The sequence below is a fragment of the Balaenoptera musculus genome, chromosome 15, assembly GCF_009873245.2.
Source record: "Balaenoptera musculus isolate JJ_BM4_2016_0621 chromosome 15, mBalMus1.pri.v3, whole genome shotgun sequence".
NCBI classification, from domain to species: Eukaryota; Metazoa; Chordata; class Mammalia; order Artiodactyla; family Balaenopteridae; genus Balaenoptera; species Balaenoptera musculus.
In genome coordinates this window covers 20,798,993-20,941,746 of record NC_045799.1, presented here as the reverse complement: position 1 = coordinate 20,941,746, position 142,754 = coordinate 20,798,993, and the positions used below count along the sequence as shown (strand labels likewise).

Below are 142,754 nucleotides of genomic sequence, written 5' to 3'. Positions count from 1 at the left end.
CTTTAGATATATACCCAGCAGTGGAATTGCTGTATCATATGGTAGTTCTATCTTTAGGTTTATGTACCTCATGCCCTTTTCTATGAACAAGGTCCCTGCTCAGATCACCTGCTCAGCCCAGAACTCAAGGATAGAGTCAGGTAGTTGGATTGAACACTGCTGCATGAACGCTGTATGAAATCATGGCCAGGCTGTATCAGGGAGTTGCCCACCATAGCTGGAGCTCCTCTGGGTCTGTGGCTCAGCCCTCTAGATACAGGGGTCTGCTCCGCTTGGGCTAGCCTCATAGTGGCTCACCCACATGGGCCGGGCACATACTAGGTCTCAGGTCTTCCCAGTAGAGTGGGGAGATGAATAGTACCTTCCTTAAGCATTGTTGGGAGGACTAAATGAGATTCTGCATGTAGGCGCTCAGCACAGAGTCTGTAAACTCTCAATAGATGCTAATGATTAACGCATTATTATTATTAACATTATCACTCTACTGTATATAAAATAGATAAACAACAAGGATCTACTGTATAGCACAGGGAACTATATTCAATATCTTGTAATAACCTATAATGGAGAAGAATCTGAAAAAGAATATATATATATATATATATATATATATATATGTATGTATAATTGAATGACTTTGCTGTACACCTGAAGCATTGTAAATCAACTGTACTTTAATAAAACAAAAAACCACCAATATTGCTCTCCCAGTCATACCTTTTTATTCCTAGCCATGTATGTGACCCCACAGCTTGTAATGTCTGGCTGGCCAGCTGTGTGTCATTCTCAACCACTGGCAAGCAGCAGATATTTATAAATCAGATAATGATACCAACTTTCACGTGTGCCTCTACCAGATCACACCCTGAGTTTTTTCTACAAATTAAAAAATAAAGGAAAACCTCCATTTGCCAGAACCTTGCAGCACCCTGACCCCAGGATGATGCAGCATCTGGCCATCAGGGCTCTGTTCTGAAGGCCATGCTTTCCCCATCCCACTGGCTGGGGCTCTGTTGCCCCAGACCTTGGCCCCCCTGGAGAGCACTCTGATTTCCTCCCAGCCTGGCTTCTGCTGGCCTCCTTGGGCTCTCACCTGTCTCCCACCTTGGCTGGGCATTTGGTTTCTCTTTGCCTCGTCTCCTTCTCGCTCCTCCATCCATTCCCACAGTGCATCTTGTCATCACTTATGGCTCTCTAAGGATGTTCATCACTTACTGAGGGTTTGTTACGTGCTAAGTACTTTATGTGTTTTCTGGGAGATTGGGCAAGAGGACAACTGAGGTCTGCAAGGTGGTATCTATCACCAGAGACCTTAAATGGTGCCAGGTAGGAGAGATGGGGCCTCAACATGAGCTTTCCCTTATTGGATGTATTGGGTATCTATTGCTGCATAACATACTAACACAACATGTAGCATCTCAAAACAACAATAAATATTTATTATCTCACATCGTTTCTGTAGGTCAGGGAACTGGGAGCAGCTTAGTTGGGTGGCCCTGGCATGGAGTCTCTCATGAGGTTACAGTCAAGATGTCAACCAGGGCTGCAGTCATCTGAAGGCTTGACCGGGGCTGGAGGACTCACTTCCAAAATGGTGCACTCACATGGCTGCAAGTTAGCATTGGCTGTCGTCAGAAGGCCTCAGTTTCTCATCTCTTAGGCTCTCTCCTTAGGGCTGCTTAAGGGTCCTCACAACATGATGGCTGCCTCCCTCTAGAGTGACTGATGCAAGAGAGCCTAAGGTGGAAGCAGCAATGACTTTTATAACCTCAGAAATCACACACCACCACTTCACCACATCCTATTTGTTAGAAGTGAGTCACTTGTTCTGGCCCACATTCAAGAAGGGAGGCATTAAGCTTCATCTTTTTTTTTTTTTTTAATTTTTAAAATTTTATTTTTGGCTGCACTGCATGGCTTGCGGGATCTTAGTTCCCCGACCAGGGATTGAACCCAGGCCCTTGGCAGTGAAAGCGCAGAGTCCTAACCACTGGACCACAGGGAATTCCCTAAGCTTCATCTTTTAAAGAGAGATGTGTCAAAGAATTTGTAGACATACTTTAAAACCACCCTATTGGACCTCTGAGTCCCCTTCTACAGAGCTCAATGCAGAGTAGGGACTCAGTAAATTCTGTTGCCTTAACTATAGGGCTTGAAGACAGGGGAGAAAGGCTTGCCTGTCTGCCTTACCTTCTAGTTCCATGTTGCAGACTTACTAATGCTCTGTGGCTGGTATTTCCACCTCATTCTATTCCATTCTGCTGGCCCCAAGTATGATCTGGGACTTGGGTCAGGGAACGGGCTCTCCTGCCTCCAAATGAGGGACCAGCCCCATGGGGAATGCTCACGTCTTTCCTCTCCTTCAGCTGCACATAGCTGGAGCCAATGGATACCTGCGGGCAGCCGAGCTCCTCCTGGACCACGGGGTGCGCGTGGATGTGAAGGACTGGGATGGCTGGGAACCCCTGCACGCGGCCGCCTTCTGGGGACAGGTAGTTGTCACCCACAGGGCTGTGAAGGAGGCCAGCACAGGGTCAACCTGCTGTCCTTTGGGCTGGAAGTTGGTTCAAAACAACACAAGACCCACTTAGGGTGTTGGCTACGGCTAGTATGTGGGATATAAAAAGACCTAGGGAGTTTGCAAAAATGATTGACGAGTTGTTTCCTAACAAGACGACAATCCAATTTGCTAGAAAATTCCCCACATTTCTGCCTTGAATAGTTTCTCCATTTGTTTCCCAGATAGAAATCTGTGTGACTTTCACCATTCCTCTTTAAACACCTGACAGCTCTGGAGTTATAGCTGACTCCTTCTTCTGTCCCTTTGTATGGCCCAGACATGCTGGAGGAGGTGTCAAGCCAATTGCATTTGCCGGGATTCCTGGCTTTAGGGGGCAGAGCCTTCCCTGGGAGTCAACTTTGCCCCGCCATTCTTTGGATCACATCCTAAGAAGCTTTGAACACTCTTTCCACCTCCTAGGCTTTCTGAGCCCTGGGCAGGGGGCAACCTGGGCTTCTTCCTGTGTTTCAGATGCAGATGGCAGAGCTATTGGTGTCCCATGGGGCCAGTCTCAGTGCTAGGACGTCCATGGATGAGATGCCAATAGGTAAGTTCAGGGCAACACTTGGTGCATACATAAGCATTCATCGATTTTTTGATGAATAGAGGATAAATGGTTAAATATATGGTTGGATAGATGGTGGGTTGGTGTGTGGATGGATAGTTGGATGAATGAATGAATTAATGGGTGGTAGATTGAGGGATGGATGGATGGATGGATGGATAAGTGGATGAATGTATGTATGAATGAATAAGAGGGTGGGTGGTTAGAGGATGAGTCTATGGATGGATGACTGCTTCAGCGAATAGGTAGATGGCTGAATTAAAGGATGAAGTGGATTGAGTGGGTAGGGATGTATGATTTCAGTATCTTTTCATAAGTTCTTGCTTGGGCTACATGGGGTACCTGCTTGTTTCTCTTGATACTTTTTGTGGAGAATTAATGACTCCTCTTGGAAGCTATCAGAGGTGTCTGAATCCTTCAGTCATAACTGGGAATTGGGACTGTACATGGGACGTGAGTTTCCTCTTCTTACACTCCTCTAAGGATTGAGTCGTAGCCCAGGAAATAAGGCTGGCACTGTTTTCTCCCCTCCTCCCATGTCCCAAAAGATGCTGGGAGTTTTCAGTGGGTTGGCGTGGCAGCTCCTCTGGTCTGGAGGGCCCTCAGGGGCCACAGCCCCCTGCACTATCCCCCACCATGGGCTCCTTTGCCCCTTCAGACCTGTGTGAAGAGGAAGAGTTCAAGGTACTGCTGTTGGAGCTGAAACACAAGCACGACGTGATCATGAAGTCGCAGCTGAGGCACAAGTCATCCTTGAGCAGGAGGACATCCAGTGCGGGCAGCCGCGGGTGAGTCAGGGGCAGGGCAGCTGGGGCGCCCGAGGATGCTCCCACCCATGGCGCCTGGATGCAACCTCTCAGCATCCCCCCCCCCCAACTCCCCTTAGGAAGGTGGTGCGTCGAGCCAGCCTGTCGGACAGAACCAACCTGTACAGGAAGGAGTATGAGGGAGAGGCCATACTATGGCAGCAGAGGAGCGCAGCCGAGGATCAGCGGACCTCCACCTACAATGGGGACATCAGGGAGACCAGGACAGACCAAGAGAATAAGGACCCGGTGAGTGCCTGCCTCCTGCCCGGCCCCCGTCTTGGTCGCTGCCATGGGAGGGGGACAGGGCCCCAGCCTGGTGTTGCTTCTTCATCTCAGAGCCTTCAGAGGGAGGTCAGCTGGCCAGTGCCCTTAAACCAGCTGGATCCTGTCTGATGTGGGCAGCTACCGTGGTTAATGGTGCAAGCGTAGGGTGTGTTCGTGTCAGAGCTGGGAGACTTGCACACAGTAGGGACTCATAATTGCCAGGGAGTGAGGGATCACCATGTGCCTGCTTGGGCTCCAGCAGAAGAGAGCTTTAGTTCTGGGCTTCCCAGAAGAGAGCTTTGGTAAGGCAGCCACCCTGGGAGAGAGGGCACTACAACTTCTTCGGGGGAAACATAACAAGATGTTGAGAATTGTGTTGAGACATCAGGTTGGAAGAAAATTTTTGAAAAATAGTAAGGGGCTGGCAGGACGTCTAGGAAGCCGGCTCCAGGAGGAGCCAATGGTCTGGGCATTAAACCACTTTCCTAAGAGGATGCTGTATTAGTTTCTGAGAGCTGCTGTAACGAACTACTGCAAACTTGGTGGCTTGAAGCAACAGAAATGTATTCTCTCCCAGTTCTGGAGGCCAGAAGTCTAAAAATAAAGGTGTCAACAGGGTTGGCTCCTTCTGGGGTCTCAGAAGGGAAATCTGTTCCACGCCTCTCTCCTAGCTTTTGACGGCTCAGGCATTCCTTGGCTTTTTGCTAGCAGGCCTCCAGTCACTGCCTCTGTCTTCACATGGCCTTCCTTGTATATGTGTGTGTATCTCTGTTTTCTCTTAGAAAGATACCAGTCATTGGATTAGGGCCCACCCTCATCCAGTATGACCTCATCTTTTTTTTTTTTTTCCCTAACATCTTTATTGGAGTATAATTGCTTTACAATGTTGTGTTAGTTTCTGCTGTATAACAAAGTGAATCAGCTATACATATACATATATCCCCATATCTCCTCCCTCTTGCGTCTCCCTCCCACCCTCCCTATCCCACCCCTCTAGGTCTCATCCAATGTGACCTCATCTTAATTTAACTGATTACACCTGCAAAGACCCTACTTCCAAATAAGGTTACACTCAGAGATGTGGGGTGGGTATGAGTTTTGAGGGGACACTGTTCGACTCAGTACCGATACACTCAGGTCCATGCATGGCTGCAGCCTTGCTGCGAGGAGTGAGCAGGTTTGGGACCAGAGCAGAATTGCTGGGGACAAGAAGGAAGAGGCTGACCATACCAGTAGGGGTCTGCCTTTGTGGTTCTTCCATTACACGATGAGCGGCTGAAAACATTTCTAGCAAGTGTTGCTTTGGAGGGATGCAAAACGTCTCAGTGGGACGCTGCTTCCCTGCGTGAACAGGGAGGTCACATGAGGGCTTGTCTTGCCAGCTGGAGAGAAGGCACCTACTCAAGAGAATCCCCATCAAAGCACTGGCTGGGATGGAGCCGGCACACGTGGAGCTTTTGTCTTCCCTCTTCCCTAAGCTTGGGGGTTGGGAGAGAAAAGAGTTGTAGATCAAAATCGAATCACATTTCAAATGCCTCCCAGCTATGCTTTAATTATTTTTTCTTTGTGATTGATGTGTAACTTGTGTAAAGTACACAACTCTTAAATGAATTTTTCAATAAACTTACAAACGCATACCTTCCGATGAAAGTATAGAGCATTTTTGTCGTCCCAGAAGGCTCCCATGTTCCCTTTTCCAAGGACTTCTCCCGCCCCAAAGGTAGCCACTATTTAACTTGGAGCACTAAAGATTAGTTTTGCAGCTGCATCTGCATATGAATGGACCCAGGCAGTCTATGGTCCTTTGTGTTTGGTTTTTTTGTGTCTCCGAGATTCCACCGCGTGGTGGCATTCAGCAGCAGTTCATTCTTTTTCATTGCTCCGTAAATTCTGTTATTTACATATTCTACAATTTATGTGCCCATTCGTCCGTTGGTGGACATTTGGGTTGTTTCCAGCTAGGGCTATTTTGAATAAAGCTGCTCCAAACATCCTTGTATGTGTCTTTTGGTGGACACAAGCACTGTTTTCTGTAGGGTATTTACCCAGGAATGCGGTATGAGTCACGGAGTAGGCTATATGTACCTTTCATAGATCCTGCCAAGCAGTTTTCCAAAGCAGTTGTACCTGTCTGCTCTCCCTTCAGCAGTGAATGCGCCTTTCTTGCCTACTGTTGGTATAGTGAGTTCTTTTCGTGTGAGCCATCCTGGTGGGGTTGCTGTGTAGCTCAAATTTTTAATTTGTTTTTCCCTGATGGTGGATGATGTTGAATCTTTTCTTGTGCTTATTGGCCAACTGGTTATCACTTTGTGCTTCATCTGTTCTTTAGCCCTTTTTTGATGGGTTGTTTATCTTTTCCTTATTGATTCCTAGGAGAGACTGAGATTCTTAAAGAAACCCTCAGGGAAGCAACCGCCCCTCCTTCTCCACACCTGCTTCTTTCCTTGTGTTTATTTAGATCTCACAGGCCCCAGGATTCTCTCAGAAGTGCTCATTGATGTAGAGTTTCATTAACCATTAGCCCTGTAGGGAATAAGGTGGGGGGATATGGATGCTGGAGACCAGCCTGAGTTAAGCCTGAGTTTGTTGTTGTTGTTGTTAATTTCTGGGGATTCCTCATCAAGGCTCCGGTTTGTTTGGGGTTGAGTGAAGGCAATTAGATGGGCCACTTGGCCTCAGGGGCTGGGGTTTCAGACCGGGGAGGAGAAGAGAGGGTACAGAGATGGCATAGCCAGAAGCAGGCAGTCCTCTCCCAGGTGCTCAGAAGTCCTGTCCCAGGGAAACTGTCAGGGTCCAGGGTCCCTGTCCCAGCCCCAGAGGGAACAAGGAGATCACAGGATACAGCTACAAAGCTCAAAGCTCCTTCCTTTTTTGTTCCTACTACCTTTCAAGGTCTTAGGTGCTGTCAAGGACGTGATAGTCTATAAGGTAGGGATTCTCAAAGTGTGGTCCCTGGACCAGCAGTGTCAGTGTCACCTGGGAACTTGTTAGAAATGCACATTCTCAGGCCCCACCCCAGATGTACGAAATCATAATCCCTGGGGCTGGGGCCCAGCACTCTGTGTTTTAACCAGCCCTCCAGAGGATTATGATGCATGCACGAATTTGAGAACCACTGATCTAAGGGTGTATTTTCTCAGCCTGACTCCCAAGTCAGGTTGCTGCCAAGGCTCTGTGCTGTTAACCCCCAGGGCTGGCTTGGGTACATAGTTTTGGCAGAGCTGATTCACTGATAGCAGGCACAGCAGTGATAAGACAACCCCGTCTCTTCAACCAGTGGTTCACAATCTTAACTGTACAAGAAAATCACCTTGGGGTGGTGTTTTGTATTTGTTTTTAAAAAACCTGATGTCCAGGCTGCAGTCCCAACTGATTAAATCAGAATCTCCAGGCTTGGGACTCAGGCATTGTATTAATTAATTAATTAATTAATTAATCTATTTATCTTTGGTTGCATTGGGTCTTCATTGTTGCGCGCAGGCTTTCTCTAGTGGCGGCAAGCGGGGGCTACTCTTGGCTGCGGTGCGTGGGCTTCTCATTGCGGTGGCTTCTCTTGTTGTGGAGCATGAGTGCACGGGCTTCAGTAGTTGTGGCACGCGGGCTCAGTAGTTGTGGCTCGCGGGCTCTAGAGCGCAGGCTCAGTAGCTGTGGCGCACGGGCTTAGTTGCTCCCTGGCACGTGGGATCTTCCTGAACCAGAGATTGAACGCTTGTCCCCTGCATTGGCAGGCGGATTCTTAACCACTGCGCCACCAGGGAAGTCCCTATTTATCCATTTAATGAATGGACTTTATGTATTTATTTATTTTTTGAGTAGTTTTAGATTTACAGAAAAATAAGTGGGGGGGACTTCCTTGGTGGTCCAATGGTTAAGACTCCACGCTTCCACTGCAGGGGTATGGGTTTGATTCCTGGTCGGGTAACTAAGATCCCACACGCTGCGATGCAGCCAAAAAAAGAATAAGAAAAATAAGTGGGAAGTACAGACAGTTCCAATATACCCTCGTTATCATGCCCCCCTGTTTCCACTATTATTAACCTCTTGCTTTAGTGTAGTATACACGTTATCATTGATGAGCCAGTATTGATACATTATATTAACTAAAGTCCATAGTTTCCATTAGGGTTCACTTTTCTGGTTGTACGTTCTATGGATTTTAACAAATATATAATGTCATGTGTCCATTATTAAAGTGTCATACAGAATATTTTCATTGCCCTAAAAATCCCTGATGGTCCCTATTCATCCCTTCCCAACCCCAGGCAATCACTGATCTTTTTACCGTCTCCAAAGTTTTGCCTTTTCCAAAATCATACAGTATGTTGATTGAATCACACAGTATGTTGCTTTTCAGATCGGCATTGTATAAGTGTTTAAAATCTCCGAGATGATTCCAATATGCACTCAAGGCTGAGAACGAGTGTCTTCCATCCCTGCTACTCAAATTATTTGCAGGAACTTGTTAGAAATGCGGAAATTTGGGTCCCAACCCAGACCTAGTGAATCAGAATATACATTTTAACAAAAGCCCCAGGTGACTCATATGCACATGAAAGTATGAGAAGCACTGATTTAGACCATCAAGAATCTGCATCCCCCCATCCCGCGTATGTCATCAGTTTGCCTGCATAGTTCAGAAGAAGCCACTGAATAAACAGAAGAAACACACACATAAATGGAAACTTTCTATGGGAAGCGTCCCTCTCCTTACCATATTTTAATCTAATTATATATTTCTTGGAGATCTTTCCAAGAAATCAGATTCTTGGAATCACAAGTCAGCACATAGAGACTTCCTTCATTTTTTCCTACCAGCTCCAGAACAGTCTAATACAAGTACTTGCCATAATTTCCCACCTGCCTAATGATGGTTTCCATGCTCCCCTGAGGGAATCTATCTGTGAAGCAAAGTCCTAGAAATGGGCTTGCTTGTGCAAAGTATATATTTTTCTTAAAACAAAAAAAAATTTTTTTTTGGTGGATGGTGTGACATTGTCCTCCAAAGAAGTTGTGGCAGTTGACACTCCTGTGTACTTTGCACACCCTTGCAAGCACTGAATAATAACAAACTTTAAAAATATTTGTCGGGAATTCTCTGGCAGTCCAGTGGTTAGGACTCTGCGCTTTCACTGCCGAAGGCCCGGGTTTGATCCCTGGTCAGGGAACTGAGATTCCACAAGCCACTCAGTGCACTTCCCCGCCAACCAAAAAAAAAAAATTTGTTGGGACTTCCATGATGGTCCAGTGGTTAAGAATCCACCTTCCAATGCAGGGGACAGAGGTTCGATCCCTGGTCAGGATCCGGGCAACTAAGCCCGCACGCCACAACTACTGAGCCCGCATACTGCAACTAAGACCCAACGCAGCCAAAAATAAATAATAAATAAATATATTTTTTAAATTTGTCAATGTGCTGGGTAAAAATGATATTTTGTTGTTTAAATTTTTATGTCATTAACTATTTGTGAGATTGAATATTTTTCCTATATTTATATGCTATATAGATCTACATTTTGCTGTGATCTGCATATTAATGTCCTTTGCCTGTGTTTTCTGTTGGGTAGTTGGGCTTTTTCAAATGGACTTTTAAGAGCTCTTTATACATTTGGAAATTAGTCCCTTTTCTCTCTTATAGGTTGTAAATATATTTCTAGTTTTTCATGTGTCTTTTGACTTTGTGATTTTTGCTATGCTTTATATTTTTGTCACTGTCAGATGAATCTACCTTTTAGTCATAGTTTCTAGGCTGCAGCTACTTTTAAAGCCCTTATTACCCAGGGATTTCTGGGTATAAAAGATCTCTGGGTAAGAGCCTCTTCCATTTGTAGTGGAGATCTACCAGGGGATAAGAGGAAGGATTACAAGTGACCAAAAACCCAACTAAAATCGACTTATACAAAAAAGAGATGCATTGGCTTATGTAACTGGGAACCCACCTCTGAACCAATTCCTGTAGTGAGTTTATTGATTGGCCAGGCCTGGGGTCATGGTCTTTCGCCGGGAGCAAAGATGGGAGTTGGTCAACTCTATCAAAACCCATAGATTGGTGAGTTCCCCAAAGGAAAATAGAGGTCTTATTACCCAGGTAGGGAAAACGGATGAGGACAGGCCCAAACAATCATGCTTTCAGCAGAGGCGCAAGTGGGGTATGGGTTCAGATCTTCCAGCCAGCTGGTAACGTTGTCCTTCTCACCCTCAAGAACCCCAGGCTGGAGAAGCCCGTGCTGCTCTCCGAGTTTCCTACCAAGATCCCACGAAGTGAAATGGACGTGCCTGTTGAGAACGGTCTCCGGGCTCCGGTCAGCACCTACCAGTATGCGCTGTCCAACGGGGACGTCTGGAAAGTGCATGAGGTGCCGGACTACAACATGGCCTATGGCAACCCTGGCATGGCCGATGCCACCCCGCCCTGGAGTGGCTACAAGGAACAGAGCCCCCAGACGCTTCTGGAGCTGAAGCGGCAACGGGCCGCAGCCAAGCTGCTCAGCCACCCCTTCCTGAGCACCCATCTGGGTAGCGGCATGGCCAGGACGGGTGAGGGCAGCAGTGAAGGCAAGGCCCCCTTGATCGGAGGCAGAACTTCCCCGTACAGCAGCAATGGGACCTCGGTGTATTACACAGTCACCAGTGGAGACCCCCCACTCTTGAAGTTCAAGGCCCCCATGGAGGAGATGGAGGAGAAGGTCCACGGCTGCTGCCGCATCTCCTAGACCCTGAGGGATGGAGGAGAGGGATGCTTTGGGGAGAGGGTCCCTGGAATCCAGGCCAGCCCAGCAGCCCTGGCTGGGGAGGCTTCCGAGGGCAGCTGGGGGGAGGTGGGCTCTGCTTTCCAGAGGAAGGCTAACCTCACCTCTCAGCCAGCTGCCCATAGCACCACCACTTCCCACCGTTCTGCTTCTTGCCGCATTGTCTGCCATCAAAAAACAAGGCCCATAGTGGCTTCCTGACTCATCCTGCTGTCAGATTTCGGGAGGGCGGGCTGGGATTCCAGTTCTGTTGTTGGTAAAGGCTTCTCTGGACCAGTACTCACATGTGACATATCAATACACACACACACACGCACACACAATCAACATGTGTAGGGATGACACAGCTGGGCTCATGGGAAGCAGGTGGGACTGAGAATTTGTGGGCTCTTCCCAAGAGGATTAAAGTTAAGACTCAGAGTTTTGTCGCCACTGCCAACATGGCTTTAGCAGGGGAGGAGGCCTGCTAAGCTGATACCTGTCATCCTGCCCAGAGCCCTACCAGGGTTTGGTATCGTCATCCACATCCGGCAGGAGCAGGAGGTCCTCTCTGCGTCCAGAGGGAGCTATGCACCCACATGGCGTGGATGAGATGGGCGTAGGCCTGCTCCCCACAGCCTTGCTTGTGCCAAATGCCAGCTGTGTGAGTGCCCAGGGGCCGAGATGGAAAACCTGGCTATTCCAATCCTGGAATAATCCAAATCATATTTTGCTCTTGGATGGAAGCATCAAAAAAATGGAGGGGAGAGAGAACAAAGGTAGCGTTTCCAAAAGTGCATTTGATAAAAGAATTCTTTTAGGCTACAAAGCTCCAGGTTGGGAAGGGGGTCCACTGAATTAGCTTTCTTTCCTGAACAGTATCAAGATCACTAGGTTTTACTGACTGGTGTTGGACAAATGAAGCTAAGCGAGAAACTTCAGTTGGAAGGGCTTTTCCAGGGAGAGAGGCGAGTTCATGTTGTTAATTTCTGCAGACGTCTCTGGTAACCATGACAGAGCCCAGCGCCCTGGCCAACCTTTGTGAATATTAGGCTGATTTCAGTCCACCCTGTCTCAGCCGGCCCTCCTCAGACTAAGCCATCAGAGTGAGCAGTGGGGGTGCTGCTGGGGCCCCTGCCTCTCCCAGAGTGAATGCTCAGCACTCCCAGCCCAGCTTTGCTTTTTCTGGAATGCTTGGTGAGACGGGTTTGCCAGTTGGCCCTTGTGAGTTCCTGTCTGGCTCGGGGGCTCCCATCCTGCTCCTGCCAGAGTGGTGACAGCCCAAGGCTGAAAATCCAAGGTGCACATGGTCCAACACCCTGCACTGCATTCAGGAGAGCGGTGGTGGGGCTGGAGTTGGGTCTTGCCCCAGCTCTACTATTTCATAGCCCCAATCTTTCTGATGCTGGGGAGGGACAGGCTGCCTGCCATCTCTCCACTGCATTCTCTCATGAGCCCCTTTGAAACTGTTGCCCATGAGTTGGGCGCTGTCCACGGGCTCAGCCAAAACCTTCTGGTATAACTAACTAACTGCAGGTTGGTTTCCTGCTCTGTGCACCCTTTACTTGTCTCAAACTACCTCTTTAGAGCTCTGAAGGGGCCCCTGAGGTCCAGATTCTGGAATTTGGGGGACAAATCTGGGTTTCCTTTAACCCTTTTCTTTCTGAGCTTATGAGAAATTCTCACCGAGAGACTCTGGGCCAGAGGCTGGAGCTGGAGGAGCCCCCTTGTGCTACAGTCCTAGTAATGAGGTCGCCTGTCTGTCCCAGTCCTCCACTGTGGCCGCCACGGCTCCCATAGCCCAGAGGCAGAGCTGGATCCCAAGGGCCTTGCTGATGCTTTACCAGGAGCAGGGCAGCTGGGTCAGAGAACAGTGCTCCTGGATGCAGGGAGAGTCACAGCACCAGGCCACTCCCACCCCAGCTCCAGGACAGATCCAGGCCAGGGTGGAAAGGCAGGTCGTGTGCGTGACGCCTGCCACATCCCTGGGGTCTGGGGCTGACTCTCCATCATCTCATCCTATGGCTGGAGCAGGGCAGGGATGATGCAAAACACACATACCTTTTAGGCTTTAAAATAGTGTTCAGATCAGACTGACACTGAAATTCCTCTTGAGCCGACTTGAGCTGCGAGCTGGGAGGTGCTGAGGGAAGACACACGCTCCTAGGAGAGAGCTGTGTTAAGTTTTCAGATCTGTTTGCTCGGGGGCCAGAGACTGAAGGTATTTATTGCCCGCTCTGAGCCCTTCTGGCTATTCCCTCCTTCCTCCTTTGCTTCCTGCCTCCTGGGCCATTCCTCTCCCACCCAGAAGGCTGGGGATCCCAGCTGGTCCCCTAACAGGAGCCAACTGCAGACTCTTGGGCTTTAGCTCATGTTTTCAGTCAGGGATTAAACCATTCCCTTCAAGTACCCGGGGGAACTTTCCCTGTGGGTCTCCTCGGTGTCGAGGGACAAGCTGGGGCCAAGGTCGTTCATTTATTCACTCATGTAGTGTATTGAGTAGCTGTGACTCACCAGGCACTATATTAGGTTCCGGGGATGAAGGAGGAATGAGGGAGTGAGGAGATCGCTCTTTGCATTTCCATCCTTTGAGGACCATGAGCACCAGCAGCCCCATTCAATTCACCTGAGACAGAAAGGCTGCGTCCTAGTCCAGCAACCCTTTGCTTTTCCGCTCCTAGAATCCCTAGAGTATGAATTCCTTTAGCTGGGAAGCTGCTGACATCGCCACCCCGGGATGCCCCTAAATGGAGATGCTGGATCTTGGGTTCCAGGCAGATACCATCCCAAGTCCACCTGGGACTTTCAAGGATAACTGCCTTTAGGCCAGCATCTTTCAGCCACTGTATAATACCAGTTTGAAGTCAGTGTCTAGAAGAACAAGGAGTCTGGAATTTGTTGCCAAACGCATCTCAGGTTCTTAAGCTCATCGTCTCTTCCTCATTTTTGCTCATTTATTACCTAGTCCTCCTGCCCCACCAACGGATATTGGGAGGAAAAGGAGCTTCTCCTTTAATATCGAAAACTTTCCTCAGGAGTCTGCCTCTATTCCTGGCAGGTGTGGATCAAGGAGCAGGGAGAAAGCTGGCAAGGTCGACCAGATGCCCAGCTCCCACTTAGACCCAGGTCTGGTGGCAGTTCCTGGCAGATTAAAGGAGGCTACTTCTAAAGCATGTGCCACATGGCTCCCTGTGAGCTCTCGCCCTTGCTCCCACCTTATGCCCCAAACAACTGAAAATTGGTGGCTATCACCAGAGAGTGAGTTTCTGGCCTGAGAGTAGCTCCAGGAAGTTGAGTGCACCCTAAGCCCAGGTCTTCTGAAGACTTCAGGATGTAATTCTCCATCAAATATGCAGCATTGGTGAAACTGCTCTGTACTGTTTGATCAATTTCAATAGGCTTAGAAAAGTTAACAAAGCTGTGTCCCCTGTCCTACCCACCAGTTTGCTGGCCTTGTAATAACATGAGACCATTTTGGTTGTTGGTGTCAGATATCTTTTGATCTTGAGTTCTCCCTCCCACTTGCTTTCCCAGAGCAGAATACTGGGACACTTTCCAGAAGGGCGCTCCTTACAGGATGCCCAGAAGGACTGTATTTAACTCTTGCTATTGTGGCCTGGGGACAGCCTCCCCTCCCCCAGGGCACATAAGAGCAAAGAGTCATGTGGTCAGTGGGTGACTCCGCAGAAGTGACCGCCTCTGCTAGAAGCTTTCCTTGACAGTCTCTTGTTAGCCAGTTGGCCGGAGGGCCTGCTTCCCATGGGCATTGCAAGTGCCACAGTGCGGGGCCTGGCTCTGTGCAACCAGGAAAAGTCTGCAGACCCACAGCCCTCCGCAATAATTCACCAGACCAGAAGCCACTGATGTACAGAGAACATTTAAGAAAAATGTATTTTATGTGAAAAAAAAAAGTTAAAACTCTGTATACTGTATCAGCAGCTTTGTGTAAAAATGGCAATCAAGAGAGTCTAATATATTTAAAACTTTTTTTAAAAAAAATCCTTGTGGATCTTTGATATTGTATTGAAGTAACTTCCAGGTAGCACCACGCCATGCGGCAGTGGTGAGCCCCGTGTTCGAGACTGTGACTCGACCACATCCCGGAGGGGCGCACCCCTGGAGTTGCTTCCAGCTGCCAAGGCCTGTGACAGAATTCGCTGTTAAGAGTTTTTAATTAAGATTATTAAATTCCTTTTAATAACACCTGTTTAGTGTGGCTGTGGTCATTGCTAGGAGCTTGCTTGAACCCTAATGATTTGAATTCATAAAACGGTAGTGCCCGGGATAAAGGGCAGGGGAGGGTTCCAGGTCCCTGATCCCACCACAGAGGGCTCTCCCAGTTGGCCCCTGAATCAGAGGGAGCTCTGAGGGCTCAGATACAGAGAGGTATCTTTCTAGACTGCAAGAAGGTGAAAGCTGATGAAGTCAAGAAAAGAAGGGTGGTTGAAAATGAGCTTCACTCTGTCAAATGCTTCTTTTGAAATTAACATGGAGCCCTATAATAGCTCATATAACATTTTCCCCCACACTTTCAAATGGTTGTCTGATGACACATTTATATGTAACAGGGCTGCCCTTCTCTTCTGTTCTCTTCTTGGAGTGCACTGACCTGTCCTATCCTCTTCTCCCCACTCCACCCCAGTCCTTCTCCTCATACAGTTTATAGTGGGGAAGCAAAATACTACATACTACTTCACATTATTACAACAATTCAGCAGGTGAGACCGTGGTTATTCTCACTTCTGACCTTAGGCAATAGGGAGATTGACAAACTCTATGGTTGCACAGCCCCAGACAGTGGTCATTGTTTTCATCACATACAGAAGTTTGTTGGTGTCTTGGAAGAGGATGAAAAAGGATGCTGTCTCGGACCCTTCTGGATGCTGGCTGCCAGAGCAGGGACACACAGAAATCTCCACACTTGGGCTTGAAAAATTTCATAAACAGGCTGGGTATGGGGAGAGAGGGGAAGAACAGAAGTATCTTTGTAGCAGCGGACATTCATCCACTTAAAAAAGTATATTGAGGACTTCCCTGGTGGCGCAGTGCTTAAGAATCCGCCTGCCAATGCAGGGGACACAGGTTCGAGCCCTGGTCCGGGAAGATCCCACACGCCACGGAGCAGCTAAGCCCGTGCGCCACAACTACTGAGCCTGTGCTCTAGAGCCCGCGAGCCACAACTACGGAGCCCACATGCCACAGTTACTGAAGCCCGTGTGCCTACAGCCCGTGCTCTGCAACAAGAGAAGCCACTGCAATGACAAGCCCGCGCACCGCAACAAAGAGTAGCCCCTACTCACCGCAACTAGAGAAAGCCCACGCGCAGCAACGAAGACCCAACGCAGCCAAAAATAAAATAAATAAAATAAATAAATTTACTTTAAAAAAGTATATTGATACATGATAATGGTAACGTCCCACATTTACGAAGCACTTTACAGTTGTATATATGTCTTCTCATTTACACAAAGAAAATGAGGCCTGAAAATTGGCTATTAGATTTAACACCGTGGAGCTCATGACAATATTTTTATTTTTTTAAGATTTTTTTTTTGATGTGGACCATTTTTAAAGTCTTTATTGAACTTGTTATAATACTGCTTCTGTTTTTTATGTTTTGGCTTTTTGGCCACGAGGCATGTGGGTTCCTAGCTCCCCGACCAGGGGTCAAACCTGCAACCCCTGCATTGGAAGGCAAAGTCTTAACCACTGGACTGCTAGGGAGGTCCCTCACGATGATCTTGACAAGAGGTTTTGGTTGGCCAGTGTAGGAATCAGCCTGATTGATTGGACAGGATTCAAGACAGAATGGGAGGAAGGCTGGAGATGGCAAGTATAGACAACTTGTTTGAGGCTTTATGCTATAAAAGTGACAGAAATGGGGAGGAAGCTCTAGAGGGATGTAGGGTCATGAGAGTGTTGTTTGCAGGATGAAAAATATTACAGCATGTTTGTATGCTGATAGGAATGAACCAGTAAAGCAGGGAAATTGATGATCCAGGAAAGAGGAGGGAATTGCTGGAGAGACATAGGTTAGTAGTAGGGGGATTGGCAACTACTGCCCAAATGGAAGGACTGGCGTTAGATAGGCTCACACACAGTTCATCCATAGCAACGGAAGGCCCAGTATGTGGGCAGAGATGCAGACAGGTAGGAAGATGTGGTGGGAGCATGTGGAACTATCTTCTCTGACTGCTATTATTTTCTCAGTGAAATAGAAAGCAAACTCTAAGAGTAAGAATGAGAGAGGAAAAGGTAGAGAGAAGTAGGGAAATAGAGTCTAGCAGGCAACCTTAAGGGCCCACTTGAGACCATGAATTTCAGGCACAACTGGTGGGCGTGATTGTGTCTTTCTTTTCCCCTGCACTGTATGACGGCCTGGGTGCAGGAGGAAAGTAGGTGGAGAGTGGGGTTTAACCAGGTTTGGGGTTTTGCCAGGCAAAAAACGAGGAGGCAGGCTTCCCTGGTGGCACAGTGGTTGAGCATCTGCCTGCCAATGCAGGGGACATGGGTTTGAGCCCTGGTCTGGGAAGATCCCACATGCCGCGGAGCAACTAGGCCCGTGAGCCACAACTACTGAGCCTGCGCGTCTGGAGCCTGTGCTCCGCAACAAAGAGAGGCCGCGACAGTGAGAGGCCCGCGCACCGCGATGAAGAGTAGCCCCCGCTCACCGCAACTAGAGACAGCCCTCGCACAGAAACGAAGACCCAACACAGCCAAAAATAAATAATAAATAAATAATAAATAAATTTTTTTAAAAAGTTTAAAAAAACATCTACCGCATCTGGTTCTTTGGGTCATTTAAAAAAACAAAAAACAAAAATAAACGAGGAGGCGAGGGACTTCCCTGGCAGTCCTGTGGTTAAGACTTCGCCTTCCAATGCAGGGGGTGCGGGTTTGATCCCTGGTTGGGGAGCTAATATCCCACATGCCTGGCGGCCAAAAAGCCAAAACATAAAACAGAAGCAATATTGTAACAAATTCAATAAAGACTTTAAAAATGGTCCACATCAAAAAAAAAAAAATCTTAAAAGAAAACGATCAGGGGAGAGAAGAGAAAGCTACCTGAAAGTGTAATCAAAGGAGTGGCTATTATGACGGACCGGTATTTTTGAACGAATGAATGAATGATTTCAATGCTGGGGAGTGGCTGGCCTCACCCAAGCTCTGAGAGACCCGGAGAAGCACGGTCAGTGGGTCAGTGTGCCTCGAGCAGGTCCCAGCCTCTCCTCCCAGTTCACATTCCTGACCTCCCTGGGCCTTGTAGGGCCGCGCTGTGGGGCGGCCGGCGGGGGGAGCGCGAGGATGGCTGTGGTCGGGCTCTCCGGCTTCAGTTCGGGCTCCCTGCCTGCCCCACCGCCCCGGGTACCACGGCCACTCAGGCCTGACATCCGCTCTCTAGTTGATCTTGATGAGCTCGGCTCCCCGCAGGACCAGAGCAGGAACGCTACCTCGGTACAGGAACTTAGTCGCCAAGATAAAGTTCCGCTGAGCAACCATGGAGCAAGAACGTGGTCTCGGCCGCAGTCTGCTTCTCTGCGGAGGCGCTGCGTGGGGCAGGGCTGCGGGGCGGGGCCGGGCCGGGCCGCGGGGCAGCCAATAGCACGTCAGGGGGCGGAGTCACAGAGGCGTGCACTGCGTCCGGACACTGCCGTTACAACAAGGCAGCCAATGGGAGAGCCGGGGCGGGGCGGCGCGGCCAATGGCGCGGGCCGGTTAGATTCAAAGGTGCCTATAAAGTGTCCTGTACGCCCATATCGGCCCGAGTCGGCTTGTGTCCGAGCGCCGCCATGGCTCTGCGGTCCGATGGCCTGGACGAGCTGCCCGCAGCCTGCCTGTCGCCGTGCGGGCCGCCCAACCCGGCCGAGCTGTACAGCGAGGAGCGGCGCTTGGCGCTCGAGGAGCTGGTGGCGGGCGGCCCCGACGCTTTTGCGGCCTTCCTGCGACGCGAGCGCCTCGGCCGCTTCCTAAACCCCGACGAGGTGCGCGCCATCCTAAGCGCGGCCGAGCGGCCCGGCGAAGAGGGCGCGGCAGCGGGGGCCGAGGACTCCTTCGGCTCGTCGCACGACTGCTCCTCCGGCACCTACTTCCCCGAGCAGTCGGACCTGGAGCCGCCGCTGCTGGAGCTCGGCTGGCCCTCCTTCTATCAGGGCGCCTACCGCGGGGCCACGCGCGTCGAGGCGCACTTCCAGCCCCGCGGCACGGGCGCCCGCGGCCCCTATGGCTGCAAGGACGCGCTGCGCCAGCAGCTCCGCTCGGCGCGAGAGGTGAGCGCCGCGGCCCGGCTCCTCGGGTCACCTCGGTCCCCGGTCGGACGGGACACTCCCTTCAAAAATGGGAAACTGAGGTCTGCTAGGAGCGCGAGCCGGGTGGTCCCGGGGTCCCCGACTCGCCCCACTCTGCGTGTATCCCCTCGGATCCCCGATCTCCTCCCTGGCCGCTCCTCGTGGCAGGGGAGAGTGGGAGGAGTCTCGGTCCCCAAGAATGCGGATTGTGCCCAAGTTCCAACTCCTAACATTCACATTCCCTGGGAGGGTGATCAGAAATCCTGCTAGTTCCAGCTTTCAGTTAAAACCAGTTGTCAGACTGGCTGTCAGCCAACTCTAGATCCCACTTTCAGGAGCTTCTTAGGAGATGCAATACCTAAGAAGCGCATAACCTAGCGGAAAATTCCTGAAAGCTGTCCCCAGAGACAACTGCGGGGCATTAGGAATCTATCATTGCTAGTCACCTGCACGTGTCTTTTGTTGTAGAAAGCAGATACATACCAGAGTGGCAAAGTGAGCCCCGACCCTTTTCTCTCCTGCCGGCCTGGAGGGGAAGTTGCTTCTTCAGTGAATGGGTGGGGAAGGGAGTTTGCATTTCCATAGGCTGGAAAAAAGAAAATGCAGATACCCCTGCGTTAAGTCATCTCTCTCTTCACAGTGGGTTTTGGTGCAGTTGTCTGACTCTTAGTGTGACAAGGTATTGGGGTGCAGTGGGAGGTTTTGTCTCCCTGCCAGCCAGGATGAGACTGCAGCAGGGTGCTGGGTACTAGGGGTCTGGGAGGAAGAATGCGGCCCAGAAGGTGGGAGGGGCGGGTAGGGTGTGGCAGCAGACACCTTTTTCCAGAGCCATGATCAACTGCCACCTCGCTTGCTGACTGGCAGTGCCCAGCTTCCTGACTGTCTGCCTGTGCCAGAGACATGGCAGGTAAAGCCCCAGGCCACGGTAAGACTTGGTAGGGCTCGTACCTGAGTGTGGTTATGATATCTGTGCATCAAGGCAGTTGAAGTAGCCAAGAAGGGACAAGCCCTGACTTACCAGTGTTCCTGCGCCGGGTGCTCTTTGCCTGATGGTGGGGTTGCAGTGGGTAGGGGGTACAGTAGGCTAGTGCCTTGCCTTTGTGGGAGTAGGTGTGGGCCCCAGCTAGGCTGTTAACAGTCCTGCGGTGCTTTGGGTGTGCTGAGGCTCCTTTTGATGCAGCAGACACTTGTGGGTTCAGAGGGAAGATTGAAAAGATGGAAAAAGACACCATTTTAGGATAGGTGTGCATTCCCAACAATCACGTCTGGGGGAGAACTTGGGCACTTTGAACTTGAGAAAAGTAATGAATGGGTCTCCATGAAAGAGAGAGGAATTGCCCTAGCCTCTTGCTTACATCCAATTTTTAGTGGTAGTGGAGGGGCACTGGAGCTAAGACCAGAGGGAAGACTGTCCATCAACTCACGCCGGCCTTAGAAGGGGCTCAAGGCTGATGCTCAGACACCTTTGTCTTGTAGGCGTTCTGTAATGCATTCCTGGGTAGACCCTCCTGCCTTGCTCTGTGCCCTAGTCCAGCTACACACTTATATGTTCAAGATTCTGTATTTGGAACCTGGGCAGTTTTAACTGAGAAAGGTGGTATGTTACCTTTAAATCTGATGAGTATTTTCAATGTCTCTGCCATATGCCAGATTGCTTGCTTATTCAGAGCCTACTGTGTATTGGACAATGTGCCCCAGGGGCTGGGGCCACAGGTGAAGGACATGATCCTTGCTTGCACTTGAGAGTTGACAGTCTGCTGGTGGGAAGCAGTGAGGAAGTTGCTGCAGGCTGAAGAAAGAAAGCTTTAGGAGTGATGGTGACCTTGGAGCTGGGTCCAAGAGGATGGGTGGGGCTTGCCAGACCAGAGGACAGGGACCGGCCCAGAAGTGTGAAAACACCTGGCATTTTTGGAGGCAGCCAAGTTCCTCACAGCTGGAGCAGAGAGTATGTGGGGCTTTAATGGTAGGAGAGGAGGCTGAAGGGAAAGACTGACGCCAGACCGTCGAGGGCTTCGCACGCTACTGGAAGGAGCAGTGGGGAGCCATTGAAGGTTTAGAGGGAGGAGAGGAGCTGATCAGATTGGTGTTCCTGAGCAGTAAATCCTGGCGAGAGCAGGAAGGAGGATGGGTTAGAGAGCGGTGAGACTGGTGTTGAGGTGGTTGTAAGGAGGGGCATAGGGATCTACATATGAGAGGAGGCTCTGTGCTAAGGCAGTGCTGGGGCTTAGGCAGGGGAAGAATTTTAGGTAGAATCGACAGGACTTGGTCATTCGATGGACCGGAAGGGTAGTGAGTGAAGGGGCAGGAGAGTAGGCAAGGCCAAGGAGAAGGTATAGGAAGAATTGAGTTTTTTTAGCTTGGGTGAGTGGTGATGCTACGAAATTAGAATACAGGAGAAGAATGAGGCTGAGGGTAGGGATGGGGAGATGAGTGGGATTTGAGACATGCTAAACTCGAGGTCTCAGACACCATCTATCTCTTTTATGTAAAAAAAAAAAAAAAAAAACCAAAAACCCAAAACATAATGCTTTCTCTGCCAGGCACTGTTCCAAGTAACCCTAAGGCAGGTGCGATTATTAGCTCCATTTTGCGGCTGATGAAATTGAGGCATAGAGAAGTTAAGTTGCCCCGAGGTCACACAGCCAGGGAATGACAGAGCCGGGACTCAAACCGAGGCACAGCATCTCTTAACCGCTGTCGGCCACCACGCTCTGCCTTGTGCCATGTGGAGATAAGGAGGTGTCACTGTCCCCAGGTGGACGGAGATCAATGGAGGAGACAGGTGTTAGAGAGCTAATCTGGTGGCTGGTCCAGCGCTGCTGCGCCAGGTAGAGGTGTGGGTTGTGTACACAGGAGTGGCTGTGTCACTCCGAATACATCCTTTGAAGTCCAGTACCTATGACAGAGAGGACTGTGGAGATGTAGGTCTCAGGCTGTTTCCGGACGAGATGAGAAGCCATTCTGCGTCTGTGTTCAGATGGCGAAAGCGCTTGACGGTGTGATTGAGCACTTTTAAAGGATCAGTTTCTGTGCTAAGCCCTTTACCTGGACTCTCTCAGTTAACCCTCCCCAACCTAAGAGGAGGCCACAATTAAGAGACCAGGCACAGAGACGATAAGTAGCTTCCCCAAGATACGGTTAGTGTGGGACAGAGCTGGGCGTGAGCCCGTCTGCCTGGCCCCTGAGCCCGGGCTCTCGACCACTCACCACTCCGCAGGGTCCCCTGCCATGAGGGAGGGTTGGTGCTTTGGTAGTTTTCAATAAGCTGGGGGGTTTTTAAGGGTTTCTTAAGATCTGAACTTTTAATTTCCATGTTGCATATTGAAGAAAAAGGAAAATGACGATGACAGGACTAGATCTCCCCTTGGCAGGAAGGAGACTGGAGTGGGCAGGGTACAGGCACAAGAAGCCAGGCTCACTTGGTAAATGGTGGTGTCTCATCCTGGCTCTGCAGCCTCAACGGATGGTTCTGGGATGGGTCCTCATCCAGGACTCATGTTGCTGTTGGAGCCGTTTAGGCTTGTAGGGCCTCTGGCACTGAAGAGTGCTCAGTAGGTACAACGGAGACCTCTCACGTGCACCTTTGATCATTCAGCAAGTGAGTTTGCCTGCCTGTCTGCTCAGCAAGGACTTGTCCCAGGGCGGGTGGGACCAGGGCTGTGAACATGCCAGTTCTGCCGTTGGCTCAGTTCCTGCGCACCTTTCAAAGCGTGGGTCTGCTGCGCTGAGGGAGGTACAGCACCTGGAAACACACGGTTTATGTACAGCGTGGCTTCTGAGTACAAGCTGACTTGGTGCTCAGTTGAGCTTCACCAAAGCTGGAGGAAGTACTGTTTTGGACTTTTTTTTTTTTTTTTCCCCCCTCTGGACTTCTTGAGAGCTGAGATGTTTGCTCTTAGGAGAATTTTGAACTACACAGGATTTCTCCCTCACACACGTACTCTAGAATCTATCCCTGTGCTACTGTATTTGTTGATGAGTCATTCATTTCTTTGTCTCTGTTGCCATGTGAATCAGCGTTGGGCTGGGCTCTGGCCCCCACAAATCGGGTGGGAGTGGAGACCTTGCCTGGAAGTGCTGTGTGCCCTCCCTTGGTGATGTGCCGTTGCCGAGGCTCTTGGGATATTCCTCGTGTCCGGATGGGAGCTCACAGACAAAGCTCACCCTGTTAGGAGGTCCTGCACTCTCCAGAGCCATCACTCTTAGCAGCTGCCCATTCCCTACGAGCTTTTGTTCCAAAGGGGCATTTTTGCTATGACCTCACCCTTGGGCATCCTTTTGATAACCTGAGCATTTGTAAAAAGCTGTCATCGTGTTGACAAAGAGTCCTGCCTCCTAGGAGGAGTAACAGCTGAGGATTCTGTTGGAGGCCCCCCGGTGTGCACATGGATGTATCCAAATTAAGGCCCTCCTGATCTTGCACAATCCTCCTCTGAGTTGCAATTGAACCTGTGCAGTGTGATCAGTTCCTATTCGCAACCCAGGGCAGGCTTTCTCAACCTCATCACTCTTGACGTTTCCGACAGGATAACGCTCTTTGTTCTGAGGGGTTGTCCTGTGCATTGTAGGATGCTGAGTAGTATCCCTGGCCTCCATCCAGTGGATGCCAGAAGCACTGGCCCCTGCCAAAAAATAGTCATCACGTTCAAAAATGTCTCCCCTGGGGAGGGGGTCAGGGGAAGAAGGAGTTACTGCTTTAACGGTTAGAGTTTCAGTTGGGGATGATAAAAAAGTTTTGGAAACAGATAGTGGTGAGGGCTGACGACATTGCAAATGTAATTAAGGCCACTGAATTGTATGCTTAGGAATTGTTAAGATGGCAATATTATATATGTTATATATTTTACAATTTTAAAAAGTGTCCCCAGACATTGCCAAATGTCCTCTGAGGGGCAAAATTGCCCTTGGTTCAGAACCACTGTCCTAGGAAATCTCACCGATGCGTGAGATGCTGCCCGCCAGACTAAGTGTGGCTGCTTTTTATCCCTTCCTTTTGGTTCTGTGTGTCAGGTTAAGGATTTCGGAGTCTTTCGCCATTTCAGTTCTTTCTTCTTTTTAATTGTGGCAAAATATATGTAACAAAATTTAGCACTTTTTTAGAGTGTACAGATCAGTGGATTAAGGACATTCACCATCACCACATGCAACCATCACCACCATCCAGGTCCAGAACTTGTTCATCTTCCCAAGAGGAACCTCTGTTCCCACTGAACAATAACTCCCCATTCCCTCCTCCTCTCAGCCCCCAGCAACCACTGTTCTGTTTTCTGTCTGCCATTTCATTTCTTTATTCTTTTCACCTGGCATCCATTGGGCAGTAGAGAAGCTGCAGAATTATTCTCTGGTTCCTTTATGGATAAAGGATAAGTTCTCTCAGGAAGAAAAGTAGTAGGCCGACTGGCTTTTTTAAAGTCTGGATGCAAATGATAGAACCTCTGGAGGGGAATCTGGCAATACTCAGCACAATTTCAGTTGTATTTACCCACTGACCTAGCAATTCCATGTCTGTGTATCTGTCCCAAAGATACACTGGCGAAAAATATGAATAGGCAGGGTCGGTGGCGGAATTAGGACTAAGACTAAGACAGCTGCCGTATAAGGGCTTTCTGTGTGCCAGGAACTGTCAAGTGTTCTCTCTTGACCAAACCCACTGCAAACACTACAAGGTGGGTAGCATTATTTGCATGTTGTAGAAGCCAACAGAACGGAAGTAACTTGCTAGAGGGTACACGGTGATCAGAAGTGGAGAAGCCTGCATCCACGTCCAGGTCTAACTCTGTAGCCTGTTCATGTAGCATCTCTGCCTCCCAAGGTTTCCCGATTTAGTCAATTCAGAGTTAGTCAGCAAAACCGCCCGCAGAAAGAAGTGCCTGCTGTCCTAGGGCACTTCAAGTTGCCTGACGTTTGCTCTGCAAGTTATTTTGTGTTCTTAGTGATCATCCTTTGTGATGGGCTCAATCTCATATACTTTATGGAATACTCTACTGATCCTTCCAGGATTTAGTCTAAGCTTTCAATCATTTGAAGACTGAACGTTAGATTTGTTTGCGATAATGTTTAATCTAATACTTTTTTTTTCTTTTTTGGCCGCACCGTGCAGCATGTGGGATCTTAGTTCCCTGACCAGGGATCGCACCTGTGCCCCCTGCATTGGAAGCACGGAGTCTTAGCCACCGGACTGCCAGGGAAGTCCCAATCTAACACTTTTTAATAGGTAGCTCTGGGGTCAGCTGGGCTGAAATTCCAGCTCCTGCGTTTGCCTAAGTGTGTCACCTTGAACAAGTCACCAAACCTCTGCATGCTTTATTTTTCTTATCAGTAAATTGGAGATAACAATTAATGGGGTTTTCAAATCTCAAGATACCTCTTTAGAGCTTCTGGCAAACAGAAAAGATTCCAGTTCTACGTGAAAAGTAACATAAACAGGGTCTGTGCAGAATACCCCAGGGACTGCTACCCGTAACCACATGGATCACCGGGTCCCATGGTATAAATCATCGAGGGATGGTTGGGAGTGACTGAGGGAGGTAAGCCCTGAGGTTTTGTCACCTGCAATGATGACATGGGACTTGACGCAGGAGTGGCTGCTGTAGATGTGGCTGGAGAAGAGCAGGAACAGCGTGGGGACTGGCGGCAGACCAGCCATCCAGCCTCCGACCGCTGGGTGTTTCCTCTTTAGGAGTCATGTTAGGACCGACGTGCACTGAGTTGCAGATGGGCTTTTGACCCTGGATCGGACACTCACAAGCCACCACTTGCAGAGCTTTCCAGCTCTAGGAGAGCGCGTAGGCTCTTTGTAGCATAGGCTGGGACAGGGCAATACCCACTGTGACCATGTGGGCACTTGATGGGCATGGCATGCCCGCCTGCCCACATGTCTCTCCTTTGTCCATCCCGCAGTATGACTCAGGGAGTGGGAGTGATGACCACTTTCAAGTCCAGGTGCACTTCTAGGGCCCAGCAGCCTGCAGCATGGACGCCAACACCTAGGAGATGTGGCCAGCCCTGCAAAGCAGACACTCAGCTGGCTAGCGAATGAGCCCAGGTCATTGCTCAGTTCAGAGAAGAGTCTGTCCCTTCACAGACTTGAGAAGCCCCAGGTCTAGTTCAGCTGCGCCAGACTTGGTTGCATGGGGGCGGGGGTGGGGCGGGGCTGAGGGCAGAGAGTAAGGGGGAGCGGGGATGGGGTCTGGAAGGAAGGAGGGCCTTCCTGCTGACTGCTTCCACCCATAGGGCTGTTCTTCCTCCAGAAGTCTTTTAAGGGTCCTGCTCTAGAAAGAGGAGGGGATGTTGGGTGCAGGGGGAGTCAGAGGAGAAGCATCTCCGTCTACCCTCTAAGTACCCTGTGGGCGTTCAAACCCAATTATTTTCAACACACAGGAAAGGTTGAAGCTTCAAAACCAAACAATGAAACTAACAGCAAATTAGATACTGACTCACTACCTAACAAAAGTGGTGTTCACCCAATTGTTTTGTTAAATGATAAATCAAAATTCAGTTTGGCAGGCGCCTTATGCTGTGGGCCCCGCTCCTGGGGCCCTGCTTCCAGCGACCCTCCAGCCCTCTCTAGCCCGGCCAGCTGGGCCCGCTTCCTCGGCTCTGTCCCAGTGGCACCTGGGTGCACATCCATCGGCCCCGTCGCGCTCACCTCCTGTCTCTCCTGAGGACGGGGACTGACCCCGGATTGATTTTCTCTCACTTTCTCTTATGGCCTCGACTCTCATTCTCACATGTGTGTATTCAGAACCCCTTTGTGAGGTTTTACTGCCACCTCCAAATCAGTTTCAAAACCTCTCTCTCTCTCAAGATTGTTTCTGTTTCTGTTTCCTGTTTGTGTGGACCTGAATCAGCCTCCCTCCACCCCCATCTCTCCTCCCTCAGCCCAGGGAGAACATTGCTTACCTCTCCCACGGGCCCCTTTCCCTTCTCTGTGACCCTCACGGCTTCCCGCCTGGCCCACCGTCGAAACCTCTATCGCTGATTTTTATTCTTTCAGTCTTTAGTCCTCCTAAACATTTGCTGAACCTAAAAAGCTACCTAAGTGCCTGCTGTGTTTCAGGTACTTAGGTATGTGGCCCTGTGTTGCAGGAGGGGGGCCACATCTCCAACCAACACTTCCAGCATCAGCTTCTTCTGTCCTGTTGGGTTCATCACTGAACTCATCACTCATCCTAAACCTCCTCCCCTCCGTGGCCTGTATGATCCTGACACCTTGGTTGGCGTCCTGCACACTCACCTGTCTCTCAGTCACGTCCTGTCGCTCCCTCTCTTGCATACTCTGCGTTCCAGCCAGACTGGGACGTACCCCATCATTTCCTACATCTTCCTCTGCCATCATGTGGCTTCCTGCCGGATGCCCTCCCCTTTGCTTCTCCCCTGTCCAAATCGTCCTGATTTGTGATTCAACTCAAAGGCCATCTCCTCCAGGAATCCTCCTTTTCTCTCCTTTGGTAAACATTTGAGGGCCTGTGTTGGGTCTACGCCTGCAAGAGAGATGCTTTACTGTCTCTCCCTACCCCAAAGTGTTCCCCTGATTTCCTTGCCTGTTACAGTACGTATCATTTTCCTTCCCTGCAGCCCGTGTCCTCTCTTTGTGGGTAAGTCAGGTGCATGTCAAATCCTTTATAGCCATCTTTCTACCTAGCACAGGGTTCAGTCCACAGTAGACTCTGAGGTGCTGGCTGCATTTGAACACCTATTTCATGCCTGAGCCAAGCCCTTTCCATGCTTTGTCTCATTTAATCCTCACAACAGCCCTCTGATGTAGATGCTAAATGATATTATCCGTATCTTCCAGAGGAGGAAACTGAGACTCAGAGAGATTAAGCAACTTGCCCAGAGTCACACAGCAGTAAGCCACAGAGCTGGGATCTGTGCCCACGCCTTTCTGCCTTTTAGCCAGTAAGTTGTTTGGCCTGAATTAGTGGGATAGATACATCTCCAAGTAGGATGTATAAAAATGCATTGGAGGATATAAACTTCTGAAGATGCCACCAATTTAGAAGGAACACTTTTTATTTTCTAAATCACTGTCTCCAGTGGGGTTTAGCTGTACCCTTTGCCAAGAATAGCTCACAGCTGGGGCTTTGGCAACATTGGAGAAAGGGAACCAGAGAGATAAATTGTCTTTCCCAGACTCCCTCACAGCAATGACTTCCTGGGAGCTGGCATTTCTGTGTCCCTCCTCCTGGTGGACAAGACTCTGAGGTGTTAGAGATGGACAGTAAAATCGTCTCTTTGTCTCTGCACTTCTTTTTTTAAAATAAATTTAAAATAAATTTATTTATTGATTTATTTTGGGGGGCTGCGTTGGGTCTTTGTTGCTGCACACAGGCTTTCTCTAGTTGTGGCGAGCAGGGGCTACTCTTCGTTGCAGTGCGCGGGCTTCTCATTGCAGTGGCTTCTCTTGTGGAGCACGGGCTCTAGGTGCGCGGACCTCAGTAGCTGTGGCATGCGGGTTCGGTAGTTGTGGCTCGCGGTCTCTAGAGCACAGCCTCAGTAGTTGTGGCGCACGGGCCCAGGTGCTCCGCGGCATGTGGGATCTTCCCGGCCCAGGGCTCGAAGCCGTGTCCCCTGCACTGGCAGGCGGATTCTTAACCACTGCGCCACCAGGGAAGCCCCTCTGCACTTCTTTGATACCCAAATACTTAAGGGGTAGTGACTCTCGGGTACTGGCCTGAGTCCTCTGGGCCCACAGAGATGAATCAGTCCCGTTGAGGGGCCTCTGCTCTCACAGACCTGTAAGTCAGTCACCTTAACGTTCAGGAAAGGAGTTAATGTGATTGGAAGAGACTCATATTTTTACTGATGAGGTTCCGAGGAGGGCAGTACATTGCAGCTCCAGCCTGCAGAAGAGCTCCAAACCTTGGCTTTGGGGAGCCGTTTCCTAAGGTGACAGCCCTGGCTCTGACCCGATGCAGGGGCTTGTACGAGACCTGCATGTTTTGGTTCCCCCGCAGACCTGCCAGGAATTAGCTGATGGCCATGCTTTCAAACCTGCAGAGGGTGTGATTAGAGGCTTTGCTGCTGGAGCGGCCTTTCTTTAAGCAGGAAAGCCAGGAGCTGGGAGATGTTTCCCTGCGCTGAACTGTCTGGACGGCTTAAGCTCTGGACTGGTCAAGTGAATCAATGAACAGATACCAGAGGGATCTCTTGTACTGGGCACTTGATGTAGCATAGTCATTTAATGCTCACGACACATCTGTTTTGCAGCGAAGGAAACAGACTTTCGAAGCAGCTGTAATCTGCCCAAGGCCACGTGGCTGAGGTGGCCCTTAACTGTAGTGTGTGCTGAGCGGGGAAAATTGATTAGGAGGCACAAATGGAGCCGGGTCGTTGGGGAGCAGAAAGGACTGGTCCAAGGTGCAGGGCAGCATCCTTAGGACATACTTCTGTGCTCTTGTTGCGGGCTTGCGCCGCGGACAGACACCAGAGAACTTCAGAGACCACCTTTTACAGAGGAGGGGCTGGCGCTCTGGAAGCCATTTGGTTCGATTCTGACAGGTGGAGGGAGCAGACGTCATGAAGAGGTGATGTGCAGCGACAGAGGCAGGAGGTGGGAGAATCGACTCGCCTGGTTCAATCAGTTTCAAGCCATGAGTTGGTGGTGGATGAGGTGGCCCTTTCTAGATTATAATAGAAAATCATATTATGATCCAAAATCAGACAATAAAATCAGACTTGGAGACTGGTCTACCCAGAAGGTGGGCCTCAGAGAGACTCTAAGTTTTTACATACCTGTTTTACAGACATAGACAACAAGTCACGTGTCTAAAATGATGGTGGGTTAGCCGCAGAACCTAGATATCTTGCTGGTCTGAGCTGAGCTTGTGAGACGGGGGTTTTAGTAAAGGAAGAGAGTTGAATGGAACAAGTTCATAGGAGGTCAAAGTAGTGGATGAATCTATAGTTTTGAGAAATTTGCAGTGTGGAGGCGAGTGGCTGGGTCAAGTCCAGATTTGTAGCATACAGTGGCCTGAGCGTCTTTGGAGACGGATGAGAGTCCACGGTGAGAGGAAAACTGATACCGCAGAAGGAGAAGGAAGGAAGGGTATTGTAGGACAGGGGTCCTTTCCCAGCTCTGAGACGGGGTCCAGAGTCCAGACAACGAGCTGTAAGGTGGTGTCCTTGTGGGTTGACCACTGGCTCTTCTCTCTGCCCCACGCCCTAGGTGATTGCAGTGGTTATGGATGTTTTCACGGACATCGACATCTTCCGAGACCTGCAGGAAATCTGTCGGAAACAGGGAGTTGCTGTCTACATTCTTCTGGACCAGGCTCTGCTCTCTCAGTTTTTGGATATGTGCATGGATATGAAAGTTCATCCTGAAGAGGAAAAGGTTTGTGTTACACTGTTTCTAGTTTCACCACAGTCAGCAAATAATGACTGAGCATCCGTGATCTCCCCATTGGTGGTGGTCTCCCCGTTGTAAGGGAGGGACCTGAGGCCGTGAGAAAAGTTGTTCGCCTGAAGCCTCACAGGAAAGAAAGACAGAGTCAGGTTCAAACCTTGGCCTCTCCCTCACGTCACGATGCCTCTTAATGGGGAGCTTGTCTGTTGATGGCAAGAGGCTGCCTTGGAAGCTGCTGCTTTTTTTTTTTTTTTTTTTATCAGTCATCAATTTTATACACATCACTTTATACATGTGAAGCTGCTGCTTTTGACTGCAGCACTCGTTGGCTCCAATTTTAACCGTAAGGACCACTGTTTACTGAGTCCTGCTGGGTCCTTGGCGCCGTCCTAGGCTCTTGACAGTGTTACGCAACTTAAATCCTCACAGCAGCCCCATCAGGTGAGCGGCGTTAAGCCTGTGTTTCATATTGGGAAGTGGTGACACCAAGAGCCCAGTGTCTACACCTCGAAAGTAGTGGGATGGAGTTTCCCCATCTGTCGGCCTGCCTGCAGCCCCAGTGTTCTTAAATCACTGTCACATGCTGCCTCTCGTTTCTCATTATTATAAAATTAGACTTATGTCCTTTGCTCTGAGCATGAAAGTAATTTGAGCTTAAGTATTTAAATGTAAGGTTATGTAACTTAGCAAGCTTGTTCTCTTCAGTAGAAAGAGGCAAGAAAAATAGTCATTTATTACCGCATTCACTTTTTCAAAATTAAGCAACTTAAGAGCTTCGGAACAATTCATCAACTTGGTTCATCACCTTAATTCATCAACTTAGTTTCTCACCTATGTGAGTACCTACTCTGAGCTACTCATTGTTCCAGGTACTGGAAACAAAGCAGTGAGCAAAGTGAATGAAGAGGTTGGACTTTGGTTCTATAGGCTACCGCGTAGGGGACGTGAACTTTTACCACCTTGTTATTATCAAGCCATTTGGTTTACACAATTTTGACTGTTTAACTTCTCTTGAGAGCTCTTGTTGGTTGTTCTCCCTCAAGAGGAAACAGGATTGGGTTTAATTAGGTAGCTACTAACTTGTCACGAGTGCTTCAAAGCAAATCCATGATGGAGGTAAGGCTTGGAGCTTGGAGACGGAATGAAACAGTCAGCCCTGTGACCTGACAGTCAATTTAAAAATGTGTCAGGTGGACCCAAGGGAAATGCAAGTCAGGCTTGGAAAGCGCATGGTCATCTAACCAGATGTTCAGTCCATGCCTGCTCTGCCGCAGAGCCTGGTGAAGAAATTGAAGGTGTCGATGTTTAATTTCAAGGTGCTCTTGCTGTAATTGAGGCTGTGTGTAAGCAGCAGGAACATCACGGAATCGCCTGGCCACGGCTTTGATCGAGTGACTGGCTCTCATTCATCCACTCGGCAGAAATCTAGGAGTATTTGCTGACTCAGTTGCCTGCTGACTTGGTTGCTGCCTTCGTGGGTGTCTGGATCCTCTAGGAAGGGTCAAAAGGAGATCTGTCTTTTTGGCCTCACCCATGTTTATCACGTCTTAACTTCTTCCTCGGGAAGCACCTCTTTGCCATGGTGGCTTCTCTCACCAGGGCCTGTGTGTGCTGGTGAATCTGCCCCTCACCAGAAGAAGTGGGGGTGACTTCTTCTGCCCTGGTGCTGCGGCTGGTCCAGAATGTTGGGTGTCCTGCCTGCAGGAGCTTGGTCACACGTTTGTGTGCAGGCACTCAAAAGCACTTTGATTGTAAATCAACTATACTCCAATGTAAAATAAAAATTTTTTAAAATTAAAAAAAAAAAAGCGCTTTGACCACAATCACAGAGGCCTACGTAGCATTCAGATAAGTTCCAAAGGAAAAGATGCACAAAACCACACTGAAATCTGCCCACAGTGATATTCTTTATGCTTGTTATTGTATGTTGACCCTTTGCCCTTTGAAGCTCTGCTCAGGGATCGTCCGGGAAGCCCTCCCCTGCCAGCTCCATGTGCACCTCTATGGAAGTTTCTAGGTTTTGTTGTCTGTTTTAATTTTCATTTTGAAATAATTTGATTTACAAAGGAGATAGAAAAATGATATAAGGCATCCCTGAATACTCTTTGCCCAAATTTTCTAAATGTTTACATCTTACAAACCTCAGTATAAATTTCAAAATCAGGAAATAAACTTGATATAGTACTATCCTCTACTCTGTAGACATGATAAATTTCACTCATCATTCCATGAATGCTGGTTTTCTTATCTAGGATCCAATCTGGGACCATATCTTGCATTTAGTTGTCATTTCTCCTTAGCTTCCTCTCATTTGGAGCTGTTCCTCTCTTTCTTTGTCTTTTAGAGTCTTGACGCTTTTGAAGAATACTAGCCAGTTTTCTGTAGAATTTGGGTTTATCTGATGTTTCCCCATGGTTAAATTCATATTATGCATTTTGGTAAGAATATCGCAGAAACAATGTTATACTATGCCCTAATTTTTTTGTTTTGTCTTTTGTTTTTATTTAGAAGTAATGATAGATTCACAGAAGTTGCAAAGATAGTACATAGAGGTTTCCATGTATCCTTCACCCAGTTTCCCCCAATAGTTACACCTTATGTAACTTACAGCATAATATCAGAACCTGGAAATTGACATGGGTACCATGTGTGTCTATTGTTTTGTGCCATTTTATCACATGTATACATATGTGTACCCACCACTGCCAGCAGAATACAGAGCTGTTCAATCACCACAAAGATCTCCCTCATGCTGCATCTTTATAGTCACATTCACTCCCCTCTCCGTGCCCTCCCCTGCATCTTTCACCCCTGGCAACCACTAATTTGTTCCCCATCTCTGTAATTTTGTCATTTAGAGAATGTTATATAAATGGAATTATACAGTGTGTGACCTTTTGAGCCTGGCTTTTTTTCATGCCCTTGAGATCTGTCCAAATTGTTGTGTGTATCAATAGATTGTTCCTTTTTATTGCTGAACTGTATCATATGGTATGGTTGAACCATAGTTTGTTTAACCATTCACCCATTGAAGGACATTAGGGTAGTTTCCAGTTTTTTACTGTTGTGAATAAAGTTGCTATGAATATTTGTGTACAGGTTTTTGTGTAGATGTAGGTTTTCACTTCTTTGGATGTTGTTATGTCTTGCTATAGTGTTTAATCATTACTTTTTAAAAAAATTAATTAATTAATTTATTTATGGCTGTGTTGGGTCTTCGTTGCTGCACGCAGGCTTCCTCTAGTTGTGTCGAGCAGGGGCTACTCTTCGTTGTGGTGCACGGGCTTCTCGCTGCGGTGGCTTCTCTTGTTGCAGAGCTCTGGCTCTAGGTGTGCGGGCTTCAGTAGTTGTGGCACGGGGGCTCAGTAGTTGTGGTGCATGGGCTTAGTTGCTCCGCAGCATGTGGGATCTTCCCGGACCAGGGCTCGAACCCGTGTCCCCTGCATTGACAGGCGGATTCTTAACCACTGCGCCACAGGGGAGTCCTGGGCTATTATTTATTAGCAATGCTATTAAACTAAAGAGGAGGAGAAACATCAGCTTAGCTTCTTTAAACCCTTGTTAAAATGTTATCTATCACTGGCATGTTTTCTTTGATGATTTTATCCCCCCACATTTTGTTTCAAAGTCATTTCTTGGATTCTATTGTTCAGTGTCTCCAAAAAGTGAATCTTCTAGAGCATGTGTCCACATGAACCGAAGGTCTCAAAAATAAGTATGCATGCATAAAAAAGCATGCAAGAAGATGAACTAAATGTGAAGTAGCATTACTTGAGTCCTGAGAATCATCTGGCTTGTGTGCTGTGGGTGTTGTTACCGAATGGTAACCGTGAACCGCTGATCTGCTAGTAAGCTTGTCTGTTTGGAAATTGTAAACTAAGGCTTCTTTTATCATGTGCTCACTGGATCATTCATTTCTCCTTCTCCCACTTCCCCCACCAATAGCTGATGACAGTTCGGACGATTACAGGAAATATTTACTATGCGAGGTCAGGAACTAAAATTGTTGGGAAGGTTCATGAAAAGTTCACACTGATTGATGGCATTCGTGTGGCTACAGGCTCCTACAGGTGAGTTTCTGACTCGTCCATGCTTATTAATCTGAACTTTTTAGAGGAAGTGTGCTATATAAAGGTAAAAGCTGCTTTTTCCTCTCAGTATGAGCCTCTATGGGCAAGCCTTTTGCTATGTGTGCATCTGTGTGTGTGAGCCTATTAATCAAAGCCTCCTCCTCTGGAAGGTGGTCGGGCTGGGATCCCCTCCCCTGCCTCGTGGTCCACAAACCTAAAGTACAGAGGTTGAAACTTGCCTGGAGACCCAACAGTGAGGGAGTCCTAGATTCAAGGCTCAGCCAGGGCTTCAGTGGATGAATTGGGGCTTAAGAGAGACAGGAACAGTCTCAACTCCTGTTCCTTGGGGCCTTTGACCCCCCTCGTCCCTGCCCACTTGAAGGGAAGGGCAGTTGCAGGCATCAATCAGCCTCAGTGCGGAGGGCACAGCTGAAGCTGCCCCCTTACTTTAATCCTTCACCTTCCTTCAAACCTTGTGATTTGGTGCTTTAGTCTAGAAAGTACCGATCCATGCTTCTGGCTCCACCTTTGAAGTCTCACGTTGGCACGGCATCTGAGGGTAGAGAGCAGGGAAGTTGAATGGAGGGTGGAGATAAAGGGTGGTAAACACCGATCTCCAGAGGTTAAGATACACCATTTTTACTTAGGTCTCTCTGATGGTGGTGTGTTTTGCCACCTCTGTGTTAGACTCTGATGTTATACGTGAAGTGTGTCTCTACAGTTTAAAAAAGAAAAACGGGGACTTCCCTGGCGGTCCAGTGGTTAAGACTCCGCACTTCCCCTGCAGGGATCATGGGTTTGATCCCTGGTTGGGGAGCTAAGATCCTGCATGCTGCACGGCCCCCCCGCCCCCCAAAAAAAGAAGGATAGAAAAACGTATTTTTGAAGAAGCATGCATCCCTGAGTGATAACTATGTGTCAGCCCTGCGTAAAGGTGGGTGTGCAAAGGCTTGTGCAAGGTAAGGCCAGCAGATCAAGGAACTCTTGGTGTCTTTCTTTTCAAACAGTACTGTCATTGCTTGGAACAAAATTTGAACTCTTCTTGGAGACTTTCTTTCATAAGGTGTTTGGAAATAACAGGAGGAAACTAGATTTTCACCCAAAGTAAGATTTATCTGTATTACCCAAACTTAGCTCCAAATGGTTTTTTGGCTGTTCTAAAATATAAAATATAAAAATTACCCCCTACAAATGAAATATGCTACCATTGAGGATGAGGATGAGGATGGCTTCTATTTGTTGAGGACATTTTAAAATCCTGGTGTTAGGTGTCCTGTTTACATGATTTCACTGAGGGTTTCTTTCTTCTCAGGCTCTGAAGGCAGCTGTCAAGGTGAATTTGCATTAGCCTAGGTTCTCGGTTGCAAGAGACAGAGTTGCTACTATGTTTTATGATTTCTTACGTAAAACACCCTACTCCTGATACGAATTTCTGTATCAGTGCGGTGACTTCAAGTGCAGAAAGCTAACTCAAACTACTGTATGCAAAACGGAATTTACTGGCTCACATAACTTGAAAGTGTAGAAAGGTACCGTTTGTTTTCAGCTCACCTTGACGTAGGGGCCATGCATTCATCAGAACACTGTCTCCTGGTTCTGCTTTTCTCTAGTTGATCTTTTTGCTCTGTCAGGCTCTCCATTTGCAGGCAAAGATCCAGGCTTCCTCACGTGGCCTTTTAGTAGCTGTTTCTCAAAGAGGGAGACTTTTTCTCTCTGCACTGGTATCAGTCCTGGCAAAATTCCCTGGCTCTCGCTAGCTCACATGCCCACGCTGCATAGGTCCCCGCATCCCAGGGGATAGGATACTCCAGCTGGCCTGGCTCACCTGCCCACCTCTGTTGTGACTGGAGAGGGTGCATACATGAAGCTGTCTGGGCTGGGAGGGGGCAGGGCTCTGTTACCATGGGAAGGAGGAGGTACGCTGGACAGGCAGGGGCGCACGGCCACTTGTCAGCTCTAAATGTGCACTGAGCAACAGTGTCGTTAGAATGACAGTCCTGTCTCCCTTTGTGAAAACGGCAGCGTGGAGGAGGGACCGGGGCCCAGTCTAGGCTCTGCCACTAGCTTCCCCCTGTGACGTCGCTAGGCACCTTCCTCGCTTCTCACAGTAAGGGCGCTGGCCTAAGTGCTTTAGGAACCCTTTCTAGTTTTTAGCAACTCTGAGGCTGAGGAGTGTAAATTTTAGCCTGTTGGTTGAACAGTGGCCTTTTTACTCTTGTGTTAACGCATTCCTAGGTTATGTACTGTGTTAAGGCAACTTGCAGTCACACTACATGGCAGGTGTGCTGTCACCAGAGTTGTGACTTATGTCTCAGGATATCTGGGCTTTATATTCAGGTTGACAATAAGTAAATGAAGATCGCTCATCCTTACCTGCTTCTGTTTGTTTGTTTTTAATCCTCAAGTTTTACGTGGACGGACGGCAAATTAAACAGCAGCAACCTGGTCATTCTGTCCGGCCAAGTGGTTGAACATTTTGACCTGGAGTTCCGAATCCTGTACGCACAGTCAAAGCCCATCAGCTCCAAACTCCTGTCCAGCTTCCGGATCAGCGGTAGGTTTGACCATCTCATCAACCAGAAACCACTGTGCAAGGAGCTCACGTTGGGCAACCTGCTGCGGCTACGGCTGGCCAGGCTCTCGAGCACCCCCAGGAAGGCCGAGCCGGGCTGTGAGGAGGGCCAGGCAGAGGCCGGGCGCGAGGACTCCGAGGCCTCCACCATCAGTGAGGAGGACGGCTTCAGCAGCCGCAGAGACAGGCCGGAGGGCGGGAGGGCGACCGACGCCACCACTCAGACGGAGCCAGGAGAGGAGACGCCCGCCGTGAGCATGAGTGACGTGGGGACACAGGCCAGCATGGCCACGGCGTGCACTGGCACCCAGACTGCAGTTGCTACCAGGGTGGTGAGCTCCCAAACCGCGGTCCAGACCGCGTCAGCCACCACCCAGACTGACATGGACGAGAATGTTCTCTCCTTTCTGGGAACCCAGGCTAAAGAGGGGTCAGCAGTATCAAAGGTGTCTGTGTCGCGATCCTCCAGTTTGAGGTCTTCTGCCTCTCTGTCCTCCCAAGGCTCTGTGGCCAGTTCCACTGGCTCCCAGACTTCCCTCAGAGCCAATGATGTCACACCTGGACACCCCAAGTACTGGAGCACCCCCCACTTGGATCTGTGCTCTGGGGACTCATTCAGAAAGTTGAATAAAGAGCGGCAGTTTCACTTTGCCGGAATCAGGTCCCGGCTCAACCACGTGCTGGCCATGCTTTCCAGGAGAACGTTCCTTACTGAAAACTACCTCAGTTTTAATTCTGGAAGTTTTGCCAGATCATCAGCTAATTTGCTGGCTGTTAGAGAAATCACGCTTTATCCCTCCTATCAGTGACTGCTCCACACGTTCAGGGCGCCTGGCTTCACCCAGGCTTGCAGTAGACATCGTCGGAGCTTCCCGCTTTATAGAATGTCTCCTGTCCTAATTGCCTTTCTTTCACCCTGATTTTCTTTGAATTCTGTAAACCGCACATTATTTTACATGCTTTATTTTTATTTTGTTCTTATCATGTATAAGCCAGGTCTTGGTTTTATGGTTTCAACACTATCGGTACAGTTTCTTTGCACGATTTTAATACTGATCTCTCTTCGAGAGAATGTTTCAGGGTTCTCAGGTAATTCAGATAAGAGATAAAATATGTGTTGCATTTTTCTAGGTTTGTATGCCCTATTGTTTTTCAGGTTTGGAACGCTAGTTTTCATGATCAAAATCCTGTTTAGGAAAAAACTCAAAACTCTGTTTCTTAAGTGTTTATCTCTTCTTTAGGATATCTGTGTTCTTAGCATTAAACAGATGTAAACAACTCTTGTTTGGTGGTTGCTCATGTCCGTTTTTTTGTTTTTTTCTTTTCTCTGGCACTTTTCTGTTTAACTGTAGGAGTGTGTTACAAGTAAATGCACCTAATATCTATTTGTGCAGTTTTTGTTTGTTTTTTTTTAAATAGTCTTGGGGTGTAGAAGTAGACGATCCAAATTATAAAAGAGAAAATATCCATTTAAAAGTTAGATGGGGGCTTCCCTGGCGGTGCAGTGTTTAGGAATCTGCCTGCCAATGCAGGGGACGTGGGTTCGAGCCCTGGTCCGGGAAGATCCCACATGCCGTGGAGCAACTAAGTCCATGTGCCACTACTAGTGAGCCTGTGGTCTAGAGCCCGCAAGCCACAGCTTCTGAGCCCACATGCCGCAACTACTGAAGCCTGTGCGCCTAGAGCCCATGCTCCGCAACAAGAGAAACCACGACAATGAGAAGCCCGCGCACCACAACGAAGAGTAGCCCCCTCTCACTGCAACTAGAGAAAGCCCGCTCACAGCAACGAAGACCCAACACAGCCATAAATTTTAAATAAATAAATAAATAAATAAATAAGAGATAACAGAAAACAAGCGTCAGGGTCATACCTTCCTTAGCGATATGAATATTGATGTCACTAGCTCTATAGTTTGAATGAGGAAACTTGCCAGAAATCGCAGGTTTCTTCACGTGCTCTAGCTTGTCTTTTTCAAAGAAGAAGCTTGAGCTATTTAGACAAGGACCTTAGTTCTGTTCTTCTCTGCCAGAGGAGGCCTCAGTGTTCATTCCTGGATTCACCCTGATATTAACTGTAGTGGCCCCATGAGCCTAATTTCATCAGATGGGTGTATTGACCATGATTTAGCAATCTAATATCCTGGAGTAGGGGCGAAAGAGGGCACTGACAATTATCCCAGATTCCTAGTCCAGTGGCAGGCAATGTGACTGGTTTCTACACCCTGCTAATCAGGATTGGTATGCCTATGGAATCCTGTTTTTGTTTAGTCTCCTTTGTGTGTGCAGATGAAAGGAAGAGAGGTGATGGCTTCCTCCTTCTTCTGATTTGACTGGAGTAGAAGAGATTGTAATAGGGGAGGGTGTTGTCTGCCACATAGACACGTGCTAATGCATCCAGATCCTTAGCCCGCCTGTGGGTTTCCATGTGTGCACCAGGATTCCCTTCCAGTCACCAGGTTATTTGCTGGGTTAGTGCCATAATTTGGACTGGGAGGCAGGCAGGACAACTGGTTCCTGTCTGGTTGTAAACAATTCTGGCCCAAGCCTCAAATAAACATATTGTTATTTGAAACCATTTACAGTTTTAGATAATTTCCTATGTGCTATCTGTGACCCTCTCATCAATGCAGTGATTGGACAGCTGTTATTCTCAGTTTTCAGGTGAAGGAACTGAAGCTCAGATTAAGTTGCATATTCAAGGTCACATGATTGGTAAATGGTGACACAAGCATTTACGCACAGGTTTTCAGATTCTGAGTTCAATGCTCTGTGATGTGACTATTTCTCTACAGGGAGTATGGAGGCATTAGAGGGCGTACCTTTTTTTAAATTAAAAAACTTTTTTTGGCCATGACACGTGGCTTGTAGGATCTTAGTTCCCCGACTAGGGATTGAACCTGCACCCTCGACAGTGAAAGCGTGGAGTTGTAACCACTGGACCGCCAGGAGATTCCTGGGTGTACCTTGAGGGATGGCAGTTAATGCAATGGTGAATTGAAAACATTAAAACTTAAGCTCATTAACAAATATAGGTACGTCTGAAATTTCAACTCAGTGTGCTGTGTGGAGCTTTTTTTTTTTTTTTAATCAGTCATCAGTTTTATACACATCAGTGTATACATGTCAATCCCAATCGCCCAATTCAGCACACCACCATCCCCACCCCACCGCGGTTTTCCCCCCTTGGTGTCCATACGTTTGTTCTCTACATCTGTGTCTCAACTTCTGCCCTGCAAACCGGTTCACCTGTACCATTTTTCTAGGTTCCACATACATGCGTTAATATACGATATTTGTTTTTCTCTTTCTGACTTACTTCACTCTGTATGACAGTCTCTAGATCCATCCACGTCTCAACAAATGACTCAATTTCGTTCCTTTTTTTGGCTTCTGTGGAGCTTTTAATAGGCATTCATGAAAAAGTCTCTGCGTTCAGTTTGGGAAATGGATCAAATAAATTTAAACAGGATTCTTTGTTGCGGGACTACTCAGACTTTGGAATGAGGTAATTATCACGGTGGCTTTCTCAAGAGGACGCCAGGTATATGGCCTATTACAAACTGACTTGACAACAGAGCCCTCTTTTTGTGGAATAGGATGCAAAGCCATTATTTTCTGAAAGTGTTGCCAGCGATTAGAAATAAGAAAAAGAGGTATATGGAATCCTAAGAAAATGGCCTGGTTTCTCAGAGTAAGCAAAGCTTTTCTGGCTCTTGAGTGTGGAAAGAATATCATTATAGGGTGGAATTTCTCAAGGTGAGATCTGAGGACCACCTACATCAGAGTCAGCTGGGGTACTTGTTTAAAATGTTGACTTATTGGCCCTACTTCCAGGGGAGGGGAGGGTGAGTATGGCAGACTGTTTGGTTCAAAAATATGTTACTGTCTTGCATGTGGAAATGTCTGCTCCTCATTCCTTTGGAAGCAGGAATACATCCATAACACGCTACATTAAAAAAGGAGTTCTCAGGGCTCCAGCATAACATGCTACATTAAAAAAGGAGTTCTCAGGGCTGCCAGCCTTACAGTAGAAGTTGAGTAGTAGTGTATTTCTCCTACATTTAAAAAAAAAATGTGTTGCCCCTCCCTGGGAGAGAATTATATGTCCATATCTGTTTAATGTCAGACTTGGCCATTACAGACTTGGCTGTAAAGATTTCAGTATATATGTCTGAAAGATAAAAAAACATAACCACAATACCTCCATCACACCTAAACAACTTTGATAAAAATTTCTCGGTATCATCAAATAGTCAGTGTTCAGACTCTGCTGTCTCATGATTTTCTCCCTGATGAGTTTGAATTAGAGAGCCATACAGTTTGAAGTTCAACCCAATCAGATGGCAGGGTCGACATGCTTGAAAAACTGAAGGAGTCAGCTGAAGAGATGGCCACCCCACCTCTGTGGGCCGTTGGGTTGGGGAGTATCTGTTTTCTACTTACGGGACTTCAAGCAACTAACAAGAAAACCTAAGGTACAAGATCATGTAAGTGAAAAGTTAACGTGAAAGAAACCAGAGGGCGGGGATGAAAAAAAGAATCAGGAAGGAGGCTATCAGTGCATGCCACCATGACCGACACACTCACTTTGGGCAGGCCACACACTTAAGCTTCTCAGTAGCCAAGGCAGAAAGAGAAAACTGGTCAGATCCACCATCCACAGTGTCCATAAGATTAAAGTAACTCCAGGTACAGGAAGAACAATTCTAAGATCAGGTAAGAATTTCTCACAAGGATTCTCATAAAATTGATACTATGAAGTGTTCAGATAATAAACACAATGACAGATGTTCTGGGGTGTGCCCAAACACCAGACCCCACAAGGGCAGTTGTCTAAAGCTATAAAGGAGTTGAATGTATTCAGATGTATTCCGTGAGCATGGAATACGTACCTTATGTTGAGTATGTTCACAGAGGCATTGTTATTCTAGGTTCCCTGGTGCCACACGACCTGGAAATATACCCCAGTTTGCCTGGCAGAGTTCCAGTTTATGCCCGTGAACTCCCCGCTTTCACTCTCCGAAGCATCCCAATTTGAACAATAAAGAAAGCATACAGTCATCCTATCTAGAAAGCACCTGGCAGACCTTGCCCTCCCCAACTTGTCCAGTTCCATAGATGAGCAAAATTCCTCAAGCCAACATCACAGAGACTTCCCTAGTATTTAGCTGAGTCTCTTCTAGTGGATTCTCCACACCTCTGTACCCAAATCCTTGGAGCTGAGTAAACACTTTTGCTTCTGCTAATACTTGTGTGAACCCGATCATTTGTATGCAAGTGAACAAACCAGACAGGTTTACATATGGTACAAGTTGCCGAGGGCTACACCTTAGATGCAGTGGAAAATCCCCGTGTAGTACAATTCAGGAAAGGCAATTCTGCAAAGAACTACCTCTTTTCAGGCTGGGGGATAGCTAGCTCTCTCTGATCTGGCTTCATGGAGGAGACCCAAGGGCAGTTAGGATTTTTCTTAGGAAGCCAAGTGTTCTAGTGTTAAGAGTAAGTCCCCTACATACGAACGAGTTCCATTCCTAGAGCGCGTTCGTAAGTCCAATTTGTAAGTCCAACAGAGTTAGCCTAGGTACCCAACTATCACAATCGGCTATATAGTACAGTACTGTAATAGGTTTATAATATTTTTCACAGAAATAATACATAAAAAAAAAATAAAACCATTTTTAATCTTACAGTACAGTACCTTGAAAAGTACGGTAGTACAGTACAACAGCTGGCATACAGGGGCTGGGCTGGAATTGAGTGAACAGGCAAGAAGAGTTACTGACTGGAGGGAGAGGAGGTGGGAGATGGTAGAGCTGAAGGATCGTCAGCAATAGGAGACGGAGGGCAAGCTGCAATTTCACTCACGCCTGACGTTGATGGCTCAGGTTCTGGTCCTTGCTGGATTCAATTCTATCTACCCTCTTGAAAAAACGATCCAGTGATGTCTGGGTAGTAGCTCTTTTTTTCTTGTCATTGATGACACGGTAGCACTGTATTGCATTCTGAACAGCTGCTGCAACCTTTGTGTACTGTTCTATGTTCAGGTCCTGTGCCTCAAAAACTAACAGTGCCTCCTCAAATAAAGAAAATACCCTTGCCATTTCCTGCGTCGTGAATCTCTTCAGTTCTTCAGTTACTTCTTCCTCTTGTCTCTCTTCGTCTTTTTCTCTGGGCTTCCAATTCCATCAGGTCTTCATTAGTAAGCTCCTCGTGTTGCACAGCAACAGTACTGTAAAGTACACAAAAGCACAACCACTTGTAGAGGATGCATGCACTTGACAATGTATGCCAGACACGTGAACTAACTTAAGATTGGATATGTGAACACATGTTCGCATCTTTGAAAGTTTGCAACTTGAAGGTTCGTATGTAGGGGATTTACTGTACGTGAGTACATGGATGGCTACCTATTATTTTTGCTTCATTCATTCGACCTCTGATAATCTCACTCTCAGAAATCCCTCTGAGGAACCATTCTGTTTCCAGCTCTCAGTCCATGTGGTTCTGGAAGCTGAGCACACCTGATTTGGGGAGGAGTGTATGACCCAGGTTTAAGCTAGTCAATACGCCATATTCCCTGGCCCTAGTGATTGATTCAGGGATAGATATGTGACCAGCCAGATACTTTTGCCGGGAATTTTTGGAAAGAGTCTTGATGCTGAGAGGATGTGACATGAGTTGACATGGCCATCTAGTTACTATGTGACACCTGGGTCAGCAGAAGGCAGAATGTGACGATCAGAAGCAAGCCCTGATTATGTCCTATGTGTCCCAATGCAGCCGTGTCTCAAATCAGAACTACTTGGACTTTTTAGATTACAAGAGCCATTTTTGCCTATGAGAGAATGGATTGGGTTTTTTACTACTTGTTACATAAAAGCCTTAACTGGTACAAAGATGAAAACTCCTAAATCCTATGTCTCCTAAACATGGCCAAGACGGTTGGATGGGAAATACTTCAAAGCAGAAAGTACCAGTTAACCACCATAGGCAGAGAAAAACTTCTAAAATGTACCTATGGAACATTTTGAGGAGCATCTTTGTGGAAAATCTATCATTTGGAAGTTGCAAAATGTAACACAATGATCAAACGTTCATGTAATTGTTGGCAATAAGCTAAATAAATTCTGGATGCCATCTCAAGAAATAATGGTTTTAATTTTTAGAGTAGTTATTTTAGGCCATTCTTTCTGAAAATAGTTAATTAGGAAAGGTAAGAGTGTCCACTGAGACCATTCCTAGTTTGTGGCAATAAAACCACATCATCAACATCTAGGTTATTACTTAGGTGTTTTCCCTAGTAGAAGTCTTCGAAAGCAAAACAATCCACTCGAGACTGCTGGGCTCAGAACTTTCCGAGGGAGATGAACTAATTCTCATTTAGGAGAGCTAAGCTCTAATGGTTTTAAATGGTCCATGTGGTTGAAAACCACTGGCCTGGGAATTAGAAAGCCTGAATTCTAGTTTCAGTTCTGATACTAAGTGAGCTCATTGATTCTGATGAAGTCTTTTAACCTCCATGGGCCTCAGTTTTTTCTTCTATAAAACAGAGAATTTAGACTAGACCATTAAAGTCTCCTCCAGCTTTAAGATTATGATCCAGTAATTTGGGCATGTCTTACTATACTATCTCTTTGTAAATAGGAAGTCTTCATATAAGTCATAGAGTAATTTATAAAATACAGGAATCGTAAAAAGTGGCATTTATTTCATTTTCCCTTGTATTTATGTATAAACCCTGTTTTGTATACTTGGGCCCTTAGTGAAAATCAGACAAAAATAAAACAAGGAAGAATCAATGTCATTAAGAATTAAAATTAAGTATAAAGCATGGTGTTCATGTATACATTACTCAATAGTCACTTTATTATTGGGCTATAATAAGAATATGATATGATGCTTGTTCTCAAGAAGCTCCCAGTGTTAATAGTGCAGGCAGATTAAGTAGAATTCAGCTAAATAAGTGTTAAATCACAAAAGTGAGCACACAGGTCTGCAGAGGGAGAATACTTAAGTTGGATTGTGAATTTAGAGAAGTCTTTTTAGAGCTGACTCTTAGAAGGATATTAAAGGAATGATGGAGATTTCTAGGCACAGTGATGATCACTGAAAATAGTGAACCCTATTTTCATTATTATGAAACTAAATCAAAAGGGATATTTGGAAATGGGTGTATGTATGTAAAGTCTGATTTTTCCCCTGGTGGATTTGCTCTATTTGAGTTATCAGGAGCTAACATTGAATGCCTGCTGTGTCTTACACAGTAAGGCTTTACGTGTTCTCTCATTTAATACAACCTTTTTAAACCTCATTTTACAACTTAGATTGGATGACAGCCAGGAGCTAGGAAATGGCAAAGTTAGGATTCCAAATCATGTCTACTTGTCTCCAAAACCCTTGATATTTCCATGACTATGCCATTGCTCTCAAAAGAATGCAGAATTTTCTTCACAGCTCTAAAGTGCATAGATTCTGAAGCCTCTCACTTCCTTCCAATTAGTTGCCTATCCATTAAACATTTCCTATTACTCGAGCTTATTAGCTCTCATTTGGATTAGTAGAATCTTTCTCAAACTGGCTGCTGGAAAGAATCATCTGTGGAGTGGCTCGAAATGCAGGTTCCCAGGCCATGCCCCTGGAAATTCTGATTCGGGATTTATTGGGGTCTAGAATCTGTATTTTTCACAAGCATTTGAATCATGAGTAGTCAAACTAGAGGAAACATTGGGCTCGTGTCCTAGCCTAACAAATCTACCCATTTCTAAGTTTCTTATTTTAATCCATTCCCCCTTCCCCTTTTCAGCATTACTCTCAAGGTCCCTAAAGACTTGCATACTGTTTCCACTGTTTTATTTACTGATAATAATAGACACTACTGTTTATCGAGCATTTACTCATTTACTCCCACGACATCCTCCCCCCACACCCCGCCGCCTTGGACACAAGCTCCGTGAAAGAAGAGGCTGAAACTGCAGTACCTGGGCGCACGGTAGGCGCCCAATATCTACTGAACCAGAAAACCCTAGGGGTAGTTACTATTATTATTCTCCAATCTGAAAATCTGGAGACTAAAAGAAATAGTACAGGGCTTCGCTGGTGGTGCAGTGGTTAAGGATCCGGTTGCCAATGAACGGAACACGGGTTCGAGCCCTGCTCTGGGAAGATCCCACATGCCGCGGAGCAGCTAAGCCCGTGCGCCACAACTACTGAGCCTGCGCGCCACAACTACTTAAGTCTGCGCACCTAGAGCCCGTGCTCCGCAACGAGAAGCCACCACAATGAGAAGCCCGCGTACCTCAACGAAGAGTAGCCCTTGCTCGCCACAACTAGAGAAAGCCCGCGCACAGCAAAGACCCAAAGCAGCCAGAAATAAATAAATAAATAAAATAAATTTAGTAAGTATATAAGTGTCTCAAGTTTGAAAATGACAACATTTATTCTAACTCTGCAAACATAGCTTGAATCCTGCCTCCAGTGCCCTGAGAGGTAGTCTGCAGCCTATGCTCACGCACCTGCAGAGCTAGAAAACTCACTGCTGGAGGCAGCTCCAAAATATGTTGCCACCCTCTAGTTCTAATTCTGCCCCTTAAGGCTGTGCTGAACTCCCTTAGTTACTCTTGCATATGACAACTCTTGAAAAAAAAAAAAAAAGAAATAGTACAGCTGTGATAGCTTGTAACGTAACATTAACTCGGGATACACTGCCTCCTTGCCCACCGAGTGACGCAGGCGGCGACAAACTCTCGTGCCAGCGGTCCCTTCCCGAAGCTCGCCCTTCCCGAGATGTGCGGCCGCCACCCAAGGACCGCCATGCTCCTAGGGAGGCCACTTAAAACCCAGGTCCCTCACGCTAAAGAGGCGGAGAAGCGCGCCCTCTTCTCCAATATGGCGGGGCGGGTCACATGGGCCCCGCGGCGGGGCTGAAACGCACGTCACGTGGCTCGGAGGGGGCGGTGGTCACGGGGGCGTGGCCGTAACACCACGGAACCTCCCGGGCCCGGGCTCCTCGCGGGCCACGCCCCGCGGCCCCTTCGGGGCCTCGTGCGCAAAGGAGGGGGTGGAGCCTTCCTTGGGACCTTTCACCTCAGCATGGCTGCGCCCGTGGGACCGGTGAAGTTCTGGAGACCCGGTAAGACCCTTGGCGGAACGCTGGGCAGATGCGGCAGCTTGATTTCGGTCTTGGCCCCGCGGCCGGCGTCCTGGCGCCTGCGGCCCTGCTCTCAGGCCTGACCTCAGCGAGCTGGCTACCGCTGCTTCCGGGCTGGTGGGCTCCGCGGCTTAGGCGCCCACAGTGGTCCCGAGGGATTCAGGGATCCACCCCCAGCCGGGGCAGAAGTTCACCGTGTGACCTCGTTCCAGTCTCTCAGCCACCCCAGGCTTCGTTTTCCTCACTCCTGATGCCTGTCTTGCCCAACCTGTGCTATGGGGAAACGCTAAAGCGCCCACGCGTGTCCTGTTACCGCCCTGGGGCTACGCTGGGGCCGGGCAGGGGGTGCTGCTCGGGGTTTAGGAGTTCATGTTAGGAAATCAGACTGCCTGGGTTCGAATTCTCGGCTCTGCCGTAGAGTAGCAGAGTTCCTTTGGGCAAGTCATTTAACCCTTATTAGCCTTAGTCTTCTTATCTGTGAGATGGGCAGAATAGTAACATCTATCCTGTGGGCTGGAATAACGAGCACGACGCATTGTTTGATGTAGAGGAAGTGATCATTAAAAGGGAAAGTATCTTAGTCTGTTTTTGGGTTTCTGTCCGCCCCACGTGTCTGCCAGAAAGTGAACACCCCCCTTCGTATTGGCTGTCACCCACTCCCCCTCTTGCAGGCTAACACCATTCTCAGCCGCAAAATGATTTGCTTGTTTTGTTGGAATTTACTCATTAGTCAGGATTTTACTGAATGTTTACGTGCCAGACCCTTCCTCCTCTTCCATCAGTTTCCTGTGAAAAACAAAAGTTTCTCAAAGGGTTACCAGCTTGTTTTTTTGTCCCACCACTTGCACCTCCGCAGGTCTGGATGTGCACAGTATTGTATATTGCAGCAAAAATGAAATAAGACAGAGAAGGTAATATAAGGGAAGCTTTTAAAGGGTATTTTAGAGTGGTTCCCAGAAATTCTGAACGTGCCTATCAAAGATGATGAAGATAAACCTAAGCAAGGGTTGTGTTAATTCTTTTTTTAAAATCTGTAGCTTGTCCCCTAACGATAATTTTATGATTCAGCATTTAAGTCATCAGCCAATTATCCATCCTGAGTTTTATTTGCAGCCAAAGCTAAGATCCCATTAGGTAATGAGATATCCTCTATTTTATTTATTCAAGCCTTTAATAACAGGTCAAAGTGTTAAGTACAATAAAGGCCTAAATGAATTGTTGAAAATCAGACCAGCTACTCTTTTGGTTAAAGAACATGGGATTATTCTAAGAGTTCTATTCCATTATTTAGTTCATTCACTGAAGTTATACTTACTGAACACCTCGCCTTGTGGTTAGGAGACAAATACGGATGACTAGGGCTCTGCTCTGCTCTCAAGATTTATACTCTCTCTCTCTCGCAATTATAATATGAAGTCGGATATCCTCTTTAAGAGATTTTAAAGTGAGGCAGAAGAAGGCGGTGGCAAGGAAGATGAGTTCTACTAGGGTCAGACTGTAGAGACCATCCTGACTACCATACTAACTTGGTGATTTGGGAAAATCACGGTTACCCCATCTGTAAATTGGGAATGAAACCTACCCAAAGGATTGTTTTGAGGATTAAATGAGAATACACATCAAGCTCTTAGTACTAGATACATATTAACTACTATAATTACTTGGAAGTATAGAAGAGGGGAAAAGTTTGTGTGGCTAAGAAATACTTCATCAAGGGCTTCCCTGCTGGCGCAGTGGTTGAGAGTCTGCCTGCCGGTGCAGGGGACGCGGGTTCGAGCCCCGGTCTGGGAGGATCCCACATGCCGCGGAGCAACTGGGCCCGTGAGCCACAATTACTGAGCCTGAGCGTCTGGAGCCTGTGCTCCGCAACAAGAGAGGCCGCGATAGTGAGAGGCCCGCGCACCGCGATGAAGAGTGGCCCCCACTTGCCGCAACTGGAGAAAGCCGTCGCACAGAAACGAGGACCCAACACAGCCAAAGATAAATAAATAAATAAAAACCAAAAAAGTCAGTTTAAAAAAAAAAAAAAGAAATACTTCATCAAGACAGTGATATTTTTGAGGTGAACGTTGAAGCACAAATGAGGCTTTGTTCTGCAGAGAGGTAGGAGAATGGAGCTCTAAAGGGTGTAGCATGAACAGAGGCAAAGCTAGATGGTACCTCAGCAGTGTCCAAAACACCAAAATAATTGAGTAACATGGTGTTTAGTGGCAGGGTATATTTTGGGGCATAGTAGGAGATGAAGCCAGAAAGGTAAGTAGGGGCCTCATCGTGAGAAGTCTCCATTGCAAGTTAAAGAATTTGGGTTTCACTGTTTTTAAACAGGAGGTAACACAATGAGGTTTATTTTTGGAAGATAACTCTGACCTTGGTGAGCAGAATGCTTGGGGGAGGAAATTAGAGTCAGGGACACCCTTAAGAGAAGGTGCTACTAAAATCGAGAAGGGATATTGAAAACCTCAATTCTGGCATGTGAGCAGTAGGGAGGGACGTTATGGGAGAGATTTTAGAGGCAGATGTAGGGGAAGGTAAAGTCGGTAATGACTCAGATTTCTGGGTTCAGTGACTATCTTGGTAAGTGGTTCTCAAATTTTGCTGTATAGTTGAATCACTTGGGAAGCTTTTAAAACTCCTGCTGTTCAGTCATACTCTATGGTAATAAATCAGAAGTCCGGAGGGGCTAGGAACCAGGCGTCAGTATTTTTTAAAGATCCCCAGGTAATTCAAGTGTGCATCAAAGTTTGGGAACCACTGTTCTAGGTAAACTGTTGTCATTCACTGAGATGGGAATGGATTTAGTGCACACTTACTGGGCCCCTTGTGCTGGTCACTTTTACTTACGTCATCTTATTAAGCAGTAACAATATCTTAAAAAAAAATTTTTTTTTTATTGTTTATTTTTGGCTGCGTTGGGTCTTCGTTGCTGTGTGTGGGCTTTCTCTAGTTGCGGCGAGCGGGGGCTACTTTTCGTTGCGGTGCATGGGTTCTCATTGTGGTGGCTTCTCGTTGCGGAGCACGGGCTCTAGGCGTGCGGGCTTCAGTAGCTGTGTCTCGTGGGCCCTAGAGTGCATGCTCAGTAGTAGTGGCGCATGGGCTTAGTTGCTCCACGGCATGTGGGATCTTCCCGGATCAGGGATCGAACCTGTGTCCTCTGCATTGGCAGGCAGATTCTCAACCACTGCGCCACCAGGGAAGCCCTGGGACAATCTAAATAAGTGAAGGTGCTGGGTGGAAATAATAGGGAGTGGTGGGAACTGTGGCAAACTAGAGCATGTGTACACTGATATGTGTACAGTATTGATTACACTGAAGCGTACACATGCTATCTAAAGCAGGAAGCTGTACATGGTTCCACCCAGTTGGTGTCATACGGGCTCAATATCCAGATTAGAATGGGAAATTTTTACATGTTTTAAATGAATGATTTCAAACATTTTAACAGTGGCATATTCGGGGTCCTTGAGTAACTAGTTTGTGATCTCTACCAGTTTGTGATCTCTGCCTTAAGATCTTTGTATGAGCTGCCTGAGTTTTTTGTAGAAAAAAGTTTGACTTGATTTGCTAGTACAAGTGGATCAGAAGGGCCTGGCCTTTTTCCTTCTTTCATTCAACAGATATTTAATGATAAAATCAATGTTTGACAACGTGCCTGGCAAACGCATTATAACAACAGCTTTGAAGATTTTTTGACCTGATAATACAGTAAGAAATGTGTTGTGACCCAGCATGGGTGCACATAATGTATTGTGTTGTGATTCAGCATGCATGCACATGTGTGTGCATACACATACACACACACACAACTAAAAAGAGTTGTACAAAAACAATATTGCTTTTTGGGGTGCGCTCTGGTACTTTCTATTCTATTTCTAGCTCATCTTTAGAAAGTGCTAGCCATGACCCACTACATGAGTTTCCTAAGCCATTAATGAGTCACCACTCAAACTGAAAAATTGGGTGAGAGGGACTGCTGGATTGGTGGGGGGCAGTGCTGTTATCAGCCTTGTTTGATAGATGGGGAAATGGTTTACAAGAATTACAAGAATTACAAATTTGTTACTTGCTTAACCACTGAGAATGTTCCCAAGGGAAAAAACAAACCATAGGCAACCAGCATGGCCCGTGGGATGTATATATGGTGGGGAAGTCAGCCTGGTTTGGTTGAATGAAGTCTTCTGTATGGAGGAGACATGCTCCTCATTGACTGACAGTAGCTGTTCTCGTAAAAGACCTCATAACTGAATGTACTGAGGTGAACTTGGCTGTAGGTTAGAGACAGGAGGGATGGGGTAGTCAGGAAGACACCTGGATGGATTAAACCTTGGTGTGGGAGGAAGTAAGAGACGTTGCGGGAGCAATGTTAAAAGATTCTAGACATGCTGTAGGGGCTTCCCTGGTGGCGCAGTGGTTAAGAATCCATCTGCCAATGCAGGTGACACAGGTTCGAGCCCTGGTCCGGGAAGATCCCACATGCCGCGGAGCCACTAAGCCCGTGCGCCACAACTACTGAGCCTGTGCTCTAGAGCCTGTGAGCCACAACTACTGAAGCCCACGCACCGCAATGAAGAGTAGCCCCCGCTCGCCTCAACTAGAGAAAACCCGCGCGCAGCAGCGAAGACCCAACGCAGCCCAAAATAAATATAAATTAAAAAATAAATAAAAGATTCTAGACATGCTGTAAAGGTTTAAAATGTTTGGAAAAGGAGGGAATTCAGGACAAAAACAGAGCTGATGAGGATAAGCTATTTCTTTGCGCTAGTTTTCTTGGGTGAAGATTACAAGGAGTTAATCAGAGGTAGTGATAATAAGGGTAGAAAGGAAAGGAAACTCACCTCTTTGAGCACAGGCTTTATTCTAGGTCCTGTTCTATCTTTTATCTTGTTGAAAGGAAGGTCAACATTTTGGCAAAACAATACAGCAGTGCCCCACTTACCTGATTTTTGGCAACCTTGGACCTCTGGAACACAACTATGTTCCTAGAAACGAAAGGAAAAGGGATCAGAGATCTACAGCAGTGATTCTAAATTTAGCTCTAGGGGGTCTCTGGACCTCCAGCATTTTGTGTTCTGATGAATTACATTCTGGTGTATTTTTCAGGAGACGGAGTTCATAGCCTTTATTAGATTGTCAAAGGGATCTGGGACCCCTCAAAAATGTAAAAATAAATCACTGGGCTAAATATTCTTATCACAAAGCCTCTGTACTTTCACATAGCATCACAGATTCTGAGTTCAGAAAACCCAGGAGGTGATAGTATTGGGTAATTATCCCTGTAGCACCCCTAACAGAGGGCTGTGAACTTCTGGCGGGGGTGGTTATTGATTCACGAAGGTGGCATACCCCTGTACTGCACAAGTCTAACTTTTAGAGATAACTTCCTTATGTTGAGTTGAATTCTGAACCCTGTATCATTTACTTATTACTCTGAGTTCTGTCTTGGGCTGCACGAACAATTTGGTGTGAAAAGTTACAGAGGCTGATGATAAAAATTGAACCCATGTTCCTCCTAAGGCATTTTCCTTTTCAGGCTAAAAGTAGTATGTTGAACAACTTTTCATGGGGGGATATGGCTTCCCTATTCTTCACCACCCTGAGGCCCAGTTTTTCGTTGTTTTTACCAAGAAGCCACTGTGGGTATCTGGTGTTTAATCTGCTCAGCACAGTGGGTTCTTGGCCCAGCACTTCCCAACCAACCACTGCAATTCTGTGATTCAGATAGGCGCTGCCACTTATTGTACCCCAGTCCAGGGCCGTGGTTGATTGGATCAGGCTGGGCAGCGGCCCTAAGCTGGGGGAAAAAGAGCCTTCCTCATCTCCCAAACAGACAACACACACCTGGGACTCCCGGTTCCCCTCACTGGGTCTTTCTCCATTACCACTTTATGCACTGTTATGTTCCTTTGGGAGGAAGAATAAGAGAAGCAAGCAAGCTGCACCAGGGTAAGACCGGCATCTGTAGTGTTCACTGCTGTATCTCTGGCACGTCCATCCTTGCTGGGTGAGTGAGTGAGTGATTGGTGGAGAAACTGTGAGCCTGAGCTCTGGCCCTGGAAGCAGCCTTAATTCCAGCTCCTGTAGAGAAGCCAGCCCCAGGGACTGAAAGGAGCTTGTCGAGAGGGACAGAGAGAGAAGGAAAAAGGCCAGGCAGCATTTGAGTCCCCGGTCGGTGCCTGTTGACCCTGAACCTTGCTGCCATCCTACGGTGATAGGATTCATCGTTTGCCTCAGCTAATTCCCACTAGGTTTCTGCCACTTTTATTAAGAGTTTGGTAATAATAGCAGCATGGTGGCCAGAACTCAATACATTGTCCTCTGTAATGTACAGTTGCGTGTGGCCAGTTTGGAGCCCAATAGGTCTGCCATCTCCTTTGTTCTTGACATCGCAGTGAGGCTCTTCTGTAGTCTCGTAGGCGCCTTTCTAGATGCTTTCCTGAAATTACAGTTTAATACCTTTTGGTAGTTTGAGATTAAAATTCAGTGCTTCTGTTGTATATCTTCATCTCTGAATTTGTACCTTTCACACAATTTTTCTGTTCCTTGTATCAGAGAATCTGAAAAAAACATTTCTGTTGCAGGTACAGAGGGACCGGGTGTCAGCATCTCTGAAGAGAGACAAAGTCTAGCTGAAAACTCTGCAACGACTGTTGTTTACAATCCTTATGCCGCCCTTTCTATAGAGCAGCAGAGGCAGAAGCTGCCGGTGTTCAAGGTACATTAAATAAGTATGTTCAGTCGTCGGCCTGAAGCAGCCTGCAGTAGCTTTTTTTTTTTTTTAAATTAATTATTTTTTTGGCTGTGTTGGGTCTTCGTTGCTGTTTGCGGGCTTTCTCTAGTTGTGGTGAGCGGGGGCTACTCTTCATTGCGGTGCACGGGCTTCTCATTGCGGTGGCTTCTCTTGTTGTGGAGCATGGGCTCTAGGCGCACAGGCTCAGTAGTTGTGGTGCACGGGCTTAGTTGCCCCATGGCATGTGGGATCTTCCCGGACCAGGGATCGAATCCGTGTCCCCTGCATTGGCAGGCAGATTCTCAACCACTGCACCAGCAGGGAAGTGCCCGGCAGTAGCTTTATACTTGGCATTGAAGTGAATAATCTCCTCTTACTCTTAATGATCCTTTAGACTGCAGCGAGCTCAGAGATACCCTTATCTGAAGGGATCGTCTGTTCAAAATATGTGTGTGTTAGTTAACTTTGTAAGTCTGGAAAGTCCTTACAGTTTTTTTTTGGTTAGATCTAACATATTGGAAAAACTGGAAGAAATGAAATGACATTCTTTTTTCCCCCTCTTTGCTTTCAGTTATGGACAAGTTCAAACATACAGAAAAGTAGAGAAAACAGCACAGCGAACTCTTATGCATCCATCTTCAACAAATTACCAACATGTGGCCAATTTTAGCTTTCTTTTTAAAGGCATATTTCTTTACCCAAGATTAATTAGAAATACGAGGTTGTTTCTGTTGAAGAGATTAACTCCCACTGAGATAGTGATGGGATTTTGGTATGGTTATTACATACCATGTGCACATCCAGACACGTGATTTTATTAATCTCATGAAATGGACATATACTCATAAGAGACCAAAGTATAAACTAGAATTAAGAGTATATTTATTTACAGTGAGCCGTGGTTCTCCAGTACAGATAATACAGTCCATGGACACACTTTTCTCCCTGTTGCCAAGTCCACATGGGAAGCCAAATTGTAATTAGGAAGTGGGCTCAGAGCCAAGGACGGTTTAGATGTAGTTGAAGGATATTTATTTCCTGTAGCCTCTGATGAAGGTTGATGAACTGTCCCTGCCTTGTATGATATCTCTGGAATGACCCGAGTAAGTGGGGCCACCAGCACCTGTGTCTCTCTTTCTTCCGGACAGTGTTGGGTGAAAGCTGCCCGAGTCCTTGCACTTAGGGAGTTTTTTTGTCTAGACTGTGCTAATAATGCCTCTTCTATTAATACGTTCTTTCTCCAAATGGATATGAAACAGCTGCCTTCTGAATTTCGCCAAGTCACCTCGATCAGACTTTTCTGTGGCCCCAAACGTTTTAGTTACTCCTGTACTGATAGATGCTGGGTTTCTTCTGCAGGAGATTAACCTCATCCATTACGTGTGAATGTAAACCAGTTTGACCCTCAGGAGATAAGATCATAGGTTCACCATTGAGGGACACAGTTTGAGCTGTGATGAAGTGTCTGGACTCGAGCTAGACTTCAGAGTTCAAACCCAGGCTTCATCATTTGTGTGCTGTGTGGCCTTGCTCACTGCCTGAGCTTCTGTTTACTTATCTGTCATATGGGACTAATGGTACCTTCCTCATAGGATTGTTACGAGGACCAGATGAGATAATCCACATAGAGCATTTAGTAAGATACCTGACATGTAGTAAACGTTGAAGTACAAGGATGATTATTGTTTACTGAGTATTTAATTTTCTTGACTCTTCTTCATCCTCCAGCTGTACTTATAATAAATGAAATAACATTAAAAAAAAGAAAGCAAGAAGGTATTCATAACATATTGAAATTAAAATGGTAAGAAAAAGGGTATAAGTTACTGATAAAAATCAAAGCAGAGCTTAAGCATAGTTACAATCTCATAAAATGTTAAAGATAAAGCTAGGAGACCAAAAGGATAAAAAGTTACCCATTCACCACCGCTGCCCCCATTAAAACTAAAAGTGAAAATTCCTTTTTAAAATTTTTTTAAAGATTTTATTTGATGTGGACCATTCTTAAAGTCTTTATTGAATTTGTTACAATATTGCTTCTGTTTTATGTTTTGAGGCATGTGGGATCTTAGCTCCCCGACCAGGGATCGAACCTGCACCCCCTGCATCGGAAGGCAAAGTCTTGACCACTGGACCGCCAGGGAAGTCCCAGTGAAAATAGCTTTAAAAATAGAAGTTGAAACTAAAGCAGCAGTAAATCGAAGGCTCACCCCCCTTTACCCCAATGCCATTTCAAGGCAGCCTTCCCCTTGGCTACCTCCTGTAGGCCGGCGTTCTCTTTGGGCCCTGAACAGTGCTGTGCAAGGTTGTCCTCTTACTTCCTTAAACTCAACCTCGCTGAAGCTCAGTCTGGTCCTCTGCACCAGCTCTCCTTGATTTCCCTGCCTGTGCCTGTCGGGGGTACCGTCATTCTCCCAGTCTCCAAACTGGAAATAGTTTTGTCATCTCTCTCTTGAATGTCACACGTCGGACTCCATTTGCAATGCTTTGTATTTAGCGCATGAAGTATGAGTTAATGCCTTCAGTTTCTTCATGCTTAAATCAATCTTGTATATTGCTGCCCAATTTTCTCGGAACACTTATAGCATGGACTGCCTCCTGGCTAAAGTCCAGATGCTAGCTCTATGTTCAAGGCTTTCACAGTGCGGCCCTAACTACACCTATTGTAATTCATTTCCAAGTCAAACCTGGAGCCTTTCGTGAGCATTTTCTAGCACACCTCGAATAGAGTTCATATAGTTTGCCTATTTCCATCTTCTTTCCTTTACTTATGTCATTTCCCTTTCCTGGAATACCATGTGTGTCTCTCTCTGTATTCAAATTTTCTTTCAAGTTTTCCCTGAACACCCACCCATCCATCCATCCATTCAACCATCCATCCAGCAGATGGATTTACAAAATATCATTTACAAAATACCTGTGAAGAGCCCAAACCTTTCCCCTTTCCCTGCCCAAAACAAGAGAAAGCACAGAGTCCAAGCAATCGACAGGAAAGCATCTAGACGAGTCCCAGAGTACCTGCAGCAGAATCTCCTTTGGGTGTTTGTAGAAATGCAGATTCCTGGGCTTCACCCTAGCCCTACTGAATCAAAAACCCTGAGGATAGGGCTAGGAATCTTCGTTTTTAACAAATATCCTAAAAGATTTTTACACTAAGATTTGAGAACTACATATTTAGACCCTAAATAATGCTAAATTCAAAACCCCAAACAGTCAATACCTTATTTAGCTGGGAAGGCAGCATCCTGTCTCTCCCAGTCTTCACCAAACACATTGTTGGTGTGGAGTCGGATGAGCTGAGCAGTGATCAGAGTGGGAGAATTTGGCAGGTTTTTACTTCATTCCAAACCAGGAATTTATGGAATACCTTTATGACTTTCCAGATCGTCGGGTGTGTCTGTAATCAAATGTGGGTACAGAAATACATTCTGAAGCTAAGTACATGGGATCTTGGAATTATCTGTGACTTTTCAGTGGCCAAATCAGTGTTTCTGCTCCTACTGAATGGGTTAAGGAAGGCCCAGTTGAAATATAGATGTAACCTATGGTTGCTTTATTGTGAACTTGGCCATAGAGGTAGAGATGAAAGCATATTCTTTTTGTTTGTTTTCACAAGTTAATAAATGAAAAAAAATTAAATTAAGTAATACATGCATGTTGAACAAAATTCAGAGGTCTCCTTCACACCCCTGCTCCCCGGCCACTTTCTTCTGCTCACTGGAGACAGTATAGTTACCAGTTTCTTGTTTTGTTTTTCCTCAAAGTAGCTTATACATAAAGAAGGATATATGTATTTACCCTTTCTCTTTTTTTAAATTTTAATTTATTTATTTTTGGTTGCATTGGGTCTTTGTTGCTGCGTGTGGGCTTTTTCTAGTTGTGGCGAGCAGAGGCTACTCTTCATTGCGGTGCGCGGGCTTCTCATTGTGGTGGCTTCTCTTCTTGCGGAGCACGGGCTCCAGGCGGGCAGGCTTCAGTGGCTGTGGTATGCGGGCTCAGTAGTTGTGGCTTGCAGGCTCTAGAGCGCAGGCTCAGTAGTTGTGGCACACGGGCCCATTTGCCCCGCGGCATGTGGGATCTTCCCGGACCAGGGCTTGAACCCGCGTCCCCTGAACCAGTAGGCGGATTCTTAACCATTGCACCACGAGGCAAGTCCCTACCCTTTCTTTAAAAACACAAGTAGTAGTGTATCATTCACACTATCCTGCACTTTGCTTTCTTACCATAGCAGACCTCATTGACCATTCCACATCAGTACAAATAGACATTTGTTCTTTTTAACAACTGTGTATTATTCCATTATTGAAGTGTTTCACAGCTGTGTAACCACTCCCCTGTTGATGAACATTTAGGCTGTTTGAATTTTTGGCTCTTATAAACAATACTGCAGTGAGTATGCCTGTACATACATCTTTGTTCACATGTATTAGGATGTCTGTAGTATAACTTCTTATAAGTGGAAGTCTTGAATCAAAGGGTATGTGCGTTATATATTTTGATAAGTTATTACACTCAGTTGCAGTTTTATCACCTTGTACTGATACCAACAGTACCTGCAATATATTTTGATGTATATTAGAAATATATTTTGACAGTTCTTTTTAAAATTTCCTTCCCTTTGGCAAACAGCTCATTTCATAATGTTTAAATATCTTTGTTTAGGTCTTTTGAGAAAATGTATGCCTATTTACAATGTTTGGTTATATTTTTTCAGCTTAGGAATCATATATTGTACTTGATAGAAAACTATCAAACAGTGGTGATTGTTGGAGAAACAGGATGTGGGAAAAGCACGCAGATTCCACAAGTGAGTACATTTAAATGTGTCTTTGTACTTAGATTTGATTGGAAGGATTTTGTAACTTGAGAACTCTACCATTTTTTTGCATTTTTAAGATCTTCTCTCAGAGAGGAAATAGTCAACCCAACTAGATGTTTTTTATTAAACTTTTGAACTTTTATTAAACTTTTAATTTCTTTGATTAGAAGAAGTAATGGTCATCTTCAATTTATTATAATTCTAACATAATAATAGAATAGCCATACTCTGAAGGGAACAATGGGAACTCATTTGAAGAGGTGTAATGCATAGTTTTTGTCCTCCAATAATTGCAGTTGAAGAGGTGGTGTAGGATGGATGCCGCTATAGTTGTGAATAAAGATTGACTGTTATAGAATTATGCAGTGCTATGGAAGAAACCTCTCTTAACAGGACGAAATTTTATCTGGTGTGGATAGAAGTGGAAAGAAGGATCAGGAAAGACCTCATAAAAGAAATGACATTTGAAATTGGGGAAAAAAATATTAAAAAAAGGAAAAAAAAGACAAAGAAATAGACCTTGAATGATCAGTGGGAGTTGGCTGGGAAGATGTCCTCATCCAGTGAATATTGTGGTTAGAGATATTGGGGTGGAGAAGTGCTTGGGGCTCAACAGAGTGGACCGGTAAGGTCAAGAGTGGAAAGATAGGGTGAAGTCAAAGTGTGTCTTAAGAGTTTCGACTTGGAGGGTGAAGAATGGTATTTAAGTGGTCAGGGATAAGAGTCCTTGCAGGTTTTTCTTTCCTTTTTTAATATAGATTTTTTAAAAAAATTAATTTATTTTATTTATTTATTTTGGCTGTGTTGGTCACTGCTGCACGCGGGCTTTTCTCTAGTCGCGGCGAGCGGGGGCTACTCTTCGTTGTGGTGCGCGGGCTTCTCATTGCTGTGGCTTCTCTTGTTGCGGAGCACAGGCTCCAGACGTGAGGGCTTCAGTAGTTGTGGCTCGCAGGCTCTAGAGCGCAGGCAAAGTAGTTGTGGCACATGGGCTTAGTGGCTCCGCGGCACGTGGGATCTTCCCGGACCAGGGCTCGAACCCGTGTCCCCTGTATTGGCAGGCGGATTCTTAACCGCTGCGCCACCAGGGAAGTCCCTGAATTTAATTATTTTATTGTATTATTTTTTAAATTTTTATTTATTTATTTATTTATTTATTTATTTATGGCTGTGTTGGGTCTTCGTTTCTGTGCAAGGACTTTCTCTAGTTGTGGCAAGCGGGGGCCACTCTTCATCGCGGTGCGTGGGCCTCTCACTATCGCGGCCTCTCTTGTTGTGGAGCACAGGCTCTAGTCGCGCAGGCTCAGTAGTTGTGGCTCACAGGCCTAGTTGCTCCGCGGCATATGGGATCTTCCCAGACCAGGGCTCGAACCCGTGTCCCCTGCATTGGCAGGCAGATTCTCAACCACTGCGCCACCAGGGAAGCCCCTAATTATTTTTAAGGAACTGTATTTTAAAAATAAGCATTGTGTTTTTTGAATAGGAAATACATTCATGGTACAAAATGTAAAAAGCACAAAGGAATAAGTGGTAAAAAGTGAATCTCCTAAGCTTTGCTGGTGAAAATAGATTATGTTATTGGCCCAAATATCTGCTCTCCCTCCCGTGGTAGGATTATTTCTCTTCCTTACCACTCAGTTCCACTTCTCTGAGACAGTAACAGTTTCCAGCTTCTTGTGGAGCTAAATATGAGTTACGGCCTAGGAAAACTGGAAAGGCTGAGGAACTAAAGGTCATGGCAAGAATGTGAGCAGGTTTTTGTCAACAAACTGTTTTGAAATTTCACAAACTATATGTGGAAGTTAGGTGATATTTTTGCCTAGAGCTCTGTCAAAACAATGGACTGTGAAAACAAGCTCTTTATAACAATTTTTATTAGTACCATTTTCTAGTGGGTGGAGTTCTTCCTAATCCCACGCTAACAAGAAGACCAGATTTGGTAACCCTTAAAAAGAGTGGAGGGAACTGAGATGGAATTCAATAACCTCCCTCTGTGACATCCACTGCCTCCTTTTTTAAAATATTTTTTAAAACCACTCATCATTGGTTTTTAGTATGGTCACATATTTGTGCAACCATCACAATTACTTTTTTAAAAAAAAAATTAATTTATTTAATTAATTTATTTTTGGCTGTGTTGGGTCTTCGTTGCTGCGCGTGGGCTTTCTCTAGTTGCAGCGAGCGGGGGCTACTCTTTGTTGAGGTGCGCAGCCGTCTCATTGCGGTGGCTTTTCTCGTTGCAGAGCATGGGCTCTAGGCGTGCAGGCTTCAGTAGTTGTGGCACACAGGTTCAGTAGTTGTGGCTCATGGGCTCTAGAGCACAGGCTCAGTAGTTGTGGCACACGGGCTTAGTTGCTCCGTGGCATGTTGGATCTTCCCGGACCAGGGATCGAACCCTTGTCCCCTGCATTGGCAGGCAGGTTCTTAACCACTGTGCCACCAGGGAAGCCACATCCACTGACTCTTGATGTCAACACTATACCTGCTTTTGCAGCATCTTTAAATTTCCACCTGTAAGCAACCATAAGCAGGCAGAAGTCTAAATCCCAGGTGTATTGAGAGACTGGCTTCATGGACAGATTTATTATTATGCAAATTGCTTTTCTTTCCCTTAACACTAGTACTAAGAGATTGACTACAAGAGTGTGTGTGTTTTATTTTGGATGGTAGAACTGTGTTCTGGTTATATGGCTTTGGTTTGCTGAGCTTGAATCCTAGCTCTTAGATTTTTACCTGTGTCCTCGGACAAAGCATATGACTTCTTTGTTTCCTTATCTCTAAATTGCTGCTGATGCTGTTACCTTCCGCATTGGATTTGTTGTGAGGATTAAATGGGGTTATGCATACCAGACAGTTCCTGGCACTTAGTGATGTACTCGGTGAATCTTAGCCATTATTCTTGTAGTTCTGTTTCTGCATTTGTGTTGATTGGGGTGGTTGGTAGTATTTTGTGTATGTATTCAGTGCAAGAGAGAAATTTCACAGTTTTGATGGCAAAAAAACCTACATTATCTAAAACACTCTGTTCCTTACAGGCATTTTTTAAATTATTATTTTTAGCTAGTTTTAGACTAACAGGAAAGTTGCAAAAATAATACAGAATTCCCGTATACCCCTTACCCCGCTTCCCCTACTACAATAATCGAAAGCAGGACAGTAACAATACCAGTAATCAGACTACAGATCTTATTTAAAGCTCATCAGTTTCCCCACCAAAGTTACTTCTCAGAAGATCCAGGATCCTTCTCCCTGGTCTCCTCCAGTCTATGAAAGTTCCCCATTCTTTCTTCATCTTTTATGACCTTGACATTTTTGAAGAGTACCAGGCATTTATTTTATAGAATGTCCCTCAGTTTGGGTTCGTGTGACGTTTTCTCATGACTAGAATGAGCTCATGCATTTTTGGCAAGAATCCCATAGAGATGATGTGTCTTTCTTAGTGCATCGTATCAAGAGGGTTGACATGGTGGTCTTACCACTGGTGAGGATAATTTGATCACTTTGTTAAGGTGCCAGGTTTCATCTGTAAAGTTACTGTCTTTCCCTTTGTAGTTGATAAATATCTTGGAGGAGATATTTTTAGACTGCAAATAATCTGCTTTTCAAACTATCACCTATTAATTTTAGCATCCCTCAGTAGATCTTGTCTGCAGCAGTTACTCAGGTGTTTCCCTAATGAATGATTTTCTCTATTCCTATTTCCTTTTACATTTATTAAATGGAATCTTCTGTAAGGAGGAACTGTCCTTTCTCCCTCATTTATTTATTTATTCAATTATTTATGTGTATCGGTATGGATTCATGGATATTTATTTTGTTCTATGGGTTAAAATCCAATATTACCATTATTTATTTTGTTGGTCAGAATGGTCCACCTTTGGTCATTTAGGAGCTCTTTCAGTTTGGCTCCTGTGTTCTTTCTAAAAGCCTCCATTCATTTTTTTTGAACACTTCCTTACTTTCTAGTAACACAAACTGTTTCAGGCTTGTCTTATGTTTTTCCTGCACTAGCCTTGGGATCAACCACTTCTCCAAGGAGCCCTGGTTCCTTTTATTGGAGAACGGTGTTTAAAAATCAAGAGTTGGGTGCTAGGGTGCTCATTGTTATTGAGGTGTCATTGCTATAAGTCTCAGTGGGCAGATTTAGGAAATATATATGAATACTAAATCCCTACATAATCCCACTTACATATCTGTATCAATCTGTATATATATTAAAAATCATGAATTTATTCTGATACTTCGTTGATTCCAATCCCACATCATAGGGCTCATTCTAGCCTTTCCTTATTTGTAACTCTTCTTCAACAGTGAGAAACTCCATTGTCTACAATGTATTTATTTATTTGTTAAATTCTAAGGGACATATAAAATAGCTTCTGAATTGCTAACCCATACCCCTAACATTTACTGAGTAGATTACAGCATTTAGGTACAGTTCTTTCCATCTCTGGCCTTCAGTCAAGATAATACTGTTTTCAGTTACTTAGGTTGGTTCTTCTCCACCCCCTTCAGTGCGATCAGTTATTCGCTTGTAATACAGAAAGGGTCATTTGATAGTGTTTGCATTTCTTTTGGTTTCCCTCCACATCCTGGTTGTTTTTGTGTATTCATTTGGGTTCTTGAAGAGTACGTGCAACATGACTGTGGTTCTGAGAGTCAGAGCTACACAAAAAGCTCTACTTAAAGCATTGCCCCTCCCTCTTCGTCCCTGCTGCCATGTTTTCATTCCTCCATTTTTCCACCCCTTTCCTACCAAGCCTCCGTAGTCAATCATTCTCTTCTCTTTAGTTTCTAGTTTGTCCTTCCTTTATTTCTTTTGAACAAATGAGCAGATACACGTATGTAACAGTATTTTAAATCTTTTTTCTGTTATAGAAGTAATATATATTGATTGTAAAACAATTTAGACATGATGAAAACGTAACTCTGATAACCCCTGTTATCCATTTTGGATTTTAAAAAGCATATAATCAAATAAATACGTAAGAAATAAGTATATGTGGCAAATAAATACAGAAATAAATCAGATAATACATATAATCAAATTTAATGTATACTAATAAAATCTAATGGGATATATACATGTATATAAAGTCTGATTTTTTTTTTGCAATAACAAATGTTGTTTTATTGGTCTTTTTAAAAGAATCTAATTATTTTTATTTACTCTGACTAAAATATTTTGTATGGTTGATATTTATTGAGTTGTCTCTGTGTATACTTTAAAATTCTTTGTTCTACAGATTTAGCACTGTTCTGAGTGACCCATGGATAGTTTTTTTATTCCTTGAGACAGCTGTAGTACGGGGAAATTTTGTAAGACTGGGGAGTTAGAATGTTGAATTTATGCCTTAGTTCTTCTGATTATCACCTCTGTTGTGAACTTAAGCACATGACCTAACATTTCAAAACCTCAGATGCCTCATTTGCAAAATAGTTTTTTAAATCTCTGCTGGGAGAAGAACCATCTGTTAATTCTTTTCTCAGTGATTTTAACACAATCCAGGGTCATCTTGGGGGAGATTGTTTCTGGAGAAGTGGTGTCAGGTGTATACTGAAACGTGATTTTATTTGTAGTACCTTGCAGAAGCTGGCTGGACGGCCGAAGGAAGAGTGGTGGGAGTGACCCAGCCCCGAAGAGTGGCTGCTGTTACAGTGAGTTTCTCTTTTGTTGTAAAGACTCTGTTTGTGTCTTCTATTTCAGTGACTTTTTCCTTGTTTCCTAAAAGCTGCAAATGAATATGATTTGCAGCTCCTCAAGAATTTAATTCTTCACTTGAAAAAGAACTATGATTATTTTTGTAAAATTGATACCTGTGCATTGTGAATTTTTATGTAGTAATAAAGTACAGAAGTCAAAACAAAAAAAGTAGCTAAAAGCAAAACAAAACAAAACCCAAATCTCACCACCCAGCAAAAACAGTGTGAACATTTGTGAACATCATTTCAAGTTTCTCTTTTATGTTCACATAAAAATGAATGGTTGGCTGGATGGATAGAAATGATTTTATAAAAATGGGTTCATAGACATATATTTGCTTTTGTTGAATTTAACAAAAGAGGAAACTTCAGTGAAATAGGAGTAATTACTGAACTTTGGATAAATAATTTTTCACTACAAGAGAATTTTTTAAAGCTTGCAAACTAAGAAAAAGGATTACAAAAAGCTTTAGGGTGTTACTTATTTTTGGAACTATGTTATAGGTAGTTGCCTATCACAAGAGTAAATTAGCGCACTGATTCTTTCTACCATTCCTCCCTCCATTTGTGATAAATGCAGTGCTATAATTTTTATTTCAAGATTTATAAATATATATTCTTTTCTGTAATCATAACTCCCACAGGTATTTAACTTTAATTCTAGTTTAATAATCACTAATAATTTTCCAAGGTTTTGCCAACTTTGAATTGCTCATTTCACTTTATTTCTTGATTGGCTGAATTTTTTTTTCTTTCTTTTTTTTTTAAATACTTCCTTTCTAAATCTAATTCTTTTTTTTAAATTTTTTTTTATTTTTTAATTTTTGGCTGTGTTGGGTCTTAGTTTCTATGTGAGGGCTTTCTCTAGTTGCGGCAAGTGGGGGCCACTCTTCATCGCGGTGCGCGGGCCTCTCACTAATGCGGCCTCTCCCGTTGCTGAGCACAGGCTCCAGACGCGCAGGCTCAGTAGTTGTGGCTCACGGGCTTAGTTGCTCCGCGGCATGTGGGATCTTCCCAGACCAGGGCTCGAACCCGTGTCCCCTGCATCGGCAGGCAGATTCTCAACCACTGCGCCACCAGGGAAGCCCTGGGCTGAATTTTATATGCCTGAGAATGTTTGATTGTGGTCTTTGTTGATATACAATTCTTGATTCATCCTCTCTAGGAGCTGTGCAGACACTGCTCCACTGTCTTTTGGCCTGGAGATCACTGTATAGAAATAGTCTGAGGTCCAGTGGAGTTTTTCCACTCCCCACCTTCCTGACCTACTTTTTCTGCTTGAATGCTTGTAACATGCTTGTTTTTGTACCAGGATATGTCTTGATGCTGATCGTTCTGTCTCATTTTTTCTTAAGTGTGGAAGAACTTTTAATCTTCAGGCTCAATCTCATTGTATCAGGCAGGTTTTCATCCATTATTTCTTGGCACACTTTTCTGTTCCATTTATTTTTTTCTCTTTTCTAAGAGCACCAATTAAGTGTATATTAGATCCCCTTTGTCTCTTTTTTAGTATTTATCACCCTCTCTGGAATCATCTGTTTTCCAGTTTGTTTTGTGATATTTCTTCAAGCCTGTCCACAATGTTCATGATTGTTTATTTAACAATAAACAAATTTATTCTATTTTGATTCCTTTGTATCTTTATCTGGGTCTCATAATCACTTCTTTGAATGCTTTTTTGTTTCTTTACTAGCTAGAGAAGTGAATATTTAGAATGGGCAGAGATATTACAATACATTACAAATTTTAAAAGCTGATAATACCATAAACATTTTTTAAAAATCCAGAAAATAACATAGTATTTTTATTAACTGACACATTTCTCTAAATCTTTTTTCCTGCAATTTTTGGCTCTGTCCCCACTGACCACCTCTTCACTTGACATTGATTTCCCATTATTTTCCTTCAGAGAGAGTAGAGCAGTATTTTAATGTTTCTCTAGCATGGGTGATTTAGATTTGCTTTTTATTATTGATACTGTGGAGAAGCTCCTTTGGCTTTGTAGCATTTGTAGTATTGTGTAAATTTGGGGAATTATTCTCACATTTGGGAAAAGCCTCTCTGTAACTTCTTTCATGTTCAGGCTGTGAGATTTGGAGGATGTCCACAGATTGGTTTCTGACCTGTACATTTGAGACCTTGTTTCTCCTCAACTGTGCTTTGACTTTGTCTCTTCTTTAAGTTGTTTTGGCTTAAGCTTGTGATTTCTTTGAAACTGGATTTCTTTGGCTGAATTCTACTTCTGTTTCTTTGGGTAATACTTTTGCAATTTCTTTTTTAAACTGCTTTTTTGCTCATGTTCCTTTCTTTCCTTCTTTCTTAGTTGGCTTTAATGCAGTGGGCTGTGTTGGTATTTTTATGATAACTACTTATCTTTGAGTGGGCTCATTTGCTAGCTGCAGAATTGTGAGGTTGTTCTGGTCTGGCCTCTCACCAAATCTCTTATTGTCCTTTGCTGGTGGGGGATGAGGATGAGGATGAGGATCTGGTCCAGCACGCCTTAGTGATTTGAGAGGCCTGTTGCAGCTCATGATAAGATTCTTTGGGCTCTCTGATTTGGGATTGATACTTGCTATTGGATTGCCTGCCTTCTCCTCCAACTCCCCCTCCTTTGTGATTCTTTGCTGTCAAAGTGGGTCTCCACTGAGACATTTCCTGTGTCTCCTGGGTCTGAACACACTACTGCTTCTTGTCTTCCTAATACAAGGCTTGTCAGCCCTGCCTTTTAAGGAGGTGACACTTACTTTAAGGAAGCCAGCAGCCCGCTCTGGTTGTGAGGAGGCCTGGGCCTCTCTTCTAGATTCAGACCTCACAGTATTTGGCAGCTGTGTTTCCTAGTTTATTGTTTGGGCTTTGTGCCAGTTTCCTTCTTTCATTGGAGATGCAGGTTTTGGTTGATAATATGTTTTATTTATTTATTTTTTTGTTTTAAATTAGCTCTGAGAGAGGGAAATGGGGGGCAAAGATGCCTTTATTTTGCCATCTCTACCTGGACAAGAAATTAATTCTATTTCCTTGAGTTATTTTTACTCCTTATTGAGTTTTAATTATTGTGTAATTCTTTTTCCCCAAAGTTCATTTTAATTGTCTTCAAAGTTAGACATTATTGGTAAACATTTCCCAAGTCTTCTGCGTGTGTGTAAAAATGGAGATAACGGTTTGGCAACTAGGTTGCAATGTTAGATGTAACCTTTTATGTCATGAAAGGTGATTCACTTACTTAAAACATTTGAACAATTTTTTCTGTTTGTGGTTTGGAATCCCAGCTCTTAATCAATTTGCATTTTTCCTCCAAATTTGTAGCCATGGATAATTTCCAAGAAACCACATGCTTTCTCTTAAAGAACAAAGAGTATATAAATTAGCTGTGTAGTATTAATAGAGCTGTCCAGTTTGAAATGCTACATCTCAGAAAGTACTTTGTGTGCAGACTAAAATCTGGAAACAGTCTCAGAGCCTAAGAACAGATTACACAAGCCATTGGCAGATCTCTGCGAGAGGCAGTTCCTTAATGAGTATGTTCGTTGGACTCATATAGTCTGGGTTTGACTTCAAGACCAGGCCCTGCCTTGATCTATGGTTCAGGACAAGCTCTAAGCCTGTCTTATTTCAGTTTCTTTCTTTGTAAAAAAGAGGGTCTCTTGCCCACCTCACGGACTGTGTACATGTTTAATGAGACAAAATTTGTGAAAGCTTGGAGCACAGCACCTGCACATAGGAGGTGCTCAGTGATTGGTGACTGGTTTTTCTTTTGACCTCCTTTTCCTATATCTATTCGTTTCTATTAAAAAGATATGTTTATCCAGTCTAATTGATGAGGTTATTGGGACTAGAACTTAAACAGTAGAGGTAAAAATCTATTAAAGAGCCAACAGAATATGGCCTTTCAAATGTCCAGTGGTGTGATCATGCTGGATAAAATTTCTAAAAAGGAATTTGAAATTAAAATCCATTTTGTAGCAAATGTATACAAATAGTGAAGTAATAAGAATAAATATGTTTGGCTTCATAAAATGATTACATTTTTATGGAGAGGTTGGTTCATTTATGCTCATTCTTACGAGCCAGTTTCCCCCATAAGCTCCAGTATCTCTATGCACACATTCGCTGTTTGTACCATTTTTCAAGATTGATAGTTTAATGTTCTGTAGGGTTGAAATTGAAACAATAACAATAACAAAACTGTCCCTGTGAAACACTGGTTATTGGGAGCTATAACCTCCAGAGGGAGAGCAGTGTAGGATGAGTTTCTGGTTTCATAAGATGTTTTGAAAGATTGCATGGTGTTCACCAGCTGTTCGATGACGGATTCTGTCTTGGCCTCTTAGATCTGTAATTTCAAGTCATCCGGCAGAACCACTTCCGATCTTCATCTCCTCTTCAGTTTCGTAAACACCAATGGTCAGATAACGCCCGGTGTGCGAGGCTCGCAGAGCTGCGTGCAGGGAGCCTCTGGGCTCCTGAGCCTGGGGCTGCTGCGGCCCGGTGGCTGTAGCTGGAAGCTCTGCCTCAGGACACCTCCTGTGTCAGCTCATGTTCCAAACTCAGGATGCAGGGACTCCATGGGGAGGTTGCCTCACCTGTGAAAGGAGGAGATGAGATGCATGGGGGTTGGTTGGTGGGCCAGGTCCCCAGGAAAATTCTATAATCTTGTTTCCCTTTTGTTCTTTATTAGTTAGATAGTTTACATAATGAGCATTAAACTCTCTTTTCTTTCAAGGTAAACTAAGTTATAAGCATTATTGTTCTTCCACTTTTATGTTTGTTTAGTATTTCGGATATTTTCTATTAATAAGTTAATAGCCTTTGAATGGCCTTCTGGAGTAGTAGATCTTGCGGTTGGATTCTTTTTTCTCTTTCCTACCCTCACCTTTTATTTGTCATCTATTGGTAAGTGAAAAATATGTCTGTAGTTTATGGTCTTCATAATACATTATGTATTTTGTTTTCTACTTTTACTTTATTACGTTAACTTGGATCCTTTGTTAATCTTCTCATCTGCCTTTTGAAAAGTTTTCAACCTGCATTCTTGTCCCTATTTCCCCTTTTAATAGTTTCGGTAGCTGGGACACTGTTGCAAATTGTTTTAGATTATCTTGCTCTGGAAACGTTATTCTTTTGCTTCCAAGGAGAAATGAACATGGCCAAGTATTGAATTTGATCGTTCTTGTTCCCTTGCCTTCATGGTCCAGTGGAAGTTGTTTTATTTCAAGGCATGAAGATGTGGAAATTTGTCCCTAGTTGGTGTGCTAAAGAAAGCTTTAGGAATAGGGTGAATCTTGAAATTTCTTTTTCCCTTTTTGCTTCACCCACCAGGAAATCTAGAGCTGAATTTGTGGCTCAACTTAAATAACTTAGGCATATCTGTGTTTTAAAAATTTTCTCATTGACTTTGATCTTTTGAATTTTGTCTGTAATTTCTTTGATCCTGATCTGTAACATGTTTACATGATTCCATTTTTATTCTTATAAGTTGCCTCAAGTCAATTATAGAATGAGGTGAGATACATAAAGTTGATAGCTGCAAAGTTTATCACACTAGTTTTCTAATAACCTGCCCCTTCTCTTCTCATTTCCCACTGTGTTCAACATACTATTTAAAGAATAAGTGACCTTTAGATTTTCCATAGTACGTGCTCTGGGCAGTAATTTCTGTGTCTCTATTTTCAGCATGATCTTTCTTCCCAAAGGTTGCAGGGAGAGTGGCTGAGGAAAGGGGTGCGGTGCTGGGCCACGAGGTGGGCTACTGCATCCGCTTTGATGACTGCACCAACCCACTGGCTACGAGAATTAAGGTGAGGTGCGGAGCTGCTTTTCCTATTGTGAATAAGGGAGATTCTTTGGGGGGAGATAAAAACATGCAGCCATCGCTGCTGACTGAGGCACTGATACTGTGGCAGAAAGTGTATGAGAGCATCCTGGCCCTCAGGGAAGTTAATCTGCTGGGAGGTGCAGAGCTCTTTCCGAGTCCTCGCATCTTAGCCCAGAAAGGACCTTGGAAGTAGAGTTAAGCCCCCTTGGTTCTCCAGATGAAGAGGCTGAGGACCTGGGAGGCTGAATGACCTACCTGACATTACGTGCGCATTGGTGATGGAACCAGAACTCAAAACTGACCTTTCTCATGTTTGTTTTATTGTTTTCCCACCAATCCACCTAGCTCACTAAATATAGAAACTTACCTGTAAAAGACTTAAAAACAGGAACAAATATTGGGTGGGCCAAAAGGTTTGTTCATTTTTTTCCGCAAGATGGCTCTAGTAGCACTTAGTTGTCTTTAACTTCACTCGAGACAATTTTGATAAATTGTATGTGACAGCTATCATAATCAGCGTGTGTTAAAAAGACATCAAAATTGGTGAATTTTTGTATAGCCATTTTAACATTGAAGATGGAAGGAAAAAAAGCAGCACTTTTGGCATATTATGCTTTATTATTTCAAGAAAGGTAAAAACGTAAAAAAAAGATTTGTGCAGTGTATGGAGAAGGTGCTGTGACTGATCAAACGTGTCAAAAGTGGTTTGCGAAGTTTCGTGCTGGAGATTTCTTGCTGGACGATGCTCCAAGGTCAGGTAGACGGTTGAAGTTGATAGACATTAAATTGAAACAATAATTGAGAACAATCAACGTTATACCATGCGGGAGATAGCTGACATACCCAAAATATCCAAATCAAGCGTTGAAAATCATTTGCACCAGCTTGGTTATCTGACTAGCTTTGATGTTTGGGTTCCACATAAGTTAAGCGAAAAAAACCTTCTTGACCATATTTCCGCATGTGATTCTCTACCTAAATGTAATGAAAATGTTGCGGTTTTAGAACAAATTGTGACAGACAATGAAAAGTGGATATTGTACAACAGTGTGGAATGGAAGAGATCGTGGGGCAAGCAAAATGAACCACCACCAACCACACCAAAGGCCGGTCTTCATCCAAAGAAGGTGATGTTGTGTATATGGTGGGACTGGAAGGGAGTCCTCTATTATGAGCTCCTTCCAGAAAACCAAACGATTAATTCCAACAAGCACTGCTCCCAATTAGACCGACTGAAAGCGGCACTCGATGAAAAGCATCTGGAATTAGTCAACAGAAAATGCATAATCTTCTATCAGGATACTGCAAGACCGCGTGTTTCTTTGATGACCAGGCAAAAACTGTTACAGCTTGGCTGGGAAGTTCTGATTCATCCGCCATATTCACCAGACATTGCACCTTTGGATTTCCATTTATTTCGGTCTTTACAAAATTCGTTCTTTTTTAATAAATTTATTTATTTATTTATTTATTTTTGGCTGCGTTGGGTCTTGGTTACTAGGCGCGGGCTTTCTCTAGTTGTGGTGAGCGGGGGCTACTCTGTTGCGGCGCGCAGGCTTCTCATTGCAGAGCACAGGCTCTAGGCGTGCAGGCTTCAGTAGTTGTGGCTTGTAGGCTTAGTTGCTCTGCGGCATGTGGGATCTCCCCTGACCAGGGCTAGAACCTGTGTCCCCTGCATTGGCAGGTGGACTCTTAACCACTGCGCCACCAGGGAAGTCCCTACAAAATTCTCTTAATGGAAAACATTTCAATTCCCTGAAAGACTGTAAAAGGCACCTGGAATAGTTCTTTGCTCAAAAAGATAAAAAGTTTTGGGAAGATGGAATTATGAAGTTGCCTGAAAAATGGCAGAAGGTAGTGGAACAAAACGGTGAACACATTGTTCAATAAAGTTCTTGGTGAAAATGAAAAATATGTCTTTTATTTTTATTAAAAAACCGAAGGCACTTTTTGGCCCACCCAATAGTATAAATTGATAAAGTGTAGAATTCACAAATGTTATTTGCACTAATTACAACTTTCCCATTTTCACATGACCATGGATTTTATATGTGTGTTCTTTGACCTCATTGCTACTAGTAAAATAATTAGCACCAATAGTAATCAGTGTAAATCAACTCAGCAGTGTCCACTGTGTATACCACTGTGCGAATCAGCGTCTCCCCAGTACTGTAAACAATGAATGAAAATGCTCTGATGAAATGAATATTGGTTGTTAGAAACTCAGTTACCTCAGCTTGCAACAGAGGAAAGCTGAAAATAGATGATCTAAATGTAGTGATTTGTAAAAATGTGGGCCTTGTTTTCTAAGTTTCTGTATTTTGTTACCTTTGACATTCATTTTGCTAGGTAAAGGGGTTATTCTTCTATACCATCAAATATATTTACACGAGCTAATTTTTAGATAAGTTTCAGTGGACTGCATAACCAAATGATTCTTTCTAGAGGGTCTTTCATGAAAAGTTTTGTATTCCATTGGGTAGTAATTTCAGGGCACCCAATTCTTGACTGGTGGTCTGTCATTGGTGGCAAGTTCTCATTTTCACTCCTATGTGTGTATGTGGCAGCTCGTATCAGGTCCAAGAAAAATATGATGGAAATGCACCCTGCTTTGAAAAACAAAACAAAAAGTAAAAATGCGAAGATACAGTGTGTGAGGGAAATGTTTAACTTTGTTAAAGTACTGAACTGTTTTTGGGTGAGAATAACAGCATCTAGTTGTTACTGCATTTTTCTGAAGCATTTTATAAACATTCATTAAGCTTAAATGATAATAGCTGCTGCCTTTCTTGAGCTCTCTCTCTGTGCTAGGGCCTGTGCTAAGCACTGTACATGTACTGTCTCACTCAATTCTCACAATAACCCTGTGAGGTGGATTCTTTTATTCTCTCCATTTTACAAATGAGGAATCAGGCTCAGAGAGGGTAAGTAACTTGCCCAAGGTTCACACAGCTAATAAGATGTAGAGCCGAGATTGGAACTCCCAGCAGCCTGACACGATAGCTTGTGTTCCTAACCACAACCCCATCCAGCCTCCCTAAAATAATATCAAATGAAGTTGAGGTTAATAACCTCAAGCTGCAAGTCTGCGGTCTTTGGGGATGTTGTAGGAATGGTGATCTCAGACTCACAGCATCCCCCTGGGCAGACACAGGTTTGTCTTCACTGCCTGTTCATCAGCAGCAGTACCAGTGGTACAGGCTCAGAGGAACTGGGGCTTAGCCAGTGCTCACAGAGTGAATGCGTGTGAAATTTTGCTAAAAGATTTGCAAGCCCCAGCTGAGGATCCCATCTTCGAAATCTTGTTTGTGAACCATTCCATTGCTTGATAACCAAAATGTTGGGGCATTTTCTCACAGTCCTTGGTGGGAATTGTCTTGTACACACACTGGTGATGAGGTTGTGTGTGTTTTGGTTGTACTTGAACTTCTTGAATTATTTCTAAACCTTTGTGTTTCTGTGTTTTAGTTTCTGACCGATGGAATGCTGGTCAGGGAAATGATGGTTGATCCATTGTTAACAAAATACAGGTAAATGTGTTTTTCCCTTGATAAGTTTCCTAAAGTTTCAAAAGTACACAAGTAGATTGAGAAGCATTTGTGTTAATAGATGGGATTCGCGACCATGCTCAGCTTTCCCAAAGCTTTTCTCCTTACTTTGGCTGTTACCACCCTTGATGTTCTTTTCAGAATTTACAGACAGTCAAAACTGGGCTCATTAAAATCCCTGTGTTATTTGAACAGTCTGTTGACTTGTTTTTATCTTGCTGGAGGGCGACAGCAGAGGCACAGCACAGAACCTGGCAGCATTTTGTTGAATGTAATATGCAGAGTCCAAATAATTATTTATACTTTCCCTTTCCTTGTGTGTCTCTGTCCATTGCTCATGGCGTTAAAGTGGTCCCACTCAGGCTCTGTGGTATTCTGGGAAAGGATATCACATTTGACTCACTGGTACACACGTGGCACAGCTGAGACCATGTGCCTCTTCGTGCTGTTTTCTGCAGTTTAACAGCCTTTGGATGGGTGGGCTGTGTCCCGATTTTTATGTGCTCTGTGGGGTTACATGTTACATTGGAATTTAAAATCATGTATTAGATCCTGTTGGAATCCAGCGTGGGTGGTAAAACTCTTTAGAAGTAGCAATAAATACACCATTTTCTTCACCAAGATATGTTGATGTCACCATTTTTATTAGCTTAAGAGTTACCTCCTTGTCAAAGAGGAGTTATTTAGCGTTACTTTTGCTACAAGGTGATCGCATGGGGGCTAAATACCTAGCAGTCCCTTTGATGGTCTGAATACCCAGCAGTCCCTTTGATGGTCTGAATACCCAGCAGTCCCTTTGATGGTCTGGATGGGCTTGTGCAGTGGTTGGTTTGATGCTTACTGAGATTGTCCCTCTGATTCTAGTGCCATCATGCTGGATGAAGCGCACGAGAGGACCTTGTACACCGACATTGCCATTGGCCTGCTGAAAAAGGTATAGCTTTGCTTTTGTTTTTGTTTCGTTTGTTGTTTGATTAGGAAAGTCATTGTAGCAATTTAGAAAATCCAACAAAATACAGAGGAAAAAAATGAAAATCATCTGTCATCCTGTTCATTCAGAGACAGTCACCGGTACAATGTTGGTATGTTTCCTTCTCTTCTTTTTAATTTGTGCATCTTTTCGTGTGTGTACATGCGTCTGTTTTGGCAAAGTGGGGATTGGATTGTATGTTCTAAGTTGTCTCTTGCGTATTTCTCTTAACGTTACATCAAGATCATTTTCCTGTGTGATTAAATATTCTTTGAAGACATTATTTTTAGTGGCTCTATAATCACGTCTCTACCATAAAGTATTTGACTCGTCCGTTACTGTTAGGCATTTATATGGCTCCCAGGTTTGAAGTTATTTTAAATGATGTTGCAAGGAGCACCCTTGTAGTTAAATATGTTGCATTTCTGTTTCTTTTCATTCTTTCGCTATTTATTATAAAAGATTTCAAGCATACCCCAGGGTAGAGAGAAGGATTTAATGACCCCCCTGTGCCCATCATCTGGCCTCAACAGTTACAGCCCACAGCCAATTTTGTTTCAACCTTACCTGCATCCTCTGCTCCCTTCCTGTATTTTCTGGTTGTTTTCTTTGGACAAATTCCCAATCACAGGAGTCCAGAAAGAGGTGATAGAGCATGGACTCTGGGTCAGACTGCCTGGCTTCAAATCTGACTCTGCTGAGTTTATTCATCTCTAAAATGGGACAGATACAAGTTTCTCTCTCTGTGCTGGTTTACTTTCCTATCTGATAGCCACTAGCCACCTTAGATTTTAATTAGTTGAAATAGAATAAGATAAAAAATTCAATTCTTTAGTCACACTGGCTATATTCCAAGGGCTCTATAGCCACATGTAGCTAGTGGCTACCGCATTGGGCAGAACCTCTCTGTCTTTGGAGAGTGTTCTCTTAGAGCTGCCCTATGACATAATCTGTTGTGAGGCTAAACTCAGAAAATGTAAAATTATTAGGATGGAGCCTGACACAGGGCCACAAATAGACTATGAGGTAACTTTCCCATTGGGAGGATGTCCACAGCTGGGTGAGGGGAAGGTGGGCTGGATTTCAGAGGCCCCTAGCCTCTTTGTGCTGTGCGTATACTCTACAACTGTACTCCGAGACCCTGGAATAGCACATAATTTAGTATATGCTAGCTGCTGTTGTTATTGTTATTTTCATTATTAATTTATTCCTTGGCCAAAGATTTAGGCTTTTTGATACTTATGAGGAATTATCCCACCAGGTTATTGCCTTCTGAGGAATGGTATAACAAGGGGGCCTATTTCACTGAATCTTTGCTAACACTGAAAATAAATCTTTGCCAATGTGAAGGATGAAAAAATAATCTCGTTGTTACACATTTTTGCTATAATTTATTTGATCATTTCTCCTATGCCTGTTGATCATCTGTTTCTTTGAATAACTGTTAGTATCTTTTGTCCATATTTCTGTCTTGGTGTTATCATTTATTGTTTGTTTGCTTTTGATGTATTTTTTCATACTTTAACTGTATATACATAGATTCTGACTATCCAGAGACCCAGGTGTCAGGAAAAAATGATTTTACTTCTGGTAAATTCAGATTCAGGTTTTAAAGCTCCTTTATACTCTCTATCCAATTTTTTTTTTCGCTTTTTATCTTGGAAAATTTTGTCACTTACACAGTTAGGAAGAATAGTCTAATGAGCCACCTTTTCACCTATGACTTAACAGTTACCATTTGTGGTTGGTCTTGTTTCATCTTTAAGCTCCCCCCCGCCCCCCACAAAAAAGTACACACACTGGATTCTTTTGTAATAAATTTCAGATATCAGGTTATCTCATCTGTAAGTATCGCACTATTATCATTGTCTTTTTTTATGTCTTCTTTTTTAGATTCAGAAAAAGCGAGGGGATCTTCGATTGATTGTGGCTTCAGCCACCTTGGATGCAGAGGTATGAGCATTTCCCCCTCTCGCCCTCTGTCCCCAGTTAGCACTGGGATTGTTGGACATGTCCTTGGGAAGCTACCTGCAGCAAGAGCTTATCTTTGGCAGGATGGCCTACTTTCTTTATGGGACCATCCGATGTCCTAGATTCCATGTGATCAGAGGAAACTCCTTTTCAGCTTGTGGGTGGAAACTAGCCTGTAATTAATTGAGTTCATAATTATACCTATTTGTCTTGTTTCTCTACATACTATGTTTTCCCATACAAAGGCAATTTCTTTTTATTACTCTAGTAGGAGGCTATATTTCTTGAATTTATGACTTTAGCATTTATACTGGGGGTACAGTTGAAGTTTTCCCTGTACATATAATAATTTCCATGCTATAAATTTTTATGGCTAAGTTTACATTATTTTTCTCTTTTTTTAAAAAAAATTTTAATTGAAGTATAATTGATTTACAATGTTGTGTTAATTTCTTTTTTTTTTAAAGATTATAAAAAAATAAATTATTTATGTATTTGTTTTTGGCTGCATTGGGTCCTCGCCGCTGCACGTGGGCTCCCTCTAGCCACGGTGAGCAGGGGCCACTCCTCGCTGCGGCGCGTGGGCCCCTCACCGCGGTGGCCTCCCCCGTTGCAGAGCACGGGCTCCAGGCGCGCAGGTTTCAGTAGTTGTGGCACACGGGCTCGGTAGTTGTGGCTCATGGGCTTCAGAGCGCAGGCTCAGCAATTGTGGCGCACGGGCCTAGTTGCTCCACGGCATGTGGGATCCTCCCGGACCAGGGCTCGAACCTGTGTCCCCAGCATTGGCAGGCAGATTCCCAACCACTGCGCCACCAGGGAAGCCCCTGTTGTGTTAATTTCTGCTGTACAGCAAAGTGATTCAGTTATACAAAAAAAAATATATATATATTCTTCTTTTTAATATTCTTTCCCATTATGGTTTATCATGGGATAGTGAATATAGTTGTCTGTGCTATGCAGTAGGTCCTTGTTGTTTATCCATTCTTTTTTTTAAAATAAATTTATTTATTTACTTATTTTTGGCTGCATTGCATCTTCGTTGCTGTGCACGGGCTTTCTCTAGTTGCGGCAAGCAGGGGCTCTTCTTTGTTGTGGTGTGCGGGCTTCTCATTGTGGTGGCTTCTCTTGCTGCCGAGCACAGGCTCTAGGCACGTGGGCTTCAGTAGTTGTGGCACGTGGGCTCAGTAGTTGTGGCTTGCAGGCTCTAGAGCACAGGCTCAGTAGTTGTGGAGCACGGGCTTAGTTGCTCTGCAGCATGTGGGATCTTCCTGGACCAGGGCTCGAACCCGTGTCCCCTGCGTTGGCAGGCGGTGTTTATCCATTCTATATATAAAAATTTATATCTGCTAACCCCAACCTCCCACTCCATCCCTCCTCAAACCGCCCCCCCCTTATTTTTCTCTTAATGACTAATATTTTAGTTCAGACAGCAGTTCAACTCAACACATAATTTTGACCATTTGCTACACACACACACACACACACACACACACAGAAGCACAGTTCTGGCTATAGGTGATTCATACACTCCCTGACTTCTCCGGGAAGCAGACACATGAATAGATATTTGCGGTTCACTTTGTTCAAGGTGCTGAGACAGCCAAGGAGGGGGTGCTCACTTGCTAGTCATCTGGAGGTTGTCCAGAAGCTTTCGCAGAGGAGGGACATCCCACCTGGGTTGGAAAGATGCACAGAAGTTCTCCAGAAGGGCAGGGGTGGGGCAGTGCATCCTAAACATGCACAGAACCACAGGGGCATGAAACCATGTGTTCAAGGGGCCCTGTGGTCCCCTACGGGGGGTGATGTGCCCCCAGTCACCTCTCTGTCTCCTTCCAGCTTCTTCAGTGCTCCTTACACTCCTGCCTCACCTTGCTGTTCCTCAGAAAAACCTAAGCAAAGATGTTTAAAAAAAAAAAAAAAAAAGAAAAACCTAAGCATGTTTCTGCTCTTGGTGGGGGGGAACCCTCTTTCTAGACCTCTCTTACCCCAGACATTCTCATGGCTTTGCACTCATTTCATTCCAGTCTTGATCAGATATTAGCTCCCAGAGAGCCTTTCCTGACCACCGTCTAAAACAGTGTCCCTGTCGCTCTCCATTCTCTTACTCTCCTTGTTTTTTCTGTTTAGCACTTCTCACTAGCTAACATATGCATATCCGGGTGTTTGTTTATTGTATGTCTCCCGTCACTAAAATGTAAGCACCATGAAGACTGGGACTCTGACTTACTCTATGTTATCCCCTTTCATCTGAAACAGTGTCTGGCACAACAGAGTAGGGACTTTGGGTTGAATGAATCTTAGTTGAATGGAAAGCGATGGGAGATTCAAATGGAGAGGCTGGTAGGGGTCAGATGATGGGAGGGCTTACAGGCCACGTGAAGGAGGAAGGACTCACCCTGCTGTTCAGGAGCCCCAGCAGAGTGTGAGGCATAGCAGTGACTTGATGGCATTTGGGTTCTAGAAAGATCTCTCTGGGTGCTGTGTAGAAGAGATAAGAACAGATGTGGAGATCCCAGTCAGGAGGGCAGTTCTGTAATGCAGCTGAGATGAAAAGGGCCTGGCTCTTGGTATCCCTGTGGCTTCTGGGATGCAGAACAACTTGGAGGGAGAAAAAACTCAGCATGGCTGAGAGAGATGCCTGCACGTGCCCTGGCCGGTTTCTCGGACCTTCTCACGGGCTGTAGGAGTCTGTTGTCTTAGGTCTGCCCACCATAACTCTTGGGTTAAAGCTCTCTGTTGCCCTCTTTAATGAATTCTTACGCCCTTCACCCATGATACTGGCTGGAATGCTGTTTTGAGGGCTGTACCTGACCTCATCTCCTGTGATCTCCTCCATGACTAAGTTGCCCAGAACATCTTCTCTATTTTACCCCTTATGTTCGTCACCACCCCCCTTTTAAAAATTATTCCCAATAGTTTTTATTGTGCTTGAAATCTATAACATCCAAGTCTTTTTTTAGAATCATTGTTAATACTTATTTCTTGCTTACTTTTTTTTTGCCTTTGGTGTGGCATGGAGTTTTAAAAACATAGCTTCTTTCTTTTCTGCCTACTGTCGTTGATAGAGACGGACTTCCTGGAAGTGATTTTTTTTTTTTTTTAAGTATTTATTTATTTATTTATGGCTGTGTTGGGTCTTCGTTTCTGTGCGAGGGCTTTCTCTAGTTGCGGCGAGCGGGGGCCGCTCTTCATCGCGGTGCGCGGGCCTCTCACTATCGTGGCCTCTCTTGTTGCGGAGCACAGGCTCCAGACGCGCAGGCTCAGTAATTGTGGCTCACGGGCCTAGCTGCTCCGCGGCATGTGGGATCTTCCCAGACCAGGGCTCGAACCCGTGTCCCCTGCATTGGCAGGCAGATTCTCAACCACTGCGCCACCAGGGAAGCCCTGGAAGTGATTTTTTTAGGTGGGGAAGTGGAATGTAGGAGTTGTGTCACACCTTGAGTGCGCTAGGACGCAGGGGTTGCCGGGATGTCAGCAGCATTCACGGGGTCCTTGGGTGGGCTCGGGCCGTCCTTTTCTTCATCCCTTCCTGGCTCGGCCAGTGAGGGGGAGTGAGGTCTGTGTGTGAGTGAGGGGGGACCCAGGTGGGTGTGGGTACATGTGGGGCGTGGAATGTGTTCCCAGGTGAGAGAGAGCGAGGAAGAGGAAGGAATGGGCTGAAGCGGATGAGAGAGGAGGGGTGTGTGGGCGTGGGCGTGGGAGTGGGTGTGGCTCAGGTAACATTTTGCCCTGGAGGCCCAGGGGGGCCAGAGCTCATCCCTGGTCCCCCGGCCACTGGGTCTGTGGGCAACGGACTCATTCCAAGCTCCACTGCCTGGAGGGATAGATACCACCCGCTCTGGTTTTGCTCAGGGTCTGGGGTGGCCCAGCCTGCAGGTGAGGACACCAGTGACGGCAGCTGGGAGGCAGAGGCAAGTGGAGTTTGACGGGAGCTGATCAAATAGTCGCCTTGATTGGTTTAGCTGTTTGTAAGCCTAATTAAGTCAGCAGTTACAGAATATGACCGGGTATAATTACGAAGTAGTTATTGACCATTGTATCACATGGTATTGTTTTTCTTTTATTGGCTTCCATTCACATGGCAGAAAATAGGATCACTGACAACTCCCACAGTTTTTTGTCACAGGTCCAGCTTGAAGAGAGAATAATTTCTCTTTTCAGATTCCTCGAGAAGGAATTTGGGGTCTGCTGGGGTCAGGAATCCACTTGGGACCATTCTGCATGGGCCAGGGGTGGGCAGGTCATGTTGGCGTGGCTGTTGGGGTCCAGTCCTGTGGGTCAGATCAGAGCCGCTGCCGGGAGGAAGCTGGTGAGCTGGGAAGGCAGTGCACCAGACGTCCACGTCGTTTACGTTCCATTTCATAGACGAGCCTCTTCCTCTATGTCATTTTATGTTTCTCACCGTGTGTCTGTGTCAGTGTGACCCATGTCTTTGAAACTTGACTTAAACTCTTTATTTTCTAGGTGGGTTGAACCCATTTCACTCCTCCTGGTCTTTCATTCTGCCTCAAGATGCATACACTGTTGATACTATATTTATTTGCTTTTAATCCATATTTTGTATTTCCAAATAAAGATAAAAGATAAAGATCTTAAGGATAAAAATCTCATGCCTTCTCACTTAATGCTGAGTTTGATTTCTTGAAGGAGTAACTCCCTGTCTGTACCCCTCAGCACCACAGATTCCTTAACAGAGAAGGTGTAGCCGTCTCCTCTCCCAACAGCGTTAAGCCTTCATCCTCCTCCCCGTTCTGCTTGCCTTTTTGGTCCAGAAAGCCTGTCTGCCAAGCCTTGTTTTAAGACCTTCCTCTTCCGCCTGCAGCTTCTGGGGCTCCGCCTTCTCCCCTCTCTCCGCCTCCTTGATGGCTTCCCCAGCCTCCTTTGCTAGCTGCTCTTCCTTCTCCAGGCTGTCCATCTTCACGGCCCCTGGTTCAGCGGATGCTTCCACTTTTGGCCTCGTAACTGGGCTCCTTCGCTCCAGCCTGGGCTGCCGGCAGCGGGCTAGTCACAGACCATGAAACTCATAGACCCGCGACTCCTGCAAACTCGTGGCTCTCAGCGGCTCTACGGCGGTCCCTTTCTCATTGTCATAGTCATCTGGGCTCAGGACATCCATTGCTTTAGGAAGTTGCTTCTTCTGTGTTTTTGTGTGTGTGTGTGTTTTTTTTTTTTTTTTTTAGCTTTAGGAGGTTTTTACCCCTGATGGAGTAAGAAGTAATTCCATCGTCCCCAGCATGCACGTGTGCCCTCACACTCACAATGGCCAGGTCCCATCTGTCACACTTCTGGAATGCATTGCTTTCACACTGCCCCCATTCATGCTTTCATTCTTTGTCCTCTGAGCTGTTGTAATAGCTTCCTTAACTAGTCGGCTGGGCTCCAACCTCTGATCGCCCCTGCCCTTCTCCAGAATGGCCTCCAGAGTCAGGGATGCAGAACAGGTCTGATCACCTCCCACCCATCTTCGCTGCCCTTGTCTTGCGCATCTAATAAAGTGCCTGTGCAGTATGACATTTGGACCACTTCAGAATGATCACTACAATCACTTACTGAGTACTGTTCGAGGCCAGACCTGCGCCAAGTGCAGTCAGACACACTTTATAGGAGCAACAGCCTTGCAGGGTGTAGAGAGCAGTTCATCCGTTTTGTCAACAAGACGACCAACTCAGAGATGAGACGGGCCTGCCCTAGACCTTGAGCTGTCTCCTCCATCAGGGGCCCCTTTACATCTTAGTCTACACTCTGCTGTCATCCTAGGAAGGGGGTACCTCTTCTCCTTCCTAGCTGGTAGTAATCGTCCTCATCCTTTCAGGCTTAGCCAGGGGATACTGCTGCCTCCAGGAAGCCCTCCCTACAGCCAGTCATTATTGGTCTTTCTTCCTCCCCGAATTGTAACTCGCGGCTCTTTTCTGGTCATCCAGTCATTGGGCCTCGGTTTATGTTATGATTGGTCCTTTGCACGCCTTCCTCCCTGGCTTATTCACTCTTTGGGAGAGTGGGGTGGAGTCTCTTCTCCCTTGTTTGTGCATCACTTGTAGCGTGCCCATGCTGTGCACACCACAGGACACAGGAAGGCTGAAGTCACTTGCAGAGAATTTACCCGAAAGAAGCGTGGAGAGTGGTGCCGTGTGGTTCTTCATAGCACAGCGCAGTTCTTTTGTTGATCTGAGGCTGGTTTTTTTATGCCTGTGCTTATTACTCTTTTCAAACACAACTTTGAGGTTAACATGTAGCATCCAGCTATTTTGTACAAAAGTTCAATCCAGTGGACTCTTTTAGAAGTGCTCCTCCAAGCCCTTTCACACTGTGCTCGATGCAGGTCCTCAGGGCACCCCTGGGCTCCCAGTTCCCAGGAGCAGGCGTGGGTGTGTTTAGGGAAGATACCTGGGAACTAAAGAAGACAGGCCTTGGGATCACATGGCCAGGCCTCCTAGGAGAAGAGAAAGCGATGCCGGGCCAGGCCTCAGGGGAACGGGAAGGTCACTGAGAGTCAGATAATGGCGTGCCCCACCTTACAGGATGCCTGTGCCCCTGCAGCTAGACCGCAGCCCCCTCCAGCACTCCGTGCCCGCCGGCTTGGTCACTCGGTTCTTCTCGGTCTCAACTTCTCTGTGTGTCTTGGGTCACATGCCCCAAGAGGGCATCTTTGGTGGAGTCTCCCTCCCCCATCGTTGGCCAGCGCTCTCACGTCAGGCCTCCCTATAGACTGCAGGTCTGGTGGTCAAGTGCCACTGAAGAGGACATGGCCACCTATTCGGGAGGAATTGCCAAGAGCCACTCTTCTCAACAGGGTCCTGTGGGAGCATCAGAGAAGTGAATGCTTGCCGACCTGCCCCGTACAAAGTGTTGTGCTACTTCCTGTGGGGCATGTAAAGATGGGGAGGACTCTGTCCCCGTACATATAGAGTACATGCAGATCTGTAACTGTGCTACCAGGGACACATCTACTGTTCATAGACGTACACGCTTCCTCTATACACTGATAACTTGTGTGATCAGAGCTGTGCTTTCCAGATCAGAGCTACACATCAACCTGATTTAATCCATATTTAACTTGAGTTACACCTTCTGACCTAATTTTCTGTTAAACAAAATATGGGGGTTGGGGGGGGCGGGTGTGGGTGGGTTAAGATCAGTAGCACAGCTGCATGTTGACTCAGATGCACTGCTGAATGCAGTTTGGAAATCTAACTTTTATCATTTCTATCAAGTCTTCAATAAAGAGTCTGTCATTGACATGTGATTCTGCAAAATTGCAATAATAAAAATATGATTTTTAATAATTATTTTGTAACCCCTAGTCTGTATTATATATATCCAATCCCTACTCCCCACCCCCTGCTCTACCAGTTTTATATTGTTTTCTTACTTTCCATGAGTTACTATGAACCTTTTTTTTTTTTTTGAGAGGAATGAAGAATTGATTTTTTTTTTCTTTTAGAAATTTTGGGATTTCTTTAATCAAAATGACACCAGTGACCCAGCCAGGGATACGTGCGTGATCCTTACAGTAGAAGGACGAACGTTTCCAGTGGATATCTTTTATCTACAAAGGTTTGATGATCCTTGCATTTTTTTTTTTTTTTTTAGCTGCCTGTAACAAGTAGCTACTTTTTTTTTTTTTTAATTTTTATTTATTTATATTTATTTTTGGCAGTGTTGGGTCTTCGTTTCTGTGCAAGGGCTTTCTCTAGTTGTGGCAAGTGGGGGCCACTCTTCATCGCGGTGCGCGGGCCTCTCACTGTTGGGGCCTCTCTTGTTGCGGAGCACAAGCTCCAGACGCGCAGGCTCAGTAGTTGTGGCTCACGGGTCTAGTTGCTCGTGGCATGTGGGATCTTCCCAGACCAGGGCTCGAACCCGTGTCCCCTGCATTGGCAGGCAGATTCTCGACCGCTGCGCCACCAGGGAAGCCCGATCCTTGCATTTTTAATGAGGGCGATTAGAAAACTAGGCCTGTTCTGTGGGATGAGAAGCAGTTGCATCTGCTTGCGGCTCTGAGGGCGATGTGCCAGACTGCTGAGGAGGGGTGGGCGTGTTTTGCACCCCCATCATCGACAGGGTGTTCTGGAACCCTGCTCAGTATCACTGCTGGATTTAGTTTAAACTCTCCATACTGATGTGCAGGTTTCTATGACTCTGTGGTCCGTGGGCTCAGCTGGAAAGAGCAAAATGGTAACAGTGTCACAGGGAGGAGGGTTCTATAGTTGTCAGAACTGGGCTTTACTAGGCTGTCTGTCAGCTTGGGCAGTATTAGTGATTTGAATCATTTGGTTCTCAGCTCTTTACATCTTAGCAAGAAGGCCTGGTTGACATTTTCGGGAGGAGCCTCCTTGGACAGGAAGGAGTCATCCTAATTCCTGCCCCTACTCACTGGACAGACAAAGACCAGGAGCCTGGGCCAGTGGCAGATGAATGCAGAGAGTTGTGGGCTTGACTTCTGAGTGATTCTAGTGGGACAGGACACCCATTAACTCCTGTCAGACATGCTGCCAGTGGTCAGGAGGGGAAATAGAGTGTGGAATTCAGCACTGGGACCATAGATCCAGTTTCCCTGGCCAGGCATCCTTGCATGCTAAAGATGGGACATCTATTTGCATGGGTTTATTGCTTTTATGTCTCTGCAAATAAAGCCAACAATCATAGTTTACATGTAATTACGGATTGTTTTTGAATGCCGCATTTAAAAAAAGAAAAAAAAAGAATGAATTTTTTTTTATCAATAATTATTCATATATTGATTACCTGCTGGGCAGGCCCAAACTTAACTTTCACGAGGCTTCGCTGCCAGATTACTAGGGTAATTGATCTATAATTAATGAGCATATTCTAGTGATGAATTTATTTTCAGTCCTGTTCCAGATTATATCAAATCAACTGTAGAAACTGTGATGAAAATTCACCAGACAGAGGGAGATGGAGACATATTAGCATTTCTCACTGGCCAGGTAATTCCATCGGACCTTTTCTCTGGGGTGAGCAGACACATTAAGGCAGCACCAAAATTTATACAGAGGGCTGTTACTTTACTTAGCCACTGATTTCATGTTTTATTGTATTTTGGTGGTTACTTGATTGCATAAAAAATTGTTTGATGTCATTCATCTATTAACTCAATTGCCAGAGAGTCATTAGTTCCTGCCTATTCTGTCTGCAGAGGGTTAAATGTATTTCCACTGTCAAACGTTTTCCGTGGTTCAGTGATCTTTTCTAGGGAAAGCTTATAGTGATTTTGCATGCCACAACTTGTCCATATGTATGCCATGCTGTTTGCCACAGAGCATAGAAAAAAAAACTCAGTGAAAGTCATAGTTTTGATGTATCAGGAATTCTTCTATTGACCGCAGATAGTGTAGATTTCAGTGATTAACCTGACAGTTGCAAATTTTCGCCCCCATCGGCACCATTGTTCGGTAGCATTTGATTAAATACCACCCCAGCGTGGAACGTGATGGCTCTGACAGTCATGAATCTGACCACGTTTAAAATCCTCATCCCAACTTTCATTTTCTTGCAGTATGATAAAATGACATGCTTCAAATTGATCTCATTTTCTTTGGTTCCTGGTTCGATGATTTTAGGAAGAGGTAGAAACTGTTGTGTCTATGCTGATAGAGCAGGCTCGAGCACTGGGTCGGACCGGGATGAAGAGGCACCTCCGGGTTCTCCCCATGTATGCGGGACTGCCTTCCTTTGAGCAAATGAAAGTGTTTGAAAGGGTGTCACGCACTGTCAGAAAGGTGAGTCTAACCCGAGGACCAAGGACTATAATCACGTTGGTGCTCCTTTGCTATCCACTAGAAAGATTTATTTTATTTTATTAAAAAAGTTTTTTTTTATGGAAGTAGAGTTGATGTACAATGTTGTGCCAGTCTCTGCTGTACAGCACAGTGACTCAGCCACACACATACATACGTTCTTTTCCATTATGGTTTATCCCAGGAGACTGGATATAGTTCCCTGTGCTATGCATTAGGACCTTGTTGTTTATCCCTTCTAAATGTAATAGTTTGTGTCTACCAACCCCAAACTCCCAGTCCATCCCTCTCCCTCCCCCCACCCCCTTGGCAACCACAAGCCTGATCTCTATGTCTGTGAGTCTGTTTCTGTTTTGTAGATAAGTTCATTTGTGCCATATTTTAGATTCCACATATAAGTGATATCATACGGTATTTGTCTTTCTCTTTCTGACTGACTTCACTTAGTATGATAATCTCTAGTTGCATCCATGTTGCTGCAAATGGCATTATTTCACTCTTTTTTATGGCCGAGTAGTATTCCATTGTATATATGTACCACATCCTCTTTATGCATTCATCTGTTGATGGACATTTAGGTTGTTTCCATGTTTTGGCTGTTGTGAACAGTGCTGCTGTGAACATAGGGGTGCATGTATCTTTTTGAATTACAGTTTTGTCCGGGTATATGGAAAGATTTATTTTAAATTGAAGTAAAACTTGCTAAATAGGAAGGTCTCTTTAAGAACTTAAAGTCCATGTTTCTGTGCAGGAGATCTAAAAGTGCACAATAAATAATGTGTTGCAAAGATTTCTAAACCTGCCCCACAGAAGGTTTAGTAATTATCAGAGTAGGTGACTTCTCTTTGCTTCTCTTTTTCCTGCCTAATCTTTCCCCGTCATGCGATACCGCCTTGGTTTAAAGGACTGTCTCGGTGGATCGTGCTCAGTCAAGAACACTAGATTAGTTCCTACAAAATGGTTTCTAAACCATTTGTTTGAAGCATCAGTTTGCCTATAGAGCCAAGTGTGAGTCAGTTAATTCAAGGTGTGGCTTAAACATCCTTGGCCTTGAAATTGGGGTGGGGAAGAGCGTGGTGAGAAGCATCGGTTTAAAGGAGCCAGCAGGCAGCCAGTCTGCTTCCTGTTCATCGCCTCCCTGGGCCTTGCTCTGTTTTCCCTTCCGTCAGATGAGGAAGGTACAGAACTGGCCCGAAGTCAGCTTAGAGTAGCTGTTTATCAGCAGGTGGCAGAGAACACAGTAGGTGAGGGATGACAGGTCTGAGGATCCCCTCCCAACTTCAGGCCACTTGCAAGAGGGCACTCTGCCTCCTGGCCATTGGGACGGAGCAGCTCAAGTCTGTCCAGTCAAACGTGACCTGCAGCCAACTAGTCAGGAGGCCTGGGTTACCGTGTGCCCTGGGATGAGTTACTCAACCCTGAGGCCCAGTTTTCTCAGCTGTAAAGCATGAATAACAGTAACTTTTAGATAGATGGTTTCATAGCATAAAATCCTGACTCTAGTACATAAAAATGGTAGGAAGATTTTTTATAAAATGATTGATGTAAAAGTGCCCGAAAAAAGTTCTAAGTGCTATCTGCACATGTCTCCTGCTGCTTCACACCTTCCGGGGGCAGCGCCCAGTGCCCTTAGAATAAAATGCAAACCCCTCACGTGGCCCAGAGACTGTGTGTGATCTGGTCCCCGCCTCCCGCCTAAGCTCGTCTTGTGTTTGTTTACTCTGGTCTCCGGCTGCATTGGCTGTTTCTGCTTCCTCTGCCTGGATCCCTGTAGGGCTGGCTGCTGCTTATTACTCGGGTCTCAGCCCCAAATCATCTTTTAGAGAGGCTTTCCCTGGCCATCTCACCTGAAGTAGCACACTCCATTATTATAATATTATAATATGTGATGTATACATTGAATGCTACATAATATTAGAGTATTACCCTGTTGCATTTTCTTCCCAGTCACTCTCTTGTTTATGTTCATTATTTCTCTACCCAAACACTCATACTGGAATGTAGACTCTTGTCCATCAAACATTCCTGGCAGCTTGAAGAGTGCCTGGCAACGTGCAGACCCTCAGAAAGCAGTTAGAATGTGAGTGAGCAAACGACCGGACATGTACAAGGTGGTGATTTACTTAAGTTGTACAAAAGGTAGAAACTACCATTTGTTGAATGTTACTCTGGGCCAAGTACTCCAGGTACCAGGCTGTCATCACTTCATGTATATTTCACATTCAATCCCCTTAAGAACCCCGGGAGAGGGTAAATATTATTATGGAGACAAGGAAACATGCTCAGGAGGTTAAGTAATTTGTTCAAGGTCCCACACTTAGGGAGAATTCAAACCCAGGGCACCCTGACCCCAAAACTCATCATGCTCTCTCCAGGATACCAAACTGCCTCTCACAGGTTCTGCACTGTCAGAAATATCTTAAAATCTTTTAGGATTTTGATTAGTTTATTCAGAGTGAAGAGAACCAAATAACTTTTATCCTTACTCTCCTTCCTGTGGGGAGCCTAGGTGATAGTGGCCACCAATGTAGCAGAAACCTCCATCACAATCAGCGGGATTGTGTATGTGATTGACTGTGGCTTTGTGAAACTCCGAGCCTACAACCCCAGGACAGCTATTGAGTGCTTGGTGGTGGTCCCAGTGTCCCAGGCATCAGCCAGACAGCGAGCAGGACGTGGTGGCCGCAGCCGCTCAGGAAAATGTTTCCGCCTTTATACAGGTAAGTTTGGCTTTTTTTTTTTAAAGGGTTTTGACCTTCTGATACTCAGCCTGGGCATCAGAGAATATTACAGATATCTACCGTAATAGGCAGAACTTAACATCAGATCCAGACTTCCCTCACAAGGCCCTCGGTAACCTGGCCTCCACCACCTTCCTCACTCCAAATGTGGCACTTCTTTGCTACTGCACCCTGCTGGCCAAAGCTGGACCACGAATCACCGATTATTTGACATCTCCTTTCTAACCTAATGTCTGTGCCTCAGCCTCTCTGTAGCCATGTGACGTGTAGCTTGGGCCCTGCGGCTCAGGTCCTGTCTTTCTTACCTTTCCCTTAGCTTCGTGTGCCATTTTCTGGTTCTGGGATCCTTGAATCCTGTGGGTCCTCGCATTGCGTTCCATCTTTTTTTTTTAATGTTTATTTATTTTCTTATTAGTCATCCATTTTATACACATTAGTGTATACATGTCAATCCCAATCTCCCAATTCATCGCCCCCCGCCGCTGGGTTCCATCTTTACCTCTGGTTCAGAGCATGTTTGCAGAGCTAAACTGACAGGATGTCTCCTGAGACTCATTGATAGAAAGCAATTAGTTGGTCAACTCCTGCTCTGTGCCATGCACCATGCTAGGCTCTGAGGGAGCAAAATGAAATGACAATAAAGACTGTCCCAGCCCTTAAGGAGCTTTCTCTCCAGCTAGATGACAGCCTTACCTACAGAAAATGATGTCCCCAGAGCTGCTCTTTCCTTCTTTGCACTTCTCTTTTGTGGGCGATGGTATCAAGGTTGCTCTCAATTGTCCAGACTTAATTTTCAAATCATTTTTAATTCCCTCTTCTGTCCAATATCCATCTGCAGTCATGTACCAGATCCGGGGGGTTTTACCACTTATCTCTTCTTTGCTTTCTGGTTACTGTCGTCCTTGTTCAGTCCTTGACATCATTTATTCTTTTAGCAAATGTTTACAGAGCACCTGCTCTGTGCCATGCATGGAGACAAGGCTTGGAAATCTAGGGCCAGGTGAGACATGGTCTGTGGCCACGTGGCTGACAGCTTGGTGGTGCAGACAGGCTCAGGAACAGATCAGCATATTATGGTGTGATAAGGTCACCTTAATGGAATGAGCCTTGGAAACAGAGAGCAGGGAGTTATCCTGTTGGAGAGGGCTCCACAGTCGGTAATTGAGCCCAGTCTTATTGGCAGCCCAGTAGTTAATCCAGGTGAAGGGATAGCAGTGGAGATTAGATTCCAGCACACCAGGCAGAGGGAGTGGAATGTACCAGTACTTGGAGGGGAGGAAGCGGGTAAGGGGGATTCATGGGAGAGAGGGGGAAGGCAGAGCCTGAAACCAGAGAGGCGAGGGTCTTCTACTGAAGGTGCTAAGAAGGAATGACGGAAGTGCAAAGAGGAGAACCAGGGCTAAAAGACGAACTGAAATACGGGGAGGACGAAGTTTTAAGAAAACAAACAAACAAAAAATTTATTAAGGTGAAATTTACATAACACAAAATTAACCATTTTAACTTGAACAGTTCAGTGGCATTTATTATGGTTCACAGTGTGCAACCACCACCTTTGTCTGGTTTCAAAACAGTTTCATCACTCCAAAGTAAAACTCCTAACCCATTAAGCGGTTTTTCCTCCATTTCTCCCTGCCCCCAGCCACTGACAACCACCAACCAACAGTCTTTGTTCTGTCTTTCTGGATTGACAGTCGGCCCTCCGTATCTGCACATTCAACCAACTACAAATTGAAAATATTTGGGAAGAAAATCCCAGAAAGTTCCAGAAAGCAAAACTTGAGAATTTGCCCGCACACCAGCAACTGTTTACATAGCGTTTACATTGTATTAGGTACTATAAGTAATCTAGAGATGGTTTAAAGTATTCAGGAGGATGTGTGTAGGTTATATGCAAATACTGTGCCATTTTATATAAGGGACTTGAACATCCTCAGATTTTGGTGTCTGCAGTGGGGGAGAGGGGTGTCCTGGAACCAATCTCCTGTGGATACCAAGGGAAGACTGTATCTGTTTTGGATATTTCATATAAATTAAACCATATAATATGATGTTTTGCGTCTGGTTTCTTTCATTCAGCGTAATGTTTTCCAGGTTCATTTACATTGTATTAGTACTTCATTCCTTTTTGTGGCTGAATGATATTCTATTGTATGGATGTACCACAATTTGTTTATTCATTAGTTGATGGTGTTTCCACCTTTTGGCTATCGTGGATAGTGCTGCTATGAACAAGCATGTATGTGTACTTGTTTGAGTACCTGTTTTTAATTCCTTTGGGTATACACCTAGGAGTAGAATTGCAGGGTCATATGGTAATTCTTTGTTTAATTTGAGGAACTCAAGTTACTTTTAAAGAGGAAATGGCCAGCATCATCTCATGCTCCAAAGAAATCAAACAGTAGACTGTGGACTAAAGATTGTCAAGTGGATTTGGTTAAAAGGTCACTGGAGCCCTTAGCATGAGCAGTTTTAGTGGAGGTGAGGTTGAGGAGAGGCCACGTAATGGGCTACGTTAGATCCAGCCTCTAGGCTTTCTCTGCTAGCCTGCTTCCAGAAAACGCAGCTCTGAGCAGGGTGCTACCTGCTCAGACCCTTAACAGTTTCCCAGGGCCTTACGGGACTATTTCTAGCTTGTCTTCTCCTGTTGTCCACCAGCACCCACCCTACACTGCATCCCTGCTGAGCTGCACTCTTCTTGGACATACCTTCTGTTTTCCCACATCCGCCTCTCAAACCTTTGATACCTTTCCATGGGCTGTTTCCTCTGCCCAGCAGATCCTCCTTATCCTTGAAATCCTCTCTCACGTGTCAGTGCCCTCAAATGCCTTCTCCCACCAGCTGTCCTTCCTTCTTCCCTCTGCCTCCATTTCTCTTTGGGAGGACCCCTCACTGGGACCTAGCCTGTTCCTCATCTTGGTCCCAGGCCCCTTTGAATCACTGAAACTTCTCAAGAGCCATTGGCCTACAGCTCCTGCAGCTCTTGGCGCAATGCCTTGTGTACTTGAGTTCTCAGTAGAGTTTAATTGAGCGTCATTGAACCCTTAGGAAGCACCTACTTCCTGTGTCTTCTCAGCAGGATCGTCCTCTTATCTGATAACTTTGTTTCTGCCTTGGTCAGCAGTGTGCTTGGCAAATGTGGTTATCCTACCAAAAGGCTGTCCCCCAAACACTCTTGAAACTTGAAGGGAATATCCCATTTGGAACTTCCTGCTGTTGCCTGTTACCCAGAACCTTCCAAGTAGACCCAAGCATCTGGCAAGTTGTATCAGTCAGTTCACAGAGTATTTATTGTCTGTTTTCTCAAATTAAAGCTTTCTGAAGTCCTTCAGTGGTAGTGCTATTTCTTCATGACACCTTTTGTTTTGTTCTGATTTTTCTCTAGTTAACTAAAGATTTATGATCTGAATGGAAGTTGAGCCCCCTTTGTGTGAAAGAGGGTGTGCACAGTTAAAGTGTTGACTGATGTGGGAGGATTTTGTATATAATCCTCTTCTATATGATCCTTAAGCTTTCTGAATATACACAAAAAGGATTTAATCTCTTCCTACCTGTTTTTTCCCCACCCTTTTTATCTAGCTTTTATAAAAAGGCTTCCCAAAGTCTCTTTTTCCTCCCTCTCCCCTCTCCTGCCCCTCCCATCTTGGCACCTCTGAAGCTGGTGGTGCTTTTTCCTGTTTGAGGACACCTTTTGTTCCTGATGGTGCCTGTAAGCATTCATTAATCTGTTTGGGCCAGCATCAGATTCTGGGAGTGACGTGTGTGCCTGGCTCAATTTAGAAAGTTAGATTTGGACAAATTTTGCTCTTTATAAGCTTTGGTCATTTTTTTAATATTTTGGAGATACTTTGGTTATGTTCTGGTTATAGTTGGTGATTTATCTTGAAATTGTTCTTTGCTTTTATGTGTAGTTCTGGCCTGCTTGACTTACTCCATCCCAAGCAGAGGGAATGGGAATTGGCCACCCATAGTGATTCAGCAAATACTTGTTGCTTTGATTTAATGTTTTGCTAACAAGAAGCACATTTTATTTTATTTTATTTTTATTAATTAATTAATTTATTTATTTTTGGCTGCATTGGGTCTTCGTTGCTGCGTGCGGGCCTTCTCTAGTTGTGGCGAACGGGGGCTACTCTTCGCTGCGGTGCGCGGGCTTCTCATTGCGGTGCGCGGGCTTCTCATTGCTGTGCGCGGGCTTCTCATTGCGGTGCGCGGGCTTCTCATTGCGGTGGCTTATCTTGTTGCGGAGCACAGGCTCTAGGCACACCAGCTTCCGTAGTTGTGGCATGCGGGCTCAGTAGTTGTGGCTCGTGGGCTCTAGAGCGCAGGCTCAGTAGCTGTGGTGCATGGGCTTAGTTGCTCCGCGGCATGTGGGATCTTCCCGGACCAGGGCTCGAACCCATGTCCCCTGCATAGGCAGGCGGATTCTTAACCACTGCGCCACCAGGGAAGTCCAAGAAGCACATTTTAAAAAGCATTCTAAAGTAAAAGGAGAAACTTTTATAAAGATATATTGTTCAAATGTATTTATCTAAGGTATTTAAAAAATAGAAGGATCTTTCCTAAATAGGAAACAACTTTATATCACAATATCATATGCATCTGAGCCTAGACTCCTAGAGCCTCTCATTAAAGTTAGAGAAGGAGAACTGTTCCTTTGGCATAATGATTGCATTTGATTGTGACATTTGATCCCACACAGTTCTGATTTCTTATCCTCAGAGGAAGCCTTTGACCAGCTGCCTCAATCCACCGTTCCTGACATGCAGCGGAGCAATCTGGCCCCCGTCATCCTGCAGCTGAAGGCTCTGGGGATCGACAACGTCCTCAGGTTCCACTTCATGTCGGTAAGTCCTGCCTTCTGTCCGTCTGGGAGGCCAGAGTGCTCCCAGGGGAGTGTCAGGACATTGATACAGAGCATGCTGCCTTTCTGGGTTTTTTCACTTAGCTCGTGTGTTGTGTGCAGGGTTCAGGGGAATACAGCCAGACAAGGCTGACACAATTCTGTTCTTGTCTGTTGGGGTAGAGAGACAAGTAAGTGGGTAATGACAGTGCCTGTGCCCGGTGCTCTGAGAGACAAAGGAAAGGCCCGCAGCCCACTTAGTCATGTCTGAGGCGAGACCTGAAACCCAAGTGGGATCTCAGCAGGTCGGGAGAGGTGGAGTTACCCAGGGCAGGAGTGTGTGTGTAGGCCTAGGTGCCCAAGTGTCATGACTGGGGGAGCCAAGAGGGCTCTGGTAGAGCTGCAGGGAAAGTCCTTATGGCTGATTGCATTTCTGATTATTTCCCAAGGTCAGTTTCCAGGAGTGGGCTTATTGGGTCAAAGGGCCATGGTCATTTCATAGATCCTTGAGACAAGGCCGAATTCCTTTACAGATATAAACTCCAGCAGTGCATGAATGCCTGACTCACTGTACCCTTATCATGCCATGTTATTTTCCTTTAGAGTTTTGCTAATTTGATTTGGTGGGGGGGGAAGGAGGAAAAATATTATCTGTATCTATCTTTTTTGATTTCTCATAAGATTAAAAAAAAATTATTGGCCACTTTATATTTCTTCTGAAATATAAGAAGAAATCTACATAATCTTATCTAACAGATAAGCCATTTATCTGTTAGAATTAGTGTTTATTAGTGATTAAGAGTCCGTTAACTATTGAACACATTAACCTTTGTCTATAGTATTTCTTGCAAACAGTTCTTCTGATTGTATTGTATTTTATTGTTTGTTTGTTTGTTTATGTGCAGCCATTCTAAGCAAAGATAGTAATATCTTTCTATCTTTACCTCTGTGATTTCTTCTGTTATTCTTGTGCCTTTGAAGCATTTCCCCATATCTAGGTCAGTTAATAAATATTCACTCATGTTTTCTTCTTGAATTTTTATGATTTGAAAACTTGTATTTTTAACTCCTTATTATATCCCAACTCTGTTGGTATATGATGTGTAACAAGGCTAGATTCCTGGATGCTAAGTCCCTAATGTAGCATGTCATGATAAACTAGGCAAATGAAAGAAGAGAATGTAACAATATCATCTGCTCTCCCAAAGAAAACATACTTATTTCTCATAAGTATGGAGAAAATACACACTTTGAATGTTGGTATATAGTACAAGAAATTATACAGAAAAGTGAACAGTATATGCAAATCAAAAGCTTATGAAAAGCTCCACATCTCAGATTAAAGGAAAACATAAGGGCAAAAAGGACAGATCAGTGTCTCAAAAACTATAGAGTTTTCAGACGTCCTTGTGAATACATCGAATACCCACTAAAGAAAAAGCTAAAGGAAAGGGAACAGCACAAATAGTAACTAACGTTAGAACATGTTTGGCTTCTCTAGGAGAGATAAATGCAAATTGAAATAGCTGTACCACTGTACATTAATTGAATGATCAAACATAAAGAAAAATGATAAAATCCAAAGCTGACACAGTTTGGGGAAAGTGGTTTTATATTCTGTTTCAGTCCTCATGGAGGACTTTCTGACATTATTTTATGAGCTGTAGAAATGCCTGGTATTTCTTCTCAGGGAATTTTCTCCTGAAAAAAATAATTCAAAAGAAACAAAGAACTTACATGTAGGATAATGTTTATAGTATCATTTTATATTAAATTAAAAATATAATAACGAAAATTATAAACTTTCAGACAACTGAAAAATGAGGAAAAAACATATAAATTCATCTTCATATATTCCCTTCTGGTTATTTCCTCCTGAAGTTGTGTTTTTTCACAGTTGAAATCACAGGATACATATAATTTTGTATATTTAGCAGTGATGATTACAGTAGCAAAGAACTAAAAGAACTCAATTGCCCAGTAGTAAGAAAGTTGCTTATTTCACAGTGTATGACCTTGTCAGAATAGTATGCTGTTGTCCCAGGCTATTCGCTGTGAAGTGTCCATGGGTACAAGAAACAGAGGGAACAGAAAAGCAGGCAGTGAGAAAAACAAGCTAAAATTATACACACACAGTCCTTCCAACTACATTAAAACAGCGTTTGCATATGATCCCGAATCAGATGAGGCCACAGAGAAATACTAGTAAATGTGTGTTGAGGTGAAAAAACTCGGGATGTGATTGGAGAAGGGGGCGGGTAAAGGTGTGGGTTTTTTTGATTGATGATGAATTCTAAGAGCAGAATTCATCGGACTTGGTGATTGACTGGAAACAGGGCCAAAGATTGAAAGGAATCGAAGAGAGCCTGTCCGTTTTGTTCTGTAATTATTCAGAACCACATTCAGTGCTTGAGCTTCCATTATTCATGTAATCTCAGTGTAATAAAAGATCCCAGAGGGGTTAAGCTCCTCCATTTAGGTGCTGTGTGTATGTTGCCTCTTTGTAAAGTAGGATGTCGTGGGCACTGAGGAAAGGCTAGTGAATCAGTTACATGATTTAGTCAACAGTGACTTGTTGAATCCCCAGTGTATAGTGAATCAGGTCTAGTTCCTACCCTCATCTGTGTGTGCGTGCAGTCAGCGCAACTTTGAGAAGTACAGCTTTGTTCCTTGGCAGTCAGTGGGTGGGGTAGAGTGGAAAGAATGAGACCTGAATTCAGTCTCTGGCTTTGCCACCAACTGCCTCTAGGATCTTGTTCAAATGTCTTTTACTTTTTGTTGTTCACTCTCCTCATCTGTAAAATTGAACTAAAACAGCGTGATACTTAAAATACATTTGTTGTGAATGCATTTAAGAAAAAAAAACTGCGCAGTTTGCGAAAGGACTATAATTTTATTATGTGGCTGATAGATGAAATAATTTAGAAGATAATAGTAATGATGCTTGGTACTTAGTAGACGCTCAGTAAAGGTGCGTGGAAGGAAAGAACATAGTAAGGATCCGGAGACTCAGACTGAAGGTCACAATATCAGCTTTGCTTAGCTTCAGATTTCTAGCATTCTCTTTTATTTTCAGGAATTCAAATTTAACCTATGTCAGTTACCCCTATAGGCAGGACCTGGGGCAGGGCTGTGGGTGATGCAAAGATGAATCATCCACCAATACTGCAGTATCATGGGGCTTCTTAGAAGGCTGAGACACGAAGTAAAAATTAGAAATATTTGATGAGAGTTTAGGGAAAGCAAAGAGGTAGTTCAAGGTAAGAACCCATCGCTTCTGATGGAGGGGAGCATGAGGGAAAGCTTCAAAGGAAATGTTTAGTCAAGCTGAGATAAAAGACCAAGTAGTACTAAGGGTGCTGAGAGGGAGAGGAAGGACATTTCAAGAGTAGAAGCATGGAGGTTGGGAAGTCTGGGGCATGTTAGAGAGAAGAGTGGATTGAGCAGGAAAGTCACATTATTATGGCTGTTACCTGATGAAGTTAACTTAGGAGGGTTTTTATGTTTTTTACAGCCCCCTCCAGCACAGTCGATGGTTCAGGCGTTGGAGTTACTCTATGCTCTGGGAGGTATGCCTGTCTCTTATTCTGTGTTTTCTTATCTGTTTATTAATATGTGATATTAGTTAGGTTGTATTCACTCTAGGGCTCTTAGTATCTTCAAGGCTGGGATTGATTCTCCCCATATGTATGATCCTCTTAGTGACATATAAGCTCATCCAAATAAGAAGGTGGGACTGTGATTAATGAGGTCCAGTCGTGACAATGAATTTATAAAGTCTGTCGGTACATCAGAAGCTATTAATAACCATCGCCACAGCTACACTTCCAAGAGACATCTGGGAGATTCTCTACCAGTATTTCACATGTTACCTCTCTGGGCCTTTTTCTCTGTCCCTCGACCCCATTCTGAAATCTGGCTCTGTGTTCGCTCCCTAACTCCCCTTCCTTCCACTCCTGGAGTTCCCTGTGGAGAATTGAGTAGAATACCAGGCTGTGGTATTGTTTGGGCAAGGAAACACCATGTTATGGAGGAACTTCTATTCTCTTGTTTGAAAATGTGGTATTTACCTTAAGATAGAGGAAACTGTGGCCTGAATTTACCTCTTCAGGAAGTTTGTGTCTTTTCTGTGAATGTTGCCTCAGGTGAATGTTATATCCAGTTCAGTATTAAATTTCAGTGGAGGTTTTGTTCTCTGAGATTCTTTCTCTTTTCTTTTTTTGGTTCTCAGCGTCTTTATTGAGGTATAGTTCATATGCTGTATAATTTACCCATTTAAAATGTACAGTTCAGTGCTTTTTAGTATATTTACAGGGTTGTGCAACCATCACTACAAGTTTAGAACATTTAGAACATTTTCATCACCCAAAAAAGAAAACCTGAACCCAATAGCCCTCCCTCCCCATTCCCTCTCCCCCATCCCAGCCTAAGCAACCGCTAATATACTTCCTGTCTCTATAGATTTGCCCATTCTGGACATTTTATATAAATGGAATCAAATAGTATGTGGTCTTTTGTGATTGGCTTTTTTCATTCAGCATGGTGTTTTCAAGATTTATCTATGTTGTAGCAGTATTGATACTTCATTTCTTTTTATTGCTGAATAATATTCCATTGTATCGATATACCACTTATTATTCTTATCCATTTATCAGTTGATGAACATTTGGATTGTTTCCCCTTTTTGACTAATATAAATAATGCTGCTGTAAGTGTCCACATACAAGTTTTTGGTGGACCTTCTACCAGCAGTGTGTGAGGGTTCCAGTTTCTCCACGTAATGACGGGTTGCCAATGCTTGTTATTTATCTGTCTTATGTACTGTAGCCACTGTGGTGGGTGTGAAGTGGTGTCTCGCCATTTTGGTTTGTATTTCCCTAATGACTGATGACGCTGAGCACTTTCTCGTATGCTTATTGGCTATTTGTGTATCTTTTTTGGAGAAATGTCTATTCAGATCCTTTGTTCATTTTTACTTGGGGTGTTGTCTTTTTATTATCGAGTTGGAGGAGTTCTTTATATATACCGGATACGCGTTTCTCATCAGATCTGTGATTGTAAATATTCCTCCCATTCTGTGGGTTGGCTTTTCACTTTCTTGATGGTATTGTTGGTAATACAAAAGTTTTAAGTTTTTATGTGGTTCAGTTTATGTATTTTTTCTTTCATTGCTTGTGCTTTTGGTGTCTTACCTGAGAAATCATTTCCTAATCCTTGGGCATGAAGATCTCTCCTAGGTTTTCTTTGAAGAGTTTTTATAGTTTTAGTTCTTACATTTAGTAGGTCTGTGATCCATTTTGAGTTAATTTTTTTGTATAGGGTGAGGTAGGGTTCCATCTTCATTATATTTATGATACCTTCCTGTGAAGGAATAGCCAATTATTCATTAAGAAAATCTTCAATGATTTAAAAGGCCTTTAGGGTCTACATCACATCAGCCCTGAGTGAGCATATGCCAGAAAAGGTTTCCATCCTCTGTTCTCAAGCATGTGATAGGAACTTGAAAGCAAAGTCTCCTGGCATAATCTGAAATGTGTATGAGAGAATATCCACTATTTAGAAGTTTTTCATTTGAACTGATTTTCCTCCAAACAGAATGGAATGGACTTGAAGATATGGGGAGGGGGAAGGGTAAGATGTGACAAAGTGAGAGAGTGGCATGGACATATATACACTACCAAACGTAAAATAGATAGCTAGTGGGAAGCTGCCGCATAGCACAGGGAGATCAGCTCAGTGCTTTGTGACCACCTAGAGGGGTGGGATAGGGAGGGTGGGAGGGAGGGAGATGCAAGAGGGAAGAGATATGGGAACATATGTATATGTTTAACTGATTTACTTTGTTATACAGCAGAAACTAACACACCATTGTAAAGCAATTATACTCCAATAAAGATGTTAAAAAAAAAAACAAAACAGAATGAAATTTAAAATATTTTAAATGTCTTCACTGCTCTAACTAAGCTGGAAAAGGTAGAGGGAAACACCCAACTTAAGTTTATTTATAAGCTGAATTATCACCTTCCAAGAGATGATTATATGGGAACAGAAGAGAAATGACCTTTTCTGTCTTGCCCTGAGGTCTGCAGCAGGTGTTTTAATGCTCCATCTTGGGGCTAGTCTAAACCGTAGTAAAACGAGAGTCTCTATCTTGGGAATCCACTACCTGAAAATTGGCTATTGGTAAAGAGGCAAGGAGGGATGTGAGGAATTGAAGGAGTCAGCCCAGTTCAGCAAACAGCCCAGGAGGCAGTTGGGTAAACAGCTCTGGTGTTGGCACCAAAGAGAGAGCCGGGCGTGTGTTTAGACTCATAGTCATCAACTTTGTAATTGCTCACAAATTTCTGAGAGGCCTGGGACATCTGTGGCCTCTCAGAAATTGGCCATGGAAAAAGGTCCAGAGGTGATGCAGAGAGAAGAGCAGGAGAGGTGGCAGAGAAGCAGGGAAGTGGGGGATCATGGAAGCTGGGGAAGAGTGTTTCCAAGGAGCTGTGGTCAGCAGAGTCAAAGGCTGCTGGGGACCCTACGGAAAGTGCCCTTTGTGTTTGGCACTGTCTGGTTGTCGGTCCCTTGGAAAGAGCAGTCTCTGGGGAGGGTGGGAGCAGGAGGAGGCTGTGAGGCCATCTCCTTATAATTAAGTCCTCGCATGGAGGCCATCAGAAGTATCAGTTTTTCAGAATTGAGCATTCAGGAGCACTGAGGAAACCTTTTCTTCTTTTATTGTAACAGCACTCTGGGTCAGGTTGAGGTCGGATACCTTTGTTTAGCATACATCATCTTTTATTCTCCCAACAACTGTACATCTTCCAGCACCATGGTACATGCCTTCTGCTTTTTGTTGCTGTTCTTACGGCAGGGCTGGACAAAGACTGTCGCCTAACTGAGCCGCTTGGCATGAGAATAGCAGAGTTTCCTTTGAATCCCATGTTTGCAAAAATGCTGCTTGAATCAGGTAGGTGGAGACCAACAGTCCTCATTGATTTTATTTTGTCTGGGAGTTGTTTCCCAACTTCTGTGCACCCTGGGGAAGAGGGCACAATACATTTTGAGCAGTGAAGGAACTTTCATCTAAGGTTTGGGGCATGGGGCTAACTCACGATTCAAAGTCAGTCGTCATTAATTCAGTAAACACTTTTGTTTGTTTCCTGTGGGTCTAGTACTGACACCTGATTTTTTTTTTTAACAGGGATTTTTAAAAATTTGTGGTATAACATACAGAACATAAAATTTACCATGTTAATCATTTTTGAATGTACAGTTCTGTAGCATTAAGTACATTCACGTTGTCGTTCAACCACCACCACCATCTGTCTCTGGAACTTCTGCATTTTTTTTCAAACTGGAGCTCTGTACCCATTGAGCACTAACTCCGCATTCTGTCCTCCCCCAGCTCCTGCAGCCACCATTCTGCCTTCTGTCTCTATGAAATTTGACTGTTCTAGGAACCTCATAGAAGGAGGATCATACAATATTTGTCCTTTTGTGACTGACTTTTTCACTTGGTATAATAATGTCTTCAAGGTTCATTTACGCTGTAGCATGTGTCAAAATTTCTTTTTAAAGGCTGAGTAATGTTCCATTGTATGGATAGACCATTCCTCTGTTGGTGGGCACCCAGGGAGCCGCCACCTTTTGACTATGGTGAATAATGCTGCTGTGAACATGGGTGTGCAAGTATGTGTTTGAGTCCCTGCTTTCACTTCTTTGAGGTGTACACTTAGAGTGGAATTGCTGGACCATCTGATAATTCTATGGTTAGTTTTTTGAGGAATCGCCGCACCGTCTTCCACAGTGGCTGCACCATGTTGTATTCCCACCACCAGTGCACAAGGGTCCCAGCTTCTCTGGCACCTTCAGATTTTTGTGAGAATATGAGTTAAGGGATAAAAGCGTATAACCTGGAGGTCTTCTAATACTTAGAAATCAAAATCATCTAGAGCAGGGGTCCCCAGCCCCCGGGCCGCGGACTGGTACCCGTCTGAGGCCATTAGGAACCGGGCCGCACAGGAGGAGGTGAGCAGCGGGCGAGCGAGCGAAGCTTCGTCTGCCGCTGCCCATCGCTCGCGTTCCCGCCTGAGCCATCCCATCCCCCTCCCCGGTCCGTGGAAAATTGTCTTCCATGAAACTTGTCCCTGGTGCCAAAAAGGTTGGGGACCGCTGCTCTAGAGACTGTGGTTTGTCACACACTCCCCTGTGCTCCCCACCCCCCAGTAGCCTAGAGAAGGGAAATACTCATTGTTTCTTGCTTTTGTCTAACTTTATATTCACTGGCAATAGACGAAGCTATATGTCAGACTAAGCGTGGTGAAAGTTAGCTGTAATTGTGTTTTGGAGTAACCAGGCTTACACTGAGAAACAGGATTCTAAGCCTGGGGCTGGGGAAGTAGGTCACTCACGAGGCCAGAAGCTGTGGGGAGCATGCGGTGCCATTCGCGCTCTCTGTCTGATGCCCCGGGGGGCTGATTGCCGCAGACTCTGCGTCCAGGTGGCAGCAGCTGCAGCCCACAGTGTGCTTCCCTGGACTAGTGATGCCTCGGGCTTGCCGGGTGAAATGAGCCCTGCCGAGAGGGAGGCCGCCTCGTAGAAGGGTCCGGGAGCCGAGGGACAGCACGAGGGACACAGCCCCCGTATGCCCTGCCCCCTCTCCCTCTCAGGCTTTCTGCCAGGATTCTAGGTGTCCACACAGAGTAGGGAGCAGGTGTGGAGCTGACCTGCCCTAGTGATGGGGCCAAGCTGGCCCCCACTGAGCCTCACGGCAGAGTCCCTCGGTGTGGCCACCGCGGAGTGGGGTCCTTCCAGGCCTCCTTCCATCTGGACCATGTATAGGACATCCCATTTGGCAGGGTGAAGTGTTTATGTTACAAGCTTTACAAATCAAGCTACGTGTAAATAGATGATCTTAGTTTACAACGTGCTGTAAGGAAAATGTCAGGAAACGTCTTTTACTTCTCACTGACACATCGTATGTTTGAAATCAAAGATGCTTTTTGGTTTATAGGAAATTTCGGCTGTTCTCAGGAAATTCTAAGCATTGCCGCCATGATGCAGATCCAGAATGTCTTTGTGGTCCCCTCAAACCAGAAGTCTCAGGCTGTAAGTCCGACTGTTCATACGAGTCTCGCTCACTTGGGGCTTTCTTTTGTTAAAACTGCCCAGGAACTGCTGGTGACAGAGCAGCTTATGTTTTGAGGGTTAACTGTGTGTCTGACCTTGTGCCAAACATTTTACGTGCGTCATGTCATTTTATCTTCACCGTGGACCTGGCAGGGAGGTACTACTATCATCAGTTTTAGAGACGGAGGCACAGAGAAGTTAGGTAACTTCTGCATGGTTGCACAGCCAGACTTGACGGAGTTGCCTTTCACAGTCCAAAGCCCCAGGTCTTAACCATTGTCCTACTGACTTCCTAAGGGAAGTTTTTTTTTTTTTTTTAAAGGCTGCTCTGAGAGCAACCTTGGTGGGCACGTTAGTGACATAACGAGTCAGTGCCGGGGCACAGCAGGCTGGGCAAGTCAAGCTGCTGACAGGGCCCTCCCAAAGGCCCAGGCATCTGTGACAACTAGAAGGGTGAACGCTGGAAAGACTGTGAAGGAGAAATTACACTATTGAAGAGCACCGGGGAAGTGAGGCGTCCTGATGGAGGGAGGCCCAAGATGAGCTCAGAGCCGGTTCCTGCTGGAAGAGTCGAGAAGCAGAGGGCTGAATGTAGCAGGGAGGAGAGAAACTTCCTTATGGACCGTTACCATCTTCCCTGACAGTTGCATAGATGCAGGTTACGAAGTTTTCGTGCCTGGATGGGTCTGTTGTTTGTTTGCTTTTCTATTAGCCTTTTTAACAATCCTACCTCAGGACAGGCAAATTCATTTTCAAGACGAGGAAAGTGAAGTTCTAAGCACTGTGTCTAAAATTGCAACATATACCCCTCCCGTCTCCATCCCCTGCCCCTGCTTTATTTCTCTCCTCTAGCTGTTCTTACCACCTACCATACTATATATTTTGCTTATTTATCCTGTTTGTTATTTTTCTCCCACCACTGTTGTATTCACGGTTATATCCCAAATGCATAGAACAGTGCCTGGCCTATAGTAGGTGCTCAGGAAATATCTGTTATTGAATGAATGGAAGGATGGAAGGAAGGTGAATTGTGTGGTATTTGATACAAGGAGCAAGTTCTGAAGTCAATAAGTGTATTTGTGTACTTGTATATATATTGGATACGCCGTTCCTTGAACCCATGGGAGCAGATGGCATTGCCCAGGATCTCACAGGAAGAAAAACTTAGGGTCTGAAAGGATTGCGCAGCTAGTGGTGGCTTAGGAATATAGAGTGTCTTCCATGCTCCAGACAGCCGGCCCCTTGCCCTTCTGGAGCTTACCTTCTATCAGGGGCTGGGAGGAGTTCTTCTGAAAGAGAAGATATTGACTGGATAGAGGAGGAGAGGGACAAGAGCACTAATATTTATCTGACACCTGTGCCGGGTACTTTATGGTGGATTGTCTTAATCCCATAGCAGTCTTGATACACAAGTTTAATATTCCAATTTTCTAGATAAGGAAATTCAGGCTGAGAAAGGTTAAGTGACCAATCTGAGGTCTTTCAGGAAACGGCAGAGTCAGGATGGGTGCAAACCAGGTCTTTCTGACTCTACAAGCCATGAGCTATTCATCGTGTTATGTTGCCTCCAGGACAAGAGGCTCAGAAGAGTCAGCTTCTAAACGTTGCGTTTATTCTCTCCAGATTCGAGTGCACCGAAAATTTGCTGTGGAGGAGGGTGATCATCTTACCATGCTCAATGTGTATGAAGCGTTCATCAAGGTAAGCACAGCTGCCACTCAGAAGGCCCCCTCCACGCACCCGGCCACTGGAAGTGACCTAGGGGCGAGGATTCCGGAAGTGTAGTTTATAAAAGAATGGCCAACAGGCCTCTATTTTCCTATTAGATTATTGCCAGAACTTCTAATCCGTGGTGGTTTCTTGCTTCCCCTGCATAGCGATGTGGCCCCCAGCAGTGGGTCAGAGGCTCGGCCTTCCTTGGCTCACGCTTTCCTCACTCCGTCTCACACCCACCCCATGTTCCTGGACAACACTGTCTGACATTTGAATAGGAAGTTCTGATATATTTTCTGCAAATAAATGAGGCTGAGAGTAACTTGTGGTCTTGAATCTTCAAAGCTGTTTACGTGAGTTTGAGATTTCACACAACCACCACTCCTCCAGCTGCCAGACAAGCTGTGAGAAGACATTTAGTCGGGGATCCACATATACTTACATACCCTACCCAGATTTAGCCATGGTGATGGTAATTTTTGTTGTTCTTAATAGTCTGTAAAACTAGGAGCAAATAATACGGCTTAAAGTCCTCACTAAAAATCGCTACAAAGAGAGATCTAATGATGATGAAAACAATGAGAAAAGAAAACAATATATAAACTTCTTATATAAAGGAAAGGATGTTAAGGGGGAAATGAGACATTTCAGATATTCAGTATCTTGTCTTTACTTCTTAAATTATTTCTTTTAGAAGGGGAGAAATACTAAGTTTTTGTTTTCCCAGAGATTTGAAGTGAGATTATTGATGAACATTAATGAACAGTTTTCAGAAAACCAAATCTCTTATTGAGATTATTAATGGTGGATTAAGTCGCTTAAAATTCGCTTGTGCAAAAACAGTGCACCATTTCCAGCGTCCTCTACCAGTAGAGAGCGGGGCCAGGGCTACAGTGCATTACTCTGTAGTTGCCTTCTGGGAAAGTGCTCTTCGAATTATATTTTCTTACGTAAAAACACCTTCCTCCCTGGCGTATAATTTCAGAGCTACATTCCCACAGCAATAATTTAGGATATAATGATCATACTTCAGAATACAGAACAAAACTAAGTACTGTTGATAGAAAAATCATACTTTGGGGATTAAATAATAGTAATTTGCAAATTATTTCTAAATTGGCAAGTGTCGTATTACTTGCCTGTTGTCAAAGTGATAAATTCAAGCCTGCCAGAGAGGGAACGTTGATTTGCAAAGAACTGCAGGGAAGGGGTTCTGTCTGGTAGTTGGCCACTCCCGTGGGTATTTAAGATTGAAAACAATTCTGCTTGTCACTAAGTTCTCACTTGGCCTTTAGCACAGAGAGTGAGAGCGGAGAGCAGTCAGGTGGTGAGCAGGGTGGTCAACGTCTGTTTAGAGAGATGGTGCAAACAAGGGCCCGTTATGATCTGAAGATCTTGTCCCATTGAGTAAGCAAACGGGGACAGAGAGATGAATGACCTCCGCCACGTAGCCTCAGTTGAGAACATTCCTGTGCTCTTCTCACTCTCCTTCTATCTGGGTTGTCCTGTAGCACAATAAGAACTCCCAGTGGTGTCAGGAGCATTTCCTGAATTACAAGGGTCTCGTCAGAGCCGTGACAGTGAGGGAGCAATTGAAAAAGCTTCTTGTCAAGTTTCAAGTGCCCAAGAAATCCAGTGAAGGTAAGAATGCACTGCCACCACCAGTGACGCCCCTTTCTCTGCTCTGTGTAGTTGCATTCTTGGAGTTCTTGGGCTGGGCTGGTGCGAGGCAGCACAGTGTACTCTGGACCCACACCGGGTTCCTGTTTTGAATTGCCCGTGTTGGTGAAAAGCTGTATGTGAAAGTAGCATATTTCCCCCCAAGGAGGTCCATTTTTATTTCTGAGGGCTGTTCTTGGGAAAAAATTTCACAAGCCCTGACAACACTTAAGAATCATAAACATTCACATCATTGTACATTACGTGGTTAATTCTCCCATGTAGGCTTTGCAAGAAAAATGACTTTTAAGTGGACAACATTTATAGCTATTTCACATAAACTGCATTTTATTTTCAGTTACAGGTATGACTAAAGCAAGTGCCGTGTGTTTAGCCTAGGCAGGCACTGGGGTGAGATGGAAGTGTTGTGTAAGACACAGTTTCTGGCCTCCGGTAGTGACAGTGACTACTGAGGACACACTAGGTTACACCATGGCAGGGGTTCTACTTAATATTCTCTACTTAATCTCCTACTCTGAGGTGTGGGTGATGTTATCCTTATTTTACAGAGGAGTTGTTAGGTCCCAGGGAGAAGTTAACTTAAGTTCAGGACAGCACAGCTGGTAACCAGCGAAGCCAGGTCTGTGTGGCTCAGGCTTCTGAGGGGAGATGTGTCTGCTCAGCCATTCAGCGGTTGCCTTTCGAGCACCTCCGGAGTGCCAGGCCCCCAGCCGCGCTCTCAGCACCACTAGCGCTCACTAACATTTCTGAAGCGCCTGTAATAGGCCTGGCGGTGTTGCGAGTGTTTCCATACGTGAATTCATTTAGTGCTGACAGCACTCCAGTGAAACATGCGCTGCTGTTATCCCCATTCTACAGATGAGAAAAGTGGGCTCAGGCGACGAGTGACTTGCTGCACGAAGGTCCCACACAGTGAGTGTACAGTGGAATCAGAACTCAGGCAGTTTTATTCCAGAGCTTTATTTTGCCTTTATATTAAGAGCAACTAATTACATGATGACGAAGACATGGTTCTTTTTCTTTTTTAATTATTATTTTTAAAAAATTTATTTATGGCTGTGTTGGGTCTTCGTTTCTGTGCGAGGGCTTTCTCTAGTTGTGGCAAGCGGGGGCCACTCTTCATCGCGGTGCGTGGGCCTCTCACTATCGCGGCCTCTCTTGTTGCGGAGCACAGGCTCCAGACACGCAGGCTCAGTAGTTGTGGCTCACGGGCCTAGTTGCTCCGCGGCATGTGGGATCTTCCCAGACCAGGGCTCGAACCCGTGTCCCCTGCATTGGCAGGCAGATTCTCAACCACTGCACCACTAGGGAAGCCCGAAGACATGGTTCTTACTCTCAGGAAACAGTGCAGTGAAGGGAGAGATTCCTACAGAGACCCACTACTGCAGTATGAGATTATCAGTTGTCTTAGAAGCTACAGGAGTAGACGTTTGAGTGATCGTGGTGGACAGCAATGGGGGCTCTAGTGGGAATGCAGGGAAGAAGGAATCCAGCTTGGGGCTCTGGCCTGGGAGGCCTCACAGCGGGCCGCGAGTGGTGGCGGAAGTCCAGTTGAGCTTACTGGTTGAATTAGAAACCAGTGGCAAAGGGCTTGCTAGGCAGGGAGGACTGTGGAGACACGTGCTGGGAGAGAGGAGCATATAAGATGCTCAGAGAGTATTGACGGATGACCAAGCTCACAAGAGAGGGAAGAGTTGAAACCTGGGTGATTGGGTAAAGTTGGTGTCATCAATAGAAACAGGACGCTCACAGGGGCAACTCATTGGGGAGAAGCCGGTCAAGCACCTGTCGCCCAGCAGATAGAGGACAACGTGCATCTGCATCTTTGTTTCTTAACCTGTTTTTCATTGTCAACCTGAAACAGCAGAAGTGTGTCTTGGGGGGCTCTGAGGAGCTCCAGTTCTTTATGTCTCAGTGCAGAAAGAATTCAGTGAGAGGCAAAGTGATAGATAAGAAGTGATTTATTAGAATAGGACGCTTGTGAGGCTTACAAGCTGGTGGGCGAGAGGGTGCCACGCCGACAACTTAGTGGGCTACAGTTTTATAATCAAAGGAAAAGTGGTGGGGGGGAGGAGACCACCTTCTTCCTCATTCTTGAGTAGACGTCAAGCTTCCATCATCAGCTCCTCCTCCACGTCAGGCGGGGGAGTTTTCTTGTCCCTACATGGTGGAACTGGGACTGTCATGGCGCAGTGGAAATGAGCAAAAAGGCGGTAACGTATACTAAAATAGGGTAAATCATCTCAGGTTTCAGTATGATGTCACCTATCCTTACATTTTTGCTTCTAGTGTGCGCAGAGAAGCATGTCCTAGGAATCACTAACGTACTGAGCTCACTGGGCAGGATGTGGGTCTCATTCCACCATTGTTTTATTGTTTTGGGGCATGTCTCATGCTTCTGTTGCATGGTTTTGTTGCTAAGCAAGCCGGCTTGGTTTTGTGGTTAAGCAAACCTGCTTTCTTGAATGATCATTAACTTACAGGGGTCTCCCATACTTTTTCTCTACTTACAATCCCCTAGTAGGATTAACTATTTAATCGCCTCCTTTGTCCCTTTACTCTGTCCCTATCGAACCCCTCAGCCAGGAGAAAAGTTACATTGAATTTCAACTCTTCCTAACAAGAGAAATTAAATACTAAGGAATAAGATTTTGTAAGGTAGGGTTGAACTCTGGAGGGCCACAATCATTGTAAGATCTAAGATTCCCTACTACCCTGCCCTCAAGAGCCCATTTTTATCCCTTGGAAGTGATATCGTCCTGATAACAATGCACGTTCTACATAGAAATTTATTTCGGGCAATTGGAGAGAAGGGACTGAATCTAGGATCAAATTGTGGTTAGAAATGTAGGTTTGAGATTTATCAGTTCTGTGCTGAAGAACAGTAGAGAAAATCATGGAAATTCAATAAATTACATGCAAATTTAAAACTTCTAGATGTTAAAGAAAGCAAACAGTGAAAAATATTTTCAGCAGATATGAGATAAAAAATTAAAAACTTTATGACAGAATGAGTTTATTTAACATATTTTTTAATAATGTTTTAGCTTTTTGTTTTTTTTTTGGCTGTGCTGCATGGCTTGCGGGATCTTAGTTCCCCGACCAGGGATCGAACCCACACCCTTGGCAGTGAAAGCACAGAGTCCTAACCACTGGACCGCCAGGGAATTCCCTGTTTAACATATTAAGAAAAAAAAAAACCCCACTAGTTTCCAAGTTGATAAATGGGCAAAGGAATGGAATGGAAAATTCACAAAAGAAGAAATATAGACAGTAATCAAATAAATGTGCAATAAAAGAAGGGGTACCTTTTTGCTAGAACATTGCTGGTAAGAATGCAGTGAAACGGACATTCTCATACATTGTTGATGGCTTTGTAAATTATACCACCTTTTGGGAACTTATTTACCAACATACTGTATTTTATTGGATCCAAGACACCATCATTTGTAAGACACACCATTATTTTATGTATCATTAAGAAAGAAAAAATGCTGCCGATTATAATACAATTGCTGTCCTGATTTCAGTGAGTTAAAGTGTAAAAAAGGGTGGGTCTTAGAATTGATGAAATATATATATCATAAGCCATATAGATGACATTATCGTTTTGCACAATAATTTGGATATATCCTGTGGAAATCATCTAATAAATGGGCAGGCTTTATCCTTGGAAGATGTTTACTATAGCAACACAGCCACCAATTAAAATGAGATGTTTGAAAATTTTGAAGAATTACAAACTGTGGCTATAATCACAGAAATAATATTGTAGTGTTAGTGTCCCAGGTTGTGTCTTATGGAAGGAGCATCATTCCTGCAAAATGCTCTCCTAAAAAGGAGTTCCGAGGTCCCTGGCCAGCCCGTGGAGCGCTCTGTAGGTTCTGGTGCTCAGCCTTGGTCTTGTCGTCTGTGGCCCAGGGAGGGGTTGGGGGCCCCAGGTTAAGGGAACGGTCCAGCGTATTTCCCTCGGCAGCCATTGTGGGAGGGTGGGGACCACCATAGATGGTGCCAGGGCAGGTGTCCAGCACTGGGAAGCATGGGGCTGGGACCCGTTCAGGAGATGGTTGCAAGGTGGCTCGAAGCAGCCTGGGGTGGGCCTCATGGCACAGGCCTGAGCACACAGAGCATAGGGCAGAAGAAATCTCATCCATCACTCTGTTTGCTACCTTGTGTAGGTGATCCAGATCCGGTTCTGAGGTGCATTGTTTCCGGATTTTTTGCAAATGCCGCGAGGTTTCATTCTACTGGAGCTTATAGGTAACATGATATTTTGTGAAGTCATTTGTGAAGTCACTTAAGTCGTTGAAATCTTAAAAATAATCCAAACCCCATAGCAAGGTGACATGCAGGGAAAGTAGAGAAATTAAATCATTTTTCTTTATTTGTATCATGCCTCTTTTTAAAGATGCATTGAGGTTAGCTGTATAGCTTTAAGTGACATGTCTTAACTTTATGGAAATGATTCTCAAATACTCAGCCCATCTACATGTTGTAGGAGGATGACAGTTACGAGTCTGGAAGCTGGTAATATTTCCATTCTAATCAGAGAATAATAGGACCAGAGGGAACCATTAAAGATGATCTTTCCTAGAGAAGTTACTTTTGCCCTTGGGCAGTTCCTAATGTTTTTAGAGATCTGCAGAACTGCAGCTACCCAGATAGATAGTGGCCACGTTTGAATGTTGGCAAGTGTTTCTTCATGTGCTGGCCACCCCTCGCACTGCTACAGACTTCAGCCTGTCTCTTCCAGTTCCATTTTCTAGGCACAGAAAAATCACTGAGCATTGATGCCCTCCGATAACGTCTAGTATATTCAAATGTGGTAAAAGCTAACACATAGTTCAAGCCTCTTTTCTCTAACTGAATCATTCCAGTTCTTTGAATTGTTATTTTTAGTCTGTCTTTTCTGAGCTCGTTTTAGTCTCATAACTTCACTGTAGCCGGTTTAAAGCGCAGTGATCATGACGATCTCTTCTTTAATAAGGGAGCAGTCAAAAGGCTTTCTCCCATCTTGTCTTTGGATTTCCTCCATATATTGTCATTAGCTTTTTCCCCTCAGAACGTATGACGGTCCTGTGATCCTGCAGTCACCATGATGTCCCGTCCCGGACACTGGGCTTTGTTAATGAGCCCAGAGTTGCATTGGGCTTCTTTGTTTTTTTTGGCAGCCAGGTCTCCTCCATCTAGTATCCTAGCAGCTGACTGTTTGATCCTCAGTATAGCACTTTCCATTTGTCTCTAGTGTGTTCTGTTTGTTACTCCAGGCCAAGTAGTCTAGCCTATCAGTATCATGATTCTGTTGCCCATTGTATGAGCTCCCCCTCCCAGCAATGGGTTGTCCCTGTTTGAGGCAGCTCTGGAGAGGCCTGTGATCTTCTCCAGTGAGTGCCGTTATTTTGTTGTCATTTGATTGCCCCGCTCTCCTCAAGAGTATTAATTAGCAATTTCTACGAGCATTTACAGAATTCTTTCGCCAGTGTCCTTAACAAGAATACAGGCTACATAATAGGCTTCGCAGTGGTTGGTCCCTTTGAGACAAAGTTCAGTGGCAGTCATCTGATAGGACAGCCAGGACCCCAGGCGCTGGCTTTATTTCAGCGCCAGAGATGAGCTGGGTCATGGCCTTGAGGCACTTGCCTGACACATAGGTCCCGGGCACCCACAGAAGCGCTCTGTAGTTACGGTTTCGGCAGCAGCATCCTAATCTGTTACGGTTCTCTTGTGAGCTCATCTTACCGATAGTTGTGTGCATGGTAAACATTTTTTGAATTAAATTGAATCAAGTCTGAGTTGGAATTTGAAATATTATCTCAGAGAAGTGGATAGTCCAATATTGAGCTTTCTTTTTTTCTCGTATTATAATCTCCCCCATTAGACAATCTTTATTATTTATCTTTACTATTTAACCTTGTTTAATAGAAAAGTTTATAGACGTAATCGTATATATTATTTCTGTCCTCAAGGAAATTTTTGAAAGAGAACCTACAGAAGATAAACATAAACATAGGCAGAGCAATGTATTTCTCGGTTATTTTTTTGAATGTCCATGTGTTGCTTTTCTTCTCCCTTTTTTGCGTGATTTATTCTTGATTTCTAGAGTGACAGCGGGGGAGGGATCATAAAGGGCACAAGAGAAGATGGAGAGAATAGTTTTGTTTGTGTGAAGTACAACCTGCATGCATTTTTGATGACGTTAAACGCGTCTGTGGGAAGGTCTTGCTTTAAGTGTTTAAAATGTACTTGAGACAAACTTGTTCTGCTTCCCAAGGACCATCCGTGACGATCATGAACTGCACATCCACCCTGCATCGGTCCTCTACGCAGAGAAGCCGCCCCGCTGGTAAGCCCCCTCCTGCTCCTCTGCCTTGTAAGTGTGTTGAAGGCAAGGCCTAGTTCTTGTTCGTCTCTGGGTCCCCAGCGCCTGGAGTACAGGCGCCCAGTACACGTTTGCTGACTTTGTTCTACTGTGATCGGCTATAGAATTTCTGCTCTATCAAGGATCCCTTTAAGCCAGTGGTCTTATTCCTCTGCTCACTCATCCACTCAGCAAACATTCATGTGCACCCACGGACTAGGTGCTCTGTCCTTGCGCTGGGGACAGTTGTGCAGAGAGGAGTTCAGGTCCCAGCCCACAGCCTGACAGACACAGATGGGTGCCAGTACCTGGGGAGAAAGGCTTTGATAGAGGGGTGTATTTGATAGGTGGCTGAGGTTGGCACTTCATGTGCCAGGGAGTCAGGGCTGGCTGCTTCAGGGAGGAGATAATACTTGCTCTGGAAGCTGGTATCTTTTTTTTTTGCCATACGGCGTGGTATACGGGATCTTAGTTCCCCGACCAGGGATTGAACCCATGCCCCCTGCAGTGGAAGTGCGGAGTCTTAACTACTGGACCGCCAGGGAAGTCCCTGGAAACTGATATCTATATTAATATATGCACTCCTAAAATCTGAGGATTTAAATTACCTTCTTGGCTCTTTGGTGTCTGTTACCTCAGCCTCAGGCAAGCCTTTTTTAATAGAAGTATAATTTATATAGATTGGAAGAGTATTGACAGCTGTGTTCCCCACGTAACCCATACTCCTAGTAAGATATAGAATACTTTCATCTCTCTAGAAGGTTCCCTTGTGTCTCTTTACAGTTAATTCCCAGCTCCTTTCAGAATCAGTGAGCCTTTGCTTCTATTTCTGCATTTTCTAATACATTAGGCTCTGTTCAGAGTTCTGTAAATAAAAGCATAAGGATCCAGAGGGTCCTGTGCTGATAACTGAGGTGTCCTGGAAATCACTTAGGACTTAGAGAGTCTCCTCTGTAAAATGGACACACTGGTACCCACCACTCAGGTCATGAGGCTTAAGTGAGCAGCATGAATGCATTTGTTTAGTGTAGTGCCTGGCACACAGAATAGATAGAAACGTGTTAAAGGTAAAGGGGAAAAAACTCGTCATCTCTAATTGTTGTGGTTCTGACTCTCATCATAAGATATAGGAAATTAGCTCATGTTTTCTTCTTGTTTCAGGGTTATCTACAATGAAGTTATCCAAACCTCCAAGTATTACATGAGAGATGTGACCGCCATTGAATCTGCTTGGTTATTAGAGCTGGCCCCTCACTTTTATCAACAAGGAACGGTAGGAATGAGCCGAGCCTGTCCCCCAGAACCACCTGTTACCTGCCTCTTTGTATTTTTAAATACACATTTATTTTCCAGTTTAATGTCCTAAACTTGCTGTCCCCTCCCCCCACCCCACAGTGGTACACAGGGTGAAAGGCCATTACCATGGTCCCAGACCATTCTGGGTGAAAGCACCGTACCATTGCTCGTGGTGAAGTGCATTTAAACATAAATCCCTCCAACTTACACGACAAAAAAAGAGAATGTATCTTCAGCTCTTCCTCTCTCCCTCTGCTCTTCTAAACCATTCCCAAAGAAGTTTTGTCACACTGGACTGTGTTCACAGGAAGCAGCACAAATATTTTCTGATGAGGATTGCCTTGCCAAGATGGTAAACACATGTGCAAGCTTAAACCCGAGGTGGTTTAAACGCATGGTGGGAGATGCCGAGCGCCGGCATCGCTGTGTATATAGTATATGCTCTTCTTCCACGGCAGACGTGCACATTAATTCAGCATCTTTGTCATCTCTGATCTATTTTGCTTTTAGACTGGTTTTCTACCTCGTTATGGGTCACATTTTCCTGCTTCTCTTGTCTAGTAATTTGTTGTTGTATGCTGGACATTATAGGTGCTTTGTTGTGAAAAGTTGATTTTGTTGTTTTTATAGAATATTGAGTTTTTTCCTAGTAGACAGTACTGGCAGATCAGTTTAATTCCACCAAGGCCTGATTTTAGTCTTTTTCAGGCAGGTCTAGAGTAGCCCTCCTCCTAAGACATGGGCTTTTTGATGCCTCAACTGAATGCCTAGGATGTTCATTGAGGTCTTTGCACTCTGGCTGGTCAGAGCTCCAGTGTCTCCAGCACTGTACAAATCTCCAAATCTCCATATCAGGTCACAACTCCCCAGTAACTAGTCTCTGCCAGCCTCATGGAACCTTGGCCTTCACATGTGCAGCTTAGCTTTCAGCCAAAGACTTAAGGGTGGTAGCTCTATGTAGGGTTCTGGAACTCCTCCTTTCTGATGGCCTGTCCTGCAGATTCCAGCTAGCTCAGCAGCTCTGAACTCTGATCTGTGTTCCCTCTGCCCAGCTACACTGTCCTCTATTTAGGGTTCACTTCCCTATGACAAGGTTTGGAGGGCCATGCAGAGACCTGGGATGACTATAAAGCTCACCTCACGTGTTTCCTTCCTCTCAAGGATCACAGCCCTGTGCTGTTACCCAGTGCCTGAAAATGATTGCTTCAGATATTTTGTCCAGTTTCACCATTGCTTACCACAGAAGGGAAACCAAAACCTGTTACTTCATCAAGGCTGTAACCAGACTACCGTGTTTTCAAACCAAAATTTGGCTTGATCGGTATATTTTAAAATTGGGAGATTTCACATTAAATATGGATTTCAAGATTCTCTTGAAAGAAATGTTAAATTTGCTGAGTTTCTGAGCCTGAGTTGCTGCCTGGCAGCAGTCAGCAGGGGCTGAGGAATGGCTGGCTGCCTGCGGTGGGTGAGTGACTCTCTCCAGGTCCTGCCTCACTTGTTTATTTCACTTGCTCAACTCTTCAAAACATTTGAGTTGTGATCCTATAAATGGAAAGATCTTCTCATCCCTCTCCCTCCAGCAATGTTAAGGGAAGTTTCTTTTAAAATCTTATGATATTTAAATCTTAAACAATATGACAAAAAAACCTTTCAAACCTGTATCATTCTTCACATATCCTCATCCAGATATTTCAGCTAGAAATGAGATCAACTGCAGGGACTGAGAAAAACGCGGTGTGTTGTCTCTGCTGTACTGGGCTGATAAGAGTAAACCTGAAGTGAAAGAAAATCTTTTTCCTGCAAACAACTCAGGTGGAAAGCAGCAGACTTCAGAAGTCCAAGAGCAGCTGTTAGACACGCAGACGAGAGGTTAAGGAGAAGGGCGCGCCGTGAGGGTGCTTGTTAGAGTAGCAGGAATCAGGGACTTAGAGAAGGGTGATTCTGAAGTGGCCTCAGGTTCAGTTAGACTCTTGGAGAACAGAATTAACCTAGAAGCGGAGTCAAAATGACAGTTCCTCTCAGTCAAACACACAAAGTTAAAGAGCAGATTGCCCCAGAACTTGGGAGAAAATGACAATGCCAAGTTTGCCTTTTTTCTCCAAATGCCTGTTTTTCAGCTCCTCCGCTCCGCTCTGATGACTGCCTGTGATCAGAGTATTTTTAGAGAGGCCGGGACCTCAGAAATCACCTAGGTCGACGACCTCATTTTACAGGCGAGGGCCCTAACCCTTCCCACACCCCAAGAAACTTGGTCCCTCCCTAACTAAACAGTCCAAAGGCACTTCTGCTATTAACTTGTCCAAAATGGATTGATTTCTCCGAGAGCCCTGCCGCTCTCCAGTGGCTGCCCATGCATGGTGGATGGTCCCTGGCTGAGCACAGTGTAGCACCTCGCAACCGTGCACAGCCCCCAGATCCTCCCCGGCTCTGTGCCTGGCATCTTTGGTGACTTTCCATTACCACTGTTTTTCAGAGTGTTGCCCTCACCCTGTAAAGAGGCCTGAAATGGTCCAGAGTCAGCTTTGTTTATACTCAACATTCTCCTCAGAAATGAGCACCAGAAATGGTCCCACAGGCATGATGACCTCACCCCCCATTCCCAAGCTAAGGCTGTGGGTGTCTACCATTAGTGGGAGGGGTCACGTCAGGTGAAGTGCACAGAGGAGGGAATTTGGAGAAATTCAGGAAGACCCACAGCTGGAGAGGGGAAGGCCAGGGGGACCTCCTGTTCAGAGATTTGCCTTTCAAGTCCTTAAATTTTTTCTCCTGATTCTGAGATACCTTTGGAATCTAGGGAAATCCCTCTTCACCAGGGCCTTTGCAAGAATCCATACTGGTCCTTTCTTGGGCATAAGCGGTTAGAAAGTGTGGCTTCTTGCAGCTCGTTTACTCCTGTGTCCTGTTCACTCGGCCACCCATCCTGTTGTGCTTGGTGGGGTGCTTCATCTTCTTTTGCACCTGCATTCTTTCAGGGCCTGCAGTTCTCTGTCGGCGAGGGGGATGGCTGTCTTGAGGCCATTGTAGGTGCACTAAGAATGGGGTTTGGGCATGGAGTAGGCTGGGGGTTGGCAGGCCTGCTCTGCTGGCAGTCGGGGGGTTGGGGAGTCCTCGTGTGAAGATCCTGCTGCGTGTTAGGGCAGCACATCTGGGGTATCTCCTGGCTGTTGGTGTATGATTATTAAGGGGGTATCAGGGATACCTCAGTTGGTGAACAGAGGACCTTTATTGAAATCTTCCGTTTATACTCCCTGCCTCAAATGCATATTTTAGGATTTCTAGCACTTTTGGCTTTACTTTAGAGTGTAAAGAATGCTTGTCTCCCCCAGTTCTATTATCTGATGCCCATGATTATAACGTTATGCTTCCTGGGTTATGTATACTGGTAGAGAGTGACATTTCCAAAAGAAAAACGTGTCACCAGGAAGTGTCCTTTTCCTGTGTGTCTTCCCCACTCTTGCGCAGGGCTCTAGGAGAGTAGGGCCTTGAGCTCAGGTACCTGACTTTAGTTGGCTGACCTCTTTGTTCCTAAGGGGAGAAGACCTTCCCTTGACCGTTCTCAAGAAATTCTAGGAAACGCACGGTGATCTGTGGCCCGAGCCCAGGCCCCAGAGCAGCACGGATATTGGGCTGCAGTGCTGGCCGTGGGGGGGGCGGCCTGGGGTGGAGGGAGAGCCGCGTCTCACTGACAGCTGCCCGCAGAGCCCCGGGGGCCCAGGTTGAGCCAGGGTGGCCTGACCTCGGGCTGTGTGGCTTACTGAAGGCCTGTTTCCTTTGTTGGTCGCTTGGGCTTTTTTCCTCTATTGCCTGAGGGGCAGGGCATTTACTGAGAAGGTGTGGGCCAGATGGAAGGTTTGATTTGGTCACTTCCGTGGGAACCATGTTGAAGTCTGCTTCCTTTGTCTGACCGACCCCAGCGATGACATTTTCTCTTCTCTTGTAGCACCTGTCCCTAAAAGCCAAGAGGGCCAAGGTCCAGGACCAGTGAGCAGAGCTGGGCTGGCGCTGCGGGGGCTGCTTGGCGCCCTCTCCTCCACTCTGCCGCCCCCCCGCCCCAGGGTGGGGGAGCTGGAGTCGGCTCCTGTGGACCCTTCATCGGCTCTTAAGTGGGCTGCAGCCCGTTCACAGCCCCTTCCCGCCCCTCAGCATCTGCATTCCTCGCTGGGATCCCAGAGGAGTTTGTGCCTGGGAGGGCATCCTGCCTCTCGGGGGCTGGAAGGCCCGCGCTCTTTGCTCACCCAGCACCCTCCCTGGCCCAGTGTGCCACTGCCACCAGGCGTGCAGCCCTGGCCCAGCTTCGTGGGGAACGAGGAGGAAAGCGGGCTGCCGCGGGCTGGAGCACCACGTGGAGGCGGGCAGAGGGTTTGTTGGGCTGGCTTTGCTTTCCCTGCTGGGGTCCCAGCTCCGTTGACCACTGAGGTCCGCGGCCAGGTGTGAACAAGCGTGTATCTATGAAGGCCTGAGACCCTGGAAACATGGTGGATTTCTGTCAGAATCACCCAGGGGCGTGTCTGGTGGGCACAGGGGCCCCCAAACCAAGCAGCTTCTGTTTTCCCTCTGCCCGTGTCACTATTTGTCAGCGGTCAGGAGACTTGCGAGGCTTGGCGATTGACAGAGAGGACCCATGTGTGCTGTGCTTTGTTAACACAGGATTTCTCTGCTTCACAAGCGGGCTTAGCTTCCCCTCCGTGCACAGTACCATGTCCTGATGCCATTAGTGAAAGCGCTTCAGCTCAAACCCCATCCCGGATCCTCTGTAGCAGAAATTCACAACAGTTTAGAGGCCCTAAGCTTCTGTAGCTCAGGAACATAACTTGTACGTTTGCCTTTTGTTTCCTTGGGTTCTTGCGAGAATGCCAGACGAGGTCAGGGGCTCTTCCAGCAGGCACTGGTGTCATTGTCCCCCGGGCTGCTTTGCTGTGATGATGTTTGCATTTCAACCCATGACTGATACAGATTGTTTTCCCCTTACTGTTTCAATGACATTTATTTTAAAAACAAGTAGCTCGAAAGTTTATTTTTGTACTGATGTTAGTTTGGATGAGCCACTTTTGGCACCAAATGTGTATGTCATTTTTATTTCTGTTTTATAAACATGTAAATAATAGTGATAACTTGTTAATAATAGTAAACCTTTATACTTAAAGTAAATGTATTCCCTCCCATCCATGGTTCTCGTGGTCTGTATTTTAAGATGGTCCAATTAATTCTTCCCAGTGAGGGCTTGACATTAGCTAAGAAACCAGATGCTTGGCACACAGCAGCCTTGGGGGGGTCACATGACCACAGGAAGCCCCATAAAGCAAGATCATGTGGCCAAATGCCCTCCAGAGCTTGTTAGAGCAAACATGGGATGTTGTTTAAATGAAGTCCCAAGGAAGTGCCAGTTCCTCCCGGTTTCCGATTGGGATCCTTATGGAGAAGGGTCAGAAATACTTCTATAAAGTCTGAATTTAGGACCAGGGCTGATGCTAAAGAGCTTCTGTTGGGATGGGAGGAGGAAAGGTGCAGAATCCACGTCCTCTGGTGGGCGAGACCGCAGATCAAAAGAGGCGATCAAGCACAGCGGTCCTGGCTGCAGCCCGGAGCCAGCGCGGCGTCACTGGCTGCCTCTGCCTGGGCGTCCCTGAGCCCAAGCACATCTGTGCCCCTGTACCCACACCAGGGCACGCCTCTGAGCTCTGTACCCTGTTTCACGTCGCAGCCTCGTGTGTGGAGAGGAGCCATCACCGTCAGAGGCTGGCAACCACGAAATCACGGCCTTGGCCCGGGGCCTTCTTTATGCGTAACTGCAGGACCACGTGACCTCATCAGAGAGCAGTGACCCAGCCTGGCTGAGAGAGGCCAGCAGGGCCCGATGGCCTAGCAAGCTCACAAGACTTTGTCCCCAGGTCATTCGACAAGAATGAGTCTCCTCAAGCCCCACATGGGTTTTAGGATATCGTTAGTGGAATTTCCACAGTACTGCGGTGTTTTCCTTCTGAAGCGAGCTGCTCGGGTGAGGCGGTGGAGGGGAGTGGTGTCCCGGAGGCGCAGGGGTGGGCGCTTTCTGTGCTTGTTCACACTCCGCTGGTTCCTTCTTGCAGCTGGTCTCCCTGAGGGCTGGATGGAGCCGTCACGAGGAGCCCCTGGTCCAGCCAGTGCTCCTGCCTGTCTCAGTACAGTCATCAGGTGCTGGCTGCGCACCTGGGCTGCGTGCACGGCACAGGGACGGGGCTGGAGGCCTTTGATGATGAGTGACTGGGTGAGGGGACCAGCACGGAGGCAGGGGACGAGGATGACAGCGTTGAGAGATTGCAGAGGCCACGGCGGTAGTTAGAAGCCAGGCAGCATCCAAAAGAAGCTTCCCCACGACAAGACCCTTCCTTGTGAACATACAGATCATGCTCACGTTCTGCTGCCCTGTCTGTCCCCACCCAGTTGAGCCTTTCACTTTGGCCATGAGCGTGGAGAGTCCCCCAGTCCCCCAGCTCCACGCTCTGGCATCAGCACAGCCTGCGACCAGCGCTGTTTTCCCTTGGTGGCCCACGTGCTTCCATTCAGTCTGGGTTCCCTTGCCTTCTGTCCCTGTTCCCAGCTCCGTTTTCAGGACGCAGTGCTGACGGCTTCTGGTCACTCATTTCATGGGGTTGAGTGGTGCGGCACAGGTCTGAGGTGCCTAAATTTGGATGACCGAGAGAGACCCCATCCTGGAACTATTGAACCAGATCTCTGACTGTGGGACCAGGGAGTCTGCAGTTGGAAAAGCTCCAGTCCAGATGATTCTAGTCATGTGGTGGATTGGGAACCACTGATAAAGGAGACAGATGTCGTGAGGACGTCAACCCAGGGAGGGAGGTGAGCCGCCAGCTGGGCAGTCAGAAGGAGCATCAGACTTGAGTGACAGTTTTTATACAGGTGGTACTCTAAGCTATACCAGGATCCACCCCAAGACCACTGGCCTGTTCCCCTAAAGCTCTGATCAGTGGGGTTGGAATTCAACTCCAGGCAGGTTGTGATGGTGGGCACCAATGTCGGCCCACGATGAGTTTTCCCGACTGCCCTCTCCAAGTGACAAATGTAATAATAAGCATTTCGTAAAGCTTAAAGTTATTCTATATAAAAGATCGTCCCATCCTTTAGTTTTTGTGTGTGTGCCAAAATGTTCTTTCTTTTAGAAAATGATGGTGATATTAGATGGTAGTTTAAAAAGATGTTTTCCTTGGAAAAATAAAACATCAACAATCTTACATCAGTCTCCCAATTAAAAACCAATTCAAAATAAAAACAAAAACTGGTTGATGAAATCCCCAAGTCCAGGAACCACTGGACTGTGGGCTAAGTGGACCGTGTGGGCCAGCTGGCAACATAGGCACCAAGCATCATAGCTCTGGGGAGATGGGCTGCCTTGCCAAGCAGCTGAATTGCAAGTGAACTTCTGGAGCATCAGGAGGACTACCTGTCTTTACATAATTGGAAGGATTCAAGGCAGCAGGACCAGCCCGCAGATCCCTTACTTCACCTTTAGCTAAGATCAGATACTTTCCACTCTCCAGTGAATCACCTGGATGTGTCCTCAGCCTTCCAACTTGTGCTGAAACAGGATGATGGAACTCTGGATTTCCTACCTGTTTAATCTCTTTTTTCCTGTCATTGGAACTGGAAATAGCCAATCAAATCATTTCATACTCAAGCCGGCCACGTGGGGGCGAGTAGCTAGTCTGGGTGGAGGTGTCCTGGAGAGGGCTTGGCCCTGGATCCTCATGGTCACTGCTCTGTCTGGCAAGCCAGGGGGATGTTCTGGCACCTCTGGTGAATCACGGAGATGTTGCCTTCTGTGTTCTTGGGTGGTATTGAACTTGTTCAAACAGGCTGTCTTCTCGCCTGCCAAAGAGATTCCAGGGCATCATTTTCCCTGGCCCTATGGCATCTGTGGCCTCAGCCTCACTTGTGGGCTCAGCTGAAGGCAGGGAGTGAGCCAGAGAGGCTGGGAGATGCACGAAGGAGTTGGTGTGGTGGTGAGGGGCTCGCTGGGGAGAATGCCCCAGAATCTCCATAGTTAGGCGAAGGCCCAGCATGGGCTGCTGCCCGTGGCTTGTCCGTGGACCATGGTCTAGGCAGTGGCTTTGAATACAGAGGTCCTGGCCAGGATTTTCCCTGGCCCCAGACTGATGGGGAGAACCATTACATGATCCAAAGACAGCCCAGGACCCTGCTTCTGGCCCACTGCACCTGGACCCCAGGGCCCCCAGGGGCAGGACTTGGCTGGTAAGGAATTACCAGTTTGCCTTCAGTTGGTTCCTTTGAGCCTTTTTCTCTCAATTTCCACTTGCTTTGTTTTCAGTTCTGAAGTACAGTCGGGTTTTCTTAGTACCTGCCCTGTGTTTACTCTTAGCTCTTTGTTTTTTGTTTTCATGTGTGTGTATGCTTTGTCCCTTTAACCTTTATTTCTCTGGCTTCTGCATTATTTCCCTTTTTGCCATGAAGTTTAAAAAAGAATATAGATGTATGTTATTTGCTTCATGTTTATACTGTTTTAAAAAACATTTTTACCTTCACATTTATTTTAACTTCTTGGTCTTCTTTACACTCTACTTATTTGTTTCTAACTTTTATTTTGTACTTTAGGTTAAAAAAATCTCATTCACTTTTTTGTTTTTGTTCTATAAATATTTTCTTCAACTATTTTTATTTTTTTATTTTAACTTATTAGTTTTAAATTCACCTTAACAATTTACTTCCCATTTCATTTTACTTCAGTTACTTTCTTCCTTTATATCTTAGTTTGCTTAATTTGTGTCTGTGGTTGGCAGAAGGCCTAACAGTAGGTGTGAGAGCGGGAGAGAGGATGTTTGCAATGATTGAAACCAGGAAAAGATTCACTGTCAAGAATGTACAAGGAATATACAATAAGAAAAAGACCACCCAACAGGAAAAAATGGGCAAAAGGGAATGAACAATTTATAGAAGCAGACCACAAAGTCTACCAAGCCTATGAAAAGCTGTTCAAATTAATCATCAGAGAAACACAAAACTAAAGCAACAATCCAGTTATCACTTTGCACCCGTCAGTTTAGCAAAACTTGCAGAGGTGGGTAATGCCAAGTGTTGGCAGGGATGTGAGGACCGATGGAGAGCCATCTGGCACAACTCATCAAATGAAGTGTGTGCCTGTCCCCCAATCCAGAAATCCCATGTCTGGGTAAATGTTCCCAACAGAATCCTCACCTGGGTCCATGAGGAGACGTGTGTAAGGAGGCTCGCCCAGGGTGGTTGTGGTGGGAGGGTGGTAGCGGTGGAGATGGCGGGGGTGGCGTGGGGTGGAGGAATGCCCATCGCCAGGAGAATGTGCGGGAAAACTCGGTGGATGACAGCGTGGAGTCATGGAGTATACGGAGCCGTTTCAAGCCACAGACAGCATATAGCACAGACCTGCAAAGCAGCTGAGTGAGAAAAGTAAGAAACAGATGCTGTAGTACCATGTACAGACGCTGAAAATACATGCACACAAGAAACAATAAAGCGTTTGCAAAAACCTGTACAAACGAAAAGATGCACATTAGAAGGGTTGCCTGTGGGGGGGTGAGGGGAGGATGGGAGTGAGGAATGGGGACAAAAGAAAATGAAAAGCAAAATGAAGCAAGATAGGATGGAAGAAGTCACCTCAGGTGTTCATCTGCAGGAGACCTGGGTTTTAGGCCATGTATCCATCCCTTCATTCCTTCCCTCCTTCCTTCCTTCCTTCCTCCCTCCCTCCCTCCCTCCCTCCCCCCCTTCCTTCCTTTCTCTCTCTTCATTCGTTCTTTCTCTCTCTCTTTCTTTTTTCATTCATTTATGGCTGCGTTGGGTCTTCCTTGCTGTGCACGGGCTTTCTCTAGTTGCGGTGAGGGGGGCTGCTCTTTGTTGCAGTGCGCGGGCTTCTCATTGCGGTGGCTTCTCATTGAGGAGCACGGGCTCTAGGCGCGTGGGCTTCAGTAGCGGCACGCAGGCTCAGTAGTTGTGGCTCGTGGGCTCTAGAGTGCAGGCTCAGTAGTTGTGGCGCATGGGCTTAGTTGCTCCGCGGCATGTGGGATCTTCCCAGACCAGGGCTTGAACCCGTGTCCCCTGCATTGGCAGGTGGATTCTTAACCACTGCACCACCAGGGAAGTCCTGACATGTGTCCCTTCTTATTCAAGGGCCCAGGCAGATGGCGGGTATGCAGTGTTGGCCACCCTTACCAGTGTTGACCTCAGTGGGCCTGCTGCTGGCCTTCCAGCTCAGATCTGTGCTGGAACCTCTTCTACCCTGGATGTGATGCTCCAAGGACACCATGACCTGCCTTAATGCTTACATTCTCCATCACAGCGATTTCCTACTCAGCTGTTGTTCTCGTTGTGACACCCTTTTAACGAAAACTCTACATACCTCCACTGTGGAGTTAGTTTTCACTGGCCATCTGAAAACCTGCAACAGCAGCGGGCCTTGGATGACCACCAAGGAAGGAAAGGCATGCAGCCCCTGTGGTCCCTCTCAGGAGAGGCAAATGAATTCACTGGAAAAACCCTCCCCAAATTTATGAATAGACAGACGCCAGAGTGGATGGTAGCTCATGGGATTTATCTGGGCAAAGCTTAGCCATATTTCCAAGACACATTTTATCCTTGTGAGTCCTTCCTCTTGATCAGCATCCTTAAGATGGAATTGATGCTCTCAGCCCACAGGGACCGTTATCCTCCATTTCAGCTCTTGGCACTGCTTCTGGAGCCTTCTTGCCCGAGTCAGCCTGGAGGCCAAAATAACAGGATTCGCCAAGGCTTTGAAAATCCTTTGATGATCTTTGATCATCTGAGGAGCTTGTGAGCTTCAGCTGTGTTTGCTGCCCCGAGGTGGGGCTCCCTCTCTCCTTGTTATTGGCTTGCTGGACATTTAGAACCAGTTTAATGAGCACCGATGCCTGGTTTTCTGAGAATTGCCTTGTAGGGGGAGAAATCTGGGCCAGGTTAACGAGGCAACATGCAAATTCGAAGAGGCCACCAGGGAACTTATTAAATGTAAGTCTTACTCTAAACTTTTCATTGCTTGGAGAAAGGATGTTATCAATCATCCTGGGTGTTCCTGACTTGGGCTGCAGACTCAGAAGGACGAACGGTTTACTCAGCCCAATTACTGAGATTCTGGAACCGTTACCTGTCCTGGTGGCGACGGGGCGGGGGTGGGTAGAGGGGGAGGGTGGGTGGAGGCACGGCGTGGGGAGGTGGGGGGTGAGGGGGGAAGGGAGGGTCATGGAAACCCATCTGCCAAGGAAACAGGGCAGGTTTCCTGTTCCCAGCTTTATTAACCAAGGTCAGCCATCCTGAGCTATGACAATGCCTGGCCCAGTTCTGAGGGGACAAAGATGGTGTAAAATTTTGACATTTGATCTTCGCCAATTGATTAGTCTGTTCCAGCCAGAATTAGGATGAGAGGGTCCTGCTTTCATCCTGACTCTCTCCTGACTGCTCTCCTGGTCTGTGCCCAGATGGCATTCTGACACCCATGAATAACTCTTGCAGGCCACGACGACACATACCCGTGATAGCACAGCTGGATGCCTCCTGAGTGGTGGGGGGCAAGTGGACTGAAATCTGAGCCAGAAGACCTGGATTAAAAACAGAAAACAACTCAGCCATAAAAAAGAACGAAACAGCACCATTTGCAGCGACATGGATGCAACTAAGGATTATCATTCTAGGTGAAGTAAGTCAGACAGAGAAAGACAAATACCATATGGTATCACTTATAGGTGGAATCTAAAATATGGCACAAATGAACCTACCTATAAAACAGAAACAGACAGACACAGAGAACAGACTTGTGGTTGCCAAGGGAGGGGAGGGGTGGGGGAGGGATGGATTGGGAGTTTGGAGTTAGTAGATGCAAACTATTACATATAGAATAAACAACTATGACATATAGAATGGATAAACAACAAGGTCCTACTGTATAGCACAGGGAACTATATTCAATATCTTGGGATAAACCATAATGGAAAAGACTATTAAAAAGAATGTATGTATTTGTATAACTGAGTCACTTTGCTGTACAGCAGAAATTAACACATTGTAAATCAACTATACTTCAATAAAAAAATAAATTAAAAAAATTTAAAAACCCCAGAAAACAAAAAAAGAAGAACTTTTACTGAAGTATAATTTACATATAATAAAGGCACTCATTTTATTTGGATAGTTCAGTGAGTTTTGACAAATATACAAACCCCAAATGACCACCCAAAGCAAGTATAAACACTTCTATCCAAAGACTTCCCTCCTGATCTTTTCTAGATAATTCCCCACCCCCACCCCCCTGGCCTCAAGCATCACTAGTCTGCTTTCTGCCACTATCAATTAGCTTTGCCTTTTCTAGAATTTCATACAAATGGAATAATTCAAAATATACTCATCTGTGTCTGGAGAAGACCCCCAGTCTCACAATCAGACAACTCTGTGACCCTTGGTAAGATACAATTTCCATCTTCGTCCCAGTTTCCTTATCTGTCCAATGAGGATAATAAGTCAGAACATCAGTCAATCAAGTGTGTGGTGCTGCTGGGGCGAGCGCCATCGTGGGGCTCTAGAAAGGTCCCAGGCCAGGAGCTGCTCAGTGACCTGGGGCCTCTGCTCTTCTTAGGGAGACTGTGTCCCAGCAGGCTTTCTGCTGCCCCCTCCCTGCATACCTATCCTGGCCTCCCCAGTCTGCCATGATCTGCAGGTTCCCACACCCTCGTCAAGGAGGCCTCATTTCATTAAATAAGAGAGGTGCAAAGACACCCCAGGAAAGGAGGGCATGCAGTGATGAGGGCCGCCCAGATGGGCAGAGGTAGCCAGAGTCTGAGCAGAGGGGAGCGATGTGGGTGTGTGAGGCGTCCGCGGAGGCCTGGCGTGGAGCCTCCCTGACCTTGGGGCTCGGGACCCTGGGTCTTCCCGCGGGGAGCAAGTGTGAGCAGGAGCTGTGTGGGGCTGCTGGACACTTCAGGTGAGCGGTGGCATCAGGGACAGACCCACCCAGACCTGCACGCACACTCACCCCACTCACCCCTACATTCTACTAGGTACTGATCGTCTTCTTCAGATGGGGCCCTGGGAGATATGGCGGTGAACACATCCCAGTCTCTGCTGCCTGGAGCTCACAGGCTGGAAGATGACTGCACATTCAGGCTGCACCCCATCCTTAGCCAGAGATGTGGAGGGTCCTCAGTGTGGCCCTCAGTTCCATCCCGCAGTTGGTCCTGTCAATCTGCTCAGCGTCTGTCGCCGCAGAGTGGGGCTGTGCTGCCCTCTGCTGGCCACGTGGAGGCAGTGACTCCCCAGACCTGGCGGTCCCAGCCTTGCAGTGGGCGGAGGGGAAAGGGATGTGTTTTGGTACCTTGCTTCCCTCACCCTGGCAGAGCAAACATGGAGGGGCAGGGCAGTGTGAAGAACTCTGCCCCAGTGCCCTGATCTCCTTGTCATTTCCTGCATGTCCCTCTATTCCCTGTAAGTGCCTGGATTTGAAAAGTGAGAGTTGAACCAACTCATGATGTTTTTCTGAGCCGTCTCCTGCACAGCTTCCCACGGCACCATCCTCATGGCCCCCCAGCTGCCGTAACTGGTCCAGGGAATTCCTTCTCAGCCATCTTCCCTCCAGCTGGGATGATGGGACCCATCTCCCGAATTTGAGGTGGAATCTAGCCGACACCTGAGGAGGCCGACTACTTGAGGCCAGGACACTGGAGAGGGCAGCCAGCAGGCACAGGTGGAACCCAGCCTCAGCCCTCCTGGCCCGGGGCCAGGCTGACCGTGAGGACATCATCTTGGAAGTGGATCCTCCAGCCCCAAATCGTCCAAGCCCCTTCTGAATCACCCTCATCTGTGGCCCCAGATAGCAGAGACAAGACATCCCCACTGTGCCCTGTCCGGATTCCCAACCCACAGAACCTGTGGGCATAATAAAGTGGTAGTTTTGTGCCACCAAGTTTTGGGGTGATGGCTATGCAGCCCCCAGAACACGACAGTCTTCCACATTAGATCCAGGCCATGACGGGCTAAATGGGCTTCTGAAGCCTGGTCTGGAAATGGAACCCACCTTGGTAAGGCTATTTCCTTGGGAGAATGGGTCCACTTCTGGCCAAGCAGCCTGAAGCTCTGGGGGCCTCCAGTCCCCGTGATTCCTAAGGGGTTGGTGGTCCTGAGCTGGTCAGCTCCATTTTCCGCCAAATTGGGTCTGTTTGACCCGTGTTTATTCTAACAGGAAAGCAAGGTTTTATGTGACAACCATTTCGTCTGAAGGGTCTTAAGTGGAGGAATGACATACTGAGATTTGGAATTACAGAAAGTGTCACGCACGTGGGGTAGGGGATCGGCAGGGTCGGGACTGGACAGGAGGGAAGGCAGGGACACCGTCAAGGACAAGGTTGCAAGGACACTGCCTTGGGGGAAGATAATCCCTCGCTCCTTTGTTCCTTGCAAGGAAGAATTGAGGCTCAGGGGCCAGGGGCCTTGGCCAAGGCGGATGCCTATCGCGCTGGGTCCCCACCCCCCGGGCTTGCCCGTGCTCTCGGCGGTGGGCCAACCTGCAGAGCCACGGTCCCTGCGCAGGGCGAGGCTGGTGCCCGCCCCGAGTCCCGGCCCCGGTTGCTGAGTCTAGTGTACCTCGCGCGCCCCCAGTGCAGGCGGAGGCGGTGGGACGCTCGGGCCGGTGCTGCACGCTGCCGCCGGCAGGGGGCGCTGGCGCCCCGCTTTTCCGCGGCCGGGACTCCCCAGTCCTGCTCTGGGTCCTGAGGCGGGGAGTGCCCAGAGCGGGACAGACCCCTGTCCTTGCCCGGCCCACTCTGGCCACCTGCCCCACCGGGACCGCTTCCCGCTGCCCTGGTCCCGGCCTGAGCGCCTCGGAAAGGAAGGAGCCTCCCCCGCACCGCCCACGACTGAGCCCCTGTTCTGCCCACTCTGCTCAGAGCTGGACTTGCCCTGCGCAGGTCCGTGAATCTTGACCACCTCCCGGAGTAAGACATGACTCTCCCCAGTTTACAGTTCATGATGCTACAAACAACAACAGAAATCAGATAGTACCAGCTAACCCGTATGGAGTTCTAATTATTGACGGGGCCTGCCAGGAACCTTCAGAGCCGAGTTGGGGCAGGCAGAGGAAGGGTGTAAGGCCCGCCCCTGGGAGGTGGCCACCCTCACAGCCCCCGGCCCCACCGTCAGGGTCCTTGCAGACCTGGGGACGTGGTATGGGGAGCAGGTGGGCCGTAGTAAATCTGAGGGGCCAGTGGGATGTGCAAAGCATCCCAGGGCACCCATTGTCTGCATTTTTGTTCATTGTGGCCATCCTTCCTGCAGCCTGAAGTGGCCAAAGTGCCTGTGTAGTGGCCCAGGTACAGGAGGAATGGCACCCACCAGGGAGCATTGCCCAAGGTCATGGTGCTCAGATCTCCAGCCTGACCACAGAACGGTGCCCGTCTGTGCCAGGGCCAGGAGGTTGAGGCCATGGCCACAGCCAAGGGCTCTTGGGGCCTGGCTCCGGCCCAGTCCAGGCCCCGGTCCGTTGGAGACCAGCCAGTGAGCAGTGCTGGCCTTTGAGCCACAGTGCAAGGGTTCAAGACCTGCTGTCACCACCTCCCAGCTGTGGGTCTTGGGCAGGACACCTAGCCCCTTGCTTTAAAAAGAAGATAATAATAGTACATCTCTGTATTATTCATGCCTTTGTGTGTGTGTGTTTTATGATGCTTTGGCATCCTGGTACCTTGCAGCCCAGGGAGGGACTGCCTCTCCTAGGTCTAGGTAATTCCTAGTAAACAACTAGCCGGAGCACACTTTTCACCTGCAAGTACATCAATCCAGAGCCTGCACGCCAATCATCTCCTTTATCTTACACACCAAACTGATATTCTCCCTGCCCTCCAACACCCCAGGGCCAGGTACAGCTATCAGACAGCTAGTGACAGCCCCGGTAGCCTGGAGCCCACTAAATTATTCAAACCAGCTAACCCTGAACTGCTTACCTTGTCTCGCCCATTCCTTCCTGTGCAAACCACAATAAAGGCTCTGGCCCATGCTTTCCCCTCCCTCCTCTGCCTCCAGACTGACTCTGGTGCTTCTCCATGTGGCCCTGCATGGTGGGACGTGCCCCCTCCTCTTGGAAACTGTGATTAGTAAACTCTTCTTTTAAGACATTGTCTCCTTGTCTGTCAAGCTAGCATACCTGATTCCAACAAAATCCCAGGCACATTTTAAAACAACCGCATAAGATTGTTGCAGGGATCAAATGACTTAACTTTTCTAAAATGCTTACGACAGTGCCTGACACACCTGGATGCTAAGCAAGGAGGAGCTATTATTATTACCCTCCTCTGCCCTGTTGGCACCAACTTCCACCCTCTGGGTGACTCTGAGCACGGCTGCAGCACGTGGTGCAGGCAGCACCAGGGGCCTGGTCACAGGCCAGCCAGGTGTTCTCTTCCCGTGGCAGTAGCGCCGAGCACCCCAAGCTGACAGTGAGTGCCAGGTGAGGACGGAGAGCTCTCGGAGCCAGAAGAGGGGACCCACATTTGCCATTTGGCTGAAGGGACTAAATCCCTAATCAGGGTCTCCAGCAACCCCCCTCCCCATCCCACACCCCTGAGAACCCCCAGTTCAGGGGGAGAAATCACCCCTTGATATTTACCCCCAATGATAATTACTCAATCATAATCATAATAATACTGCAGTGACCAGGTGCTGTGCTGGCATCTTGTATCAGCATTTCTCAAACTTTCTGGCCTGAAGAACTCTTTACACTCTTAAAAATTATTGAGGATCTCAGAGCTTTTGTTAATGTGGGCTGTATCTGTCACTATTTACCATTCGAGGAGTTAAACTGAGAAACTGTAATAATATTTGTTCATTATTTATTTAAAATCACCATAATAAACACTTTACATATTAACATAAATATTTTATGAAAAATAACTATATTTCCCAACACAAACATTTTAGGGAGAAGGAAGCAATGGCATTGTTTTACATTTTTGCAAATCTCTATAATGTCAGGCTTAATAGAAAACAGCTGGGTTTTCATACCTGCTTCTGCCTTCAAGATTTGTGATATCACATTTCATGTAGTCGCTGGAACACTACACTACACTAAGAGTAAAAAAAAAATCTTTAATTGAGAGCAGAAAAAAATAAGTAGCATCTTAGTATTATTACGAACATTGTTTTAACTATTAGGGACATTCTGGGAGGGGACCCCCAGAGGTCCAGAGGACATACTTTAGAAACTGCCGGCTTATACACATGATGGGTAGGTCCTAATATGCCCCAGCTTTACAGATGAGGAAACTGAGGCACATGGGGCTTAAAGTGACTTGCCCAAGGTCACACAGTTGAGATTCAAAGCCAGGTTGCTTGGGTTGGTCAGGGGGAGTCACTGGGAAAAGACCTTGACTTTGGTGTCTGTGGCCCTAGTACTCAGCCCTGAGAGACAGGGCAGAGCCTGAACACAGACAAAGCGAGCTGGGCAGGGTGGGCCTGCGGGGAGGGGAGCTGGGTCTGAAGTGAGGGGGGGTTGGGGAGGGGCCCGGGGGATCCGTTAGTCACCAAGGGGTCCCGGTGACAGGGCTGGAGATGGCAGCTGGCGGCGGATGCAGACTCCAGCTGGAAAATCAATAGGTGATCAGCAGTCCAGGGGCACCGCTGTTCATCGGGTGCGCAGGGATGCAGGGGCGGGGGCGGGGGGCCCGGAGGAAATATCACTGACCCCCGGCAGGATTGATCAAACAGCCAGACACCCAAGGCCAAACTCACTAATAAAGTGAGACGTTCAGCTCAGCCAGGCAGCTGCTGGCTGAAGGTCTTAAAAAAAAACCGCTTAGCTGGGGAGTTCTTGCTAAACTGTCTTTGTTTCTTGAGGCCAGTGGGAGGGAGGACTGGCCGGGAGGAGGCCTGGCTTGGCTGCTGTTTGACCCACATCTCTTGGCTTGATGTGGGCCTGGACCATGGAACCCGGGGCCCACATAGCCTGTGTGTGTGTGGGCGCGAGCGCTGGCTATGGCACACACCATTTACACACGGCATGTGTGTGCACAGACATGCACGCACTACAGCACATATGTGTACAAATGTGCCTGGGCATGTTTGTGCATGCATGTGCAATACTATAGCATGTATAACATCCACACAACATGCATGCACAGACATGTTACAGCACATATACATACACAGGCATCCTGCATGTTTGTGCATGCATGTGCAAGTGCCAAGCATGTATCATGGCCACGTGGCATGCATGCACATGTATGCATATTACAACACTTATGTGTGCACACATGTGGCCATACACCTGCTACATGTATGTGCACCTGCAATAGCATACGCTGTGTGCATTTGAGGGAGGAGCATGTGTGCTTGTGGGTTAAACTCTTTCTTCTGCATTTTTCACTAATGTCACTTCTTCTGCCTATAGCCCCAAAGATGCAACATTTGTAATGACAGTTATGATTATTGTGGGGGGAATGGAGAGAGAAATGGAGACTGGAAAACCGTATCTAAAAAGCCCAGATGTACAAAATAGAGATAAAATGTAGATGTGGAAAGCAAGGAGGAGGGGAGAGAAAAAGTGAAGAGAAAAAGTCTACTGGTATATGGAGCAATTAGATGGACCATACCAGTACCAATGGGATTAGAATGGACTTGACATTTTGCAACTTGAGGAACAGCAGGAAGACAGAGGCTGCTCTGTTGGCAGAATAAAGAGCTTGGAGTGTGTACTGGGTTGAATGTTGGAGCCCCAAATGATATGTCTACCAGGAACTTGTGAATGTGACCTGCTATGGTCTGAATGTTTGTGTCTCCCCTCAAGTTCACGCTGAAATCCTAACCCCCAAAATTGATGGTATTTGGAGGTGGAGCCTTTGGGAGGTGATTAGGTCATGAGGATGGAGCCCTTATGAATGGGATTAGTGCCCTTATAAAAGAGATCCCACAGAGCTCCTTAGCCCCTTCTACCATGTGAGGACATTGGAAAAGGTGATGCCTATGAATCAGGAAGAGGACCCACACACAACCATGCTGGCACTCTGATCTCAGACTTCCACCTTCCAGAACTGTGAAAAAGAAATTTCTGTTGTTTATAAGCTACCCTATCTGTAGCATTTCCTTATAGCAACCCAAACAGACTAATATATAAACTTATTTGGAAAAAGGGCCTTTGCAGATGTAATTAAGGATCTCAGGATGAGATCATTCTGGATTACCTGGGTGAGCCCGAAATCCAATGACTTGTGACCTTATAAGAAAAGGAAGAGAAACACAGAGGAGAAGGGGATGTGAAGACAGAGGCAGAGATTGGGGTGACATATCTTCATGCCAAGGGACGCTAAGTATTGCCAGTGGCCCCCAGAAGCTCAAAGAGAGACGTGGGACAAATTCTCCCTCAGACACTCCGGAAGGAACCAATCCTCCTGACACCTTGATTTTGGACTGGCCTCCAGAACTGTGAGACAATACTTTCTTGTTGTTTTAAACCATCAAGTGTGAGGTACTTTGCTATGCCAGCCCTAGGAAACTTATATATGTGGGTAGAATGCCGTTCTCGAAGAAATGAGAATTGACGTGTGAAAGGGGCTTCCACTCACTCTGTGTCCCTGGAGGAATGTGAAACCTACAGACACCCAGCCTCCAGCTCTTAGTGACGAGGACTTTCTACAGTCAGGGCTTCAGGGCTGGGATGGGCTGTGTTGGGAAGGAAGGAGCACTCCATCGCTGATATGGCCACAGAGGAGTTTAAGCATCTGTTACATAGTTGAACTTGAGCCTCCTCCAACCTTGAGAGTCTGTGCACTGGTGCAAAGAAAGAGGTAAAAGTCTCGACTGATGGCAGAGGACCTAGAGTGGGTGCCCAGGTAGGTATCCTGATCGATGGTGATGATCCTTGGTAGAAAAATGGGTCTGCAGGAGAGGAGGCTGCTGAGAGCTTGGCTGCTGGGCGGGTGGAGCATCTCCTGGGCTCTGTCCTTGCTCTGTCCTAGAAAATCCCAGCTCTCTTCCAGTAAAGTCATCTCCATGTGGTTGTTGCCTTGAACACGATCTTCACAACCCCCGAAGGAACAACACCTCTCCCTGAACCACGATATTTTCCCAACCAGAAACTTGCCGTTCCAAATCCATCAACATTGGTTTGATATTCTCTTCCCACTTCTGCACCAAGAGCTGGTGTGGACAGAATTCATCGTGCCAGGGACAGGTGCATGTAACTGACTGTTCGGGCAGAAAGAAGTTAACTTTTTTTTTTTTTGACATGTACCTTTCAGATTGGCAATGGGTGTTGGCGTGGGTGTGGGGAAATGTCATACTTACATGTCCGTTAGGGGAGCACAAATCGTTACAATGCTTATGGAGAAAAATTCAGAAATGCCATTGAGATTTAAAATCTGAACGATGGCTTTGGGTTTCTTAGCCCTCAAAACTCAGCTGGGCAAGAAATGCAAGTTTTTGTTATTCTGTAACTGAATCTGGTTTCTGTTGCAATATCGTCCCCTCCCTCCCAATTATGCAGAAAATTAACCAGTTGGGCAGAAAGTTATTTCCAGTTAATTCAAGATAAACTCACCACTCGAGGGGGTCCTCAGCCAATTAAAAGTTCTTCTCTAACCCCCTTCTTCCTTGGGAGGCACTGTATTTGGGGTTGATGGGTGCTTATGTAGTCGGTTTCGGCTGGGTCGTCACCCCTCCCCTCAGGATGGTGTCTGTGTCTGCAGCCAGTGATGGATTTGTCTGCGGCGTTGAGACCCCCGCTCTGCCTGACAACTCACTGCTCTGTTCTCAGAAGCACAGGAACACTGGACTGTTCCTCCACGCTACTCCAGAGCCATGAAAAGTTGTGGCCTTAGAGTGATATACAGGCTGATACAGGTCGCCTTCTGCCAACTCTGCTAGCGCGACTGAGGATTGCAGACCGGAAATGGGGCCCAGGTCACCTTTGCTTTCAGATCCCAAATCTCACCGGAGGTCCCATACTTAGCGCTAACCCCGAGCAGTCTGCAACACGTGTGTCTTCTCCTGGAGGCTTTCATCCACTTCTAACTTTCCCTTCCACTCTCTGACCCCTCCCCTCCTCCTAGTTCAGACCATTTTCCTTGTTTTAATTCCCTGGATGCAGGAAGAAATACTCCTTCAATAGACACTCTTCTGCATCTTCCCTCTTGAACCTAAAAGCCAGAATGTCCCCTCTTGGTTTTCCTCCACTCAGCCCCCTCTGGCAGGCTGGTGCCTGGGTGGGGAGAGTGTCTGGGGAGGGGGAGATAAAAAGCAACAGGGTTCACATAATATTTGCTCTTTGTGTTTCACTCTTAGGAAATATCTACAACAGGCAAATTCCTAGAGACAGAAGGTGGAATAGAGGTGAGCAGGGCTGGGGAGAGGGGCGAATGAGGAGCTACTGCTGATGGGAGTTTAGTTTTGGGGGGATAAAGCTTTGGAGATGGAAAGTGGGGATGGTTACACAACATTATGAATGTTATCAATGCCACTGAATTGTACACTTAAAAACAGTCAAGATGGCAAATGTTATATATATATTTCACCCCAATAAAAAATAGTTTAAAAAAAGCAACAGGGCAGAAAAGTCCCATATTGATGAATTCTTGACAACAGCTTTCTGACCCTGAACAGACCCTCCACCTGGGGAAACCGAGTCTCTGGAAAGCCTCGCCGAGGTGTACAGGGTTGTGTGCGAGGAGGCAGGTAGCAGCCTGGTGTGCCTCAGAGAGACACGGGGGACAACCTGAGTATCCATCTGGGGATGGGGGTGGGGTGGGATTAACAATGAGCCCTGTTCCGAGCATGCGCTGACTTGGAAGATATTGATGAGTTATTGTCGTGGGAGCAGAATAATGCGCGGTTGCACTGTTTGTGTAAAAACACCTGTATGTATAGAGTGGGTGTGAATTTGCTGGACATTTGCGGTAAAGGCAATGTTGCCTCCCTCCCACTCTCCCTCCTTCCCTCAGTCTCTCTCTTTTTTTAAAAAAAAAAAAATTATTTATTTGGTTGCACCGGGTCTTAGTTGTGGCAGGTGGGCTCCTTAGTTGCAGCAGGCGGGCTCCTTAGTTGGGGCACGCGAACTCTTAGTTGCAGCATGCATGTGGGATCTAGTTCCCAGACGAGGGATTGAACCCGGGCCCCCTGCATTGGGAGTGCAGAGTCTAATCCACTGCACCACAAGGGAAGTCCCTTTCCCTCTCTCTTTACCAGACAGAGGTTTTTATTTGCCTTCATCACCATTCTTTCCTCTTTCACTAGCTGTGGGTTTCTAATCCACATCTCTGCTGTGAGCGATAATCTCTTTTGTCTTTTTTTTTTTTTTAATAGTAGTTTTTAAAAACTTTCTTTTCTTTTTTAAAAAATTTATCTTATTGAAGTATAGTTGATTTACAAGGTTGTGTTAGTTTCTGCTGTACAGCAAAGTGATTCAGTTATACATATATATGCATTCTTTTTCATATTCTTTTCCATTATGGTTTATCACAGACTATTTATCACAGGCAATATCACGGGTGTCCTGAACTATTTCCCTGTGCTATACAGTAGCACCTTGTTGTTTATTCATTCTCTATATAATAGTTTGCATCTGCTAATCCCAAACCCCCAATCCTTCCCTCTCCCACTCCCTCCCCCTTGGCAACCACAAGTCTGTTCTCTATGTCTGTGAGTCTGTTTCTGTTTTGTAGATAAGTTCATTTGTGTCATATTTTAGATTCCACATAGAAGTGATATCATTCTTTTGTCTTTTTTTAACATTAAAATGTTGTGAGAAATAACTAATATACAGAAAATTGCATAAAACATAAATGTCCGGTTTAAATCAAACACGTGTGCACCTACCATCCAGGTCAAGGAATTGAAGAGCGCCTGCCCTCTGTATTCTCCTCCCCAGTCAACCCCTCCAAGAGGTAACTATTATCCTTAATTTTACAAGAATCATTATTGCTTTAAAAAATCTTTTCATTTTTAAACAATTTTAGGTGGATAAAATAACTACAAAAAAAATACCGAGAGTTACTGTGTATGTCTCACCCAGCTTCCTCTAATAAAAACATCTTCCATAACTGTGGTATGTTTACCAAACAAAGAAAGTCATATTGGTACAATACTGTGAACCAAACTACAGACTTTATTTGGATTTTACTAGTTTTTCTACTCAAGTTCTTTTTTTTTGTTATTGTTCCAGGAGCCAGTCTAGAATCCCACATTGCATTTAGTTGTCACGTCATCTTAGTTTCCTTGGGTCTGCGACAAGGAAATCTTTCCTTGTTTTTCATCACCTTGAAACTTTTGAAGAGTCCTGATGAGAAATTTTTTTTTAAATTTTTTTTATTTTTACAAGAGATAGAGTGACACCAAGCATTGTACATGGATGACCACAACAAAAGCAACAATGATTGCAATTACCACACATGAAACACACTCATACTATGTCATAATATTGATGAGAAATTTTGCATTATCCTTGCTTTTCTTTATAATTTTTCTCTCCTAAGTATGTATCCCTGAATAATATACTTTAGTTTTGCCTGTTTTGAATTTTATATAAGTGGAATAATATCATATATATTCTTTTGCATATTACTTTTTAAAATTTAATGTTATGTTTTTTGGGGATTCATCTGTGTTTTTGTGTGTTGTTGCAGTTCATTTCCTGGCTGAGTATTATTCCATTGTATGGCTCTACTATATTATAATAATAACAGGACAATGGCTATAATTGAACCATTTTCCATTTGACAGACTTTTGGATTATTTCCAGTTTTGGGCTATTGCAAACAATGCTGCCAGGTGCATTTTTATTCCATGTCTCCTGAAGTCCATGGGCCCCTTTTCTCTAGGGAAAATTTCCAGGAAAGGAGATCTGGGTCACAGTGCATGTATATCTTCAACTGGACCAGATACTGCCAGACTATTTTCCAAAGTTGTTGCACCAATGAACAGCCCCACTTGCCGTGTCTTAGAGTTTCCAAAGTGCCACATCACCATTTTTGGAAATTGAATTGAATCAGTCAAGGTCCTGGCAAGTAAGTGATGTATATAAAGGGCTTAGACCAATGCTAGGGTTTAATTTAAGAGAATCTAATGGAGAGACTATTTAGAGAGGGTGGGCGGGATTAAAGGAGCCCGGAAGGGCTGTGAAGGCATCCAGACACTAGCAACAGCAGGGAGAGGAGAGCAGGGAGGACAGGAAGTGGGGCTCCTCGAAGGAGCTGTAGGCACAGAACCGTGCTTCTCAACCACTATTCATCATTGTCCCATTGTAGGTTGATTTGTTTCCCACCCAGGATATGCCTAAGTCCTAACCTCCAATGCCTAGGAATGTGACTTTATTTAGAAATAGGGTCTTTGCAGAGGTAATCAAGTTAAGATGAGTTCTATCTTAGGTAGCTCAGGCTGCTCTAACAAAATACCATAGACTAGGGGGCTTAAACAGCAGACCTTTATTTCTCACAGTTCTGGGGGCTGGGAAGACCAAGATCAAGGTGCTGGCAGATTTGGTGTCTGGTGAGGACTCTCTTCCTAGCTTGCAGACGGCTGCCTTCTCGATGTGCATTCATATGACCTTTCCTCATGAAGAGTGAGAGAGATTGCTCTGTTTTCTCCTAATAAGGACACTACTCCCATCATGAGGGTCCTACCTGCATGACCTAATCTAGACCTAATTACCTCCCAAAGCCCCCACCTCTTAAAACCATCACATTGAAGGTTAGGCTTCAACATATGAATTTTGGCGGTGGGTGGAGGGGACACAAACATTCAGTCCACAACAAGATCATGCTGGATTAGGGTGGGCCCTCACCCAGTGACTGGTCCTTATAAGAAGAGGGGAATTTGGACACAGAGACACAGGGAAGGGGGCCACATGAAGAAGGGAGCAGAGATTGGAGTGTTGCTGCCACAAGCCAAGGTACACCAAGGATCTCAGCAACCACGTGAAGCTGCAAGAGGCGAGAACGGGTTCTTCCCTAGAGGCTTCAGAGGAAGCTCGGTCCCACTGACACCTTGATTCCAGACTTCTTGCCTCCAGAACTGCAAGAGAACAAATTTAGTTGTTCCAAGCCATCAGTTTGTGCTACTTTGTTACGGCAACCCTGAGAAACAAATACACCCCTCCCAGGGAGGAGCCTTTGGAGACTTTTTCCCTCCTTGCCCCATAAAATGTCAATATCACGGATGTTCTGAATATCTGGTTTTGTGCTGAGGCTCTTTGGAAGGTCACAAGCCATCATAATATGTGAGGCTTTCACTCCCTGAGAACCAGTGGTCACCCCATTGGGGGAAAAATCGCTCCCGTTGAGACTGTACAGACTAGAGGGGACAGACAGACTGAGGGTCGGCAGAGAAGGAGCTGGGGATGGATGCCTTTCACATCTCTCCTCCAGAAACCAATGGGCGTGGGTGCTGTCCATTGACGTCGGCTCCTGGGGCAGAGCTGGGCAGAGAATGGATGGGGGTAGCTACACACGGACAACCACCAGCTCACAGACACGCTTGGCTCAAAGTCCCTGCTGGTACTGCAGGGGGGCGTCCTTCCTCCGCTGGAAATGGATGAGAACCCCCAAGGCTGACGTGGCCCAGCAAAACGGGAAGGAAGTTTGCTTTTCCATCCAGGTGGCCTCTGCTGGTGTTCCTGAACCACATGCTTATCTGAAGATGGGCAGCTCCACTTCCTCTGTGCCAAGCCGGGTCTCTTCGTGAGGTTGTGGCAGTCGATGCCAGCATCCCTGGGCACCCTCCAGCCCTCCCTCCCGGGTTGTAGCTCCCCGTCCCTCTTCCCCTGCCTCCCTTCTCTGCTACTAGCCTTGGAACTCTACCCCCTCCAGACCCTCCAGCTTTATCATCTCCAGGCGTCTATATGGAAAGGCAAAAAGCCCAGATGGAAATTAGCATCTTAGGGGTTACAAGAGGCAGTAGAGCGCAGTAGATAAGAGTTTGGGTTCCAGGCCAGAGTGCCTGGGTTTGAATCCTGGTTCTGCTACTCACTGGACTCTGGGCTGCAGCTTTCTTATCTGGAAATGGGATATAATAGTATCTACTTTATGGGGTTATTAGGAGTCTTCAAAGAGCTAATGGACATAAAGTGCTTAAACAGTGCCTGGCACATAATCAGTGCTGTGGAAGGGGTAGATCTATTATTACCCTGCTGGGCGTATCTATATTTGTATGTGCCCATAGAAAGTTCTAGAGTAATAGTGCTACCTGGAGAGTAGAGCTGGGCTTACAAGAGAGGGACTTTCACTTTTTATTTTGTATACTTTCATATCATTTAAAATTTGAAAAACAAGCATCTAGCACATGTAATAATATCTTAAAATATTTTCCTTAGAAATGTTAACTCTTTAGAAGCAAAACATATGCTTTTGCAAAAAAAAAAAAGATAAGATTTGCACCATTTAATGTAGAATACAGGATGTGACAGACGGTCATCAATCTCCGTTTCACTGCATGTGTGCTTTGAAAGCTGAATTTATGAGTGTGCATGGGATTGAGGTTGGACTTGCCTGCTCCCCTAGGTCCAGGGCTCCCTAAACTTCTGCTGGACACGGTGCAGGGATGGAGTCCTGGCTTGCAGCTCCCCTCACTCATCCATTGCGGGGGCCCCTAGAGCCCCCTACCTCCCAGGACCTGCCCTGGTTGCCAAGGAAACGGCCCTTTATTGAGTGGAGCCATCCCCAACCCAGCCCGGTGATTTGTCCTTGTCTCATTATTATTACTCTTTGCATTTCCTCTTTGGATGAGTAATGGGGGAGGGTCGGGGGGTGGGAGGGCACCGGAGCCGAGGAGCAGTGATTTGTGGGGTCGGCAACTCATCTATGAGAGGATGACATTTATCTTTCTGGAAGCAGAAAACCGCCCAGTGGAGACGATTCCACCGTTCCCGTGTGGATCTGTTTGGGTGTTCACACACTGGTAAGGAGTCACCTACCTGGAACGTGCGTGCGTGTGGACTCACGGTGTGGGAATGAGCGTACAATGCGTGTCCAGCAAGCAGACCTCTCCCAGCCAGGACACCTGTGTGTGTGTGAGTGGTTACTGTGGGCTCACTGTATACAGATCCCAAAGCTGTGTGCCCACGTCTGTGTATGTCTGCATGTGTGGGCACCTTTTCTACCGAGCAATCTAACCTAGCTGTGTCTGCTTGCGTGCATTCGTGTGATAACCTTGGGTGTACACATTGCAAACAAAGCGAGGAATACCCGCGTGTGTCTGCCTGTCTGCATGTGTGCACATTGACTACATAGCTAGCAAATGTGTTTGTATCTTTTTTTTACACTTATTTATTTATTTATTTATGCCTGCGTTGGGTTTTGTTGCTGCGCGCGGGCTTTCTCTAGTTGCGGTGATCGGGGGCTACTCTTCGTTGTGGTGCGCGGGCTTCTCGTTGCGGTCATGCTGAGCTTTGAGTCACACAAACCACATGACCTGAGAGTGAGAGAGGGCTGGTGCTCAGAATAAAATCGGGTGCTGGAACCAGAGTAAAGAGCAATGGAAGTGGGGCAGGCAGGACCCGTAGATGTGGACCACAGATCCCATCTCATCTCTGCCTCCTCACTGACTATTTGACTTCTAATATCGGGAGCTTGCTCACTAATCCAGCCTCAGGTTTGGCCCTGACACCTTTTTTTTGGTTGCCTGGAGTAGAAAATTTTGCCCTAACCTTATCTAGCCCTTTTCCCATCCTCATTACCAAGGAGCACTGTATTAGGGTTCTCCAGAAAAACAGAAATAGGATGTGTGTGCGTGTTCGTGTAAAATTTACATATGTTGTAAGCATATAATATATGAGGAGATTTATTAAAAAGAATCAGCTCACACTATTATGGAGGTGACAAGTCCCAAGATCCAAAGAGTGAGTCTGTAAACTGGAGACCCAGGAGAGACAGTGGTGTTTTTCCAGTCTGAAGATCCCGGAAGAGCCAGTATTTCAGTTTGAGTCTGAGGCAGGAAACAAGCTCATGTTCAATCCAAAGGTCATCGGGCAGAAGGAATTCTCTCTTACTTGGTGGAAGGTCAGCCTTTTTGTTCTATTCAAGTCTTCACCTGATTGGACAAGGCCCACCACATTAGGGAGGGCAATCTGCCCTACTCAGTCTACTGATTTAAATGTTCATCTCATCCAGAAACAGCCTTCACAGAAATGCCCAGAAAAATGTTTGGCCAAATATCTGGGCACTCTGGGTCTCAGTCAAGTTGACACATAAAATTAAGTTCTGCAGGTACCAAGCAGATCAGCTCTGACCCTCTCTCAGGTGAGCATGCTGGGCTGAGTCGGAACCCTGACTGGACATCCTCTCTGCGCCCTGAATGACCTTTATGCCTACCTCTGAGTAGGTTATGTGGCTTGCCTGCCTGTATCT

General features: G+C 45.8%; 3 protein-coding genes and 1 non-coding gene across 9 annotated transcripts in view; all 4 read left to right on the top strand.

The window, feature by feature from the left end:
• The window catches only part of PPP1R16B (protein phosphatase 1 regulatory subunit 16B), a 101,473-nt gene extending 86,347 nt beyond the window's left edge, over positions 1-15,126 (top strand). Inside the window, exons 7-12 of one of the 3 annotated variants that reach the window (XM_036827155.1) lie at positions 2,367-2,492; positions 3,032-3,107; positions 3,784-3,913; positions 4,012-4,180; positions 7,091-7,126; positions 10,399-15,126. In XM_036827155.1, the coding sequence (XP_036683050.1) occupies positions 2,367-2,492; positions 3,032-3,107; positions 3,784-3,913; positions 4,012-4,180; positions 7,091-7,126; positions 10,399-10,908 (1,047 nt within the window). In that variant the 3' untranslated portion in view covers positions 10,909-15,126. The remainder of the gene's footprint in view (positions 1-2,366; positions 2,493-3,031; positions 3,108-3,783; positions 3,914-4,011; positions 4,181-7,090; positions 7,127-10,398) is intronic. The other 2 variants (XM_036827156.1, XM_036827157.1) reach the window with 2 other exon arrangements.
• A 3,567-nt stretch (positions 15,127-18,693) lies between these two features.
• FAM83D (family with sequence similarity 83 member D) lies at positions 18,694-38,478 on the top strand. The gene is made up of 4 exons (XM_036827545.1): positions 18,694-19,190; positions 30,379-30,546; positions 34,504-34,628; positions 37,034-38,478. Exons 1-4 carry the CDS (start codon positions 18,714-18,716, stop codon positions 38,007-38,009), a joined length of 1,746 nt encoding a protein of 581 aa, XP_036683440.1. The 5' UTR covers positions 18,694-18,713; the 3' UTR covers positions 38,010-38,478.
• Positions 38,479-41,089: 2,611 nt separating this feature from the next.
• Positions 41,090-41,265, top strand: LOC118882128. Its single transcript, XR_005016682.1, has one exon. It is a non-coding gene; the product is annotated as a small nucleolar RNA U109 (small nucleolar RNA).
• A 5,939-nt stretch (positions 41,266-47,204) lies between these two features.
• DHX35 (DEAH-box helicase 35) lies at positions 47,205-119,560 on the top strand. Of its 4 annotated transcripts, none has more exons than XM_036827018.1 (22): positions 47,205-47,331; positions 53,925-54,058; positions 58,788-58,880; positions 64,470-64,547; positions 70,283-70,387; positions 73,873-73,934; positions 74,817-74,886; positions 76,816-76,875; positions 84,335-84,447; positions 85,742-85,838; positions 86,511-86,630; positions 89,158-89,368; positions 94,112-94,236; positions 97,747-97,801; positions 101,089-101,184; positions 103,231-103,325; positions 104,970-105,047; positions 106,571-106,700; positions 110,918-110,999; positions 113,011-113,082; positions 114,259-114,370; positions 118,337-119,549. In XM_036827018.1, exons 1-22 carry the CDS (start codon positions 47,292-47,294, stop codon positions 118,379-118,381), a joined length of 2,073 nt encoding a protein of 690 aa, XP_036682913.1. In that variant the 5' UTR covers positions 47,205-47,291; the 3' UTR covers positions 118,382-119,549. The 4 variants fall into 4 exon arrangements, with proteins under 4 accessions (XP_036682913.1, XP_036682914.1, XP_036682911.1 ...); XM_036827017.1 differs by having other exon boundaries at positions 47,208-47,331; positions 86,472-86,630; positions 118,337-119,560; XM_036827019.1 differs by lacking the exon at positions 101,089-101,184 and having other exon boundaries at positions 86,472-86,630.
• The last annotated feature ends 23,194 nt before the right edge of the window (positions 119,561-142,754 follow it).

What these genes read in the sequence shown, in the direction of transcription:
- FAM83D (XM_036827545.1), top strand. Translation starts at nt 18,714, where the DNA reads ATGGCTCTGCGGTCCGATGGCCTGGACGAGCTGCCCGCAGCCTGCCTG. An exon ending in AGCTCCGCTCGGCGCGAGAG is followed by an intron (nt 19,191 to 30,378) that starts GTGAGCGCCGCG and finishes CCCACGCCCTAG; the next exon opens with GTGATTGCAGTGGTTATGGA. An exon ending in TTCATCCTGAAGAGGAAAAG is followed by an intron (nt 30,547 to 34,503) that starts GTTTGTGTTACA and finishes CCCCACCAATAG; the next exon opens with CTGATGACAGTTCGGACGAT.
- DHX35 (XM_036827016.1), top strand. Translation starts at nt 47,292, where the DNA reads ATGGCTGCGCCCGTGGGACCGGTGAAGTTCTGGAGACCCG. An exon ending in GATATCTTTTATCTACAAAG is followed by an intron (nt 84,448 to 85,741) that starts GTTTGATGATCC and finishes ATTTATTTTCAG; the next exon opens with TCCTGTTCCAGATTATATCA. An exon ending in CATTCTACTGGAGCTTATAG is followed by an intron (nt 111,000 to 113,010) that starts GTAACATGATAT and finishes CTGCTTCCCAAG; the next exon opens with GACCATCCGTGACGATCATG.